This window comes from Oncorhynchus nerka, linkage group LG25 (assembly GCF_034236695.1).
Source record: "Oncorhynchus nerka isolate Pitt River linkage group LG25, Oner_Uvic_2.0, whole genome shotgun sequence".
In the NCBI taxonomy this organism is placed as follows: Eukaryota; Metazoa; Chordata; class Actinopteri; order Salmoniformes; family Salmonidae; genus Oncorhynchus; species Oncorhynchus nerka.
In genome coordinates, this window is record NC_088420.1 from 48,599,083 (window position 1) to 48,731,509 (window position 132,427).

The 132,427-nt window shown below is 41.5% G+C and overlaps 1 protein-coding gene across 1 annotated transcript; it reads left to right on the forward strand.

Annotated features, from left to right (window-relative positions):
• The first annotated feature begins 14,023 nt into the window (after positions 1-14,023).
• galnt18a (UDP-N-acetyl-alpha-D-galactosamine:polypeptide N-acetylgalactosaminyltransferase 18a) lies at positions 14,024-103,485 on the forward strand. The gene is made up of 11 exons (XM_029634723.2): positions 14,024-14,342; positions 38,969-39,161; positions 39,260-39,426; positions 41,668-41,851; positions 45,217-45,414; positions 45,932-46,046; positions 51,638-51,823; positions 51,986-52,123; positions 53,283-53,378; positions 71,191-71,355; positions 102,554-103,485. The coding sequence occupies exons 1-11, from the start codon at positions 14,102-14,104 to the stop codon at positions 102,701-102,703; spliced, it is 1,833 nt and encodes a 610-aa protein (XP_029490583.1). The 5' UTR covers positions 14,024-14,101; the 3' UTR covers positions 102,704-103,485.
• The last annotated feature ends 28,942 nt before the right edge of the window (positions 103,486-132,427 follow it).

Genomic DNA, 132,427 nt, shown 5'->3' on the forward strand with positions numbered 1-132,427 from the left:
TTGAGCATAGTGAAGTTATTAATTACACTTTGGATGGTGTATCAATACACCCAGTCACTACAAAGATGCAGGCGTCCTTCCTAACTCAGTTGCCGGAGTGGAAGGAAACAGCTCAGGGATTTCACCATAAGATCAATGGTGACTTTAAAATAGTTACAGAGTTTAACCTCTTGTGATAGGAGAAAACTGAGGAAGGATCAACAATCTTGTAGTTACTCCACAATGCTAACCTAATTTGCAGAGTCATGTCTTCTTCCGCTCCTCCCCTCCGATGTTCGACATGGCCGATTTACTAACCACCGGTCCTGGCAACCATCATTACGTGCACCTGGCATCAATCATTATGTGCACCTGCCCCTCATGATTAGGCTCATCTGGACTCAATTTCCTCTCTCATTACCTCCCCTATATCTGGCACTCCCTTAGGTATATTCCCCTGGCAGTATTGACTATGTGGTTCATGTCTGTATGCTACTCATTCAGTCTGCTTTCCACCAGACACTGGGAGTTAAATTCACCTTTCACCAGGACAAGAACCTTAAACATAAGGCCAAATCTACAATGGAGTTGCTTACTAAGAAGACAGTGAATGTTCCTGGGTGGCTGATCTACAGTTTTGACTTAAATCTACTTGACAATCTATATCTAGATCTGAAAATGGTTGTTTAGCAATGATCAACAACCAATTTGACAGAGCTTGAAGAATGTTGAAAAGAATAATGGGCAAATGTTGCACAAATCAGGTGTGGAAAGCTCTTAGAGACTTACCCAGAAAGACTCAAATCTGTAATCACTGCCTAAGGTATTTCTACAAAGTATTGACTTAGGCGTGTGAATACTTACAGTACCAGTCAAAAGTTTGGACACTTCCTCATTCAAGGGTTTTACCTTTTTTTTATTTTTTTTTACTATGTTCTACATTGTAGAATAATAGTGAAGACATCAAAACTATGAAATAACACATGGAATCATGTAGAAATCAAAGTAGCCACCCTTTGCCTTGATGACAGCTTTCCACACGCTTGGCATTCTCTCAAGCAGCTTCACCTGGAATGTTTTTACAACAGTCTCGAAGGAGTTCCCACATATGCTGAGCACTTGTTGGCTGCTTTTCCTTTACGCCGTGGTCCAACTAATCCCAAACCTTGTCAATTGGGTTGAGATCAGGTGATCTGATGCATCACTCCATCACTCTCCTTGGTCAAATAGCCCTTACACAGCCAGGAGGTGTGTTGGGTCATTGTCCTGTTGAAAAATAAATGATAGTCCCATTAAGCGCAAACCAGATGGGATGGCGTATTGCTGCAGAATACTGTGGTAGCCATGCTGGTTAAGTGCGCCTTGAATTCTAAATAAATCACAGACAGTGTCACCAGCAAAGCACCATCACACCTCCTCCTCCATGCTTCACGGTGGGAACCACACATGCGAAGATCATCTGTCACCGACTCTCCATTCACCAAAAATCTCATATTTTGACTCATCAGACCAAATGACAGATTTCCACCAGTCTAATGTCCATTGCTTGTGTTTCTCTGCCCAAGTAAGTCTCTTCTTGTTATTGGTGTCCTTTATTGGGGTTTCTTTGCAGTAATTCAACTATGAAGGCCTGATTCATGCATTCTCCTCTGAACAGTTGATGTTGAGATGTGTCTGTTACTTGAACTCTGAAGCATTTATTTGGGCTGTAATTTCTTAGGCTGGTAACTCTAATGAACTTATCCTCTGCAGCAGAGGTAACTCTGGGTCTCCCTTTCCTGTGGCGGTCCTCATGAGAGACAGTTTCATCATAGCGCTGGATGGTTTTTGCAACAGCACTTGAAGAAACTTGCAAAGTTCTTGAAAAATTCTCGATTGATTGACCTTCATGTCTTAAAGTAATGATGGACTGTTGTTTCTCTTTGCTTATGTGAGCTGTTCTTGCCATAATATGGACTTGGTCTTTTACCAAATAGGGCTATCTTCTGTATACCACCCCTACTTTGTCACAACACAACTGATTGGCTTGAACTGATTGGCTCAAACATTACTTGAACTCTGAAGTATTTATTTGGGCTGTCATTTCTGAGGCTGGTAACTCTAATGGACTCTAATGAACTGAAATCATGAAGCTGGTTGAGAGATTGCCAAGAGTGTGAGAATCTGTCATCAAGGCAAAGGGTGGCTACTTTGAAGAACTACTTTGAAGAATCTCAAATATTTTGATTTCTTGAACACTTTTTTGGTTACTACATGATTCCATATGTGTTATTTCATAGTTTGGATGTCTTCTATTATTGTACAGTGTAGAAAATAGTTTAAAAAACAAATAAAAACACTTGAATGAGTTTGTGTGTCCAAACTTTTGACTGGTACTGTATGTAAATTAAATATTTCTGTATTTCATTTTCAAAAAGATTTATTGATTGATTTATTAATAACATGTTTTCATTTGTCATTATGGAGTATTATTTGTAGTTGTGTGAGAGCATTTCATTTAATCCATTTTGAATTCAGGCTTTAACACAATAAAATGTGGAATAAGTTAAGGGGTATGAATACTTTCTGAAGGCATTGTATGTAGGTTGAAATCACTGTATGTTAAAAGCACTATGTGTGTGAGTATCCCTAACCTTGCCAACAGACAGAGCTATGAATGGATTCGTGGTTTACCAAATAGGGCCTTGATGGGCTCGGTAACATTACTGTGAGGTGTAATTCATTTTTTGAGGACACGTAAATGCTCTTGCAACTTTCCAATGAATGTGTCTCGAAAATGAACATCTTATGTTCCCGAGAACATGCCAACCATGTTCTGTGTTTTTTTTTGTGGAATGTTGATGGAACATTCTCCTAAATCGCAGATAACTCGGCACATTAATGTATTTTGTGGTCGTGATGGTCAAAACCTAACTTTTAAAAAGCACTTTATATGCCCGTCACAGGCATGATGGAAGAGGGGGACTATAAATCTGAGGAGTCGCCTGCTGTTAAATTACACTGGGATCGCTTTGGGACATCCAGGCTCAATAAGGGAGGATGTGCTGGTAATTGTGAAATGTCCTTGTCCCCTTTAGGAAAGCAGTGCCTCGACACAGGAGCCAAATTCAGAGCAGGCTGCAGCACAATGTGTCGTTTTCCTCAGATGACAATTTAATCAGACATTTCAGACAAGTGTGAAAACCGGACTCTCTGCTATAAATGGATTCTGGGGAAATAAGTCACTCTCAAGGCAATGACTCTTATTTTAAAAACTGGAGGGAGCCCACTGAGCAAACACTGGTTGAATCAACGTTGTTTCCACGTCATTTCAACGAAATTACGCTGAACCAACGTGGAATGGACATTGAATTGACATCTGTGCCCAATGTCTGGAAAAATGCAAAATTCACATGCCTTGCTCTTCTCCTTCTCAGGGAGTGTGGGTTGATGTAAAGAAGAAGTAAGTCTTTACCTTCTGCAATGCAGGTTATTACAATAATGATTTAATGTGTTCAAAGGATGTCACTCACTCAGCTGTATGGCAGAGCCACAGCAGTCAGCTTTCATTTCATTAGGTTTTTGTAATTTCAACTGATTATTGCTTTTGGCAAAGGCACAGTGCAATTTGACTGACTTTTTGGGGGACTTTTTTGAAAGATTTGCAATTTTACAAAGCTTGTCTGTCGTCACTTTTGATAAGGTTGGTTTGTCATTCCATGGGACATCATAAATGCATTTTAAAGTGCAGAAATAAAAAATGACAGATTGTATTGGAACAAAATTGATCGCAGCTCAGTAAATCTTTCTACTGTATATATCATAAAGTAACCACAATGTTTCAATAGAGACATTTAATTTAAAAAGAGTGCGAATTTTAAGGAGAGAACATTTGCAATTGAGTTGTGAATATTGGGGTGTGAGCTTCTCTGACAACCAACATGTGTGATTTAAACAAGCAATACATTAAATGATGCTTTTACAGTATATATATATGTCCCCTTACTCGAGTTCAAAGGTCATTGGAAGATCTTAAGATATACTTGAAACTGACAGTGAAACACAACGGAGGAGGCTAAAAGCCTTTTCTATCCTTCAAGAGTCAGACGGTTTCTGTGTGAATGCTGTGCAATGCATATTTTGTACTTTTCCTGGTTACTCCACTGTGTTAACGGTAGCATAGCTAGGACATCCCAGATGTCAACCGCAGCCCATTCAAATTATGGCCGTTTCAATTCATTCCCTGATGTTATGAGTGGAAATGCATTGTGGCAGCCTTTTGCTTGACTCATCCCTGACCAGTAGTCTGTCGGTGTCATCAATGCTTGTTGATTATGTGATAAGATTCCTGAGCAGGACCAGGCTGACGCGTCACTCTGAGTAAACACTTATCAAGACAGAAGGCTTTCAATTGATTCACCCAGCGCTTGATTTAATTAAGGCCTCGCAACAGCAGAGCATGACCTAACATAATAATCTGATATTGTCTGATGGCGGTTAAACCCCTGCAGGTTGGAGATATTCAATCCATTTGGGTGAAATGAGACAACCTTGTCTCCCCAGAGATTATTTTAAATTACAGGGCTTTGTTGGTTCCACCTAAATCATCATATGACACAGGGTAATGGCTGACACAGTGATAGAGAGGGCACAGCTATTGCTCCTCTGGCTGTTGTCAAGGGTGAAGTGTTGTCAGGTTCAAGTGTAAGTTCCTTCAATGATGTTGTCGTGTGACTTGTTGTTTGGTTAAATCATCTCTTTCTGCCAAGAGAGAAACCATTGACTTTGTATTGCATTAGACATAGTGTTGCCTCTTCAAAAGAGTGTTCCGTCATTTCAACATCTGTAATATTTGCTTGAGAAGTTCATCACTGAGATTTCAACCTTTATTCAATTGTTCAAAAAAATATAGCCAGAGGTTTGTCGAATTCTCAATGTGTTATCACTATACTTTCAACCATCTAAAGGGCACAACCAAATTCCAATGGAAAAATAATGTCTGATTGGTATAGTTGTCTTCTAAATGTGTTATCACTGAGCTTTCAATCATTTAAAACCACAACAAGGTTAAAATGGGAATATGTCAGATATTCTGTATATACAACAATTTAAAGAGATTCTCTGGTACTTTTGTATACTTTTTAGCCAGTAGTTCTAAAGGTAGTACACCGAAAATTGCAGTACTATGTCAGATACTTTATGTGCAGGTACGTGCACCACATCATTGCTCTCTCTCACACTTTGCTGTGTGTTCATCTGGTTAGCTGTCACTCAAATGGCAAGGGTGTTGAAGCTCTTTGGCTAGAATTTGAATTGCTAGGGGCCAGCCCAGGTGTGGGAAAATGTAAGGAAAATGGCGCAGCACAGCTTTCAGAAAAACTGTTGCTTTCGAAATAGGGATTTTGTGGCTAGTTGAGGTAATACAGTAATTCTGCTCATAAACTCAGCAAAAAAAAAGAAACGTCCTCCCACTGTCAACTGTGTTTATTTTCAGCAAATTTAACATGTGTAAATATTTGTATGAACATAACAAGATTCAACAACTGAGACATAAACTGAACAAGTTCCACAGACATGTGACTAACAGAAATTGAATAACGTGTCCCTGAACAAAGGGGGAGGGGGGGGGGGGTCAAAATCAAAAGTAACAGTCAGTATCTGGTGTGGCCACCAGCTGCATTAAATACTGCAGAGCATCTTCTCCTCATGGACTGCACCAGATTTGCCAGTTATTGCTGTGAGATGTTACCCCACTCTTCCACCAAGGCAACTGCAAGTTCCCGGACATTCCTGGGGGAATGGCCCGAGCCCTCACCCTCTGATCCAACAGGTCCCAGACTTGCTCAATGGGATTGAGATCCGGGCTCTTCGCTGGCCATGGCAGAACTATGACATTCCTGTTTTGCAGGAAATCACGCACAGAACGAGCAGTATGGCTGGTGGCATTGTCATTGGGAGGGTCATGTCAGGATGAGCCTGCAGGAAGGGTACCACATGAGAGAGGAGGATGTCTTCCCTGTAGTAACGCACAGCGTTGAGATTGCCTGCAATGACAACATGATGCTGTGACACACCGCCCCACCTCAGGCCTACAAGCCCTCAGTCCAGCCTCTCTCAGCTTATTGCGAACAGTCTGAGCACTGATGGAGGGATTGTACGTTCCTGGTGTAACTCGGGCAGTTGCTTTTGCCATCCTGTACCTATCCCGCAGGTGTAATGTTCGGATGTACCGATCCTGTGCAGGTGTTGTTACACGTGGTCTGCCACTGCGAGGACGATCAGCTGTCCGTCCTGTCTCCCTGTAGCACTGTCTTAGGCGTCTCACAGTACGGACATTGCAATGTATTGCCCTGGCCACATCTGCAGTCCTCATGCCTCCTTGCAGCTAAGGCCCATTCACGCAGATGAGCAGGGCATCTTTTTTTTGGTGAAGTTATTTGGATTTTTAGGAATTATCTTTGAAAGACAGGGTCCTGAAAATGGGTGTTTATTTTTTTGCTGAGTTCAGATTATTCATATATTAACAACACATTGACACATTCAGCTCAAAGCAGGAAGTTCTGGAGCATTTTTTTTAATGTGTTATTACTGTGCCTCAACTAATAGCACAACCAAATGACCTGAGTGGTATACTACGAAGCAAGCTAGATCTACTCAGGCTTTTAAAAGATAGCCGGCTTCAGTCAGCTTCACATGGTTCCAGATCAGACTTCATCTGTACTATTACGGTGAATATTGCTCGTCCGCCTGCCACTAACTTTAGCAGGATTATAACTGTGTGTGCATGCCGCACATGGCTAGTTTAACACCAAACTCTTCATTCAGACAATACTGAAACATCCATCCATGGGCAAGTCAGTGCCACATTTTCCTTGATGCTGAAATCAAAATTAAAGAAAAGTTGTCTTCCAAATTCAACAAGCTATGGCGTGAAATCGGCTTTTAGAAGTGCCGGCTTCATTTTATTAGGCTACTTATCATTTAAGCCGTCTTTTGGTGTGCTTTGTGGTAATACACAAGCAGCTTTTCCCCCACTCCTATCATTCCTTCTTCTATCTGTTGAACAGCTGCATTGTAGCCATAGACATATAATCCATAGAAACCCTGGCAATATGACTGTTAAACTCATGGGTACACTAACAATGGCTGCCAGTCTTGACTAAAGTGTAAACTGCCATCTGTCAATTACCCTTTTGCAAATTTCAAAATACGATCGCTCAAAAAAAACGTACAGTTTGGAAAGCAAATACTGATAGGTATTTTAACATTTTAAAACAATTACACAAAGAAAAACATTTGACTACTAAAATATTGAATCAGTCCTCTTCCTCAAATGAAGGGGATGATGACACAATCTTTGCAAGAGGGAGGGGAAACTGATTTCATTGGTCCTCAACTCGAGGCTCAGACACTTAATTCAGTATAAATGGAGTTAGCAATGAGTTAGCCTGCCCCTGAGCAGGTTAGTTTTGAAGATTCATTGCCTTAGAAATTGATCTGGCTAAAAGGTGAGCCACTTTCATGGTACCGGTTATCCTGAGTAGAACTCAGATTTAACCAAAGTTACCTCGCTAACTCCTCAAACCTGATTCGTAGTCTAGGGCTCAGGATTGCAGTTGAGATTATATTAAAAGTACATACAGTGCAAGTGATCAATGCTGTTCGAGATTCTGCACAGATTATTTTAGCAATTGTGAAGATCTCCACAGACCCAGGGCCGGATTAGGAAATCATAGGCTTTGGCGTTTTTAATAAGTCAAATTGCAATGGTAAGAAGTTGCCAAACCCTTCTATGAATTATGTCTATGGCCACAATGCAGCAAGCTGTAGCCAATATTTGTCAGGCATGCTGCCAAAACTGCGGCCTTCCTGTAGGCATACCGGCAACTGCAAAAATAAAGGAAACACTTGAGTAAACAAAGGATAGAAAGTATATCTTATGTTGTGGGGTGTATTTTCATGGCATGGTTTAGGTCCACTTGTAGAATCTATGACAAGGCACATTGAAATTGTTTTGTCAGCTTTGAAGACACTTTATGTTTGTGTTTCCTTAATTTAGGCAGATAACTGTACATGCTTGTGATAAAACTTAATCCATAGTTATTTTTATTAACTATTTATCCTCTGTGGCTAAATGATGCTCTCTGATGTATTTTGAACATTGAGAGCGGGCTCCTGTGGTTGGATAAAAGGTTTTGTATTTTTAAATTTTGTTTGCCTTTTGTGCCCAGCCCCTGACTCACACAATTGACCAGTCACATGTATTTATTATGCAGTTATCTTTTTTATTAATCACATACCCAATCAAGGCAGGGCCCCCAGTTAACCATGTGGCCCCCCTACCTCATCTCATCTGATGATTAGCAGAGCAGCATTGAGAGCTCCTGAGTCTTGCTGAGGTTGGCGGTTGCAGTGAAAACATATAAAATAATATTTTAATAAAAAATATGTATTTATTGCTGCCTCTTGGGCCCCTGGGGCCTGGGGCTTTAGCACCGGTAAGCCCCTGCATTAATCCTCTGTTGCGCCTTCTTCACCACGGTGTCTGTGTGGGTGGACCATTTCAGTTTGTCCATGATGTGTACGCCGAGGAACTTAAAACTTTCTACCCTCTCCACTACTGTCCTGTCGATGTGGATAGGGGGGTGCTCCCTCTGCTGTTTCCTGAAGTCCACCATCATCTCCTTTGTTTTGTTGACGTTGAGTGTGAGGTTATTTTCCTGACACCACACTCCGAGGGCCCTCACCTCCTCCCTATAGGCCATCTCGTCGTTGTTGGTAATCAAGCCTACCACTGTAGTATTGTCTGCAAACTTGATGATTGAGTTGGAGGCGTGCATGGCCACGTCGTCATGGGTGAACAGGGAGTACATGAGAGGGCTGAGAACGCACGCTTGTTGGGCCCCAGTGTTGAGGATCAGCGGGGTGGAGATGTTCTTTCATACCCTCATCACCAGGACTCAGTTGCACAGGGTGGGGTCAAGACCCAGGGTCTCGAGCTTAATGACGAGTTTGGAGGGTACTATGGTGTTAAATGCTGAGCTGTAATCGATGAACAGCATTCTTACATAGGTATTCCTCTTGTGCAGATGTGTTAGTGCAGTGTGATTGCGATTGCTTCGTCTGTGGACCTATTGGGGCGGTAAACAAATTGGAGTCTAGGGTGTCATGTAGGGTGGAGGTGATATGATCCTTGACTAGTCTCTCAAATCACTTCATTTTTACATTTAAGTCATTTAGCAGACGCTCTTATCCAGAGCTGTGCCACGGGGTGATAGTTGTTTAGCTCAGTTACCTTAGCTTTCTTAGGAACAGGAACAATGGTGGCCCTCTTGAAGCATGTGGGAACAATACATAAGGTATTTAGAGTTACAATAACCTCAAAACATGACCATGGAACTGTTACTAATTTTAAGGTTGAATAAATACTGTGACATTAGTTTGTAAAATAGCCTTAACTTTATGTTAGTAGTTGTATTACAGAAGTAATATTTATTGTGTTTGCTTGACAATGCAACCAAATATCAACATTTACAGGAGATGTATCTAATGCTTGGCTAGTTTTTGGTTTAGTTGGAGACTTAACATAATTTGTTAACTTGTCAACAAGTTTATAGGCTATTTGCTGTATTGCAAAAGTGATTTTGAATTGTGTTTGGTTGTCAACACAGCCAAATATCAACATTTGAAGGAGATGTATCTTTTGTGCTACTGACTTAGTCTGACAACTCCAGTTTGTCTAGAAACTATATGTTAGATTGATATGTTGGATTCACGTCTCCATATCAACTAAACATCTAAGTTAAAGAATAGGATTCAATCTAATCAAACATTATTTAAAGTGCATTTCACGTTTGATTTGATTTAGGATTGTCTGTTGAAAATGTGTCATCATGATGACATAATCCTGTGGTTGAAATCAACCCTCAAAACAACAGTTTTGAGGGGTTAATGGCTTATTGCAAATCCAATGTATTTCCCACATAGATTCCATGTCACAATACGTTGACAAATGACTTGGAAAAAAGTTGATAGGCCTTCGGTAGACTTAGCCAACTGCTCCTTGAACACTTTATTATCACAAGGTATTTCTTTTAAACCTTCAAATAAAATACAAAATATCATTGGCAGTATCTTTGCTGGTAACTCTTTCCTACTTTTGCAGCATGAGAAAGTAATGTGAAAGTTTCAATTGGATTCATTCAATATTTCAGTGCTCATATGCATATTTCATCCATCAGCTGCGTCCTTCCAGGCGCTCATCTTGGTGAATGAGGTTTATGGTGGGGCTGTAAAGGTGAAGAAGTAATTTAGTGAACCATTGCATGAAAGACAAAGATCAAAGCTGCTGCCTCAAGGCACTATCTGTGGAATCCATCTGTTGGTGTGCTGATGTTATGTTAGCGCTCCAGCTCTCATACAGCACGCCTGTATCAGGGAGATGGAAGGGTGATGGGGAGGCTCCTGTCACTCATCGGCCATCATAGAAATGATTTGAACCGCTCCTCTCTCACCTGTCTCTGCTGTTGGCAAATGGTCTTAGCTAGCTGTATAGTGGTGGTAGGCTATTCGGGACAAGCCTGCATTATTCAAAAGATTGTATGATCTTATGGATGTATTTTACAATTATTGTTTTAGAAAGTCTCAATAATTGGTGACGTCTTAAACAATATGTGATGTTGGATCATGAATAACCGCTTGGGTAGCCTAACAATAAAGTCTACGAAAGGAGGCCCCCTGTGGGCTCGTTGAGTACTGCATCATAATTTCCCATTTTATCGATAAGGAGACAGAATTTATGCTTACGAGTGTTTTAACGATGCCTCTATCCTACAAATGCCAAAGATGTAACGTTCATTTCTCAAAACACTGCGTAGAGAACGTTTGTTAAGCTCGTCGTTGAGGCCGATAGGATCGAATGAAAGGCAGCGGTGCTCTCGGGTCAGCTTTCTCCATTCAAATCTTACCTTAACATTATAATTATTCCACAATACTGACGACGGATCAGCTCCTAGGGAGTTTATCACCTATGGCTGCAAATATTGAGGTATTTTATTCTAATGCTTAACCTATAACAATGCACTAAATCAAGATTAGGCACATCTGTCACACCCTGATTTGTTTCACCTGTCTTTGTGTTTGTCTCCACCCCCCTCCAGGTGTCGCCCATCTTCCCCATTATCCCCTGTGTATTTATACCTGTGTTCTCTGTTTATCTGATGCCAGTTAATTTTGTTTCATCAGGCCTACCAGCGTTTTTCCCTCTGCTCCTGTCTCTCGATTTGTTCCTGTTTTCTAGTTTTCCCGGTATTGACCATTCTGCCTGCTCTGACCCTGAGCCTGCCTGCCATCCTGTACCTTTGCCCCACTACTCTGGATTACCAACCTCTGCCTGACCTGAGCCCACCTGCTGTTCCGGTGCCTTACACCCTCTCTGGATTATTGACTCCTGTCTGCCTTGACCTGTTGTTTGCCTGCCCCTGTTGTAATAAACATTGTTACTTCGACAGCCTGCATTTGGGTCTTACCTTAAACATGATAGTACGAACTGGCCATGACTGACCCAGCATACTTGGACCAGCTCCGCAACGCCATCTCCTCCCAAGGAGCCACCATTGGTAGGCAAGAGGAGTTGCTTCGCAGCCTGATGGAAGGGTTCCAGGCCGTGGCCGATCGTCACAACTTAGCATTGGACACATTGTGGGAGCAATTACGTGGGTTGTCTACTATGCAGCCTACCAGTGACAGTAACCTCCCAGCCCCTCAGTAACCCGGATGGTAGCAGTGCCATCACCCCAGTTTCCCGGGAACCCTGCTTACCTCCCCGGAGTGCTTCGATGGAGAGTCGGGCATCTGTTGGGCGCTTCTCGCTCAGTGTTCCCTCGTCATAGAGCTTCCTCCTTCTCCTCGGACTGCTCTAATATAGCGTACCTCATCACGGTGATGTCCGGGAGGGCCCTCGCCTGGGGTACAGACATTTGTGAACAACAGTTGGCCGTATGCTTCAGTCTGGAGCGATTCCTGATGGAGGTGAAATAGGTTTGAGGCTCCGGTGTCCGGGAGAGGGGCTGGCCGGAAGTTATTCCAGCTGCGGCAGGACTCCCTCAGTGTGGCAGACTATGCTGTGGAATTCCGTACAATAGCACACACACTCATTGCTTTAACCATCCGGATCAATGGTAGCCTACAGGAACGTAGGAGGGAGAAGAGGTCTGATTGTTGTTCCATTCGCTCACTCAAGGATCCCACCTTGCATCTGATGAACTCTGGAAGTCCCCGGTGTCTACATCCCTGAGAGAATCCGAGCTTAGCCGAGTTCCTCCAAGAGCCTACGAAGACTGCCGATTCACCTTATCCCGAGCCAATGCAGCGCGGTGAGGCTGTCTCCAGCCGAACGCATACGCAGACTTGACACCCAGAGTTGTCTGTATTGCGGTACTGCCGGTCATTATGTGTCTACCTGTCCCTTCAAGAGACCTAGATCACTCGTTGGAGTGAGTACTCTGGTGGGTCTTATTGATCATTTTTCTTCTCCCCCTACTCGTCCTGCTGTGGGACGACCAGTCCAAGTCTCTCCAGGTACTCATCGACTCGGGGGCCGATGTGAGTCTTTTATGGATGTTACCCTGGCATCCGAGCAGGGCATCCCAACACAACTCTACTCCATTCCCATGGATGTTAGAGCGCTGGTCGGGCGGTCTATAGGCCGGGTCACCCACCATACCACCCCCATCAACCTATGAGTGTCAGGGAACCACAGTGAGACGATCCAATTCCTGCTAGTTGAGTCTCCACAGGTCCCCTTGGTATTGGGATTCTATTGACTGGGCTACTGGTGCCATCGTGGGCTGGAGCCCGTCCTGCCACACTCATTGCCTGAAGTCAGTTCTGCCTGCCCCGGGACGTCTTCCTGGGGGCTTGGCGATTGTCCCGGACCTCCGCCAGCCCCGCGGAGTACCAGGACCTCCGGGAGGGGTTCAGTAAGGCCCGGGCCACTTTGCTTCCGCAGCACCGACCGGTATCCAAGAAGGTCAAGCCAGATGCGCTGGCACCCAAGATCATTTGACCCTCTGCTGTTTGTCCTCTGTTGCCCCGTACCCTCTGTATACTTCCTACCTTTCCTGTGTCTAGAATTAAAACCATGTGTCACAGCCCTTTGTCTCCTGTTTCCAGGAGTTACTTTGACTGTTTGCATTTGGGTCTTTAAACGTGATAGCATCATTGCTTCCATGTTAAGCTACACATCATTAAATATATTGATGGCAAAATTTTGACAGTAGCCAAATGGAAAAATAAAACTAAATTGAATGAACATGAAATGTATTTGAATATTGTTTAAATATACAGGCCCATACTGTTGGTAGGCTATTTGAATGCAGTAATCTGTTTTCATTTGAAGCATCGTTTTATCCTTCGCTTGTTTGTAACAATTGCAAAGAATTTAGTAACTTTGTATTTGTAGTCAACTTTGTTGTGAAGTTATTGGCGGTCACAGAGAGACTGATAAACACTGTGATTCTATGTTTAGCGGAGTTCTTCTGTGTATAAAGTGACGAGGGATGGGGAAAAAAACATCTAATGACGCATTTAGCTGTTCTATGAGGCGTTAGATTATTAGCGTTTTCAAGTGCAACGTTAATAACGGTGGTTTTGGGAAACAGCTCGGAGATTTAATGATGCTCCTACGAAGGTTCTAACGACGAATTTAGCCTTATATATGCTTTTGGGAAAGGGGGCCCTGGTTAGGAGAATGAGGTTAAGGTTAGGAAAATGGTTAGAGTTAGCTAAATGCTCCCCTAACCTACGTCAAAAGTCTGTCCCATTCGAAGGACGAGAGAATTGTGGAGAACACGCCTCCCATGCTACAATTGGATAGTGTAATGATCGGATATGCACTGTACATTTCCGGAGGATTTCATTGGCCGCCAGCTCTACGATTACTTTGTAGCAGCGGATTTCAGCTGGTGCCCGGTACGGTATAGTATAGTGCATCTACGAATTTACGTTTCTGTGTTTGCGTTTGCTGTCAATCTCAGCAGGCTATAATCCTGGATGATCTGAAACTACGGTACTGTCATTTAGTTTTGTGAGTTTTTTTATATTGCGTTTGTATACGCGTTGGACCGTATGGAGGGATGTCGCGATGATGGTCTGCTCTAGGAGAACCAAAACTTTGGTGTCGACATGCGTAATTTTGAGTGGCATGACCAATATTGTCTGTCTTCTCTACGTCGGCTGGATCACTAATTATGTGGCCAATGTGAACACCAAAGTCTCAGAGACAGAACCGGAGAGAAAGTTTGACGATGACAACAAGGGAGAAACTCTGAAGATTATAGAGAGACTGGACCGACTGGAAAATGTGGTCAACCAACACATCCAAGGTAGGCTACATGCGGATTTACGGTTCTAGGGACAATGCATAGGATATGTCCACAGTTTTGTTTTAGCAAGTAACGTTACATATTTAGAATATTATATTAAATAAATGCCAAGTAAATTGGAAAATAATGTAGGCGTAAATGTAAAATAAAATGTAACCAAAACTCTTCCTTGAAATGTGGTTATCAATATCAACCACATTGTGTAGTCCAAGTACCGTAAAACGAACTAAGCAGTGGTTTTAACACCATGCTGATAGAGGCTAAATATATTTTCAATAATAGGTTACAACAGGGGTAGGTAACTAGATTCAGCCGCAGGCAGATTTTTGCCGGGGGGGGGGGATGGTTGGGGCCGGAACATAATTAAAATAATGTGTACACTGCAAATTGACAACAACGAAGCCTAAAAATAGATTGTTATTTTCCAATACAATCATTTCATACCTTGTATTTGTTGGAATACTTGGGAACAGATTTCCTAAATTAACGCATTTGAGATTAATTCTTTGTGGTTTTATTGTAATTATGTTGTATCAAAAACAAAAATCCTGGGGCAAAAAAAAAAGAACTTGCGGGCATGTGTTACAATATGATGGACAAATAGGAAATATTAATTAGTGCTGTGCACTTCACATTGGCGGTCAGAATGCAGAGTAGTGCCGATGCTGGGGTGAACTGATGAGTAAATTTAGCACTTGGAGCATGCATTTGGCCATGTACTCAGTGTCACATAGATGCACTCCTGTAGCTGGTGCCGTATTACATTACTGTGGATCTGTTTATGTTGTCAATGATATCTGTTAGCATGGCGGGAGCTGAGGAGATCACTTGACAAACTGTCAGACCTCAAAAGACCTTTAACACCTAGCCTAATTCTCTCAAATGTCTGTCTGTCCAATTTAGCCCTTTTATGATGAAATGAGGGATAGCATGGAGTTTCACATCTTTGCAGTGGACCATAGGGTGTCAGATACTCATGTGTGAGTGCTGCTTCTTCAAATATAGAGTACATGGCAGCAGTTTGTGCTGCATGTGTACAGTAGAAGACATGTCAGGTCTTGTTTCCCATTAGTTACCACCCAGCCCTGCTACCATCAAATACAATTTTATTTGTCACATGCTTTGTGAATAACAGGTGTAAAATAACAGTGAAATTATTACTTACTGGCCTTTCCCAGAAATTCAGAGATAAATGATAACGCAAGGAATAAATACACAATGAGTAATGATAACTTGGCTACATACACGGGTCACAGAACAGAGTCGATGTGCAGGGGTATGAGAATGGAGGTAGATATATATATATATATATATACAGAAGTATGTGGACACCCCTTCAAAATAGTGGATTTGGCTATTTCACAGGTGTATAAAATTGAGCACACCGCCATGCAATCTCCATAGGAAAACATTGGCAGTAGAATGGCCTTACTGAAGAGCTAAGTGACTTTCAAAGTGGCACTGTCATACGATGCCACCTTTCCAACAAGTCAGTTTGTCAAATTTCTTCCCTGCTAGACCTGCCCCGGCCAACGGTAAATGCTGTTATTTTGAAGTGCAAACGTCTATGAGCAACAACGGCTCAGCCACAAGGTGGTATACCACACAAGCTCACAGAACAGGATCGCTGAAGTGCATAACAAATGTCTGTCCTCAGTTGCAACACTCACTACCAAGTTCCAAACTGCCTCTGGAAGCAACATCAGCACAATAACTGTTCATCGGGAGCTTTGTGAAATGGGTTTCCATGGCTAAGCACAGGTCTAAGATCACCATGCGCAATGCCAAGTGTCGGCTGGAGTGGTGTAACGCTTGCCGACACTGGACTCTGGAGCAGTGGAAACGCGCTCTCTGGAGTGATGAATCAAGCTTCACCGTGTGGCAGTCCGACAGACAAATCTGGGTTTGGTGGATGCCAGGAGAACCCTACCTGCTCCAATGCATAGTGCCAACTGAAATGTTTGGTGGAGGAGGAATAATGGTCTGTGGCTGTTTTTTCATGGTTCGGGATTTGCCCTTCAGTTCCAATGAAGGGAAGTCTTAATGCTATAGTGTACAATGACATTCTAGACTATTCTGTGTTTCCAACTTTGTGGCAACAGTTTGAGGAAGGCCATTTCCTGTTTCAGCATGGCGATGCCCCCATGCACAAAGCGAGGTCCATACACGCATGGTTTGTCGAGATCTGTGTGGAAGAACTTGACTGGCCCGCATAGAGCCCTGACCTCAACCCCATTGAACACCTTTGGGATGAATTGGAATGCCGATTGCGAGCCAGGCGTAATCACCCAACATCCGTGCCTGACCTCACTAATGCTCTTGTGGCTGAATGGAAGCAAATCCCTGCAGCAATGTTCCAGCAACTAGTAGAAAGCCTTCCCAGAAGAGTGGAGGTTGTAATGGCAGCAAAGGTGGGACCAACTCCATATTAATCCCCATGATTTTGGAATGAGATGTTCGACGAGCACGTGTCCACATACTTTTTTAATGTAGTGTATGTACATATAAGTAGGGGTATAGTGACTAGGCACTAGGCTAGATAATAATCAGAAGCAGCAGCATGTGATGAGTCAAATGTTTAATTTAAAAAATTTAATGTCTGACTTAAAAAATAAAATTTAAACATTTAAAAAAATTCACTGTGGAGCCTCAACTGAGGTGGACCGTGTTAATTCCTTAGTGATGTCGACACTAATGAACTTGAAGCTCTCCACTCCAATACAGCCCTGTGGATGGGGGCGTGCTCGGCTTTCCATTTTCTGTAGTCCACGATCAGCTCCTTTGTCTTGCTGACGTTGAGGGAGAGGTTGTCCTGGCACCACACTGCCAGGTCACTGACCACCTCTCTATAGGCGGTCTCGTCGTCGGTGATCAGGCCTAACACCGTTGTCGGTGATGGTGTTGGAGTCGTGCGCGGCCATACATTAGTGGGTGAACCGGGGGAACAGGAGGGGCCCCCGTGTTCAGGGTCAGTGTGGCGGATGTATTGTTCTCACATAGGTGGTCCTCTTGTCCAGGTGGGAGAGGGCAGTGTGGAGTGCAATAAAATTGCGTCATCTATGGATCTGTTGGGGGTGTTGACGTGAGCCATGACAAGCCTTTCAAAGCATTTCATGGCCACAGATGTGAATGCTATAGTCATTTAGACTGGTTACCTCGGTGTTCTTGGGCACAGGGACTATGGTGGTCTGCTTGAAACATGAAGGTATTACAGACTGACAGGTAACACAAGCTGACACCCTCTCACACAATTAAAATGCTCTCTCAGCAGGGTGCTCTCTCAGCAGCTCGATCGGCCCTCGCTTGGCCCTCACTAGGCCTATAACGCTGAGCTTTAATTAAACTTAAGAGGGACTGCCACACTGCAGTCGGTCCAAAACCCTCCTCGGGAGGTTCATAATGGACTTAACCTCCATAGGGGACAGTCGGGAGGGGTTTGGAGCTATGACCCGCTCCACACCCACCTCCTCTAGAGGGGGGTGTGTGTGGGTAAGTCATGCATAAAGTACACCTGTCTCACTCTTACCTAAGCAGTGTGTCACTAAGTTTGTCAAAAAAAAAAAAAACACTTTGCATGATGGGTTGTGCTGAGGATCCGTTGACATTGCACACATGATCTGTTTGACTTGGAATCCAATACTGGATGACTCTGTCACTGTCGTTCACTATCATTTGGGACTTTGTCACTACCCTTTTGGTGCTCCCCATAGCAGCGGAGGAAAGGCTCCTGCCCTGCAGCTATTTACTTGACTGACAGTCCTTTGGCAAGATAAGAAAAGATTATTCTCCCCACTTTCTCTCAGGTCATCCAACCTGCCTCACAGTTAACACGCTTTCTATCATACAGACTACTCTGTAGAATATACAGCTGTGCAGAGTGTACATATTTTTTTCTGGTGTTAGTATCTAACTACTAGTTTTTTGCCAAAATTGCTAGTGAACCGTTTTGATGGCCAGTTTATTAGGTACACCACCCCATTCACCAAAAATGAAAAAATGCTGATGTGTTTTGTGTCTTCAGGTAGAATAGTGCTGCATCGAGCAGAAATAACATATTCATTTTCATGCCATATCCTCACTCTGACTCCTAGAAGGGTGTCGAAATGGTGTAACAATTTTATCTTGTATTTTTACAATCACCACTTTCAAGTGCACAGCAGTGGCAGTAATTTATTTATTTATTTGGGTCAGCTCATTATGTTTTGGCTTGACAATGAATTGCTCCCTTTTTTGCCTGAGGAAGATTTGTGCTACTTTGCTCATGTTTTTGTATGGTTGCTGTCTGACCCACGGCACCCTTTCACAACATCACAAAGGAGATTTAATATGTCAAAAGAAAGCTGTGGGACTTTAAATAGTAGGCTGCCTTCGTTTGAATTGACAATGTTATTTTCTTCAATCAGATGTTTTGAAAGGTCTTTTATTATTTTTAGATCTGCAAAATCATAATTTGCCATTTTTCATCTGTCTAATCAAAACCCTTGTCTGATGTCTCGAGCTTCACACGTTTGCTGATGTCTGTGAATCAATATATATTTGTAATCCCTATTGAGCTGGGACTCTGATTACCTCCTTCACAGCTGTTGAGGAAACAGGGTTTGTCAGAATGTAAAATAAGATTATACTCTATGATATAAAATAGATTATGATCCACAAGTTAGACCGACACCGATCCCACTGAATCCAGTGATTTACAAACAGCTAGGTGAAATGTACAATCTTGTCTCAAACCAATGTTTTTCTCTCATTACAAATATCAAATACTTTGGGATTTGATATTTCAAGGTTATATTGGGAATGTTCATTTCCTCCATTGATGTGTACATTACAGTACCTTTCTCCTTGAGGTTAGTACTCAAACTCTGATTTCTGCTAAATATTTAGAGTCAAAGGATCTTAACACAAGTCTCCTTTTTGGCCAGATGATTTTCCCAGTAGAGTATGTTGGTGTAATCCTGGTCATACGGTGTAGATGAGCACAACAGGGGTGCTATAGATATAGATGCCCCCAGCCTGTCAACGGTGAAGTTGTTGCTTGAATGAAAGAACACCACACAGCTTTTGACGGTGAACAACGTTTAACCTTTTTTTGAGGTTCGGAAGCTGATTTCAGTTCAAAAACTCCACCGTTTTATTATATACTAACTGTAAAATGGCAAATGAACCAGAATTAGTTTTTTTTTTTTGTGAATTTTACCCCTTTTTGCTCCCCAATTTCGTGGTATCTAATTGTTGTAGTAGCTACTATCTTGTCTCATCGCTACAACTCCCGTACGGGCTCGGGAGAGACGAAGGTTGAAAGTCATGCGTCCTCCGGTACACCGTGCACCTGGCAGCCTTGGTTAGCGCGCACTGCGCCCGGCCCGCCACAGGAGTCGCTGGTGCGCGATGAGACAAGGACATCCCTACCGACCAAGCCCTCCCTAACCCGGACGACGCTAGGCCAATTGTGCGTCGCCCCACGGACCTCCCGGTCGCGGCCGGTTACGACAGAGCCTGGGCGCGAACCCAGGGACTCTGATGGCACAGCTGGCGCTGTACTGCAGCCACCCGGGAGGCACCCAGAATTAGGTTTTTATTGGGTGTTCTCTAGTTAAGCTTCTGCTGTAAGCTCTCATAATAATATTTTGAAGATAAATACACAACGGAGAGTTTGAAAGGACGAGAGTACTAAACAAAGTCTAGTACTAATGGTCAATCGTGAATTGTAAATCGGAGCTGGGTTTCAGTTCAACCTCTGTTTAGAATCTGTGGAATGTCACTCCTGAACTCAGACCTACTTGTGCTACGTTCTGTACATTGAGTCGGGAGCAGCATATTTGTTTTTTGGCCAGTTGTACTGCAAGGACTTCTGATTGGTCAACCCCAGGCTAGGGTGGGGTGGGGGGTTATAAATGGTATCCCTTTCCTTTGTTCAGTGGAGAAAAGTTGAGGACAGGGGAGACTGAACATCTACCTTCCAGTGTAACCTCTTGATTTGTCCTTCTCAAATAAACATGTTTTCATCCCCCTGATATGCTTTGGAGTTTGTGTTATTGAAGAATAACATCAATTGCTAACACTCTCTCTCTGTAGCTGCTGAGGCTTTTCTCTCTGCTGGGTAGTGGATAAATCTGCCCGTCCACCCATCTGTGCTGTACTGTACTGCTTATTGACCTTAATCTCCCCTGTAGAAAAGGACAAACATTTCTGGGCCCCAGCCTTCACTCGAGATTGATGTTTCGCATCCAGAGACAGTAGGTGGTTGGTTTTGTCCAAATATATTGAGTTTTCTGAGACATTCTGTAAGTTGTGAAGAATCCAAATTTCCAGCTCAACAGACCATGTTTATAGCAGTCTTTCTCTCCGCTTAATGAAATAGTTTGTCATTTTCCATTGGCAACGAGGAAGCATTTGTCTATGCCCACAAACTACCCAGTGACACCGGAGAGGAAGTATTCACTCACTTTGCAGGGCAACACATACAATGCAAAGCTAAATTATGTAAGAATGCAGAGGATCTCTTATTTTCATACTGTACACAATTCATATTCTACAATTTAACAAGAAAATTGTTTATACAGAAAGGTAATAGCAGGTAAGCATTTACTGTCTAGAACTGGTGACGAGGTTGTCTCATTATCTATTGCCCCATGACCACTCCTTGACGATCACCTTTCCTTGTTCTGAACCTCCTCTCTGGGGTTCCGGTCTTCTCAGGCTGCTGTGGGTGACTGTGCTGTGTGATAATAACATTCCTGCCCTTTCACCACTTGTGGAATTAGAAGATTATTATTATGATGATGATGATGATGGTAGGACTGTACATCCAAAGATCTGCTACACAAAATAATTGTGTATACAAAAAGGAACCTTGAGCTATGTGTTTTAGGTGTGAATATCCCTCTTTTAAATTTGTACCTTTTTTTATTGATCTTAGGTGGTCAGTTGTGCCTTCCATATGACACGAGCAATGTTGAATGGTGCTTGCCACTTATTCCTGTTTGTCAGGTCTCTACTGACCTCTGACAAACCAGCCTGTGACAATCAGGCTATGACAGAGTGACCACACAGGAGGTGGAGAGATCTCTCTTGGCTCATTCGGCATCCCACCATAAGTGAAGTTGCGTGGTTGAATTTTTTTTTGTGGATATTTCATGTCTGTGTAAGAAAAGAAAAAGCCAATTATTCTGAGACCGCCAGATGAATCATCTGAGTCTCACGAACAGACATTTCTCCTCCTGCTGTCATGAGTACTACCACAGACTGAGGGTGATACGGCTCCAGACGAAGCCCAAGCGGCACAGCGCAATAATAATTACCATCTTCTCTCCTGGATTATGGGATGAATGTTGTAATTAGAGGCAATGGGATGTAACTCCAGATTAATTAGGCAAACAGAGAACCTGTGTGGAGTGCTGGATAAACCAGAGCGAGCGGAGTGTTCTCATCTCTAAAACTCATCAGAGATAAGTAGCAGCGTACAGACTGGGATAAAGTTAAGAGGATGAGAAACAAAGCAAACAACTACACAAACGCTCTCGCTCTCTCTCACCCACACACGGACTCTCTCTGTCTCCCTCAAACGCTCGCTCGCTCGCACTCACACTCACACTCTTGTAGGCCAAATCAAACGCAAACGAGCACTGCTTCGCGTAGATGCGAGAGACAGACTTGCTTTCTAATTTGAAGCGCACAGCGCTTTTGACGGCACTGACGCTGGCGGCCCGTCTGTTTTCAGTCATCACTACCGTGCATTCTAATTCCAGTGTGTACATGCTCTTTGCTCGTTCGCGCTTCCTTTAATTTGGCCTTGTGTGTGTCTCACACACTCTCACACACAAGCCTACCAACTCTCTCCCACCATCTTGCTTTGACTCCCAAGCATTGCCTGCATGCATAAACATGCTCACAGTGCATCATGTCCTACGCTATTTTACCAGAAATGCATCTCTATATGCTTGAACTCCCTTACATTCTCTTTCCACCATACTTCTTTGTCCATTCCCACAATTACCATGGTAACCCATGATTGGTCAGCCGATTGCATGACGCTGCTAGGACAGGAAGAAGACACAGTTCAGTGCCACTCTTGCACATTTCCTTTTCAACCTCGAGTCATGCAGAAAATCCAGCTGCCTTTGTGTGGATAGTTCTTCTTTTATGAACCTGAATAGAATCAATATATTATGAGGCAGCTTTTGAAACATGTAACAGTTTTAAGCATGTCGGCGAATGTTTCCGTTACAGATGGAAATGGAACCGGGTTAGTAGAGCTGTCAATCAATAATCAGAGAGCTACTCTGTTCAACACAGGATATAGCACAGAGAGAGAGAGGGATGTCCTTGGTCAAGTCGGATGACCTGTACTATAGGCTAGATAGCCTGAGAAGTATTCTTTTTGCATTTGACCATTTTAGATTTTCAGCAGTGCATCACAAGATTGTTCCGTTTTTGATTTGTGGAGCGCAGTGCTACAGAGAGAATCCCAAAGGGGAGAGACGTATCGAATAGGGATAGCACTTCATAGACACAACATGCAGAATACTGTATTCTATACTGCTCCCATGAAAGGATGCAGTGTATTGGAAATAATTTGAGCTCAAAATAATAAATTGGAAGTTAATTTAGTTTGTCTTATTCAAATAGAATTCTGGAGATTCCTTCAAGACACCCTAGTTGCCCAAATTTAATAAATAATTTCCTTTTGACATGTTTTGAATTGCTGCAAAATTGTAATTTGTCCCTGGAGTGGCTTGAGTCTGCCTTTTACCATGTCAAGGAAAAGATCCCTCTAACCACCTGAAAATGAATGCTATCTAATTAGCTTTACATTATGCACGTGCAAAATATGCTGTAGCAACAGGAGGTGTATTCCAATTTGTGAGACTTTCGATTCAATGTGCATAAAAGCACCTGTGGCTTCTCTGTAAAATGTTCAGTAGAAACATGTAGCACCTGCATCCCCCTCCGTCCACCTCAGGGGTTTGTGAGCTGCCATCTGCCCAGCACAGGCTGCTCTCCGGTGGGCTTATTATAACTCCGGGGCCCCTCCACGGAGCCATGCGATGGAGGTTAATTGGGCATCCGTTCTGCGAGCACACTTCTCATCGCCATCTGAATGTCGCTGCTTTTTATCCTGTCTCACTAACGCCGTCGTGTGAACGAAGCAGTGGATTAATCAACGTTATGAATTGGCTGTTTCAAAGCGAGTACACTGTGCTTTGAAACAGCTGTTGTAGGCTAGACTGTAGCATAAATCAACCACAGACAACACCACCATATACACCCTCCTATGTAAACCACCAGGGTTGTGATTGATTATATTCCAGTAAACTGCATTTGCACTAGTCTGATGAATCACCCTAAACCCCACGTTGACCTACTGATCCACCCACATACTGGCCTAGCTGTGCCAGCTGACCTGGGGCATGACTGTGCAATGGGCATAGAAGCAGTGGTGGGCATCTGAGTGTGTGTGTTTTTCTGAGAGGGTCTGTAGAGTTGGAGTGCCCTTGCCAGTTTTGCCCGATGACTCTCGCTGGGTTTAGTGAGCTAATGGTTGCGATTTGGCGAGAGAGACCGTACATCTTTGACACCAACAGATGATTGACGGAATGGGAGCTTTTGGGGATCTAACGCCTCTTGTTATTTTTCGGGTTGTCACTGAGAGGAGTGGAGCACGCTCACAAGTGTGAAGTTCAGATGCATTTCCAATCCTCTTTGAAGTGTGGGGGCGTTGCATTTTGATTTCATCAGTGACTAGGTGACACCCGCACATCAGATGAGAACTTCCTGGGTTTCAGGCACCTCTTGAATATTCCACTCTAGTTAATGGATCTCAAACAGCCTACAAAACAGTAGGGTGGACTGAAGGTCAAGAGGTCCGCTGCACTACAGGCTCCTCTGCTCTGACCTTCACATGATATCTATCTATAACCCTCACCTGACACAATGACTTTATTATTTATTGGCTTTTTTTCTTGTGTAGGGGAAAGGTTCAAAATAAAGGTTTTCTTCCGAACACTTAAAGCTAAAACGGGCCCTAAACAGTAGGTAATGGTGCAAGAGATATTGCCTCTGTCAGCTGTCCCGACTCTCTCTTTAAATGAGGTGCCTGATAATGGTGGCTGGAATGTGTTTCTGCCCGCTGCTGCGGGTGGCGCCACCCGGAGGTCAGGGACAGCAGGCAGATACTTACTAAACACCTCTGACTGAGCTGATTTGGATGTGGCCTTCTCTACTCTGTCAGATTTAGAATCCAACTCATCAAGCCAGACTGATACTGAAGGCTGTGCATACACTCCAGGGTGACACGCATCTGTGACAGGGATGAGGAGGACACTCTGGGTGTATTAACACAAAGGCTTTAATAGTAGACTCTCGATGACATAGATGCTCGAAGTAAACAACAGTAGTGGGTCAATTTCCTCAACAACTATTTTAAATAGGTTGTCTTTTAAAGTAGTTAATTACCTCTTGCTGTGAGTTTTTGAAGTCCTGGGCTCTGTTTACTTAAATGCATGGTAAACAGATTGGTTATTGTAGTGCTTAAAGGGCACAAAGAATTACAACTGCCCTCCCAGCCCACAGATGTGGGCACTCTGCCCTGGCTGGTCAGGCAGATGGTCAGCAAGAATCCCATTCAGTCCTGCGTCTGAATCTCACGCGCATAGTCCCCCCCCCGCCCAGCATACCACAGCCCTGCCCATCCCAGCATCTTAGTGAAGGGCCCTTGTGAAAGCTTCAGTAAATGTGTGTCTGCAAGAAATTAATACATGTATATTTCCCAGGATATGTGAGTGGGCTGTCTGTTCCTTTTAGCCTCTCTGGGGGGAGGTGGCAGGGCGAATACGTGCAAATGTTGTATTTAGTCTGTCAGGTCATGTTTTCCTCAATGGCCTCGGCAGAACAGAGGTTTGCCACTGGCTGCCCTCTTTCAGTTTGGCATATTATTGAATGATTTAATATCATTGCGGTTGTCTTGACCTTAGTGTCATTGCGGGTGCAAGGGTAACCGTGCACCCGCACTGTGCCACATGTTCAAAACTCAACATGGAGCTTGTGTAGCCCTTGATTTCACTCACATTAGCTCTTACTATTCCCTCAGTCAACCTCTGTCCCTGATGTGATGGGTAGGACTTGAGAGCGAGGCCTTTTTCTTCTTTCAAACCTTTTTCGTTTCCCTTCAGGCCCACGGGGCCTCGAGAGACCCTGTCTGTTTTAGTTTGAGGAAGCACACTTAGCATTTTGATCCATTTCATTCACACTTTCTTCGATGTGGACCTGCAGAGGGGAAATTATACGAACTCTACATCAACACATAAACACTTTGTTGCAAAATGGGATGGGAAATTATTCAAAGCATATGCTAAATGTAATGCATGTATTATAGTCATAATTACTTGCATTGCAAAATAGCCATTCAAGATGACTGTTACCTTGAAAATAAGCTAAAACAGTAATGGGGACAATTATCTCTTATTGAGCTGTTTCTTTTGATAAGCAGTCTCATTGGCTTTTGATAAGCAGTCTCATTGGCATTTGCTAAGTCACTCCACCGCCAGCAACAACAAATGAATTCAGATCACATATTAGGCCTCGTCTATTATCGCAGTTCACGATCTGCTTTGTGCTTGTTGGAATAGTGCCATACTCCGTACAGCAGTGGTGCCTCATCACTCGCAGCTAAAAGTATAAATCAGTTTCGCCAGTGTCCGTACAAATCGAGGAGGCAAGACTGCCACTGTTGGAAACTATTGGTCGCTCACATTTTACAAGGCCATTTGCAAGCTCAGTGTGGCGGAGGGAAATCCGAGTTGGAGTGAACGGGTTATGAACTTGTATCACGTTAATTAGTGGGCTTTGAAAGCTATAATGAAGGAAAAGCTACAGGCTTAGCTATGGTTAGTTTGATCTTTTGAAAATCTGGAGGCTGTAATTTAAGTCTAAAGAAAAACATTTTCATTTAGGCATTCTGGTTGTGTTATGTAATGAATATTAATTTCATTTGAAAGAAAGAATTGTAGACGCTACCTCAATTTCAAACCAAGCCAAACTAAGTCCATTATTTTTTATTATAGTAGATATTTTTTTGTGATTGGTTTCTAGCTCATTTGACTGTGTTAAATGCAGTGGTGGTAATTGTACAGTAGAAGATGCAATCAGGTGCAGATTTGACTGGGAGTGGTTTGAACAAAGGCATCAGCATTGGCCTCCAGCTGTGGAGTAATTGGTCTTTTGAAGACTTAGTTTTCCTCTCACTCGGGGGGGGGCCATGTGCTTCCTAAACTTGGGCCCTGTTTTCCTGATTGGGAGTGTAAGTCTAGCATATTGTGGGCAGGAGTGTGCTGCAACTGCCTTGTTCTCAGGAAAAGATTTAAAATCTCTGTCACTGAATATTTAAACTCCACAACGCTAAGATTAAGATTTAATTTGGAAGGATATAGGTTGGTCCTGACAAGTGAATACCATTTCCATAGACCCTGCATTTCTATCAGAATGACTGTAATGAAAGGTCACGTGACGACGTGCATTAGTCCTATCGTTTTATAAAACATCTCAACTTGATTGTCTCTCGATATATTACAGCAGTTTAATCTGTGCAGTCCGGTCTGTATCATCGAGATAATTTTGAATCGTTTTCGTTTTTTCTCTCCCAAACTTGTCACAATTCTCCATGTTCCCGTCTGGCAGGCGGTACCAGTGCATCAATGCTCAGACCGACATTCTCCTAAACAGCTTCTATCCCTTGGTCATAAGACTGTTAAATGGCTAACAACTACTGCTCTCCCTCAGACTATCCTCGGTCACGCTTACTCACACGTGCGCACACACACACACACACACACACACACACACACACACACACACTCACCACACCCTCAGTCACATACTCATTACTGATGCCTCACACTTACACCCCCTCACACCTACGCTGCTGCTAAAATGATTATTGATTAGATTTATTACTACCACTATGCTGCTGTTCATTAAATATTGATTTCCATTACCATTTAGTATCTATCTATCTATCCTGCTTCTGGTCACTTGCTCCTGTTTTACATGTATAAATTACCATTAGTATGTTACCATTTTATTGGTAACCATTTTAAGTATGTATATATTCCTGCTACAAGTTCATTTTCTGCCCTGTTTACATGTTTAGTGCATTCAGAAAGTATTCACACACCTTGACTTTTTCACATTTTGTAGTTAGAGCCTAAATTTAAAATGTATTCGATATAGAGTTTTGTCTCTGGCCTACACACACAATACCCCATAATGTCAAATGGGAATAGAAATTTGTCCAAGTGTGAAATATAAAATAATGTCTTTAGTAAATCACTATTCAACCCCTTTTTGTTATGGCAAGCTTAAAAACATTCAGGAATAAACGTGTGCCACATTAAGTTGAATGGATACACACTGTGCAATAATAGTTTGAATCACTAACTCACCTCTGTACCCAACACATACAATTATCTGTAAGGTCTCTCAGTCAAGCAGTGAATTTCAAACAGATTCAAGTATTCAGACCCTTTGCTATGAGACTCGAAATTGAGTTCCGGTGCATCCGGTTTCCATTGATTATCCTTGCTGTTTCTACTTGATTGGAGTCCACCTGTGGTAAATTAAATTGATTGGACATGATTTGACAAGGTACACACCTATCTATATAAGGTCCCACAGTTGACAGTGCATGTAAGAGCTAAAAACCAAGCCATGAGGTCAAAGGAATTGTCCGTAGAGCTCAGCGACAGGATTGTGTCGAGGCACAGATCTGGGGAAAGGTACCAAAATATTCTGCAGCATTCAAGGTCCTAAAGAAAAGGCTCCTAAGACTCTCAGACCATGAGAAACAAGATTCTCTGGACTGATGAAACCAAGATTGAACTCTTTGACCTGAATGCCAAGGGTCACGTCTGGAGGAAACCTGGCACTATCCTTCCGGTAAAGCATGGTGGTGGCAGCATCATGCAGTGGGGATGTTTTTCAGTGGCAAGGACTGGGAGACTAGGCAGAATCGAGGGAAAGCTGAATGGAGCTAAGTACAGAGATCCGTGATGAAAACCTGCTCCAGAACGCTCAGGACCTCAGACTGTGGCGAAGGTTCACATTCCAAAAGGACAACGACCCTAAGCACACCGCAAAGGTAATGCAGGAAAGTGAATGTCCTTGAGTGGCCCAGCAAGAGCCCAGACTTGAACCCGATCGAACATCTCTGGAGAGACCTGAAAATAGCTGTGCAGCAACGCTCACCATCCAACCTGACAGAGCTTGATAGGTGGGAGAAACTCTCCAAATACAGGTGTGCCAAGCTTGTACCCAAGAAGACTCGAGGCTGTAATCGCTGCCAAAGATGCTTCAACAAATTACTGAGTAATGGGTCTGATATATGAATTTAAATGTAATACTTGTTTTTATTTTTTATAAATTTGTGACTCACCACCTGGATTCGGTCTTGTGTAGCAAAATGTGAAATTATGTTTTTTTTTACACTGGATAAAAGTGGAGACTCAGATCTACCAAATGGTCTATCATGCAACTGCATTTGAGGAACAATGGAAAAGTAATTCTGCTTTGACAGTTGAGAAAATGGCCTTTTGAATGTTTTGGTATATAGTGAGAGAGCTCTTCTTTGTCTACACCCATTCAGCATCGTTCACACCCTCTTAAGCTTTAGCCCCACCCATCTCGTTTCTTTCTCGGAGCGTTCAGAGCACACACTTGACGCTCTGGTCGATGATTTGTTTACCTCTGGATAACATGAAAACAGCTTAACCAGCTCTGATTGCAACCATTTTCATTATGCTTTTTTGCAGACACCAACCATATTCAACGGGTGTTGTTGTACACACGCCACGCAATGAGACAAGGATATTTTATATCCCTACCGGCCAAACCCTCCCTAACCCAGACGACGCTAGGCCAATTGTGCGTCGCCCCACGGAAATCTCTTGCTTAGTTAGTTTTGCATACAAAATTATGCATAGTTCGTTTTGTTTCGGTATGTTGCATTGAAAGTGGTTAATATTGCATTGATTCGATCACAAATGCCACACTAAAAAGGAAACATTGATAGGGTTAACTAACAGGGAAAACATGCTTCCCGCAGTGGGCTGATACTGTATTTCTTCTGTGCCTGGAGTCCAGGGGCTGCGTGACGTTTAGAGGGAAAATTGCTTGTGGAGTCACTCACTTTTGTGCAGCACACGCCAGGTGATCTAGTTACAGTATGGAATTCACAACTTCATGTTTGCCAGCTTATAACATTTTATAACCTATTAAGTCAACTGTCTAAGATGTGCTAAATGCTCTGCGGTTGTGCATTTACTAACTAGTGGTTAGCTTCTTGCAAAATCCAGCTTCGCTTGGTAACAGAAGAGAATCCCCTCCTGGATCAAGAGCGTTGCTGTTTAATGTTTTGTGTGTGCAGCAAACTGTGATTAGAATTATTATTATTTTTAGTTACTACAATAACTTTTGAGTTGGGATGTCTGTCCTGCAAATGCTTTAGGTCAGACTGTATGAAATGTTCAATGAGCTTGTTGGCATTTTAGTTACATTCTCTATGGGATTTTACATGTACTTGTTAGCATTGCTAATCTTGGATTTACAAAGGCTCAGTGGAGTTAAAACATGCCGCCCCTTGTGTTCAGTTCCAGTATTACCGAATATTCCAGTATGGCACAATGTCATACCTTCATCTCGACCATCTGGATACCGCCCAAGCCTAGTGTGCGCACGTGCAAGCGAAGTGTGTGTGCATGTAAGAGTCTCCCGACAGGCCTAGAGGGTAATCCTCAGACATGATGGATACTGATGGTGCCCTGACTGCAGAGGGAGGTGATCCAAATCCCACAGAGAGGGATTTAGGACAGATGAACAGAGTGAAAAACGATGCCCATTTGGACAGATTCAGTAGGCCGTCACACTATGTAAGCACATCAGGATGTGCTACAAATGGTGACTGATAGTTGAAAAGAACAGTTTGGCAAACAAAACTAAAGCTCTTGAAAGCGATGCATCGCAAATGGCTGATCATTATTCACGGTTGAGGAAATAGGTGGGAAGACCATCTGTTTAAATGATGATGAAATTAATCATTTCAGAGTCGAGGCACAGCGCTGCAGGCACTTCAGCACCACTGTTCCACAAGCCTTAGTGTAAAAGAGGGAACTTTCTCTGTGTGATTTATTCAAGTTCTGTAAACAAACAGATAAAACAAAGGCTTTGGCAAGAGAATTTCAATAGCTTTGAGAGCAAATGAGATTCTCTTTTTAAAAACCAAATTACATTATTTTAGGGGGAGTCTCAAAGCTATTGGGGGAGTCTACGAAGCCTTAAAGCGACAATCAGCAGTTAAAACAATAACAAAGCATTTTCCCCGCCACTTTCGCTAAAAAGCTGAGGGATGGCTTTGTACATTTTTTTTTTACCACTTTCAAATTCATAGATGGTGCTATGGATCCAAGGACTGACCATCCATGATATCAAAATGATAGTTTTTACTGTTTTTGAATGCTATAGTGTTTACTTTTAGAAACATTAGCGTAAAATAAGCTTATATTTTGTGTTCTGATGCTATACGACAGTTGAATTAAGGCCATGAGGCATTTGTGAGTTATATTTTTCAAGGATCAATGGGTACCAAAGATGGATGTAGCAACTGCATATTGTCCCTTTAACAGCAGGAGGCTTGTTGAACTGATGTTGTCAAGGGGAATGTAACTTTACCTCTTAGCCAGTAGGATCCCCCGTTACAATGTTGGAGAGAAGTACAAATCCGGGAAATAACTGCAACAGGAAATGGTAATGTACAGTGCATTCGGAAAGTATTTAGACCCCTTGACTTTTTCCACATTGTTACTTTACAGCCTTAATATATTGTAAAATGTTTTTTCCCCTCATCAATCTACACACAATACCCCATAATGACAAAGAAACATGATTTTTTTGGTGCAAATTTCTAACAATATAAAACCAGGAAGTAACACATTTACTTAAGTATTCAGACCCTTTACTCAGTCATTTGTTGAAGCACCTTTGGCAGCGATTACAGCCTTGAGTCTTCTTGGTGGTGACACTACAAACTTGGCACACCTGTATTTGGGGAGTTTATTCCATTCGTCTCTGCAGATCCTCTCAAGCTCTGTCAGGTTGGATGGAGAGTGTCACTGCACAGCTATTTTTAGGTCTCTCCAGGGATGTTCAAGTCTGGGCTCTGGCTGGGCCACTCAAGGACATTCAGAGACTTGTCCTGAAGCCACTCTTGTCTGTGTGCTTAGGGTCGTTGTCCTGTTGGAAGGTGAACCTTCACCCCAGTCTGAGGTCCAGAGCAGGTTACAAGTATCTCTCTGTACTTTGCTCCGTTCATCTTTCCCTCAATCCTGACTAGTCTTTCAGTCCCTGCCGCTGAAAAACATCCCCACAACATGATACTTCACCGTAGGGATGGTGCCAGGTTTCCTCCAGATGTGACACTTGGCATGCAGGCCAAAGAGTTCAACCTTGGTTTCATCAGTCAAGATAATCTTGTTTTTCATGGTCTGAGATTCTTAGGAGCCTTTTGGCAAACTCCAAGCGGGCGGTCATGTGCATTTTACTGAGGAGTGGCTTCCATCTGCCCACTCTACTAGAAAGGCCTGATTGGTGTAGTGCTGCAGACATGGTTGTCCTTCTGGAAGGTTTTCCCATCTCCACAGAGGAGCTCTGTCAATGACCATCGGGTTCTTGGTCACCTCCCAAAGCATTTCTCCCCCGATTGCTCAGTTTGGCCAGGCGGACAGTTCTAGGAAGTCTTGGTGGTTCCAAACTTCTTCCATTTAAGAATGATGGAGGCCACTGTGTTCTTTGGGACCTTAAATGCTGCAGAAATGGTTTTTGTACTCTTTCCCCAGATTTTGTGTCTCGACGCAATCCTGTCTCGGAGCTCTATGGACAATTCATTCAACCTCATGGCTTGGGTTTTTGCTCTGGTTTTTGCACTGTCAACTGTGGGACCTTTTTATATAAACAGGTGTGTGCCTTTCCAAATCATGTGCAGTCAATTGAATTTACCACAGGTGGACTCCAATGAAGTTTAGAAACATATCCAAGGATGATCAATGGAAACAAGATGCACCTGATCTCAATTTCGAGTCTCAGCAGAAAGGGTCTGAATAGTTATGTAAATGAGTATTTTGTTTTATAAATTTGCAAACAATTCTAAAAATCTGTTTTCACTTTGTCATTATGGGGGTGTAGATTGATTCATTTTAGAATAAGGCTGTTACAAAATGTGGAAAAAGTCTAGGGGTTTGAATACTTTCCGAATGCACTGTAGATAATTGTAGGGTGCATTTCCATAGAAAAAGTCCCATGAGCTCCAATGTGTGAAGTTCATAGGCGCTTATCAAATTAAAGATACGATTCTATATTTTTGGGAAATGAAGGCATAGGTAAAAAAAAAAAATTGAACCATTTTGTGATCTTAAAAATGAGGCATAAGTAAAGGCTTTGATTTCTGGATAAACAGATGGAAAATTAGTCTTAGAAAACATCTACCAGAAAAAGTCTTGAAAGGTATCAAGAAATACATCAAAACAGTGTCGACATAAAGACCCCTGCCAACTAATATCAACACTTACAGTACACACTGAGTGTACAAAACATTAGGAACACCAGCTCTTTCCATGACAGACTGACCAGGTGCACGCCATGATCCCTTATTGATGTGACTTGTTAAATCCACTTCAATCAGTGTAGATGAAGGGCAGGAGACCGGTTAAAGAAGGATTGTTAAGCCTTGATATAATTGAGATATGGATTGCGTACAGTATTAGTGCCATTCAGAGGGTGAATGGGCAAGACAAAAGATTTGCCTTTGAACCGCGTATGGTAGTAGGCGTCAGGCGCACTGGTTTCCGTGTGTCTCGAACTGCAACCCTGCTGGGTTTTGCACGCTCAACAGTTTCCCTTATGTGTCAAGAATGATCCACCGCCGCCCAAAGGACATTCAGGCAAAGAGAAGGGGGAGGGGAATGCAACTCAATATTAGGAAGGTGTTTTTAATGTTTTGTACACAGTGTATTTATATACAGTACACTTATTGCTGCAACTGAATTGGCTACAATAGGAAATCCTAATAGTCACCAACCACAGTTGGGTCACCTGCTTACAGTCCTCCATTCCACTGGCATACTGTTATGTTCAGCTCATGACTGATTTCTTTCTCTTTTTGAGTTCTGGACAACCCATAAGCCCCCGTTCTTTACATTTACTGTAACCAGCATCCTCACCCACTGAGCACCTGTGGAATTGCCCTAGGCCCATTGACTTGGAAACGTATAGTTACCCCCCCCCAAAAAAACAATTTTTGACCTTTTTTTAAACCTTTTATACTCAAAGCTGACAATGTAAGTCTCCAATAAATGTTAACATAAAAGTTGTACTACAATCTGTGACTCTCATCAAACCCAGAAGTGATGTATTTGCTCTGATGTAATGCAGCATGAATTCAACTGTTTAATTCATAGGGGTAATGTAGATTCATACACACACACACAGACAGACAGACAGACATGCCCTCCAGACTGCTCTGTCGGTCTGTCAGCCAGTGTTGTGTTCTAATGAGAGAGTGACCTCGTAAAATGACCAACCTGGAACTCACCTCCTACATTTCTCTGGCAACTCAGTTGTCCAAGACCATCTGCATAATGTAGTTTTCTTGGGGTGGATCAAGATATTGCCATTGGTTATGGTAACAAAATGATGGTAAAAATACTCCCCGATTGCCATTACAAGCGGCACAATTTGATCTGATGATAATCTAAGTCCTTGTGACGTGCTGTGTTCCCATGAATAGATAAAAACAAATGTTTTTTTACATTTGTCTGAGTTTCATGATGCTGTAGCTATAAATTCTACCTACACTAATAATATTCATGTTCATCCTCGCTGCTCTCTGTGGGAGGAAGCTCTACAGACTGTGAGTGTGTCTATATTGTGTTACTCCAGCTGAGCAAACCATTGAAAACAAGCCAGTGTTTTCTCAGCAAGGTCACTTCAGCCTGCTGTTTGCCATGATGACATCAGTGTGGCAGTAGCTCGTTGGGCTGTACCCCGGAGCTCACAAACCTCCACCACCTCCCAACCGTAAACAAATGACACTATATATGAGACTCTAGCCTCTCAGTGATCTAAGGGGGTAGGGGTACTGTACAAGGTTCAGAGGGAGGATACCTACCCCCAAAACTTTAAGGCAGTACGATAATCCGACTCCTACGTAGTAGGCCTCTGAGACGAGCTATAATCCCATTACTGTATTTGTACTTCATTACTAAATGACTTAAGACTCACGCGAAGCGGCTACTTTTCCCAGTCCAAAACGCTCCTGTCTATTGAAACCTTCACACAGACGGCTCCTCTTTTTCCACATGATTAACCAGGTCCACTATGGCCCAGAGGTGTGGTGTGTTGTGTTGTGGGGGGGCCTAAGGCCAGGTCAGAACGCAGGGTAAACATTTACCCTGCTATTACGGCTGCTAATACATTTGAGGTGAAAAAAGACACTGAACTGTGTGTGTCCCCCCCCCCCCCCCTCCACCCAAGTACACAGTGAATGCCATTACCAAAGTGGAGAGGCAATGACTTTTCTGAGCTTTACATTATTACACGAATTTACTGGAAATAGGATTGTGTCAAATGATTTCATCTCGTAGATTGAGCAGATTGTATAATTGAATACTGAAACTCATGCGGAATGCACACATCTCCTTTACCTTCATTTGAGCATTGAAAAGCTACGGAATCTAGTCCATTTCCCATAGACGTACTGTTGTTGACAGTATGGAGAAAAAGACTTGAATGCATGCCGTAGAAATTTTCTGTTTTTGATTTCTTGTGGTATTTGTGTTCTACACAAGACTAGATGCACATATTGCACTCACTATTTCACAAAGCTACAATCATGTTTTCTGTTGTGGGCAAATATTTTTCTCTGTGCCCGCAAGGACTTTACGACACTGATCATTTTTCTGTTTTCAAGACTCCGGGAGAAACTGCTTATTGCACAAATGGATAATAGGAAATAATTACTATAGGTGCCTGAATATTTTATTTTGCCTCCGTTTAAATGTCATGGTGTAATATCCACAGCATGCTATCGGTAATAATGGTCTCAAGTTGAGAAATAGGCTTTTACTAACAATATTCAATAAAAAATATGGGGGATTGGAAATGCAGACAATTATATTGATGGAAGCTACAATCCATCTGCGGTATTAAAGCTCATCTACCCCCTAAAATATATATATTAGTACACTACTGTGCAAATGTTTGGGTCACTTAGAAATGTCCTTGCTTTTGAATTTTTTTGTTTAAAAATAACATTAAATTGATCAGAAATACAGTGTAGACATTGTTAATGTTGTAAATGACTATTGTAGCTGGAAACGGCAGATTTTCTTATTTTATGGTATATCTACAGTACAGTTGAAGTTTACATACACTTAGGTTGGAGTCATTAACTCGTTTTTCAACCACTCCACAAATTTCTTGTTAACAAACTATAGTTTTGGCAAGTCGGTTAGGACAACTACTTTGTGCATGACACAATTTTTCCAACAATTGTTTACAGACAGATTATTTCAGTTATAATTCACTGTATCACAATTACAGTGGGTCAGAAGTTTACATACACTATGTTGACTGTGCCTTTAAACAGCTTGGAAAATTCCAGAAATGATGTCATGGCTTTAGAAGCTTCTGATAGGCTAATTGACATAATTTGCGTCAATTGGAGGTATACCTGTGGATGTATTTCAAGGCCTACCTTCAAACTCATTGTCTCTTTGCTTGACCTCCATAAGAAAATCCAAAGAAACCAGCCAAGACCTCAGGAAAAAAAACTGTAGACCACAAGTCTGGTTCATCCTTGGGAGCAATTTCCAAACACCTGAAGGTATCACGTTCATCTGTACAAACAATAGTACGCAAGTGTGAACACCATGGGACCATGCAGCCGTCATACCGCTCAGGAAGGAGGCGCGTTCTGCCGCGTGGAGATGAACGTACTTTGGTGCGAAAAGTGCAAATCAATCCCAGAACAACGGCAAAGGACCTTGTGAAGATGCTGGAGGAAATGGGTACAAAATTAGTTCTATCCACAGCAAAACAAGTCCTATATCGACATAACCTGAGAGGCCGCTCAGCAAGGAAGAAGCCATTGCTCCAAAACCACCATAAAAAAGCCAGACTACGTTTTGCAACTGCACATGGGGACAAAAATCATACTTTTTGGAGAAATGTCCTCTGGTCTGATGAAACAAAAATATAACTTTTTAGCCGTAATGAACATTGATATATTTGGAGGAAAAAGGGGGAGGCTTGCAAGCCGAAGAACACCATCCCAACCGTGAAGCACGGAGGTGGCAGCATCATGTTGTGGGGGTGCTTTGCTGCATGAGGGACTGGTGCACTTCACAAAATAGATGGCATCATGAGGATGGAAAATTAGGTGGATATATTGAAGCAACATCTCAAGACATCAGGAAGTTGAAGCTTGGTCGCAAATGGGTCTTCCAAATCGACAATGACCCCAAGCATACTTACGATGTTGTGCAAAATGGCTTAAGGACAACAAAGTCAAGGTATTGGAGTGGCCATCACAAAGCCCTGACCTGCCCACAAATTTTCTGTGATTGAGAACTGAAAAGGCGTGTGTGAGCAAGGAGCCCTACAAACCTGACTCAGTTACACCAGCTCTGTCAGGAGGAATGGGACAAATTTACCCAACTTATTGTTGGAAGCTTGTGGAAGGCTATCCAAAACATTTGACCCATGTAAACTTCTGACCCACTGGAAATATGATGAAAGAAATAAAAGCTGAAATGAATCATTCACTCTCCTTTTCACATTCTTAAAGTAGTGGTGATCCTAACTCACTTAAGACAGGGAATTTTTACCAGGATTAAATGTCAGGAATTGTGAAAAACTGAGTTTAAATGTACTTGGCTAAGGTGTATGTAAACTTCCGACTTCAACTGTACATGGGCTACAGAGTCCCATTTATCAGCAACCATCACTCCTGGGTTCCAATTGCATGTTGTTAGCCTTTTAAAATGATTAACTTGTATTAGCTAATTGATCATTAGAAAACCCTTTTGCAATTATGTTAGCACAGCTGAAAACTTGTGATGATTAGAGCCAATACAACTTCTTTAGACTACTTCAGTATCTGGACCATCAGAATTTGTGAGTTCGATTACAGGATCAAAAGGGCCACAAACGAAGAACTTTCTTCTGAAACTCGTCAGTCTATTCTTGTGAGAAATTAAGGCTATTCCATGCAAGAAATTGCCAAGAAATTGAAGTTCTCGTACAACGCTGTGTACTACTCCCTTCACAGAACGGAGCAAACTGGAACTAACCAGAATAGAAAGAGTGGGAGGCCCCGGTGCACAACTGAGAAAAAGGACATTACATTAGTGTCTAGTTTGAGTAACAGACTCCCCACAAGTCCTCAACTGGCAGCTTCATTAAATAGTACTTGCAAAAAAAACAGTCTCAACATCAACAGTGAAGAGGCGACTCCGGGATGCTGGCCTTCTGGGCAGAGTTCCTCTGTCAAGTGTCTGTGTTCTTTTGCCCATCTTAATGTTTTCTTTTTATTGGCCAGTATGAGATATGGCTCTTTGCAACTCTTGATTTTATGTTCTCCATAAAGCCTGTAAATATTGATGGTCTGACTCCATTTAAATTAATTTAACACGGTGTGCGAAATATTGTTGATTCAGGCTCCAATTCTGTCAAAGAGACATTGTCATTGAATATTAACTCAGAAACCACACCTATCCATATAAATATACATTTGATCAGAATCTGAGTGTTGTGGTGCTGTGAGGATCCCTTAATGTCAACATCCTCCTCCTCGGATGAAGTTGTACCCTCAGAGTAGCAAATGCTGGGATCCCAGTCGTGGCAGAGGTAGTTGGTGCTGAGAGAGAGTGCAATGCAGTGGTTATAATTAAATAACTCCGCCGACAATTAGCATTCAGTATTTACCTGCACCGAGTCCTTCATCACTCGCTGTGGTTTGTGAGGACGTTTCCCGGCATCGTAAATTCCATTGCGTTACCAGTATTGCGAGCTGAAAGAACGTATTGAGTGAAGAAGAAACAGTTGTTTTGTCCAGACAATGTGATTTAGTAGGACTAACTGGTTTTTGTTTTGCTGCTTTCAGTAGACCACAGAAAAAGTAGGAATATGCAAGACTGGTATCAGTAGTCCAAGACTGGTATCAGTAGTCCAAGACTGGTGTCAGTAGTCCAAGACTGGTGTCAGTAGTCCAAGACTGGTGTCAGTAGTCCAAGACTGGTGTCAGTAGTCCAAGACTGGTGTCAGTAGTCCAAGACTGGTGTCAGTAGTCCAAGGCTGCAGTAACACATTGCGGCGTTTTAGATGGATCAATTCAAATGCTAATGCATACCAGGAAGTGTGCCTGCTACAGTATGTGATCGTGCTGAATACAGTGACTTTTTCCCCACTGGTATAAATCTTTTTCATGTAAGCTGCAGTATGCGGCATGAATGTAAACATTATTATTTCTATATCCCAGGCACAGACCATTTCACCACTCTCCTTTCTCTCACTCTCGCCTACAGAGGTGCCCCAGAAGGGTAGCGATGAAAAAGTGGAGTCCCTCTCTGACTCCTCCCTGTTTGTCCGCTGGGGTCATGACCTTGGTCCTGAGAGTCGCCGTGTGGCGCTGAAGAAGTTCCAGTACTACGGCTACAACGGTTATCTCAGTGACCGCCTCTCTCTGGCCAGACCCATCCCCGACCTCAGACCTGATGGGTATATGACCTTTTGACTCTTTTGTTGGTTCCTTTTATATTGTCCATAAAAAAACAAGTTTCTTGTTCATATCTTGTCTGTTTGCTGTTTCTCCTCAGGTGCAGAAACATGTCGTACCCCACCAATCTCCCACAAGTCAGTATCATATTTATCTTTGTGAATGAGGCCCTGTCGGTCATCCTGCGCTCCATCCACACAGCCATGAACAGGACTCCCTCCCACCTCCTCAAGGAGATCATCCTGGTCGACGACAACAGCAACAATGGTAACTCCTATATATTTTCTTTATTTAACCTTTATTTAACGAGGCAAGTCGGGTAACTGGTAACTTCTATATTCCTACTAAATGTAGCTTACAAAGTATACACACTGCATTGTATACAGGAATTAATTCAGACTGCTTACTATCTTAAATTAAACAACTTCTAAATCCAGGAAGTAACACAAAATGTGGAAAAAGTCAAGGGGTGTGAATACTTTCTGAAAGCTCTGTATATCAATTCACACTTGACATTCTTGAGGACCGACAGTGCATCAGGAGTTTCTCTCTAATCTTATTACTGGTAATAAACTCATGTAAATGTGTATGGAGTAAGATACATTTCAATATCTTTAAAAAAATGCGCTGGTGTTGCCTGCCAATTTAATGGATTACTTTCACACGGCTCCGAATTAAGTTATTTGTTAGCCTAGTTATTTCAGCAGGACAGACCTGCATGTTGATCAGCTATAGAGCCAGAGGGAAGTGAGAAGATTTTAAAGGCTCCATTTGACCTAGACTGATCATTTCATATGAAGGTGTTTTTCGCTGCGTACTTTACTGAACATATCTGTTGAGATGACAAATGAGGGTCAAAAGAGTCCGGCAGAGGGATAAAACAAAAACTTTCTTTTGAATATATATTTTTATTGAGGACTCCTATTTCAGGATGTAAATGTTGAATCATTACATTAAAAAGAGGCGTCTGTAATGTAAACTGTCTGAACACGGAGCTGAATAGCTGAGATGCAGGAAATTCATCTGTAAAAGTTTCCTTTGTGGCCATTGGTATTCTAATTAATTCCTTGGCAGTTGGCTCACTTTGAACAATGTGACTCTTCCCGTTCTGTACAGTTTCAGGAGTCTGGCTAACGGCTTTCCATCCTGAGTGGGGTGTCTCATAGGGTCAGCTGGGATTACTTCCCATGACAATCCCAGTAACTAAATCGACCTTAGTCCCTTTATTTGTCCTTTTCATTTCTTAACAAGTTAAATGACTGTGGGCCTCCCGAGTGGCGCAGTGATCTAAGGTAGTGCATCACAGTGCTAGCTGTGCCACTAGACATTCTGGGTTCGAGTCTAGGCTTTGTCGAGACCGGGAGACCCATCGGGCGGCGTACAATTTGGCCCAGCGTCGTCCGGGTTAGGGGAGGGTTCGGCTGGCAGGGATGTCCTTGTCCCATCGCGCACTAGCGACTCCTGTGGCGGGCCGGGCGCAGTGCACGCTGACACGGTTGCGGCTGGCTCCTGGTTTAAGTGGGCATTGTGTCAAGAAGCAGTGCGGCTTGGTTGTGTTTCGAGGACGCACGGCTCTCGACCTTCGGCTCTCCCAAATCTCATCGCTGCTTCTCCCATACGGACAAGACTGTAACTACCAATTGGATACCACAAAATTGGGGAGAAAAAGGCATACAAAAGTTTAATTACTGTATTTTTACCGCTAACTATCACTGGATATTACTTAATAGCCATAGTTGTATGATCAATATTGCCATCCAAAACATGTCTGAAAGCCATTTTCCCATGAACTCCAACACCACTGTAATGAAAACAGACATTGATGTCCGGTCCTCGCCCTTCATGTCCCAATCACTCCATCTGGTTGCCATGGTGAGACACTGCCGACACGTCCACCTAGTAAATTAAAACAAACAGGTGGCAGATGGAGCTTGTGGGAAAGCAGAATTGACTTCCTTCAACCAGACGATGCTGATAGACATCAATAATCACAACCGCAATATTATTAGAAATCCCCTTTACACTGTGGAATAAATAGAATTTGGGACTGTAAAGCACTTTTCAATTGTGTGGTTAGTCAATAGTCCAAGGTACATGCCTTCAGCAGATTTCACAGGTGCAGGATATTATATTCTACTGTATCTTAGTCTGAGTCTCTGACATCGCTCGTCCAAATATTTATATATTCTTAATTCCATTCCTTTACTTAGATTTGTGTGTATTGTGTTTATTGTTGTGAAATGGTTAGATATTACTGCACTGTTGGAGCTAGAAACACAAGCATTTCACTACACTCGCAATAACATCTGCTAAACACGTGCATGTGACCAATGTGACCAATAACATTTGATTTGACATAATGAGAAATACCTGCACGCGGTTTCAAGGCTTCCCATTGTTGCATTCAACAATGCTTCAGCCACTGTGGTTCTTGTTAAGGTCAGACAGACTCTGTAAAATGTCTCTCCATTTTTCTCTTTCTGTACTGTCTATGAATGTTTTCTGTAGCTGAGCTGAAGGAGAACCTGCAGAACTTTGTGAAGGAAACCAACTCCCAGCGGCCAGACTTTATCAAGGTGGTCCGCCACGACAAGCAGGAGGGGCTGATCCGCTCCCGGGTCAGTGGGTGGAGGGCCGCCAGCGCCCCCGTCGTGGCCCTCTTCGATGCCCACGTGGAGTTCAACATTGGATGGTAAGGGACTGGAACGCCGCGTGTATGTTCCAATCTATCCAACAGCTTAAAGGGACTGGAACGCCGCGTGTATGTTCCAATCTATCCAACAGCTTAAAGGGACTGGAACGCCGCGTGTATGTTCCAATCTATCCAACAGCTTAAAGGGACTGGAACGCTGCGTGTATGTTCCAATCTATCCAACAGCTTAAAGGGACTGGAACGCTGCGTGTATGTTCCAATCTATCCAACAGCTTAAAGGGACTGGAACGCTGCGTGTATGTTCCAATCTATCCAACAGCTTCAAACATTTCATGTCTAGTTATGATCTTTGCTGTATGTGCGGTATAATTGATATGTGCTGCATTTTCTCAGTAATGACTTAATAGAGCTATTACATAACTGATTAGATGAGAGGGTTGTCAGAATAATATATGACTGACTGCCCTCAGCGCTGGAGTGCTCAAAGGGTTGACGTACTGCTGACTGGAGTTGAGATGTGTTTTTCATCAAGGTGTTGTTCATGGCAATGTAGTGAAACGGGGCTTTCTGTCGTCTGACGGTTTATGTGCCTGTTAATCATTCTCTCCACAGCTTGACAGGTCGACCGACCGACACATATATCTCTGAAGAGCCTGGGCTCAATCCCAAAAAACTCCTGAGGTGCTTTGGCACAGCTCTCGGAACAGACATTTCAGAGGCCTTCTCACTCTTCTGAGCTACCAGATATTGTGTCTTCGACTAATGAAATCATTTGGCTCAATGCGACGGCAGTGCTTGAAAAGGAGAGCGCATGAGGCTCTCAGCCGGTCTTTTATGCAGACAAACATGTTGACTATTAATTTTAACGTTGATCTGAGGCCTTTTGTATAGAACAAGTCTGATGCTATTTGTGCTGTCTGCTGATGACCTCCATATGTTTTTGTGGAGCTCTAACGTTTTTATTTTGAATGATTGATTGAAAAATGTCTGCCATTAAACAAAAGAGGGTGACTGACTGCTATATTTATTTATCACGTCACTCTATTCTACATTAAATTATCAGAAACTGCGCACATTTTGTCTAATACCAGTTAAGTGCCAGTCAGCGACAGATTTTCTGTCTATCTTGTCTATAATGGATAACTCAAAACACCCATGTAGAAGACTTCAAAAGACTTTTTAGTGAGTAGAACGACACTGAACAAAAATATAAACGTGACAATTTCCAAGATTTTACTGAGTTACAGTTCATGTAAGGAAATCAGTCAAATTAAATAAATAAATTAGGCCTGACACTATTGATTTCACGTGACTGGGAATAGATATATGCATCTGTTGTTCACAGATTAAATTAGATTTTCAAACTAATAAACATTTTATAGAACATTTTGTAAATGAATTTTAAAAAACGAATCTGTATTGATTGCGAATGTCTTCACATCCTAGAGTCTCCAGAGTTAATTGATGAAGCACCTTTGGCAGCCATGACCATAACTGTGAATAATTTTGAATCTAATTTTACCAACCTTGCACAACTCGTATAAGGGTCCATAGATCCATAGATTTTATTCAACATTACTCAAGCTCAGTAAATTTGATTGGGATATATACCAGAACTATGAAAATGTATGCACTCACTACTTTGTCACTCTGGATTAAATGTAAAAATGTATGGACAAGAAAATTCAAAACTTGTCTCTGATTTTCAAGCGGGTTTAAGTCAGGACTGAGACTGGACCATTTAAGAACACTCACCACCTCTTGGAAAGCCATTCTGGTTTGTCTTTGGCGTTAAAATGTGTGTAATTGTCCTGTTTAGAAAAAATAAAACTAAGCCAGTTTTATGTTTTCAGAAGACAATGGTGGGTTTAGCCCTAACTTTTTACCTGGGCTCTGCTCCTTTCATATTTCTTTTGATCCTGACAAACTCCCCAGTCCCTCCCGGTGACGAGCATACCCGTAACATGATGCTGCCACCACAATAGATTCCCAACCAAATTTACTGATCTTGAGCAATTTTACCAAAAACAATGGATAATACAGTATGTTGCCATTAGTGTTGTGCAAAGTTGGTAGAATCTTATATACTGAACAAAAATATATACTGAACAAAAATATAAACTCAATGTAAAGTGTTGGTTTCATGAGCTGAAATAAAAGATCCCAGAAATGTTCTTCATGCACAAAAGCTTATTTCTTTCAAATTTAGTTCACAAATATGTTTACATCCCTGTTAGTGAGCATTTCTCCTTTGCCAAGACAATCCATCCACCTGACAGTTGTGGACTATCAAGGAGCTGATTAAACAACATGATCATTACACAGGTGCACCTTGTGCTGGGGACAATGAAAGGCCACTGAAATGTGCAGGTTTGTAAGACAACACAATGCCACAGATGTGTCAAGTTTTGAGGGAGCGTGCAGTTGGCATGCTGACTGCAGGAATATCCACCAGAGCTGTTTTTCAGAGAACTTGATTGTTCCTTTCTATACCATAAGCCGCCTCCAATGTCGTTTTAGAGAATTTGGCAGTACGTCCAACCAGCTTCACACACAGACCATGTGTAACCATGCCAGCCCAGGTCCTCCACTTCCGGCTTCTTTACCGGCGGGATTGTCTGAAGCCAGCCACCTGGACAGCTGATGAAACTGAGGAGTATTTCTGTCTTTAATAAAGGCTTTTGTGTAGAAAAACTATTTCTGATTAGCTGTGCCCCTGCCCAGTCATGTGAAATCCATAGATTAGGGCCTAGTGAATTTATTTCAATTGACTGATTTCCTTATATATGAACTGTAACTCAGTAAAATCATAAATTGTTGCATGTTGCATTTTATTTTTATTCAGTATAAATTATTCACAGCTGTAATGGCTGCCAAAAGACATGTGCAATCAGGACATGGGAGGTGGGGTGTTGTACAATTTTCTTTCACTTTGAAAATATGGAGTAGGTTGTGTAGATCTGTAGGGGAAAAAAACTAATTGAATTTTTTTATTGAAGGCAGCCCAAACCTTCACTAGGCACTCAATGTTGTGATAAGAAGTGTATTTCCTTAGCTGTGGCTTTTACTCATGTCTGGGTTGTGATCTGACATACAATACATGGCCATATTTATCCAACCTCATTTGTTTCCCTCACCAAATCAACACGTCTCAAACTCCGAATCGGCTTAATATTCTGTGTGTGGCCCGGGATATTGGAAGCTATAGCCATAGGCCGAGATTCCGTAATGAGCCATTAACAATTAGTGGCCAGGATGAAAGACCCTCATTCCCGCTGTTTCCCCATATCTCCTGTGATGTTAAGGAAGTGCTTGTGTTCACCCTCATATTGTTTTCATTGAAAAAGACACCAAATGTATCTCACAGCAACACAATGTCCCACTATGCCTTGTCTTCCCTGCAGGGCCGAGCCCATTCTTCTCAGGATCAAGGAAGACAGAACGCGCATCGTCTCACCGTCGTTTGACAACATCAAGTATGACACGTTTGAGATCGAGGAGTATCCGCTGTCTGCTCAGGGCTTCGACTGGGAGCTGTGGTGTCGCTACCTGAACCCGCCCAAAGTCTGGTGGACCCAGTACAACCACACCGCCCCTATCAGGTCACTGTCAGCAAAGACTTAGGAATCAACAGTTGTCTTGTGCTATTTCACAGGCACTGTGTTGCATTGAGAAACCCTCACAATGTGTCTGTGGCTTATTTTATTTTAATAACAGAAAAGCTCTGACGAAGGCCGTGAGGCCCATACGTAAAGCTTATTAAAGAGCATTGATACTATCGAGCAGTGTGCGGGTTCCTTCTTTTTTCTCATCTTAATAACAGAACCAGTAAGAACAATGTGTGTAAACCTGTTGCATCAGTTTGATGTAGATCAAAGCTCTTGTTTTCTTTCTCCTGGTTGTTTTTAGACCACATGTTACTTAGTAACATGTGGGTAATCATCATTCTTGACAACAACAAAAAATAAACAGGTTTATTATTGAAAACATATCAAGAAATCAAATGTGGAAAATCTCCAGCTGAGCTCAGAGGTGTTACAAATACGCTAGAAAGTACTAGGAAGTAGTTCATAGAACCACTGCATAATTGACTGTTTCTCTCTTTTGATTTTGTACCAGGAGCCCAGCTCTTATTGGCTGTTTTGTGGTGGACAGGAAGTACTTTGAGGAGATTGGCCTATTGGATGAGGGAATGGAGGTCTATGGTGGAGAAAATGTGGAGCTTGGCATCAGGGTGAGTGGAGTGCAAAATAATTATAATCTGCTCAGTAATATGCCAAATCCTAACTTGAGATTGGTCCCCCATTGACATCTATGCTAAGAGTCAATAACAGCAACCAAAACTTAAAAACAGGAAGCAAACCAAAAAGTTGTGCAAAATAAAAACAGGGAAGAAAATAAACTTCTTTTTTTTTTTATCTAAATGGAGCGAGCCAATTAAAGGTGTTTAACCCTCTACATCTCTCAGCCAACTGGAGCCATGTGCCACCTGCTCTTAAATATCCCCTGTGCCAGCACAGGTGAAATGCCCTCTGACTAACGAGATGACAAGCCCGCACAGGTGTAACACATACTAATGAGGTGACACCAATTGGTGCACCTAAAGTCCTGAGGTCCAACCTCGAAATATAAATGGAAAAACCAAAACCTGTAACAATAATTTACACAACCTGAGTTACTACGTACAAACCCGGAATATCAATTTAGGATTTGGCCTATATTGAGGACTCTTGGACTCATTAGTGTGTGTAACAATCTGCTGCTGCTGTATGTGTGTCCCTGCTGCTGTATGTGAGTCCCTGCTGCACTGCTGTCTGTTGTTGGACGATACAGCCAGTCAGCTCAGCTCAGCCCCTCCCCGCCACATAGCGAGCTGAAACTCAACCAGCTCAGCGACTTGCACACTTCCAAAGAGCTAAAAGTACATCAAACGAACCCTTAGAAATGACTATGGGACATACAGTGGGGAGAACAAGTATTTGATACACTGCCGATTTAGCAGGTTTTCCTACTTACAAAGCATGTAGAGGTCTGTCATTTTTATCATAGGTACACTTCAACTGTGAGAGACCGAATCTAAAACAAAAAGCCAGAAAATCACATTGTATGATTTAAGTAATTAATTTGCATTTTATTGCATGACATAAGTATTTGATACATCAGATAAGCAGAACTTAATATTTGGTACAGGAACTACAGATATCATACGTTTCCTGTAGTTCTTGACCAGGTTTGCACACACTGCAGCAGGGATTTTGGCCCACTCCTCCATACAGACCTTCTCCAGATCCTTCCGGTTTCGGGGCTGTCGCTGGGCAATACGGACTTTCAGCTCCCTCCAAAGATTTTCTATTGGGTTCAGGTCTGGAGACTGGCTAGGCCACTCCAGGACCTTGAGATGCTTTTTACGGAGCCACTCCTTAGTTTCCCTGGTTGTGTGTTTCGGATCGTTGTCATGCTGGAAGACTCAGCCACGACCCATCTTCAATGCTCTTACTGAGGGAAGGAGGTTGTTGGCCAAGATCTGGCGATACATGGCCCCATCCATCCTCCCCTCAATACGGTGCAGTCGTCCTGTCCCCTTTGCAGAAAAGCATACCCAAAGAATGATGTTTCCACCTCCATGCTTCACGGTTGGGATGGTGTTCTTCTCATCCTTCTTCTTCCTCCAAACACGGCGAGTGGAGTTTAGACCAAAAAGCTTTATTTTTGTCTCATCAGCCCACATGACCTTCTCCCATTCCTCCTCTGGATCATCCAGATGGTCATTGGCAAACTTCAGACGGGCCTGGACATGTGCTGGTTTGAGCAGAGGGACCTTGCGTACGCTGCAGGATTTTAATCCATGACGGCGTAGTGTGTTACTAATGGGTTTCTTTGAGACTGTGGTCCCAGCTCTCTTTAGGTCATTGACCAGGTCCTGCCGTGTAGTTCTGGGCTGATCCCTCACCTTCCTCATGATCATTGATGCCTCATTGATGGTCTTGGCCATTGTGGAGAGGTTGGAGTCTGTTTGATTGAGAGTGTGGACAGGTGTCTTTTATACAGGTAACAAGTTCAAACACTTGCAGTTAATACAGGTAATGAGTGGAGAACAGGAGGGCTTCTTAAAGAAAAACTAACAGGTCTGTGAGAGCTGGAATTCTTACTGGTTGGTAGGTGATCAAATACTTATGTCATGCAATAAAATGCAAATGAATTACTTAAAAATCATACAATGTGATTTTTCTGGATTTTCTGGATTGTTTTAGATTCCGTCTCTCACAGTTGAAGTGTACCTATGATAAAAAAAAATTACAGACCTCTACATGCTTTGTAAGTAGGAAAACCTGCAAAATCGGCAGTGTATCAAATACTTGTTCTCCCCACTGTACATGCACACTCCACATTAGTGAGACCCACACAGTGCGTCTTGTGTGGGTATTTGTGCTTCCTTTCCCTTGCAGCTTTGTGGTCCTGTGGCATCAAGAGGGAAGGGAACAGCCTTCTCTTTGGTAGGTGTCAAAAATCCCTTCAATACTGGGTGTTAATATAATGATAATGGGTCATATCAGCTGTGGTTCAAGCTGTCACTCCATAGACTGTATCATACAGTAGCTTGTCTGATTGGCTAACTTCATCCTGCCGGAGGGTGAAATGTGCTCTCTAGCAACTATATTGCATTAGGGACCTGGCTGAATGGGAAATACTTATTGTGTGGAAATATGGCAAAAGTTTGAGGACTCTCTATATAATCCTATTGACTGAAATTATGGTATAGAAATCCATTGAATCGGAGGAGCATAAAGATCACAAGTATGCTGGAGTGACTTTTCAATACAGTACGGCAAAAGTTCAGGGACCGACCGATTTTATTGTTGAGTGTATGGCTAACTTGAAATCCTCTATGGAATGGCTTATCTGCGCTCTCTTAACAGAATCTATGTGCGCGGGTGCTTACATAATCACCTCTAATGTTGCAGATAACCGTTGTCAGTTATTATGTAAATGAGGCATTTTCTTGACAGAATCAGGAACTGCACATCTGTCCACTGGGCATTACATCCACCTTAATGAATAGTTGTATTTAGGCCCGCCAAAACAAGGAATGGAATTTTTCTGTTTTTCTACAGATTCTTCCTCCCTGGTACCCAATAACCACATGCTGTGCTTTAAGAAATACTTTATTTATAGATCTATCCTCATTATGTTTGTGTTTTATTTACTGCCATTTGATTATTTTAGCATTTTATCTCAGCAGGCAGACTTCACAATTTACAATGCATTTGTTAGTTAGGCTCCACTCAACATCTCAATTAGCACATTTTTCCTTTGAGCTCCTGACCAGGTTGTGTGTTGACTTTGACAATGAACGTCAGGGAAAAACCAGTCAGCACTCATAACTGATATATTTCTAGTCTCAGCCACTATTCGTCATACCTTCTACAGCCAGGTGTAATGTTGTCTGCAGATAGTTGTCTCCAGTCCAAAATTGTAGGCATGTGCCCCATTATAATCCCCATAAGAAGGATTTCTCTGAGAGAAGGAAAGGGAGAGTTCTTGAGGGCTCTACTCAGCAAGAGTACAGTGGGTGGATGAAATAAACATACAAACACACAAAGGCTGATATTATACAGTGAGGGGGAAAAGTATTTGATCCCCTGCAGATTTTGTACTTTTGCCCACTGACACAAAAATGATCAGTCTATAATTTTAATGGTAGGTTTATTTGAACAGTGCGAGCCAGAATAACAACAACAAAAAATCCAGAAAAACGCATGTTAATGAGGGAAATAAGTATTTGACCCCCTCTCAATCAGAAAGATTTCTGGCTCCCAGGTGCACACTCTTAAAGGGAGTGCTCCTAATCTCAGCTAATCTCACCTGTCCACAGAAGCAATCAATCAATCAGATTCCAAACCCTCCACCATAGCCAAGACCAAAGAGCTCTCCAAGGATGTCAGGAACAAGATTGTAGACCTACACAAGGCTGGAATGGGCTACAAGACCATCGCCAAGCAGCTTGGTGAGAAGGTGACAACAGTTGGTGCGATTATTCGCAAATGGAAGAAACGCAAAAGAACTGTCAATCTCCCTCGGCCTGGGGCTCCATGCAAGATCTCACCTTGTGGAGTTGCAATAATCATGAGAACTGTGAGGAATCAGCCCAGAACTACATGGGAGGATCTTGTCAATGATCTCAAGGCAGCTGGGACCATAGTCACCAAGAAAACAATTGGTAACACACTAAGCCGTGAAGAACTGAAATCCTGCAGCGCCCGCAAGGTCCCCCTGCTCAAGAAAGCACCTATACATGCCCGTCTGAAGTTTGCCAATGAACATCTGATTGATTCAGAGGACAACTGGGTGAAAGTGTTGTGGTCAGATGAGACCAAAATGGAGCTCTTTGGCATCAACTCAACTCGCCGTGTTTGGAGGAGGAGTAATGCTGCCTATGACCCCAAGAACACCATCCCCACCGTCAAACATGGAGGTGGAAACATTATGCTTTGGGGGTGTTTTTCTGCTAAGGGGACAGGACAACTTCACCGCATCAAATGGACGGGGCCATGTACCGTCAAATCTTGGGTGAGAACCTCCTTCCCTCAGCCAGGGCATTGAAAATGGGTCATGGATGGGTATTCCAGCATGACAATGACCCCAAACACACGGCCAAGGCAACAAAGGAGTGACTCAAGAAGAAGCACATTAAGGTCCTGGAGTGGCCTAGCCAGTCTCCAGACCTTAATCCCATAGAAAATCTGTGGAGGGAGCTGAAGGTTCGAGTTGCCAAACGTCAGCCTCGAAACCTTAATGACTTGGAGAAGATCTGCAAAGAGGAGTGGGACAAAATCCCTCCTGAGATGTGTGCAAACCTGGTGGCCAACTACAAGAAACGTCTGACCTATGTGATTGCCAACAAGGGTTTTTGCTACCAAGTACTAAGTCATGTTCTGCGGAGTGGTAAAATACTTATTTCCCTCATTAAAATGCAAATCAATTTATAACATTTTTGACATGTGTTTTTCTGATTCTTTTGTTGTTATTCTGTCTCTCACTGTTCAAATAAACCAACCATTAAAATTATAGACTGATCATTTCTTTGTCAGTGGGCAAACATACAAAATCAGCAGGGGATGAAATACTTTTGTCCCTCGCTGTACATTGTATGCTAAATAAAAGCTCCTCATAACGCTGTATAGTAAGTCGCTTTACAAAATATGGTGATTTGTAAAAGCCATTTGGTGGCGGTTGTGCACTTAAAAGCGTTCATACTATGAGTGTGGTAGCACCACAGTTGTCTGATGATTTGAGTGAGACGGGGCAGACAGTCAATATGTCACAGGTCATTTACTGACACTAGCTAGGTTTCTATCCATTTGGCGACAAATTTCCAAGCGAATATCCTAAAGTCTGCATGAAAACAATATTCGCATTTTCTCACCCTGTGAAGTTTATCATAACTTATTTCATCTGTAGCTTAATAAACTGCGTTCTTTCCCGAGTCGTAGTGGGAGGTACACAACAACATATCATCACGTGACTCCAAGTTTACTTTGATATTGTTAGTATATCAATATTTGCGCATAAATGCATTTACATAATACATTTTAATGACACAAAAAGTTTACCGACAAATTTGCTGTTTCAATCAGGCCTGTCGTAACATATTTTTATCCGACATGTACTTGCATAAAAAGGATGGAAATCTGGATACTGACTTCCTCCTTGTATCTAACCCTATGTGTACTACTGAGCTCTGAACACTTCCAGGGCTAGAACTCAGCTTCCTACCTATTTAAAAAATATATATTTTATTTTGACCATTTTTGTGTGTAACTTCAGGTATGGCAGTGTGGGGGCAGTGTGGAGGTCCTACCCTGTTCTCGGATAGCCCATATCGAGCGTGCTCACAAGCCCTACACTCAAGATCTGACTGCTCATGTGCGGCGGAATGCGCTGAGGGTGGCCGAGGTGTGGATGGACGAATACAAGAACCACGTTTACATGGCCTGGAACATTCCTCCACAGGTAAAGACCATAGCCTCCTGAGTTATTCCTGAAAATGCGACCTGGCCAGAAACTCCAGGCCCGAGTCATTTCAGTCTAAATGTGTATTCCATAAATGTTCTATGTAAAAAAAAATATTATAATAATAAATTGTCATGTGGGTATCCATGTGTCTCTTTCTAGGACTCAGGGATTGACATAGGGGACCTCACGGAGAGGAAGGCTTTGAGGAACAGACTGCAGTGTAAATCTTTCAGGTGGTTCTTGGCCAACATCTACTCTGAGATGAGAACCTACAGTGACACTGTTGCTTATGGAGTGGTGAGTATGTTATGACATTTTCATGTATTAAAGTCCCTTTTCCACTTGCGAAATCTCGAGGCATTTTGTCATTTAGAAAAAATGTCACGTGAGGACTAGTTTATCATCGGTATACTGACAATGTCAGTCATAAAACGTGATGCTATAGTGTGCATGGTGTGAGGCGTGCGTACTGTAAATGCTGATACAGTCTTTTGCAATATCTTAGCGAGAACATAAAACATTACTATCCTAGGAGTCCATTTCAAGCCACAGCTTGTGGACAATACCTCCACTGAAGCAAAGAAAGTTTGAAGATGCCTGAAATCAAAAAATAGGTCAGTTTTATTGAAGTATGAGTAATGACATTGTCCAAGAATAAGCTGCCCGCCCCTCTAACGCTTTGCTTGGTTGTTTGATGAGCACTTCACATCACAACTGTGTTTGAATTGTTTGATGCCAAACCATGACGCTACTGAGCATGTGTGGGAGTCAAGCTGTGCATGTGATTATGTTGGCAGCTATCAAAACAACTTGGTGAAACGCATATGAATACATATTTGACAGTGACCACTAAATCTCACATGATTGTTTTCTGAAAAATGAACATGGTAATCTGAAGTGCACTGTTGAGAATGACATTAACATAACAAGGACATTATTCCACAGTCATTTATTGAAAAATGACAGAATATAGAAAAATAAATAAGGCGTAGTAGAAAAGTGCATTTGTTATTTCTTTTTGTAGCTGTAGCTCTAAACCCTGCTCCAAACTGCACATTTCTCCTGACTCTCAATTTGTGGTCAAACAGATGCTGCAGGACTATTTTTGTCGCAATTATTTAGTGGAAAAAATGATTTCTTCCCTTGTTGATGTGAGGATAATGGAAGCCAATTGTTTACACTATTGTGTTTTGTCTTTCGAGGCTAACAGTAATTAGCCTAAAGTGCTTCCATTTGTCAAACTGTTCGTCACACAAACCAGTTTTGTGCTGTATCATTCTATTGTTAAAGGACTAATTATCCATTGGCATTTGCCAGATGGAAGAAGGCCGAGCTTAACGGCTTTTCAGAAAACAGATTGTCCATTAACGAGCTTCTGCGGTCTTAATCAGTCTCAGTCCCTCTTTCCTGGTTATTGCATTATTTTCCTCCTCTCTGTCTGTCTCTTCTCTTCCAGGTAAAGAACATGCTGAGGAATGACCTGTGTCTAGACCAGGGGCCTGACTCGGACAACATCCCCATCCTGTACCTCTGTCATGGGATGACACCACAGGTGAGTGCACTCTAACCCCTCTATCTGTAAGGTCACTCCCAACTCTGTCCTGGTCCTAACGCAAACACCACAGCAATTATTATTCCTGGGTCTTTTCCCCACTTACAAAATCAGATTGTTGCTCTAACTATGACTCGAGCTATTCATCCATGTTTCCTTGTCCGTTGAATGTAAAAGCTCTTGGAAAAGGTGTTTCTCAATGCCTTGTGCTTTTATACGACTTGTTCCTGTTACCTCTTTGGTAATGTGCTGGATTTTAACGCATCATAAACAATGAATGTCTGGCCGTCTACATAGTCACATTGCATAATTCATAATTGCAACAAGACAGTCTGGTACGGCATCTTGAGTTTTTCTGAGGACACTATGTTCCACTATTGCCGGAGAAGTCAATATAATCGACTGGTGCCTGAAAAGTTAAACCATAGATGGAAATCAATCTACACGGCTACTGTAGCTCTCCAAACTGCTGCACTTTCACTATTCTGTCTCGCTGTCGTTATACATTTTCATTTCCCCCCTGAGACGTACATTTGGCTCATGATCGATAACTGAATTAATATGTATAACACTTTCATGTGATTTTTTTGTTGTTGTTGTTGCTGAAACCCAAAATATGAGATTATCAATTGCGAAGGTGCTGAAGTCCAAAATGCAGTTGAGTTCTAGACAGTAACTCTACAGGAATGACTGTAGAATACAAACAGAGATGTTTTACATTGGGTATTCAGGCTGAATCCTGCCTCTGTACTATGATGGAGTGTTAGGGGTTAGGATAAGATACCATTGCACTCCATCAGTGTGTAAGCCTATACAAACTCTATCAGAGCATTATCTGGGTATGGATGGAGGTGAAAGGTGGTGTTGTAGCGTTGACTATCATTAAAAGTGAAGACTTCAATTATCAAACCAATTCTCTGTGTAATTATTCCGTAATTAAACAAATCACTGAATAGTAATTAACTAGGAAGTTGGGGCACCTTGGGAAAATGTTTGAGTCTAAATTTCCCGAATAGAACTCTTCAGATATTTTATCTTATCGATTACAGTCTTCTATTAATGTATTATTACCGGGGCAGTGGTCTGTCGCAGCCGGCCGCGACCGGAAGGCCCATGGGGCGGCACACAATTGGCCCAGCGTCGTCCGGGTTAGGGATGGTTTGGCCGGCAGGGATATCCTTGTCTCATCGTGCACTAGCGACTCCTGTGGCGGGCCTGGGCGCAGTACACGCTGACCAGGTTGCCAGGTGTACAGTGTTTCCTCCGACACATTGGTGCGGCTGGCTTCCGGGTTGGATGTGCATTGTGTCAAGAAGCAGTGCGGCTTGGTTGGGTTGAGTTTCGGAGGACGCATGGCTCTCGACCTTCGCCGTTCCCGAGTCCGTACTGGAGTTGCAGCGATGAGACAAGACTGTAACTACTACCAATTGGATACCACGAAATTGGGATGAAAAAGGGGTCAAATAATTTTAAAAATGTATTATTACCTCATCATTCCTGAACGTCGCAAACCCTTTATCTGCAATAATCTTAGCATCGTTCCATGACACCGATGTAAATGTCTGTGCTCACGGTGTGTGGTCACTGACTAGTTATAACTTTATATAAAAACCCAAACTCTCATTTAGAAGGCTAACATCACATTTAATCTTTTCAAAAGTATTCCTATACTCAATCATTTATTTTATACAACATTCAGATGCAATCGGGGCGGCAGGGTAGCCTAGTGGTTAGAGCGTTGGACTAGTAACCGAAAGGTTGCAAGTTGAATCCCCGAGCTGACAAGGTACAAATCTGTCGTTCTGCCCCTGAACAAGGCAGTTAACCCACTGTTCCTAGGCCGTCATTGAAAATAAGAATTTGTTCTTAACTGACTTGCCTAGTAAAATAAAAGGTAAAAAAATAAATAAAATAAAATAAATCCTCATTGAGAAGTGTATACAAAGAAATGAACAGTAATGTGTGTCTCCTGTCCTTCATGAGGTCACCAAATGAAACAAACTCAACATGATTGTCCCTTAAGTGTCCACGGACTACTCCAACTGCTTGGAATACAGAAATACTGTTCAATTATTCAACCTTTTTGATGTCCAAGTGTCTCTCTGTGTTCCACAGTTACATTCCAATCTTCATTACTACTGAGCCCAGAGGCAGTGTATTTTACGACCGCCATAAAGCGAGAGAGAGAGAGAGAGAGAGAGAGAGGGCACTGTAGAGCGGACCCACTGCAACCTGATCCTTCAGATCTTCTCAGGAGAGTTATGACAGTGGTGAATGTCATTGACCATGAACCATCAACCAATCAGAGTGATGGCTTGTCTACTATGGAGGAGGTAGAAGAGTATTTCCTGTGGGAACGGATGGTCTGCCATGCCACTAGGAAATGTCTCGCCTCCAGTAGCGATGTGTGGATAAAATCTCTGGGGAAGCCAAGCCAGAAAAAAAGCCATATTACAACCGATGTGTTGTGAAAATTGCGTCGTTTGCTCTGTAACCTTTTAGCCCTATATCATGGTGGCAAGGCATATGAAGTAAGGCCCATACAATAAGATGACAGTGGCAGAATGAATCAACCACACCTTTTGTTTCATCACAAAGCCTGAAGGCAACCTATGTTCAGTGAAGTCCACAAAGCAATTAGCTTTTAACAAAGTTACTTGACCTTCAGCATGGTCAAGCAAGTTAATGTTACCCCCTGAAATACAACCTTTTGATTTTGTTCATTTTAAGACTTATTGTTTGGAACAATGTACTCTACATGTACATCACATTTCCAGAATGGGCTCTGTGCTAATTCTGAAGTTATGAGACATTTTATTAGCACTACCAACACAGTGAATGGTAAATATATTCAAAGTGAAGTCTCTCTGCTGGTGATTTGCTGAATGTGCAATCCTAAGTGAGACTTGTGATTTGGTTAATTACCTATTATGTAAATCTAAGTATAAAATGGGTTATATCAATAAAAGTACCAGAGCCCCCCCAGGAAATGTGATGTTTGAAGGGTATATTGTTCCAAATATAATTTCTTTAAGTAAGAAATATCAAAAAGGGTCATTTTATGATATTTTTTATTGAATAAATGAATGTCAACGTTTTTATTTCAGAATCTAGACATAATACATATTTGAGAGAACATTATAAGGAGTATATTGATACCAAGATGTTGTCTGTATACTGCACGGTTCACAGATCATAGGGTCTTATAGGAGGCATGTAGGTATAGAAAATATCTAAAATGGCCGCTTAAAAAAAATCTAATGTATGGTTTGTGATGCAAATGTAAAAAGCATGTCTAACATCCTTCCACCCAATTAAGTTTCTATGTGAAAATTGCTAAAACAACAATCTGAGATACCAAAAATATTTTTCGCTCCAGTTGGCATGGAATCGCCCCATTAGATCTGGTGTTACCTAGGAGACCAGACTAGACTGTGTGGAGATATGGAGAAAATCCCAATTGGCACTGCACTGGGTGGGAGAAACCTTTTAGGGATCCATATTTCTTATCAAAGGATCTTATCAAAGAGCACTCTACAGGTTACTGCAGAGAGTGAAAGGGAGACCGAACTACAGAAAAAACACTGAAAGAAATGTGTAATTCTGCCTTGACTGGTTTGATCTATACTGTAGTACTACCAAAGGTGGTATCAAGGCACACAAGGCGAGACACAAATGCAGATGGTTGGAGTCTTACAATGTTTATTAATCCAAAGGGGTGGTTGTTTTCAGTCGTCTGTTACACACTTGTTGAAAGTTACTTTGGCATCTTTGCTAATTAACTTTAGATGCATTGATATGATATATCTGTGTGAAATTAGTTTCATAATGAAGGATTGAGAGTTGGCTCGGATAATTGACAGCACCATCTCTTCCTTGCCTAGCATATGAACAGAAAAGTGACTCAGGAGGAGAAAGATGTATACATATTTGCAATGAAGTCCTTGCTGAGTTAATTGAAGAGGGATTAGTACATGTTGGCTGTGTAATGTACAAATCCTGACAGTTACTGGAGTGCTACAAACACATGTTTTGTTCTTCTATACTTGTGGGGACCTAAAATTGTTTTCCACTCAAAATATTTTTTTCCTTAACCTGAACCATACTTTGGGGTTTTGGCAATTAGACCCTTTGATCTACTTTCCCAGAGCAGAGTCAGATGAACTCGTGGATACAATTTTTATGTCTCTGTGTCCAGTATGAAGGAAGTTAAAGATGGTACTGGCTGGCAAAACTAACTAGTGTTAGCATAATGACTTCCAGTCATTGCGCTTACACTAGTTCGCAATTGCGCTAGCAACTTCCTTCAAACTGCACGCAGAGACATAAAAATGGTATCCACGAGTTCATCTGACTCTGGGGAAGTAGATTTCCAAAATCCCTTTAACCCAAACCCTAAACCTAACTCCTAACCATAAATCCAACCCCTAAGTTTAAAATAGCCTTCGTCATTATTGGGATGTGAGAAATGTCCCCATGAGGGAGAATTTTACTTGTTTTACCACCCTTATGGGACCTTTGGGGGATTTTCGGTCCCCACAAGGATATAAGAACCAATACGCACACAATTCTTGACATTTAACCTAATGAAGCATCATATGTACAGTAGCTCAGTAATAGAAAGCAGGAGCTCCTGTGCTATCAACTTCAGCCTGCTGAAAAACAAAGAGGAACATTAATAAAGAGCTCTCTGCTAACACAAGGGCCTTTTGTTCTAGCCCATCGCTCTGAATTACTTTCCGTCTGTCTGTTATTCCAGAATTGTTACATTTAACAGAAACGTTCCATCGGGATTGAGTCTCTTCTCGCAATGAATACGCAATGAGATTTTTATATGTTAGGGATTGACATGCTCCCTTTCTATTCCTCGTACAGAGAGGCCTTTGTTCCACACGGCTCAGTGTAAAAAATGTAGAAGTTATTTTCGATGAATCTTAAAGAGACTGAAATGCTGTGGTATCGGTAACAATATGAGTGTAGGCCAGAATAAGTGTATTGAAATCTTAAAGATAATGGATATCATATATGCTTCTGTAATAGAGTCGTCTCCGCAATATTGTGCAGTGCATTGGGACAATATATTCAGAGCCCTTCACTTTTGTTTACGTTACAGCCTTTATTCTAAAATGGATTACTTTTTTTTTTATCCTCATCACTCTACACACAATACCCCATCATGACAAAGTGAAAAGGGGAAGAAAAATCTCTAATTTGGTCTCATCAGACCAAAGGACAGATTTCCGGTCTAATGTCCATTGCTCGTGTTTCTTGGCACAAGCAAGTCTCTTCTTATTAGTGTCCTTTAGTAGTGGTTTCTTTGCAGCAATTCGACCATGAAGGCCTGATTCACGCAGTCTCTTCTGAACAGTTGATGTTGAGATTTGTCTGTTAATTAATTGAACACTCTGAAGCATTTATTTGGGTGGCAATTTCTGAGGCTGGTAACTAATGAACTTATCCTCTTCAGCAGAGGTAACTCAGTCTTCCTTTCCTGTGGCGGTCCTCATGAGAGCCAGTTATATCATAGAGCTTGATGTTTTTTGCGACTGCACTTGAAGAACATTTCTTGAAATGTTCTGTATTGACTGACATTCATGCCAAAGGAGTGATGGACTGTTGTTTCTCTTTGCTTATTTGAGCTGTTCTTGCCATAATATGGACTTGGTATTTTACCAAATAGCCCTACCTTCTGTATACCACTCCTACCTTGTCACAACACAACTGATTGGCTCAAGTGCATTAAAAAGGAAAGAAATTCTACAAATGACCTATATTTTCTATAAACAAGGCACACCTGCTAATTGAAATGTGTTCCAGGTGACTACCTCATGAAACTGGTTGAGAGAATGCCTTGATGACAACTTTGCCAATTCTTTGCAAAGGATGGCTACTTTCAAGAATCTCAAATAAATAAATGTTTTAAACTTTTTTGGTTACTACATGATTCCATATGTGTTACTTCATAGTTTTGATGTCTTCACCAAAATTATACAATGTAGAAAATAGTAAAAATAAATAAAAACCCTGGAATGAGTAGGTGTCCAAACTTTTGACTTGTACAGTATGTCAACCATCTGAATGAAAAACAGTCCGTCTTTAGAGACAGAGAAAATATTTATTTAAGCAGCCCTTATACTTTAGAAAAACCTCGCTTTAAAGCACTGAAGACAATGATTTATGTTTTCGTCTGACTTTGGAATATAAATCTGAGTTATTTTACATATAAACAAACTATTCTTCCAGAATGACTTCACACGTATTCAAAAAGCAAATAATTGATCACAACTGGGATCAAAATATGAACTTTCTTATTGAAAAATGTCACATCAATCCTCTTTTTTTTCCCCCAGGCAGTTTTCACTGAACTTGTTTTCTGCTCAGAAGGAGATGGTGCATCAACTAAGTCAAATGTGTGAAAATAACACCCTTTTTCAGTTTTCTGAGGTATTGTGAAAGGGGAATGTGAAATTAAGACATGAAAATGGTTGTCATTTCATTAAGTCAAGCTCGTTTCAAAGACAACTCCATTGAGGCCCATTAAGACAGGGTGCAATCTTATCAACAACAGATTAACATAATCACATGGTCCCTGAACCTTGCATCGAGATATGGAGTTACTGTATCTCTCCCTAGAAAAATCCATTGAAACCAGTGAATGTTTACAGCACAAATATCTTACAATCATGGGATGCAGCTGTACATAATATTCACATTATTGTGAAAAACGAGATGCAGAGCTTGATCTCATTTATGGCACACAGAGTTTAGTTGAAAGGAGAGAAAAATATGCACATCCAACTAAATGCACAGCAAGAGGACTTTTGATATCATTATAATAATCAAATAAATGCTTTTTTTTATCACCCAGAGACTGACAAAGAGATATCAAAGGCAAAATATCCTGCAACACCACAAATGTCATTTATTTGATCTGGTGTCCATGCAGATTGTCGTATGTGGGGAAAGACGCATAGAGTGCTTAAAACATGAACCACGGAACACAGGAGTTGCATTAGACATAATGATATCAAAAGTCCTCTTGCGCTGCATTTTTCCCAGGCAAAGCACAACTTGTCCTTTCTCCCCTATCTGGGCATTGAACATGTGAAAATGCCATGTGGGGGGGGGGGGATATTGACAATTTCCTCCTTAGACGAGTCCTTTTGGATACATTTCCTCAACACTCTGTCTTCAAGAGGTCTAAATGAGGAACTAGACGTAAAATATTTTCTATAAAATGTGTTCTGCTCATAGGGTGTGCTGTTCTCCCATTTTCCCTGTATATCATATTGTATACAAAATGATCTATATTAGCCTACTTGACATGGATAAAAAAAAAGTACGATCCAACTCGGATCGAAAGGCATCTGATTTAAATCACCATGGGAGCATACCAGAGTTGCAGACACAGAATGTAGTTACCATGATGACTTTCCATTCTCTCTCATCACCTGTATGCTAGTGCTATCTGGAATACTTGATGTCCCTACCCTAAACCCTAACCTTAACCCCTTACCTTAATCCTTACCTAACCAAAACCCCCTTAACCGTTTGAAATGTCAACTTCTATGGGGTGATGTCAGAGTTGGGAGATCCCAAAGAATCTATTTAGACTTCCTCTCCTGTATGACTTCTGTATGAGTGATGTGGGGTGTCTGTGGTTGGACTCAGATATGTGTGGGTGTGGGATGATGTTTAAGGCACGTGTTACAAGATGGGTCAGTGTTAATGCGTGTATGTATGCCACAAAAATATAAATGCAACATGTAAACACTTACTGAAAAAACAGGCTTCTGACAAACAGTTGTGGCAAGCCTTTGACCAATTTGCCTCAAATTTGCGACAAGCTCATATTTTCACATGCAAATTAGTTTTGTGGCAAATGGTTGCTGTACATTTGCGGCAACTTGTGAACTTCTGGGAAACTTGTGGCGAACATTCTGTTTGTTGTAAACTCAGTATGAATATGCAAATTAGATCACATTTTTGGTTACTGTGTGTTAAACAACATTGGAATGTATCTACAGTGCATTTGGAAAGTATTCAGACCACATTACTTTTTCCACATTTCATTACGTTACAGCCTTATTGTAAAATAGATTTTAAAAATCTAAAGTAAAAGCAAAAACAGATTTTTAGAAATTCTTTAAAATTAATTTTAAAAATCTAAACTTAAACCATATTTACAGAAGTTTTCAGACCCTTTAATCAGTAATTTGTTGAAGCATCTTTTTGCCGGCAACTACAGCCTCAAGTCTCCTTGGGTATTATGATGCTACAAGCTTGGCACACCTGTATTTGCGGAGTTTCTCAAATTCTTCTCTGCAGATCCTCTCAAGCTCTGTCAGGTTGGATGGGGAGCATCACTGCACAGCTATTTTCTCTCCAGAGATGCTCGATCTGGTTCAAGTCTGGGCTCTGGCTGGGCCACTCAAGGACATTCAGACTTGTCCCGAAGCCACTTCTGCGTTGTCTTGGCTGTGTGCTTCGTGTAATTGTCCTGTTGGAAGGTGAACCTTCACTCCAGTCTGAGGTCCTGAGTGCTCTGGAGCAGGTTTTCATCAAGGATCTCTCTGTACCTTTCTCCGTTCAACTTTCCCTCAATCCTGACTAGTCTAAACATCTCCACAGCATAATGCTGCCACCACCATGCTTCACCGTAGGGATGGTGCTAAGTTTCCTCCAGATGTGATGCTTGGAATTCAGGCCAAAGGTCAGAGCGAACATCAGGTTCTTGGTCACCTCCCTGACCAAGGCTCTTCTCCTCCGATTGCTCAGTTTGACTGGGCGGCCAGCTCCAGAAAGAGTGTTGGTGGTTCCAAACAAATTATATTTAATTATGATGAAGGCCACTGTGTCCTTTGGGATCTTCAATGCTGCAGACATTTTTTTGTTACCCTTCCCCAGATTTGTATCTCGACACAGTCCTGTCTCGGTGCTTTACAGACACTTCCTTCAACCTCATGGATTTTGCTCTGACATGCACTGTCAACTGTGGGACTTTATATAGATAGGTGTGTGCATTTCCAAATCATGTCCAAGTGGACTCCAATCTGGTTGTAGAAACATCTCAAGGATGATCAATGGAAACAGGATACACCTGAGCTCAATTTCGAGTCTCATAGGAAAGGGTCTGAATACTTATGTAAGTAAGGTATATACATTTTTTTTTTTTTACATTTGTAAAGATTTATAAAAAAAACTGTTTTTGCTTTGTCATTCTGGGATATTGTGTGTAGATTCAGGGGAAAAAATATATTTAATCAATTTTAGAAGAAGGCTGTAACAAAATGTGGAAAAAGTAAAGGTCTGAACACTTTCCAAATGCACTGTAAATAAACCAAATAATGACTTAATATGAACTTACTTCACAGAGAAAAAAAATAAACCATAGTAAATGTAGTAAATATACTTAACAACATGCATTCAATGTCTCAAATAAATCCAATACAATTTGAAATAATTTGCGTGGTAATGAAGAAAATAGCAAAGACTGAATATTTTTTTACATGGGAGAAATGTGAACAATATGGGGATGTTGACCGTAGGCTGTTTTAAAGGGACAACTACATAATTAATTATGAGCCAGGTGATAACTGAGCAATAGATTAAGAATGGAAGTTTAAAAGATAATTAACAACATTTGAATATTTAAAACAACAAAAAATGAAATCAAACCCAGTCTAGAACTATTGCCTTTTGAGTGAACTTTGGAGATGGCTGCCCTGAAACTATCAGAAAACAAAATTAGGATACTGAAAACAATCAGTGAATTTTTTTATATTTTGGCATCTTAAAAGGTAGAAATTGGGTTGTGACAAACCCAGCACATTGGGTTGTGACAAACCCAGCACATTGGGTTGTGACAAACCCAGCACATTGGGTTGTGACAAACCCAGCACATTGGGTTGTGACAAACCCAGCACATTGGGTTGTGACAAACCCAGCACATTGGGTTGGGGGATTGACCCAGCACATTGGGTTGGGGGATTGACCCAGCACATTGGGTTGGGGGATTGACCCAGCACATTGGGTTGGGGGATTGACCCAGCACATTGGGTTGGGGATTGACCCAGCACATTGGGTTGGGGGATTGACCCAGCACATTGGGTTGGGGGATTGACCCAGCACATTGGGTTGGGGGATTGACCCAGCACATTGGGTTGGGGGATTGACCCAGCACATTGGGTTGGGGGATTGACCCAGCACATTGGGTTGGGGGATTGACCCAGCACATTGGGTTGGGGGATTGACCCAGCACATTGGGTTGGGGATTGACCCAGCACATTGGGTTGGGGGATTGACCCAGCACATTGGGTTGGGGGATTGACCCAGCACATTGGGTTGGGGGATTGACCCAGCACATTGGGTTGGGGGATTGACCCAGCACATTGGGTTGGGGGATTGACCCAGCACATTGGGTTGGGGGATTGACCCAGCAGCTGGGTAATTTATGTAATCCTAATTTCAATTTTTCTTGAATATTTTTGCTTACTCTACCATCCCACCCCCTCACAATCAATATACAATGTTGAATTTCAAATAATGAATTTCTATTGCCTGCATTTCAGAACATACATTGAAACAAAGCCCTAATGTCTATTTATTACACTGAACAAAAATATAAACGCAACATGCGACAATTTCTAAGATTTTACTGAATTACAGTTCGTATAAGGAAATCAGTCAATTGTCATTCATTAGGGCTTAATCGATGGATTTCGCATGACTGGGAATAAAGACATCCATCTGTTGGTCACAGATACCTTTAAAAAAAAGGTAGGGGCTTGGACCAGAAAACCAGTCAGTATCTGGTGTGACCACCTCAGGATCTCGTCACGGTACTGTATCTCTGTGCATTCAAATTGTCATTGATAAAATGCAATTGTGTTCATTGTCCGTAGCTTATGCCTGCCCATACCGTAACCCCACCGCCACCATGGGACACTTCACAACATTGACATCAGCAAACCGCTCGTCCACACGACACCATATACGCTGTCTGCCATTTGCTGGGACAGTTGAAACCGGAATTAATCTGTGAATTGTACACTTCTCCAGCGTGCCATTGAAGGTCAGAATTTGCCCACTGAAGTCCGTTACGACACCGAACTGCAGTCAGGCCAAGATCCTGGTGAGGACGACGAGCACGCAGGCGAGCTTCCCAGTTTGTGCAGAAATTATTTGGTTGTGCAAACCCACAGTTTCATCAGCTGTCCGGGTGGCTGTTTTCAGACCATCCCGCAGTTGAAGAAGCCAGATGTGGAGGTCCTGGGCTGGCTTGGTTACACGTGGTCTGCGTTTGGGAGGCCAGTTGGACGTACTGCCAAATTCTCTAAAACGAAGATTGGAGTTGACTTATGGTAGAGAAATTAACATTCAATTCTCTGACAGCTCTGGTGGACATTCCTGCAGTCAGCATGCCAATTGCACACTTCCTCAAAACTTGAGACATCTCTGGCATTGTGTTGTGTGACACAACTACACATTTTAGAGTAGCCTTTTATTGTCACCAGCACAAGGTGGACCTGTGTAATGATCATGCTGTTTAATTAGATTCTTAATATGCCACACCTGTGAGGTGGAAGGATTATCTTGGCAAAGGTGAAATACTTACTAACAGGGATGTAAACAAATAAGCTTTTTGTGCATATGGAACATTTCTGTGATCTTTTTTTCAACTCATGAAACATGGGACCAATAATTTACATGTTGCGTTTAATTTTTTTGTTCAGTATATTTCACAAGATACTATTTCATAAGCTAAGCTATAAGAATGCTTATTAGAATTGATTCATATTCTCTAAGGTCCAAACATCAGACTAAATCCTCAGTTGAACTTGGTGTGCACACACAGATTGCAATCGGAGAAAAACAAAGCATGCGTGTGTGTGTGATATTGTCTGTCTTAAGTGGTATTAACACAGATCTGTCTGATAGCTCTGATGCCAGAGCTAATCAATAGATAATCACATTCTTTGGCACACTTCGGATATCTTAGGTGACAGCACACACACGCACACCATGCTGTTTTGCCATACAATAATGGTCTACATTTGGATAGAGTTAAAACATTGTTACACAGAACAAGTGTAAAATATTACATTTGAATGTCACTCTACTAAGAACAGACTAATGACTCATTACTTAATAAGTGTATTTCGTTCATAAAGCACTTTTCACAATCTCCAAAATCTACCATTTGTATTAAAAGTAAATTGGTGTGAAAGAATGAAAGCATACCAGAATGCGCTTCAGTGATTGAACTAAAGGAAAACGAGCCACAATCTGTACAATAGGCAAAAAGCAGGAACAAAGGCATAGAAAAGCTAACTATAAAATCAAACACATAATAGGACACATCCAGTGCCCCATTCAGTGTATCTTGCTCCAATGCCAGTCCACTAATGACTGCAAACACCTGTGAGCAGTTCCCAAGAGCCAACACAAATGGGTCTGGTCACCTCCACCTTAGTGAAATCATGTGATTTTTTTTTAGAATATAAGGACTTGTGCAAACCATGGAGGTACACTGACAATGCCACCACACACAATTAATTTAGTATATTTTATAGCCATTTACATCAACATCCAATCCTTGTTTGATGCCTACATCTTTCATTCATTTGAGGCTGGGGCTCAAAGGTTAATTTACACAACACTAACCACGTTTCCAGTCAACCATTTCATGCAGATGAATTCTGACGCATGAAAAAAGTCACGACTGGGCTGATGGAAACATGAAATTCCGGTACACTTCTATAAATGGCTGAAGACTTTTTCTTTTTTTGACATGGTGGGATATTTTTGTGTCATTTTAAATGAATTGTGCGAGAAATGGCGGTGGAAACTCACGCGATGATATGTTGTGGTCCTCCCACTACGACTCGGGAAGCATGCAGTTTATTAGGCTTCAGATTAAATAAAAGGTAGGAAGCAACACTGGATCAGTCTTCAAGGTCAAAAAACATTTCTTTGCCAGCCCAGGCTAGTTAATCCTAGAAAAAATAATCAAATTAAAGTCTGTTTTTGTGAAAATGACCCACCATGCCTGGAGTATCCAGCAGACGCGGATACTCTCTGACTATCTCGACTGTCTTGGCCCCATTCTGTCTGGTCCACTGAGCCCTCTGGATCACGGCCTCCTTTGTGTACTCTGCAACCTGGTTTGCCGGCCAGATGTTCAGCCACTTGGTCATCTGGGCTACCCTCTCACATTTTGACTGTTGTGAGCACAAAGTATTCAATGAATTATAAATTCCTTTTAACAATCAGTTTTCAAAATACATAAATCTTTCAACATGTACCTGACAAGACCCAGCTACTGCTCAAGCTTGGTGTGTCCACAGTCCTAAGTATTCATGTCTGTGTCTCGAGGACTTCCCCTCGTGTATAAAGAAAAAGGTGTCATTTACAGAATACTCACTGCATGTAAGATTTTTACAGTGCCTTGCGAAAGTATTCGGCCCCCTTGAACTTCGCGACCTTTTGCCACATTTCAGGCTTCAAACAAAGATATAAAACTATTTTTTTTTGTGAAGAATCAACAACAAGTGGGACACAATCATGAAGTGGAATGACATTTATTGGATATTTCAATCTTTTTTAACAAATCAAAAACTGAAAAATTGGGCGTGCAAAATTATAGATTATTAGATTGCAAATGGAATAGACAACAGGTGGAAATTATAGGCAATTAGCAAGACACCCCCAACAAAGGAGTGGTTCTGCAGTTGGTAACCATAGACCACTTCTCAGTTCCTATGCTTCCTGGCTGATGTTTTGGTCACTTTTGAATGCTGGCGGTGCTTTCACTCTAGTGGTAGCATGAGATGGAGTCTACAACCCACACAAGTGGCTCAGGTAGTGCAGCTCATCCAGGATGGGACATCAATGTGAGCTGTGGCAAGAAGGTTTGCTGTGTCTGTCAGCGTAGTGTCCAGAGCATGGAGGCGCTACCAGGAGACAGGCCAGTACATCAGGAGACGTGGAGGAGGCCGTATGAGAGCAACAACCCAGCAGCAGGACCGCTACCTCTGCCTTTGTACAAGGAGGAGCAGGAGGAGCACTGCCAGAGCCCTGCAAAATGACCTCCAGCAGGCCACAAATGTGCATGTGTCTGCTCAAACGGTCAGAAACAGACTCCATGAGGGTGGTATGAGGGCCCGACGTCCACAGGTGGGGGTTGTGCTTACAGCCCAGCACCGTGCAGGACGTTTGGCTTTTGCCAGAGAACCTCCAAGATTGGCAAATTCGCCACTGGCGCCCTGTGCTCTTCACAGATGAAAGCAGGTTCACACTGAGCACGTGACAGAGTCTGGAGATGCCGTGGAGAACGTTCTGCTGCCTGCAACATCCTCCAGCATGACCGGTTTGGCGGTGGGTCAGTCATGGTGTGGGGTGGCATTTCTTTGGGGGGCCGCACAGCCCTCCATGTGCTCGCCAGAGGTAGCCTGACTGCCATTAGGTACCGAGATGAGATCCTCAGAACCCTTGTGAGACCATATGCTGGTGCGGTTGGCCCTGGGTTCCTCCTAATGCAAGACAATGCTAGACCTCATGTGGCTGGAGTGTGTCAGCAGTTCCTGCATGAGGAAGGCATTGATGCTATGGACTGGCCCACCCGTTCCCCAGATCAGAATCCAATTGAGCACATCTGGGACATCATGTCTCGCTCCATCCACCAACGCCATGTTGCACCAGACTGTCCAGGAGTTGGCGGATGCTTTAGTCCAGGTCTGGGAGGAGATCCCTCAGGAGACCATCCGCCACCCCATCAGGAGCATGCCCAGGCGTTGTAGGGAGGTAATACAGGCACGTGGAGGCCACACACACTACTGAGCCTCATTTTGAATTGTTTTAAGGACATTACATCAAAGTTGGATCAGCCTGTAGTGTGGTTTTCCACTTTAATTTTGAGTGTGACTCCAAATCCAGACATCCATGGGTTGATAAATTTGATTTCCATTGAGAATGTTTGTGATTTTGTTGTCAGCACATTCAACTATGTAATGAAAAAAGTATTTAATAAGAATATTTCATTCATTCAGATCTAGGATGTGTTATTTTAGTGTTCCCTTTATTTTTTTGAGCAGTGTAGTTGTACAAAGGCAAGGGAGTGAGGAAAGCGCATAATAGAGGCGTTAGTAGTTTCGAGGTTAGAAAGGCAGGCTGATATTCGAAACCCCAAGCTGCCTGCAGGGAAATTGGCAAAGAGTGATCCGTCAGGAAAAAGGTTTGCCAGCTACAATATCTCTGGATACTAACTACTGCCGTTGTGCCTTTTAAGCAAGGCTCTTTGTCCCTAAGTGCCCATTGAGCTGCTCCCAGCCTGTAATATGTGTGTATTGTGTGTCAGGTTGGTCACTGTGACAGAATGTCTGTGAAATTACCAGTAAACCAAGTATGGTGAAATGAATGCCAGACAATCTATGGTAGCTGTGCATGTACTGTAACTAGTCCCAAAGTGGCTGCATGGTTGTTAAGAGGCTCTGGTGAAGTTTAATGTTTCATGTTTCCATTAAGGCTGTACTATTGGTTATCAATGACAATGTGGAAGATGCTGTTTTTTCACAGGGTCAATGAAAATCAGTGTTTCTTTCCATCCCTAAGCTCTGTCCCCACTCTCAAAAATACATTTCTCACTTTTACTTACTTTGGAATCAGAGGCCAGGTTCCACTCATTCAGTTAATCTTTACGTTGTTGTCCATTCATTGGCCTTGACCTCTGCATTTAAGTACAGAAATATTAGAAACATAGCTAGCTAGCTCAACTAAAATTTAAGGTAAACTCTAACGTTAGCTAGCTAATAGAATTTGCATCCATCTTCCTCAACTTCACAAGTTCGACTAATACTCCCACTGTCAGAAACCACTGAAAACCAGTACAGTAACACTAGCTAACTCAATCAATCACCATGCAAGCATGAGACAAGCCAGCATATAGCTTGGTTAAATTAACCCAGATCAAGAATATGTCAAATCTAACCATGTTAACTTAGCTAGCTAGCCAGCTAACATGTGAAACAATGTCCGAGACAGTCCAGAAGAAGTGTCAGCTATTAGCACAGAAAATCTAGGTAACGCTACCTACCTGATTATGATAGGACAACCTATAACCTGAATTACCATCAAATGTATAATTCGTAACGTTCTTTTGCATACCGTTTTCAAGGATTTCATTCAGCCAAAACACGAAATAACAATTGCCGGTTTCCACTCGTCAGTCACTGAATCGCATTAGAACTAGAATACTTGCAAGTATTCTGTGAACATCATGCGCTTGTGGCAGGAGAATTAACCCACTGGCTGGGTCAAATATCCATTGCCCAACCTTAATGACCCAGCACCAACAACCCAAACTTGATGTAGTTACAGAAAACAACACAACTATTGACCCAATGCCTGCAATCCAGCAATTGGGTCATCCAAACAACCCAACTTACATCTCAAAGCCATGCATGCAAGAAGCCTTGACCTGTCTGGTGCACATATATTTCTCAGTTTTCAGTTTGATTGAAGGCCTCAATCTGTATTTTTGCCTTGTAACTGATTGCTTCTAGAAAGAGAGAAGGAACAACACATCATGAAGATAAGCTGGCTACTAGTTTAAGGTCTCTGTGACCAACAGATGCATATCTGTATTTCTGAGTCATGTTGCTAACTATAGTGATGTCCCCTCTCTCTTCACTCCCCATCCCAGCTGCTAGGGTTAACCTCATTGCTCAGCCCACACTGAGAAACCTCTTCATCACATATGCAGACAACATGGCTATTTTATTCAGCACAGCTGTTGTCTCTGTCCTGCCACCACCTCTTCACTGTTAGAACAGGTGGGGCTGCCAAACACCAGCAATTAGGATGTCCCACTACAATTAAGCCTCTGTAAATAATCACTCCACTAGATTCCTCTTTCTTATCGGAAAGCATTTTAATGTGGCTGGCTGTGTGAAAGAGATGGCCACTGTCATGGTCAGCGACGATTTTGAATGATATTTGTCATTTTTGTGCATTAGATTGCACAGCAAACTATGTTTAAACTATATTTGTGTCTAATCCTCCTCTCACCCAGTATATCATAATTGTGAATGTATTTGTCAATCCTTGAATGAGTGCATGCCACAAACCGTTGTACAGGAATAACAGGTTTGCTATGTACCAACAAGTGCAGTACCTACATTGTAGTTTCACTTTACTGATGTAACTACCATGTAATTGGATGATATTAGGGACACTTATTGTAACGTGAAACCACAATTTGTATTGGAAAAATGTCCATCAATGTATGCATTTTTATGAATTCCTTTCTACTACTTGCTGTTTTGAATTACAATGTTTTTTGTGAAGTGTGTAAACACTTCAAGCTGTGGCTTTATTACAATAAACACCATTAGGACCTATCAAAGGACCTGGCAGGTAACGCAGGACAGAGTCCTCTCTTCACAGGCATTCAGACTAATGAGATTCTGTCACCAGCTCTGAATGGTGAGGAAACACCATTAAGCCTTCTGTTGGAAAGGAATGTCAATCTATAGACCGACTCCTGTTTAATAACCACTTATCACCGTATCCCACGTCAGCTATACGCTTCCAGGATACGAGATCACAGATTAAAGGCTCAGACGTTGCTTTACATTTGGATAATTGCTTCTCTAAATGTCTTGTTTGTGACAGACAAACATAATCCCACCCAATTACCTCCCTGATGCTTACCTTCAGTGCCTCCATTCAGATGCCATTTATGTTCCTTGTTCCATTCTGTTTGCTTGACACTCATCTGGTACTTGTCCTTTTTTGTATTTTCCTTCTCCAGAACGTGTACTACACAAACTCACATCAGCTTCACCTGGGGGTCCTGAGCCCCACCATCGATGACGATGACAACAAGTGCCTGGTGGATGTGAACAACCGGCCGCGGCTCCTGGAGTGCAGCTACGCCACAGCCAAGCGCATGAAGCTCGCCTGGCTGTTTACTCAGGTAACTGCTACTCCTGTCTTCTCCTACCATTCCTCTCCTAAATGGATTAAACGAATGGACAACAATATTTAGGCTTCTACTTCCAGTTTATACAGTGCCTTCGGAAAGTATTCACAAGTATTTCCACATTTTGTTACTTTACAGCCTTATTGTAAAATTTATGAAATAGTTCCCCCCCGAACCTCATCAATCTACACACAATACCCCATAATGACAAAGCAAAAACAGGTTTTAAGAATATTTAGCAAAAACGGAAATATCACATTTACATAAGTATTCAGACCCTTTACTCAGGACTTAGTTGAAGCACCTTTGGCAGCGATTACAGCATCAAGTCTTCTTGGGTATGACGCTACAGGCTTGGTACACCTGTATTTGGGGAGTTTCTCCCATTCTTTTCTGCAAATCCTCTCAAGCTCTGTCAGGTTGGATGGGGAGCTGAGCATCTTTTTTTCAGGTCTCTCCAGAGATGTTCGATCGGGTTCAAGTCCGGGCTCTGGCTGGGCCTCTCAAGGGATTTGAGACTTGTCCCGAAGCCACTCCTGCGTTGTATTGTCTGTGTGCTTAGGTTGTTGTCCTGTTGGAAGGTGAACGTTCATCCCCAATCTGAGGTCCAGAGCGCTCTGGAGCAGGTTTTCATCACGGATCTCTCTGTACTTAGTTCCGTTCATCTTTCCCTCGATTCCCAGTTCTTGCCACTGAAAAACATGCCACAGTATGATGCTGCCACCCATGCTTCCCCGTAGAGATGGTGCTAGGTTTCCTCTAGACGTGACGCTAGGCTTTCATGCCAAAGAGTTCAATCTTGGTTTCATCAGACCAGAGAAATGTGTTTCTCATGTGCCTTTTTACTGAGGAGTGGCTTCCGTCTGGCCACTCTACCATAAATGCCTGATTGGTGGAGTGCTGCAGAGATGGTTGTCCTTCTGGAAGGTTCTCCCATCTCCATAGAGGAACTCTATGGATTCTCGGTCACCTCGCTGACCAAGGCCCTTCTCCCCCAATTGCTCAGTTTGGCCGGGCGACCAGTTCTAGGAAAAATCTTGGTGGTTCCAAACTTCTTCCATTTTTTGAAGAATGATGGAGGTCACTGTGTTCTTGGAGACCTTCAATGCTGCAGAAATGTTTTGGTACCCTTCCCCAGATCTGTGCCTCGACACAATCCTGTCTCGTAGCACTACAGACAATTCCAAAGAGCTCATGGCTTGGTTTTTGCTCTGACATGCACTGTCAAGTGTGGGACCTTTATATAGACAGGTGCTTGCCTTTCCAAAAAATGTCAAATCAATTTAATTTACCACAGGGGGACTCCAAGTTGTAGAAACATCTCAAGGATGATCAATAAGAAACTGACTGTTAGAACTGTTACGGCTCCATGGATTGAGGAGGATTTGGGAAACTGTATGGTTGAATAAGATGGTGCAAAAGGAGTGGCTAATAAGTCCGGTTGTACATCTGACTTACTTACCTTCTCAATTTGCAGTAAGTATGTGACTAAACTCAACAAAAAGAGGAAGAAACTTTATTATGAAGCCAAGATCAATGATATAAAGAATGATCGCCTTCGTCTCTCCCGAGCCCGTATGGGAGTTGTAGCGATGAGACCAGATAGTAGCTACTAAATAATTAAATACCATGAAATTGGGGAGAAAAAGGGGTGTAAAAAAAAGGGGGAAAAAAGAGTTGCAGTCTGTTTTGTAATGGGTGGCCAGTAATAAACTGGTCCTGAACATCTCTAAAACTTGGTACAAATCATTCCTTAAGTGCTAGACCTCAGCTGAATCTGGTAATGAATGGTGTGGCTGTTGAACAAGTTGAGGAGTCTAAATTACTTAGATTGTCAGTGGTTTTAAAGTCTGTCCATAATAAAGAGATGCTCTGCTTTTTTGACACCACACACCAAAAAGCAAGTTCTGCAGGCTCTAGCTTTGTCTAATCTTGATTATTGTCCAGTCGTGTGATCCAGTGCTGCAAGGAAAGACCTAGTTAAGCTGCAGCTGGCCCAGAACAGAGCGGCACATTTTCCTCTGAATTGTAATCAGGGGGCTAATATTAATACTATGAATGCCAGTATCTCTTAGCTAAGAGTTGACTGCATCACTTTTGAAAATCCCAAATTGTTTGCTTAGTCAACTCACACACAGCTCTGACACACACACTTATGCCACCGGGGTTCTTTTCATAGTCCCCAAATTCAGAACAAATTCAAGAAAACGTACTGTATTATATGGAGCCTTCCATTTCATATTGCTCAAATAAACAGCACACCTTGTTTCAAAAAACAGATAAAGAAACACCTCTTGGCACAACGCCTCTCCCTTATTTGACCTGGATAGTTTGTGTGTATGCTTTGATATATAGGCTACGTGTACCTTTATACAAATGAATGTAGTTCTGTCCTTGTTGTTCTTGTCTAATGATGTTCTGTATTATGTCATTCTGTATTATGTTTCATGTTTTGTGTTGGACCCCAGGAAGAGTAGCTGCTGCTTTTGTAACAGCTAATGGAGATTCTAATAAAATACCAAATAGCAAATAAAAACAGAATGCACCTGAGCTCAATTTCCAATCTCCTCGCAAAGGGCCTGAATACTTATGTAAATAAGGTATTTCTGGGTTTTAAAAAAATTTTTTTTTTTTTTTACATTTGCAAAAATGTCTAAACCTGTTTTCGCTTTGTCATTATGGGGTATATTGTGTAGATTTCAACATTTAACATTTAAGAGAACAACATTTAATCCATTTTAGAATAAGGCTGTAATGTAACAAAATTTGGAAAATATTAAGGGATGAGATTACTTTCCGTAGGCACTGTACATGCTATATATATTTATCGGACACCGTATATTTTACCATGGTCATCTTTTTTTAAATGTGTTTTTAGTACAATCCAGCTACCGTCAACCCAGCACAAATATTTATTTGGATCAATAACTTTCATTAGATTAGGAAGGGAATGAAAACAGAAGTAATGAAATAATGACTACATATCTTTGATCAGTAACTGTAGTACTATTACTCAAATTGGAACAGTACTCTATTATATTACTTATTAGAGGAAAAAGTAACACTATTGTAAAGCGTTACTTTGTAACTTGTTACCTCCAACACTGGTCACTAGCAAAGTTACAAATGTGGTAGATGAACCAGGCTAATAAGATACTGCATTTGGATGTTGAGCATTTCGAGAAGAGGAGCAGATGTGAAGAGATTGGCCTGTTAGTGGGTTAGAAGTGTGGTTCACCGGCCTGCATTCAAGTGGCCTTGATTCTCATTACGGAGTGTTGCCAAAAAGAGGCAACGCCATATGAAAAGCCATAGTAGGTCATTGAACCCGGTCTCATTAAACACGTTAGGCAAGAAAAATGAACATCGCCTAACGACTCTCCTTGTTCTCCACTGCAGACGCTGGCATTACATCTCTCTAATTAGGCCTAATGTCACCCTCATGATCACACTGAGAATGTACTTCTTTGACCTTTTGTAATGTTGAGAGCATCACAATTAGGTGTTCCTCAAGGTTCAAATAAGGGCCCCTCATTTTTAATAGTGAGAGGAATGTTTAGATTCAAAGACAGTCACATGAATAACGCGTTATCGTGGTAGGAACATCTGGATTAATACAGTAGGACTTGAAAATAAAGTGTCATTAAACTTTATGCAACCTGGCAGACACATCAGGGACACAACTGCATTCGTCCTTAGCCAATTCTGAAGTGCACATTGAAGCTGTTAGAAGAACTGTCCGCATCTATTTTTTGTCAGCCAACAAGATGAGTAGGCTACTGAACAGCAAAAGCACTAACCTATGTCAATCTACTATCCCCCATAGTACAAAAGTTTATATATTCTGTGTGATAAAATAAATATTCCAAACATCGTCTGAGACAGTTGTGGGATGCGAAAGATCTCAAATTAATACAACCACTAGCATTCCCCCCAAAAATGTACTCATCTATTAGGCTATTTCTTCACATAAGCGCAGCAATGCGCACATGGCAGTAGGCTATAAGCTTGAATGTTCCATTAGCAGGAAAACACCATTATCAAAAGTGACCACAAATGCGATTATGCATGTAATGCTTTTATGATAAAGGTGCATTTTTATGGTGAAAATGATCTTCCCCAAACTTGAAACTCACGGGCTGCTCATGTATGCCAGTTAGGCTCTACACCCGTTGTAAAGCAGATTCTGCTTAATTTTAGGAAGTTATTTGGCCACTTTAGTTGTGATACAAAACTTATTAACATGAGCTAGGTTACATGAGGTGTGCGACTATGATTAGAAAAAGTCTTATGCTGGGCATCATTATTTAACCTTTTTATTTAACTAGGCAAGTCAGTTAAGAACAAATTCTTATTTTCAATAATGGCCTAGGAACAGTGGGTTAACTGCCTTGTTCAGGGGCAGAACGACAGATTTCTTTTTACCTTGTCAGCTCAGGGTTTCGATCTTCCAACCTTTCGGTCCACCGCTCTAACCGCTAGGCTACCTGACGCCAATTGGTTGTGCAGCCAGACTTATTTGCGATTCCTTTTGCCTCATCCCTCTCAACCATACCATTTTTAAATTCCTCATCAATATACAATAATTTAAGTTTTTACAGTCATTTTGTTAATAGGTGCATGTTTATTAGTAACTGGAATAAGCAATTTCATAAGTACATCAACAACATGCTGTAGGATTCACTACAGAACTTCTTGTATGACCTCTTATACACGATATAAGGCCCAGCCTTTGGATCTTTGGTTTCCTAGATAAGTCAACTATATCCGATGGATTTGGATACGGCTTTCAACCAAATTTCTGCAGCATTAATACATATATATGATTTAATTCCTGTGCTCTTTGTAAATACCCTGGTAGGTTGAGTGATAACCTGAGTCAAGTTGCAGGCACTGGTTGCATTTTCTTGAGTGGGCAGCTTGATGAAAGCCCGTCAATATCTAAATCACCCAGAAAATATACCGGTCTGTTGATATCACATACATTATCAAGCATTTCACACAAGTTATCCAGATACTGACTGTTAGCACTTGGTGGTCCATAGGAGCTTCTGTCAAGAATGGCCTTTAGATGAGGCAGATAAAGCTGTAGCCATCTCTAAGCTTTACAGGAACACGTCCACCAATGGCATTTCTGTATTTTCTGTTATAACCATGTACAGCGGTTTGTCCTTTAAAAGTTGCAGCGTACTGCTGCGCAGCTTGCAGGGTGCCGCAGAATTCTATGATACATTATTTAAGTGTGAACCACTGGTGCCAATAAATCTAGTTTGACCACCAGCGGGCATCTTTGAGAAGCATTTAATAGCCTTTCATTAGTGGCTGTACAAGAGAATAACATTTTTAAAATTGGAAGAACATAGTATATGGGACTGATTTTAAGAAATTTTGCTTAATTAATTTGATTCATATTATAGTGTTTCTATTCCAAGAAAAACGTGAAACCCTCTGGTTTTCTGTTAGGATGGAACGGAAAATATGGCACTGTACAACGTGAGGTTTGGGAGTAGGCTTCAGTACTTGGCTATTTAGCTAAAGAATCCCTGTATCGTGCGAGAGACCGGGGTTAAATTCCAAGGTGGGGAGGAAGGAGTAGGCTGTCCTTGTAAATAAGAATTTGTTCTTAACTTCTTGCGTCGAGCCAACCCGGATCCGGGATCATGACTACAGCCTCAAGCCCATTACCATAACGCAACGTTAACTATTCATGAAAATCGCAAATGAAATGAAATCAATATGCTAGCTCTCATGCTTAGCCTTTTGTTAACAACACTGTCATCTCAGATTTTCAAAAATATGATTCTCTACCATAGCAAAACTAGCATTTAGCATTTAGCGTTAGCATTTAGCATTAGCATTTAGCGTTAGCATCACCAGGCAACATTTTCACAAAAACCAGCAAAAACATTCAATAAATCATTTACCTTTGAAAAACTTCGGATGTTTTCAATGAGGAGACTCTGTTAGATAGCAAATGTTCAGTTTTCCTGAAAGATTATTTGTGCAGGAGAAATCGGTCTGTTTTCTGCGTCATGTTTGGCTACCAAAAAAAAAACGAAAATTCAGTTATAAAAACGCCAAACTTTTTCCAAAATAACTCCATAATATTGACTGAAACATGGCAAACGTTGTTTAGAATCAATCCTCAAGGTGTTTTTCTACATATCTCTTCAATGATGTATCGTTCCTGGAAGTGTGCTTCTCCTTCTGTATCGCATGGTAAAATGAGTGCCACTTACAATTGCACACCAATTTAGACAAAGGACACCGGATGGACCCCTGGCAAATGTAGTCTCTTATGGCCAATCTTCCAATGATATGCCTACAAATACGTCACAATGCTGCAGACATCTTTGACGAACGGCAGAGAGCATAAGCTCGTTCACAGCACATTCACGGCCATATAAGGAGACGATAGTAAAACAGAGCTTCAGAAATTCAGCTCATTTCCTGTTTGAGGTTACATCTTGGTTTCACCTGTAGCATCATTTCTGGGGCACTCACAGATAATATCTTTGCAGTTTTGAAAACGTCAGTGTTTTCTTTCCAAAGCTGCCAATTATATGCATAGTCAAGCATCTTTTCGTGACAAAATATTGTGCTTAAAACGGGAACGTTTTTTTATCCAATAATGACATAACCCTTCAACCTTGAAGGGGTTAACTGACTTGCCTAGTTATATAAAGGTTACACTAAGAGCATAACATTTCAACACCCGAATTGTATAATTGTAGTCTAACCAATACCCAAACAGAGATTTAGTCAGAATAAAATCTCATTGATTTATCAAGACCAGTCCCCATGCTTGTCTTAGAGCACCGGGAAACTGTGCTAAAATAGTTGTAGGCTATTGCTTCGAATCCTATTGCTTCTAACTTCAATATGCTCTTTAAATAAATAAGACCTACACCACTTTTAACAGCACATTACTCAACACTAGTGAGACTCATGTCTCCTATGGTAGGCCTACAGCATATTGAAAAATATGACATTACTCCCCGCCAATAATGACATTTTAGAGGATTGGAGGATTCTAAATTTAAACCAAAAGCCGCCTCACGGGTCTCCGGGTGGCAGCCGGCACGGGTATCGAACCTGCATATGTAGCAACACCGCTTAGACTGTTGCACCACTCAGGCGCTGTACAATGTAACTAGTCGGGAGTGGGCTACAGTACTACAGTAAGAGAGAAAAAAGTCCTAACAAAATAAAATAATGAAAACCTTAGTGTAACAACAATTTAAGTAATACTGAAGTCGTGCAAAATTATCAGTTTCTATTTAGGTTTATGTCGCCCATTCATTGTCAGTTAGAGACACAGTAGGACCCAAAAGCATAATCAGTACTCTAACTCCCCGTGTGCTGGTCTAGAGCAATGAAGTGGTGATGCAGGGTACTGTACTAAACCACAAATTACCTCTAAGTCCCGCAGCATAATCACAACTTTTATTGGAGGAACCACTGTATTGCTACCACTGTATCACCAAAGGTGTTCTAAGTGAGTTTCAGAGATCGTACAAATATGAATGTCATCTGTTACTAGCACATTATTGATTTCATGAACCTTGTTTCTTAACTATAGGATCAGTGTCTTCCCCCACAGGACAGTTAAGCTAATGTGATTTGCATGAGGTTGTAAGTAACATGAACATTTCCCAGGACAGACATATCGGATATGGGCAGAAAGCTTAAATTCTTGTTAATCTAACTTTACAGTAGCTATTACAGTGAAAGAATACGATGCTATTGTTTGAGGAAAGTGCACAATTATGAAATTAAATGTATTAATAAACCAATTAGGAATATTTTGGGTAGTCTTGATACAATATTTTGTATTGGATCAGTCTAAACCTTTGCACATACACTAGTGGCCGAAATCTAAATTGCGCCTGGGCTGGAATAATGCATTATGGCCTTTCTCTTGCATTTCAAAGATGATGGTACAAAAAACACAGGTTTTATCTTTTTATCATATCTAATGTGTTATATTCTCCTACATTAATTTCACATTTCCACAGATGTACAAGTGTTTATTTTCAAATGCATATCCTTGCTTCAGGTCCTGAGCTACAGGCAGTTAGATTTGGGTATGTCATTTTAGGCAAGAATTTTAAAAAGGGGTGGATCCTTCAGGTTTTAAGCTACATATTTTAACATGGGCTATTTTTAGCACTTTTCTGGGATGTTTGATTATTTCAATTTCTTTACTGGGAAGCTTAGCAGAAGTAGACATGCTCTTGTTATTTATGTTAGTGCAGGGTGGGCTGCACAAAGTGGACTTCCTACTAGGGCGCACCAACTCAGTGCTAACAGTATAACTCTTGCTCATATGCACATGATAACTGCATACAATAGCTGTAGGATCAGCAGAGGCATTCAGGGCAGTTAGAGGGACATAAATTAGGTTACTTACATTGTGTCTACCAACGCACCTGGGATAATGTACATTTTGTTGAAGCATCATGACAACTCCTGGACATAATGGTAAGGATTAACTGAGCTGGGCTTGGATCATTGATAAGTCATTGTCTCAACGCAGCCTTATAATGCTGTGAAAGGATCCAGGAACCCAAATAATGATCTACCAAGCTTTGTTTCCAGAAGGTAGTGATGGTAACTGAAGAACAGAGAGTGGTTAGTTAGTATTCAACCTACAATCCCATGAATAACTGTCACTGTGGAGTAGTGGACCACCAAAGTAATGCTGCCGGTGGCTGTTTGATCAAAAGTTGTGGGACTGCCTCTTGGGAGGGCACAAGGACTCCTGCTTTAACATCCAGTGGAAAGCTTAGTGTGTGTTTTTGAAGCCAGAGGTCCTTTATGACGAGAGATTTAATCTGAAACGGACAGTCAGGAGCTGAGAATTATTTATAAGGGATCTTTCGAGATATTGAACTGTGTTTGACCCTGAGGGAAATGTTGCGTCGTAAATCTATGAGAAGCCGCATCGATTTTTATCAGCTTCTTATTTTATTGGTCCATTTGATTTGCCCCTTTATAGACACCACTTCAAATCCGCAATAAAACGTGAATGACAGAAATGTTAAGCACAATAACCAAGGCATGATGCGCACTTGCTGTAAACACATGTTTAATTCAGTTGGGAGGGTGGAGTGAATATTACCGGGAAGATGCCCCAAGGGAGGTGGGACAGGCAACGCGGAGTGTGAGCTGTTCTGTCAGGTTAGAGTGCTTGTCCTTACTACAGCACACTGAGCCAGGCCTCACATGCCAGAGCTGCTTAGCTGGAGACAAGTCAGCAAGGATACTCAGCTATACATAATAATTTACTACCACAGCTGCTCCAGCCTCCGTCTACCCTACACAGACGGTTCAAAAACAGATGTTTTTAGAAGAATGTGTTGTTTTTACCTATATTCATATCCAATGCTTTCTGCTGAGAACTCTTAAGGATATAATTCTACCAAATAAAGACCCATGAAATGTCTAACACGCACACCATGTCCATTTTTTAATATTGGATACCTTCTGTGCATGGAATTGAAAATGATCAATCCCGATCTAAAAGTTTCACACTTTGTTGTAATGTAATATAAATGGCTATTTAATTACAAACAGTGTGTGGACAATATTGATACTTGTGACTTTGGGGAAGTTTTGATTCTACTTTCAAACCAGCGGCAGGTAAAACACCTTTACAGAATCCGAGCACAGGTCACATAGGCCTCACAGCCTATTTGACCCACACTCCTGAGCACACTGCACAAAGGCAAAAATATGTCTGCAGGGTAAACAGTCTGCAATAAATCATTCCTATCTGAGTGAAGAGATTTAATTATCAAATTAAATGAATTATTTAAGGGATTTAGGTTTAGTGCCCTCTGGTATTGGAGTTCAATAGTTCCTGTCTGGGCACAATGGTTTGTAGCAGCATAAATTACAAGATGCACTGCTGAGAGATGAAAATCTAATGTAATTTGTTTGAGACTTACAGCAAAATGCAATCATTGGACTGTTTTGCATTTGATCAATTGTTAAAAGGGGCTAACCCAGTGTTTCCCAAATTCGGTCCTCGGGGACCCCAAGGGGTGCTCAGATGAATCAACTAATCATCAATATTGAATGATTTGAATCAGCTGTGTAGTGCTAGGACAAAAACTAAATATGCACCCCTTGGGGTCCCGAGGACCGAGTTTGGGAAACGGTGGGTTAACCGTTGTGAACTTGCCTTATGTTTTGCAGATGACACAATGGGTTATTTATAGAAACCCTTCCCATAGCACATTGAAAAAAGACATAGAAACAGTATACAATAGTATTCTCGTAAGATGATCACAACAAAACTCTACTTTCAATGCTAAAATCTGTTTTATTTGGTATCTCATTAAGGAACCTTTCAATCTTTTCACATTCAAGTTGAAAACACTTAGCCAGCGTTAGCATCGCTACTAGTGAAACAATGGGAGTGGTAGCGCCCATGGCAGGATGCTTCAATAATCATGCACAATGTCACTTCAAACCAAATGTCATAGCAACCAAAATACCATCATAAGATGCACATATAGAATATTGGAGGGTATTATACGAATTCTGGTATTTGTATAACATTTTCCGTAGAATAACCATTTTTGGGGGAATACACAACCAATACAATCGTTGACGAGCTATATCTCTGCAGATGATCTGATAAACACAGCTCAAGAACAGTTTTCAAGTTTGTTCCAGGTCTGGGAAATCATCGATGTCATTATGTCAAGGATTATGTAATAGTAGGGACAACCAACCAAGATGATGTCATAGTAGGTGGAATCAACCAAGTAACAAACTAGCCTGATTGCCTTGAACAGAAATGAAGCATAGAGCAGGATGGATGAAGCTAAGAGGGGTTACTTTGCTGAGAAAATAATTGAGAACAAAAATGACCCTAAAAAGCTTTGCAAATCATTTAAGGAACTAGGCTGTGGTAGTACTACCAAAAACAAACTAAACATCAGGGGGGAGATGGTATATGAAAAAAGTAGAAGTTGCCAATGAATTAAACTTTTTTAATCTTTTTATTTTTTTACTTCTGTTGCCAGCAAGCTGGTTAGCAAGCTGCCCACCAGTTCTGGTTTGTATGGAAGCAACCAAGTCCAGAAGTATTATGTAGAGTTAGGGGTTCAGCCAAACTCTCTTTATTTTGCAAAGGTAGCACCAGCCAAACTAGTCAGTATGCTGGCAGAGCTTAAATGCTCCAAAGCCACAGGCCTGGATAATATTCCTGCAAGGTTTCTTATAGATTCTGCTGAGCAAATTGGCCCTTGTATTACGCATATCGTTAATCTCTCTCTTGAACAAGGTACCTTTCCCAGGGACATGAAACAAGCTAAAGTTATACCTCTGTATAAGAGGGGGATAAAGTCTGACCCTGGGAATTATAGGCCTGTATCTATCCTCTGTGTAACATCAAAGATCCTGGAGAGAGTTGTACATGAGCAAATGTAGGTATGTATGATTTTAAGTCGTGTTTTTAGAAAAACGTACTCCACTGATTCATGTCAACTTTACTTGACTGACTTCCTCAGGAAAGAGATTGATGAGCGAAATCTCTGTTTGACCTACAGAAGGCCTTTGATACAGTTAACCACTGTCTCCTTATCTCCAAACTGGAGGCACTGGGGTTAAGCAGTATCCCTCTAGGCTGGGTAAAGTCCAATTTATCAGGTAGGGAGCAAGTAGTAGAGGTTAATGTTTCACTGTCTCAGGCAGAAACAATGAGTTGTGGCGTTCTGCAGGGGAGCGTGCTTGGGCCTGTTTTTATTGTATATTAACGATATGAAAGATGCTTGTTCTTGCCTTCTTTTTTTTATGCGGATGACTCTACACTTCTGGTGTCTCACAAAAGTAAAACTATGTTGGGGAGCATACTTAGCGCAGAGTTTACTAACATTCACAAATGGCTTGGAGATAATAAGCTATCTCTGCACTTAGGGAAAACTGAATCAATTGTTTTTGGATCCAGACCTAAATTGAGTAGGTCCTCTGAAATCAGTGTGGAGTTAAGGGGCGAGGTGCTGACTACTAAAACCTCTGTTAGCTACTTGGGATGTATCCTTGATGGAAGCTTGGGAGGTGTGAGCATGGCCAATAAAGTGCTAGGGAAGGTTAATGCCAGGACTACGTTTTTGGCTAGACAGTCCAAGCTGCTTGATAAGGACTCCATGAATGTGCTAGCTACTGCCCTCATTCAATGCCATTTTGACTATGCTAGTACTTCCTGGTTTGGGGGCTTATCTAAATTTATGAAGGGGAAGGTCCAGATAGCCCAGAATAATCTGATCAGGGTAGTATTGAAGGTGAGTTCACGTATTCACATAGGCAAGAGCTTGTTTCAGGAACTTACCTCTCTGCCTGTTGAGGCTTGGGTGTCCCAGATTAGACTAGGTTTGGTTTGGTTTACAGGAGTATTTATGGTCCTGCGCTCAGATATCTAACTGATTACTTTCCTCGTGTTAGGAATGCACACAATCATAGCATCAGATCAGGTGTTGCTGATGTGTGCTTATACAGGTTCCGGAGTAATGCTGGGAAAGGTACTTTCTTGTATACTGGAGCCTCAGAATGGAATGAGTTGACTCTGCCCATTTAAAAACAATGTCCTCTCTGGGCAGCTTCAAAAATAAAATAAAAATATGTTTGTCTTCTGTGGCCATATGAATAACCCCTATGATGTAACTGGATCGATGAGATGTTTTTCTTCTCTGTTTTTGTTTTATTATTTCACTGCCGTACTGTGTTGGATCTTGTCTAGCCATCTTGTCTCGAGGACCACAATGGAAATAATTCCCAGACTTTGTGTTATCCTCAATGATTTTACTCATGTGCATGTGTGGCTTTTTCAAGTTTTATGTGTGCTTGTTTTTTTAAATGGTCGCATTAATAAACTAAACTAAACTTAGCCACAGAATATGGGATAGTGTTACCTCGTACCTACTGCCGGCTAATAATTGGAAACAAATAATTTGATCAATGCAATTTCCCCTCCTGCAAATAAAATATTTTGTTTCTGTTAAGGTTTCACTTGAGGCTAATCAACATCTGAGGACAGTGGAAACTCAAAACCTTGCTAGATCAATAGGGGCTAGCTAGCTGTTATATGCCTAATTTATTATTCTAATAGTACATTTAATGTCTTAAACATTCCAACATAGGCCTACTACCAATGATGCCGCCTTTATATACAGTGCCTTCAGAAAGTATTCATACCCCTTGACTTGTTTCACATTTTGTTGCGTTACAGCCGGAATTCAACATGCTTTTTTCTCACCCATCCACAATACCCAATAATGAGAAAGTGAAAACATGTCTAGAAATGTTTGCACATTTATTGAGAATTAAATCCAGAAATATCTCATGTACATAAGTATTCATACATAAGTCCATACATGTTAGAAACACCTTTTGACAGCGATTACAGCTTTGAGTCTTTCTGGGTAGGTTCTTTAAGAGGTTTCCATACCTGGATTGTACAATATTTGCCCATTTAAAAAAAATATATATATATATTTTTACAAATTCTTCAAGCTCTGTCAAATTCGTTGTTGATCATTGCTAGACAAGCATTTGTCTTTCCATAGATTTTAAAACCTTTTAAGGATCTGACCCTTTTTTTACATTTTCGCCTAAAATGACACCCAAATGTAACTGCCTGTAGCTCAGGACCTGAAGTAAGGATATGCATATACTTGATACCATTTGAAAGGAAACACTTTGAAGTTTGTGGAAATTAATGTAGGAGAATATAACACATTAGATAATACAAACAAAAAAACATGCATTTTCCCCCCAAAAATTGGTCAATCATCTTTGAAATGTAAGAGAAAGGCCATAATATAATATTGCAATTTAGGCGCAATTTAGATTTTGCCCACTCGATGGCAGCAGTGTGTGCAAAGTTTCAGATTGTTCCAGTGAAGCATTGCAATACTGCAATTTATACATTTTCTAACTATAAAGAACATACAGAAATTATATGATGATACAAAATTTTAGTTTACACACTTCCAGGAATGTCATACATGATGGATCATTAGTTTATAGACTAACTTTCACACATCTAGACGGCTGGGCGAGGTGGGTGTGGAGCCAGAGGCAGCACGAGTTCAAACTGTATAACCCAGTTCCTACATTTGAATATAAAAATTTATTTTATCAAACTAAACTGTCACATTTTATCTCTGGGACTCTCAGGATGACAAATCAGAGCAAGATTACAGAATGCAAGTACATTATTTACCTTCAGAGGGGAATGTATCAAACCAGTTGCTGTGATACGTTTTTGTTGTTGTGCACTCTCCTCAAACAATAGCATGGTATGTTTTTGCTGTAATATCTACTGTAAATGGTAGAGTGCAGTTAGATTAACAAGAATTTAAACTTTTTGCCCATAGTTTGCTGTTACTTACGTCATTCTAGTCACACTAGCGCACGTTAGCATCAACCATCCCGGTATAGGTACACCGATCTCGTTGCGGTTAAAGAAGATCTAAGTAAAACTTTGGCCTTGAGTTTTAGGTCATTGAAAGGTGAATTATTCTCTGTGTCTGGTGTAAATCAGACTGAACCAGGTTTTCCGCTAGGATTTTGCCTGTGCTTAGCTCCATTCACATTGTTTTTTTACTCCTCAGTCTGTAACGCATACCCATAACCCGATGCAGACACCACCATGCTTGAAATTTGGAGAGTGGTACTCAGTAATATGGTTGTGTGTTGTATTGGATTTGACAACACTTTGTATTCAGGACAAAAAGTGAAATGCTTTGGCACATTATTTGCAGTGTTACTTTAATGCCTTGTTGCAAACAGGATGCATGTTTTGGAATATTTGTATTTTGTACAGGCTTCCTTCTTTTCACTCTCTCAATTTGGTTAGTATTGTGGAGTAACTACAACACAATGTTTTTGATCCATCGTCAGTTTTCTCCTGTTACAGCCATTAAACTCTTAACTGTTTTAAAGTCACCATTGGCCTGATGGTGAAATCCCTGAGCGATATCCTTCCTTTCTGGCAACTGAGTTCGGAAGGATACTTTTATATTTGTATTGATACACCATCCAAAGTGTAATTAATAAGTTCACCATGATCAAAGGGATATTCAATGTCTGCTTTAAAATAAAAAATCTACCAATTGGTGCACTTCTTTGCGAGGGATTGGAAAACCTGGTCTTTGTGGTTGAATCTGTGCTTGAAATTCACTGCTCGACTGAGGGACCTTACAATTATCTGGATGTGTCGGGTACAGAGATGAACACTATTATTGCACACAGAGTGAGTTCATGCAACTCATTTTGTGACTTGTTAAGCACATTTCCTGAACTTATTTTGACTAGCCACAACAAAGGGGTTGAAGTTTTATTTTATTTGACCTTTATTTAACTAGTTAAGAACAAAATCTTACTTTCAATGACAGCCTAGGAACAGTGGGTTAAACTGCCTTGTTCAGGGGCAGAACAACAGATTTGTACCTTGTCAGCTCAGGGATTCGAACTTGCAACCTTTTGTTTATTAGTCCAACGCTCTAACCACTAGGCTACGCTGCCGCCCACTAGCCACGCTGGCACTAATACTTAGTGAATCAAGACATTTCAGCTTTTCATTTTTAATTCATTTGTAAAAATGCTGAAAAACATAATTCCACTTTGACAAGACATCAAAACTGATTTGTCACATACACGTGTTTAGCAGATGTTATTGCAGGTGTAGTGAAATGATTGTGTTTCTAGGTCTAACAGTGCAGTAATATCTAACACTAATGTAAAGGAATGGAATTAAGAATATATACATATTTGGGCGAGCAATGTCAGAGTGGCATAGTCGAAGATACAGTAGAATAGGATATAATACAGTATATACATATGAGATGAGTAATGCAAAATATGTAAACATTATTAAAGTGGCCAATTATTCCAAGTCTATGTATTTAGGGCAGCAACCTCTAATGTGCTAGTGATGGCTATTTTAATAGTATTTAACAATCTGATGGCCTTGAGATAGAAGCTGGTTTTCAGTCTCTCGGTCCCATCTTTGATGCACATGTACTGACCTCGCCTTCTGGATGATAGCAGGGTGAACAGGCAGTGGCTCGGGTGGTTGTTGTCCTTGATGGCCTTCCTGTGACATCGGGTGCTGTAAGTGTCCTGGAGGGCAGGTAGTTTGCCCCCGGTGATGCATTGGGCAGACAGCACCACCCTCTGGAGAGCCCTGCTGTTGCGGGCGGTGCAGTTTCCGTACCAGGCGGTGATACAGCCCGACAGGATGCTCTCAATTGTGCACCTGTAAAAGTGTGTGAGGATTTTAGGTGCCAAGCCACATTTCTTCAGCCTCCTGAAGTTGAAGAGGCGCTGTTGTGCCTTCTTCATCACACTGTATGTGTGGGTGGAGCATTTCAGTTTGTCCGTGATCTGTACGCCGTCAATTTGAAAGGGGGGTGCTCCCTCTGCTGTTTCCTGAAGTCCACGATCAGCTCCTTTTTGTTTTGTTGACGTTGGGCGATGGGTTATTTTCCTGGAACCAGACTCCCAGGGCCCTCACCTCCTCCCTGTAGGCTGTCTTGTCATTGTTGGTAATCAAGCCTATTAATGTTGTGTCGTCTCCAAACTTTTTGATTGAGTTGGAGGCGTGTATGGCCATGCAGTCATGGGTGAACAGGGAGTACAGGAGGGGGCTGAGCACTCATCCTTGTGGGGCCCCAGTGTTGAGTATCAGTGAAGTGGAGGTGTTTTTTCCTACCTTCACCACCTGGGGGCAGCCCGTCAGGAAGTCCAGGACCAAGTTGCACAGGGCAGGGTTCAGACCCAGGGCCTCCAGCTTAATGATGATTGGGTATTGTGTGTAGGCAATTGACAAAAAATCTCTATTTAATACATGTTAAATTCATGTTGTAACACAACAAAATGTGGAAAAAGTCCAGGGGTGTGAATAGGGCTGTGGCGGTCATGACATTTTGTGAGCCGGTGATTATCAAGCAAATAACTGCTGGTCTCGCAGTAATTGACCGTTAATTAACATAAACACATTTAGGATCTCCTGGCTTCCTACAAGCCACTGATGTAGACCTTTTGGAACATCTACATTTTAAAAAGTCTAATAAATCCATGTAATATAGCCTACACCTTCACAATAAATCCATTATTTATTTTAGACCGGTCTAAAGAAACATGATATGTAGAACAGAACAGCATACTCTGAGTTGTCCTTATGTTAGGCCCTGATCTGGCTTTGCCATATGGCTGTGGGCTACACTTGTTCATTTAGCAGACAAGATTTGCTTAGGATTCCGTGGCATTATTTCATATTATATTATTATATTATATTTGTCATATACACATGGTGAGCAGATGTTAATGCTAGAGGAGCGAAATGCTTGCGCTTCTAGTTCCGACCATGCAGTAATATCTAACAAGTAATCTAACCTAACAATTTCACAACAACTACCTTATACACACACACACAAGTGTAAAGGACTGAATAAGAGGTACATAAAAATATATGAATGAGCGATGGCCGAACGGCATAGGCAAGATGGTATAGAGTACAGTATATACATATGAGATGAGTAATGTAGGGTATATAAACATTATTTAAAGTGGCTAATGATACATTTATTACATCAATTATTTCATTATTAAAGTGGCTACTCAATGTTAGTGATGGCTGTTTAACAGTCAATACAATGCTTAGTACCAGGCAGTTAGCAAGTTCGGTAGACTACTAATGGACTTCAGCAGCATCAGAGCTTGGGGAAGCCCAATTACCATGGCTAAGCAGTCACGTGGAATTTGACTGCCGTTATGACTGTGTGGTTTTGCGGTCACCGTAACAGCCCTAGATGTGAATACTTTCTGAAGGCAATGTCGGCCTATGCAATCACCTCAAATAGTAGTTGTGCGCTTCCCGTGCTATGTAGCCTATAGGGGCTATATATCAAAGATAATTTGGTTAAAAAAATTTTTTAAAAAGCAGCGCTACAACGGTCAATATTGAGAGTTTGGAGATAAATGCAGTGCCTACAGAAAGCTGAGACTCTATTTCCAACTGTCACAACAAAGGGTAGTGAAATCCGACTAAATGGTTATGGTATTATTGGCTAGGGCTGTCCCTGCATGTCCGTTGTGCACGGCGCACATCCAAGCTTGGAGTTACATTTCCACCTTGCCTGGCTGACTAATCTACCAGCTCGCATTTGTTGCCTATGTTTTAGATCTAGTACTTATTTGACTCATGTACTTTATTTTACAGCATTATTTGAAAGGATTTTGAATTTGTTTAGGGGCAGAAAGGCTTTAGTCATGCGATATGCAGTTGAAGTTTTACGCACAGCCCATAGATTATAAGCAAGTATTTAATTCTGATCAGTGCAGTTTGTATTTGAGGACACTGAAGCACTGCTTGCAAATCTGAACTGTGAACATACAGTACTTAAGTTTTTTTGCCTATTGACCGAAGTCATACATTTAAATTGAAATTAGTGAGTGTGGAGTGCAGAGAATCCTAGAAGTTCGGCTATTGTTTGTTAAACCGAGAATAATCTATGCCTACGTGTATATTAAATCTATATTTGGAGGCTAAATATATAGCCAAATTATTAAGAACTTTTGCCCATTGAGCTTTGCAGCCTAAAGGACACTTACAGTACATTCAGAAATTGTTCAGATCACTTGACTTTTTCCACATTTTGTTACGTTACAGCCTTATTCTAAAATTGATTTTAAAAAAATTATCTTCATCAATCTACACACAATACCCCATTAAGACAAAGCGAAAACAGGTTTTTAGACATTTTTTGCAAAGGTATATAAAATAAAATAAACGTATTTACATAAGTATTCAGACCCTTTGCTATGAGCCTCGAAATTGAGCTGAGGTGCATCCGGTTTCCATTGATCATCCTTGATGTTTCTACAACTTGATTGGAGGCCACCTGTGGTAAATTCAATTGATTGGACATGATTTGGAAAGGCACACACCTGTTTTGTATAAGGTCACACAGTTGACAGTGCATGTCAGAGAAAAAACCAAGCCATGAGGTTGAAGGAATTGTCTATAGAGCTCCGAGATAGGATTGTGTCAAGGCACAGATCTGAGGGAGGGTAAATGTCTGCAGCATTGAAGGTTCCAAGAACACAGTGGCCTCCATCATTCTTAAATGGAAGAAGTTTGGAACCACAAAGACACTTCCTAGAGCTGGCCCGCCTGACCAAACGGAACAATCGAGAGAGAAGGGCCTTGTTCAGGGAGGTAACCAAGAACCTGATGGTCACTCTGACAGAGCCCCAGAGTTCCTCTGTGGATATGGGAGAACCTTCTAGAAGGACAACCATCTCTGCATACCACCAATCATGCCTTTATGGTAGAGTGGCTAGACAGAACTCACCCCTCAGTAAAAGGCACATGACAGCCTGCTTGGAGTTTGCCAAAGGGTACCTAAAGGACTCCGACCATGAGAAACAAGATTCTCTGGTCTGATGAAAATAAGATGGAACTCTTTGGACTGAATGCCAAGAGTCAAGTCTGGAGGAAACCTGGCAACATCCCTATGGTGAAGCATGAAGGTGGCAGCCTCATGCTGTGGGGATGTACAAAGTACAGAGATCCTTGATGAAAACCTGCTCCACAGCACTCAGGGCCTCAGACTGGGGTGACAGTTCACCTTCCAACAGGGCAATGACCCTAAGCATACAGCCAAGACAATGCAGGAGTGACTTTGGAACAAGTCTCAATGTACTTGAGTGGCCCAGACTTGAACCTGATCGAACATCTCTGGAGAGACCTGAAAATAGCTGTACAACGACACTCCCCATCCAACCTGAAAGAGCTTGAACGGATCTGCAGAGATGATTGGAATAAACTCCCCAAGTACAGGTGTGCCAAGCTTGTAGCGTCATACCCAAGAATACTTCAGGTATTTGTTATTAAAGGAATTAGCTAAATATTCTAAAAAGCTGTTTTTGCTTTGTCATTATGAGGTATTGTGTGTAGATTGATGATGGGGGGGGGGACAATTTAATCCATTTCAGAATAATGCTGTAACGTAACAATGTGGAAGAAGTCAAGGGGTCTGAAAACTCTGAATGCACTGTATCTAACAGGGAGCTTTTGATTAAGGGACCTAACGTCTCCTGCCAACTCTCCTCTTGCGCCTCACGGTCCAATGTGCTCTACGCCTCCTGCGGACTGGATAATCTGCATCTGGGCATGATTATTGTTATACCCACTGAGTGGCTGGACTCACGTTTTATAGGCTTTGCCTTGGGAGCGAAATTATGTCATAATGGCATTGACATGAGGCAATAGTGATATTTTTACATAATTTGGATTATAACAGCTGAATCTCCCGTCATAACCACGCCGTGGGATTTATTTAAGAATCTTTAGAGGCAGAGTTTCAGATGTTTTCGGAAGATGGGCAGGGACTCCACTGTCCTGACGTTAGGGGGAAGCTCATTCTACCATTAGGGTGCAAGGACGGAGAAGCTCTTTGACTGGGCTGAGCAGGAGCTGCCCTCAGAGTACTCGATTTGGGGTGTAGGGTTTGAGCATAGCCTGAAGGTAGGGAGTGGCAGTTCCCTTGCTGCTCCAAAGGCAAGCACCAGGGTCTTGAAGATGATGTGAGCTTCGACTGGAAGCCAGTGTAGTGTGGAGCGGGGTGGCGTGGAGGAGGGGGGTGATGTGGGAGAACTTGGGAAGGTTGAACACCAGGCGGGCTGCGGCATTCTGGACAAGTTGCAGGGGTTTGATGGCACAAGCGGCAGCCCAGACAGAGAGTTGCAGTAGTCTAGACGGGAGATGACAAGTGTCTGGATTAAAACCTGTGCCGTTTCCTGTGTGACGAAAGGTTGTACTCTACGGATGTTGTAGAGCATGAACCTGCAGGAGCGGGTCACTTTTTTGATGTTTGCAGAGAACAACAGGGTGTTGTTCAAGGTCATGCCAAGGTTCTTTGCACTCTCGGAGCAGGGGACTGTGGAGTTGTCAAACGTGATGGAGAAGTCTTGGAGGGGGCAGGCTTTCCATTGGAGGATGAGTAGCTCGGTCTTGTTGAGATTAAGCTTTATGTTGGTGGGCCAACATCCAAGCTGAGATGTCTGCCAGGCATGCAGAGATGCATGTCACCAGCTGGATGTCAGGAGGGGAGGGGAGGGGGGGCGAAAAGTAGTTGAATGTCATCCACATAGCAATGATGGGAGAGACCATGTGAGGATATGACTGAGCTTAGTGACTTGGTGAAAAGAGGATGACCTAGAACCGAGCCCTGGGGGACACCAGTAGTGAGAGCACGTGGTTGCAGACAGAGATTCTCTGTCCCCTTTGTCGCATAGATGTTTAGATATCGCAACTAGGATTGGGCGATGTCAACATATGTCCTAATATGATTATGTACCTATAAAACATTTTTTTACAATGACGGCCTACCAAAAGGCCAAAGGACTCCTGCGTGGATGGGGGCTGGAATTAAAAATAAATGTAATAAAAATATAGAACAAAACACACATCACGACAACATTACATAAAGAGAGACCTAAGACGACAACATAGCATGGTAGCAGCACAACATTGCAGCAGCACAACATGGTAGCAGCACAACATGGTACAAACTTTATTGGGCAATGACAACAGCACAAAGGGCAAGAAGGTAGAGACAACGACACATGACGCAAAGCAGCCACAACTGTCAGTAAGTGTGTCCATGATTGTGTCTTTGAATGAAGAGATGGAGATAAAACTGTCCAGTTTGAGTGTTTGTTGCAGCTCGTTCCAGTCGCTAGCTGCAGCGAACTGAAAAGAGGAGCGACCCAGGGATGTGTGTGCTTTGGTGACCTTTAACAGAATGTGACTGGCAGAATGGGTGTTGTATGTGGAGGATGAGGGCTGCAGTAGATACACCCGATAGGGGGGAGTGAGGCCTAAGAGGGTTTTGTAAAGCAGCATCAACCAGTGGTTCTTGCCACGGGTATACAGAGATGAGCAATTTACAGATTAGTATAGAGTGCAGTGATGTGTCCTATAAGGAGCATTGGTGGCAAATCTGATGGCCGTATAGTAAAGAACATCTTGCCGCTCAAGTACACCCTTACCTGCCTATCTATAAATTACGTCTCCGTAATCTAGCATGGGTAGGATGGTCATCTGAATCGGGGTTAGTTTGGCAGGTGGGGGGAAAGAGGAGCGATTACAATAGAGGAAACCAAGTCTAGATTTAACTTTAGCCTGCAGCTTTGATATGTGCTGAGAGAAGAACAGTGTACTGTATATCCATACTCCCAAGTACTTGTATGAGGTGACTACCTCAAGCTCTAAACCATCAGAGGTAGTAATCACACCTGTGGGGAGAAGGGCATTCTTCTTACCAAACCACATGACCTTTGTTTTGGAGATGTTCAGAACAAGGTTAAGGGCAGATATACCATGCTATCACCCTATTGGCCACCCCAATAATAGAATGCAACTGGACGAATCATGACGACAGATAATGTTGTTAAACGCCGCACAAAGGCTAAGTGCAGGCAATGGCAGATCTATTCTAGTATTCCTTACTGGTGGAGGAGCAAAACAGGTTTGTGTGTGCGTCTGTGTCTGTCTGTGTGGCGCACACATGATGGAGAATTAATTGTCTGAAGAACAGGCCATCTTAACGTAGTCAGCTAGTTTATAGGCCTACATCATGGGCTGGATAGAAGCAGTCTACTGTCTTCAGAACTGGATAATAATTGCTTTATTTGCCTCATAAAATAATAGAAAAATAAATCATATCGTTCCATCTCTCATAAAGCTATTATTGAGAATAGTCTATGCTTAGGCTTAAACTATGGACTTTTATTCTTGTTATTTTTGAAAGCCACACCTTTAGGACAACACCTTCATAGGCTAGAATATTTGGGAAATAAGCTCCTGTTTATAACTTTAAATTTGTCTGGAAGCTTTTATGATATGCCTAGTAGGAAGATAGGTTATTGCCCATTTCGGCCTGCATGGATCATTTCTTTCTTAATAAGCTTAAACTTGATTAAACTTGTCATTAGATTTTTCTATAAGCTGTTGATATTGTTTGTTCTCCCTCATTATTAGTACTCTTGGCTACCTTACGTTTTTAGGCTATTCAAATAACTTTTTGAGATGGAAGTCTGTTACATTCATTGTTTGATCGGGAGAAAGCCATGCATAAAATGATGAAGCGTACCCTTCAGTCATGTATTCATAGCCTATCGAATGGAGAGAGAAGGGAATATAGGCTATAATATTGATTAATATGTATAGCTTTGTAAGACTATAAATGACCAACCACCCAGCTTTGGAGTAGTTAGGTCTATTTCCCTATTTTGAGAGGAGCGATCTACTTCCAGCAATTGTGCTAAGCTAATTATATGCAAACTTCAATCATCTCCAAACTGCATGTAGAGACATAAAAATGGTATCAATGTGTTCGTCTGACAGGGTAAGTAGAAAAACAACCTATATCTCGAAATCTTGCCGTATCCCTTTAAGTTAATTAATGGACTGCTGAATTCATTAATGGACTGTTGAATGTGTATTTTTTTCTCTTGCCCTGTTTGTTCTCTTCCATATTATGTCTATCTCTAAGAAGTACCCAGGAAAGGGCTGAAAATAGTCCATACTAACATATGTAGCCTTAGAAATAAGATTCATGAAATCAATAACTTGCTAACATTCATATATTAGCCATTTCTGAGACTCACTAAAATAATTAATGTCATGATACAGCAGTAGCAATGCAAGTATATAACATCCTATAGAAGAGACAGAAATGGGGGCGGTGTTGCTGTATATATTCAGAGCCATATCCCTGTAATGCTTTGAAAACATCTTATTCAATTGTTATTGTGTTGTGGTTGCATGTTCACTTGGCAGTTCTAAAGCCTTTTCTTTTAGGGTGTTAGACCACCAAGTGCTAACAGTCAGTATAACAGTCAGTATCTAAATAATATGTGTGAAATGCTTGATAGTGTAAGTGATATAAACAGAGGTCTACTTTCTTGGGCACCTGAATATTGACTGGTTTTCATCAAGCGGTCTGCTCAAGAAGCAGCTTCTCACTGTAACCAGCCTGTAATCTGGTTCAGGTTATTGATCAACCTACCAGGGTGTTTCCAAACACTACAGGAACAAGATAATCCACATGTATCGATCACATTTTTACTAATACTGTAGAACTTTGTTCTAAAGCTGTATACGTACCCATTGGCTCACAATACAGTGGCAATATCCAGGAAAGCCAAAGTTCCAAAAGCTGGGCCTAAAGAGATCATACAAAATATTTTGTTGTGACTCTTCTGTGGATGATGTTAAAAGTATTTGTTGGTGTGATGTGATTAATAAGGAGCATCCAGGCGCTGAACTTGATAAATGTATGAAATTGCTTCTTCCAATTATTGATAAACATGCACCTCTTAAGAAACTGACTGTTAGAACTGTTAAGGCTGCATGGATTGATGAGGAATTGAAAAACTGTATGGTTGAAAGAGATGGGGCAAAAAGAGTGGCTTATAAGTCTGGCTGCACATCTGACTTACTGCAAATTGAGAAATTATGTGACTAAACTCAACAAAAAGAAGAAGAAACGGTATTATGAAGCCAAGATCAATGATATAAAGAATGATGGAGAAAATACTTTGGAATACTTTAAATTAAATTATGGGCAGAAAGACAAATTCAACTCCATCTTTCATTGAAATCGATGGCTTATTCATCACAAAACCATTTCATGTTGTCAATTATTTTTATGATTATTTAATTGTCAAAGTGGGCAAACTTATGCAGGAAATGTCAACAACGAACAGTGAGCCATCGTACTCATGTAAAAAAAAAAAAGAATGAAAGAAACATTTCCAATTTGATTTTTATTATTGGAGAAGTGGAAAAATTGTTATTGGTCAATAAGGACAAACTTTCTGGCATTGACGACTTAGATGGAAAGCTACTGAGGATGGTAGCTGACTCTCTAGCAACTCCTATCGTCATATCTTTCATCTGAGCTTAGAGGAAAGCCTTTATCCTCAGGCCTGGAGAGAAGCTAAAGTAATTCCGCTAGCCAAGAGTGGTAAAGCGGCCTTTACTGGTTCTAACAGAAGACTTATCAGCTTGCTGCTAGCTCTTAGCAAACTGTTGGACAAAATTGTGTTTGACCAAATACAATGCTATTTCTCTGTAAATAAAATAACAGACTTGTTTACAGAGAAGGGCACTCAACATGTACTGCACTGACACAAATGACTGATGATTGGTTGAAAGAAATTGGTAATAAGAAGATTGTGGGATTGTGGTACTATTAGATTTCAGTCCAGCCTTTGATATTATTGACCATAACCTGTTGTTGAGGAAACATGTGCCATATCGTGGATTCAGAGCCATCTACCATATCTAATAGAACTCAAAGGGTTTTCTTTAATGGAAGCTTCTCAAATGTCAAAAATGTAAAGTGTGGTGTTCTGCAGGGCAGCTCTCTAGGTCCTCTACTCTTTTCTATTTTTATCAATGACCTGCCATTGGCATTAAACAAAGCATGTGTGTCCATGTATGCTGATGATTCAACCATATACAGTGGTTCCTCAATATTAAACGTTTTGAGATGATGCTGTGGGACTTAGAGGTCATTTGTGGTTTACTACGTTACCCTGTGCCACTGCTTCATTGCTCCAGACCACCACAAGGGGGAGTTAGAGCAATGATTATGCTTTTTGGTGCTAATGCTAATGTACTTAAATGAATGCTAGAAACTGATAATTGTTCAAAATTGAATTTCAATAAATGGAATGATGAGGATGAAGATGATTGAATTTAGAACAATAGTGTAAGAATTGCTATTCCTCTGTCCTGCACGCACACCCGAAAAAAGACACTTGGTTTTGGTCAGAAGAAGCTGTAACTAGACTGTAGCATATTACTTATTATAACAGTTGTTACACAAAGGTTTTTATTCTAAGAGAAACAAAAATGTTCAATTATATTCCATGATATTCTTAAGATATATGTGTTGACTGAATATACAGTGGGGCAAAAATATATTTAATCAGCCACCAATTGTGCAAGTTCTCCCACTTAAAAAGATGAGAGGCCTGTAATTTTCATCATAGGTACACTTCAACTATGACAGACAAAATGAGGGGAAAAAAATCCAGAAAATCACATTGTAGGATTTTTAATGAATTTATTTGCAAATTATGGTGGAAAATAAGTATTTGTCTGGAATTCTCTCCTGAACATTTTAAAATGTAATGATCTAGTTTCGTTGGTGGAGTTTGATCACTTGATCGATGTATATATCATGGAAGAGTGTAGTTGTTTTTAGGCCAGCTGTTTTTAGTCGAGATGTTTGTGTTTTTAATGTAAAATGTTTTTGTTGTACTGTATGTGTGATTATAGTTTTGTTTAATGTTGTGTTAGTGTATGTAAGTTGTTTTTGTTTTGTCAGAAACATTGTTCCCTCTGCTGCTATTGGACCAGGTCTCTCTTGAAAAAGAGATGTTATCTCAATGAGAAAAAAACCCGTATAAATAAAGGTAGAATATATTTTAAAAATCACTCTCCAACTCATGGCCTCAAACTGCACCATTTTGTTTCTCTCAGTCACCCACACGCACTTCAAACATTTGGATAATAAAGCATTTAAAGGCTGACATTGGTTGATTTGAATACTTTTGACAGCCAAAATTCAACCCATAACCTTTTGGACTTTTTAACATTCCCAGAAGGCATGTATTATTATAACCTACTGCAGGGTTAAACCTTCTGAATTAATGATTATATTGAAGATAGGCTCTCGGAACTCATTAAGAGGCAACCATTTTTATTATTATTATTAAACTTTCATTATAATTATATAAAAGCCCCCTTTTAATTTTTTTTATTTATTTCATCTTTATTTAACCAGGTAGACTAGTTGAGAACAAGTTCTCATTTGCAACTGCGACCTGGCCAAGATAAAGCATAGCAGTGTGAACAGACACCACAGAGTTACGCATGGAGTAAACAATAAACAAGTCAATAACACAGTAGAAAAAAAGAGTCTATATACATTGTGTGCAAAAGGCATGAGGAGGTAGGCAAATAATTACAATTTTGCAGATTAACACTGGAGTGATAAATGATCAGATGGTCATGTACAGGTAGAGATATTGGTGTGCAAAAGAGCCGAAAAGTAAATAAATAAAAACAGTATGGGGATGAGGTAGGTAAAATTGGGTGGGCTATTTACCGATAGACTATGTACAGCTGCAGCGATCGGTTAGCTGCTCAGATAGCAGATGTTTGAAGTTGGTGAGGGAGATAAAAGTCTCCAACTTCAGCAATTTTTGCAATTCGTTCCAGTCACAGGCAGCAGAGAACTGGAACGAAAGGCGGCCAAATGGGGTGTTGGCTTTAGGGATGATCAGTGAGATACACCTGCTGGAGCGCGTGCTACGGGTGGGTGTTGCCATCGTGACCAGTGAACTGAGATAAGGCGGAGCTTTACCTAGCATGGACTTGTAGATGACCTGGAACCAGTGGGTCTGGCGACGAATATGTAGCGAGGGCCAGCCGACTAGAGCATACAGGTCGCAGTGGTGGGTGGTATAAGGTGCTTTAGTGACAAAACGGATGGCACTGTGATAAACTGCATCCAGTTTGCTGAGTAGAGTGTTGGAAGCTATTTTGACGTCGCCGAAGTCGAGGATCGGTAGGATGGTCAGTTTTACGAGGGTAAGTTTGGCGGCGTGAGTGAAGGAGGCTTTGTTGCGGAATAGAAAGCCGACTCTAGATATTCTCTGTAAGGTTTTACATTTCTAAATCAATATCACAGACCAGGTTTGCCCTAACGAAGAATGCATCAACCCCTACAAATATATACATTTATTATTAACCCTGCATTATAATTGTATAAAATCACCTTGGATATTAATTTAGAATCCTCCAATCCTCTAAATTGAATTAGATTTACAGGGACATTTTATTGATCTGCAGGTATTTTCATTTAGAAGCTGCCTCCTTAATGAGTTCTGAGAGCCGTGTCATACCAATTATTATTGGATTATTCACTATGGCAACCACTTGTTACTACAAAATTGAAAATACTGTGCGTTTTAATTTGATAAAATTCAAGAATATATTTGTACCACTGTAGATGCTGCTTTTATTTACAGTAGTTATGTACAGCGATAGTCATTCTCTCAACTCTTAGCCAAGAGAGACTGGCATGCATAGTATTTATATTAGCCCTCCGATTACAATTAAGAGCAAAACGTGCCCCTTTGTTCTGGGCCAGATGCAGCTTAACTAGGTATTTCCTTCCAGCACTCGACCACACGACTGGACAATGATCAAGATTAGACAAAACTAGAGCCTGCAGAACTTGCTTTTTGGAGTGTGGTGTCACACCTTGTTACGGACAGACCTCTCCCCATCTTTACAACCATTGAATCTATGTTTTGACCATGACATTTTACAGTCTAAGGTAACACCAAGTAATTTAGTCGCATCAACTAGTTCAACAGCCACACCATTCATTACCAGATTCAGCTGAGGTCTAGAATTTAGGGAATGATTTGTACCAAAGAAAATTCTCTTCGTTTTAGAGATGTTCAGGACCAGTTTATTACTGGCCACCCATTACAAAACAGACTGCAACTCTTTGTTAAGGGTTTCAGTGACTTAATTAGCTGTGGTTGCTGATGCGTACAGTGGTTCTCCTTTTAAAAGTTGTCGTACTGCAGCACAGCTTGCGGGCTGCCGCAGAATTCTATGGCACGTTATTTAAGTGTCAGCCATTGTTGCCATTAATTGTAGTTAGTGCTATTTTGTCCACCAGAGGGCATCTTTGAGAAGCTAAGTTATTGAAATGACATGGAGCTGTAGACCTAAGAATCAAAGGGAGCCTTAATTGAACAGACTATATGGGATTGGTTTTTAGAAATGTAGCTAATTCATTTGATGAATATTATGGGGTTTTTTATTCCAAGAAAAACGAAAAAGCATTTCTTACTGTAGCTGTTATAGGATAACGTACTTATTGGCATAAAGGCCTACTTCAATATACAGTACATCAATCAATCGCTCATTAATTTGTGCACGGCATCACACAGCATACTTGTCATCCATGTATTTAAATACAGTCAAGCATTTTAGTTATTAAACTAAATAACAAAGGGAGCCTTGATTCATTTTGCAATCACGGCTAAAGCGATTTAATTAATTCAGAAAATGTTCTAATTCGTGCAAGACTGCGCAAATATCTGTGTACTTGGTCTCCGCAAACACCGGCTCAGTAAAGCATCAAACATAATTGTCTGCAACGCTGAAATTGGCTACGTCTATGTGAATTAATGAGGAGGCGGAACACACCTCAATTCAAACTGTTAGAAAATACGTGTTAGAAATTCATTTGAAATTGACATGTTGAAACAGCCTATAGATAATTAGCAGGCAGCCCGTGTTAACTGTCCTATTGCGTAATAATCACATTTTGGAACAGTGAGTGCATTCTGACATCACGTGCGTAAAACGACTCACGCTGGGGTGACCATTAGAGATATTTGGAACTCACATATGAAAAGGTTGTCAGGACTGTGAATGGACCTTTTTCAGGAACACTCAACACCTATTGGAAAGTCATTATGGTGTCTTTGGCATTTAAATTTGTGTAATTGTCTCACAAAAAAAGAAACCTCTATCCCAGGGTTAGGCATTCAGAAGACGTAGGCCATTTTTTTACCTGGTCTTTGCTCTTTTCATATTTATTTTGGATCCTGACAAACTCCTCAGTCTCTGCAGGTGACCAGCATACCATACAATTATGCTGCCACCACATTACTAAACATTTTCATTTGAAGGCAGCAAAATGTGACAATCGTGAAAGGGGTGTGTAGACTTCCACGAGGCACTGTATCTGTCTTTGAGTAGCATGCCACTGCAGATGCTGTTAAAGTGGTTTCTTTCTCATCTGGTGGTTGCCATTTAACATCCTCGATTAACTTAATCTGAGATCTTCAGGGTTCCTGCAGACACAATCAAGCCATTTTTTTAATATATATTTTTTTACAATGGACAAATCCTCCACATCCACTGGCACCTGCAGAAGTCTAACTTTGTTACAGTAATGCACATATATATTTTTTGTATTTATTTCACCTTTATTTATTAAAGCAGGTAGGCCAGTTGAGAACAAGTTCTCATTTACAATTGCGACCTGGCCAAGATCAAGCACAACCTTGCGACAAAAACAACACAGAGTTGCACATAAACACACGTACAGTCAATAACACAATGGGAAAATCTATGTACAGTGTGTGCAAATGTAGAAGAGTAGGGAGGTGAGGCAATAAATAGGCCATAGAGTCAATGTCATTACAATTTTAGCATTAACACTGGAGTGATAGATGTGCAGATGATGATGTGCAAGTAGAGATACTGGGGTGCAAGGGAGGGCGAGGAAAAAGCAGGACCTAACAGAGACATTAACCTGGGGTTGAAGGCTTTTAGATCGTTATCCTTAGTGATTGTAGGCTAGCCTCAGTTATATAGATTCTCGTTGTTCCCCAGGTGACATTATCAAACGGCCTCCCTTATGGCTCAGTTGGTAGAGAAAGTCTACACACCCCTTTCACAATTGTCACATTTTGCTCCGTTCAAATTTCAATTTCAAGTAATGTGGTGGCAGCATCATTTTATGGGTATGCTTTTGTCACCTGCAGGGATTGAGGAGTTTGGCACATGCAAACGCCAGGGTTGTGAGTTCGATTCCCACGGAGGGCCTGTACGAAAAAGTATGAAAATCTATGCACTGGAAAATCTATGCACTGGATAAAAGCGTCTGCTAAGTTAGTAAAATGTAAAAGATCCATCTGCATGAATTTTCTCTCTGTGATTACAGATGTATCATGTTGATTTTTAAAGGGCCTCATTGGTCTGCCATTACAAGTTGGAGCTCCTGATGGACAAAATGTATTTCAACACAGGGAAATGACTGGACCCAATGCATTTCATCACAGGGAAATGACTGGACCCAATGTATATGAGCAAAGTGAAATGACTGGACACAATGTATATGAGCAAAGTGAAATGACTGGACACAATGTATATGAGCAAAGTGAAATGACTGGACACAATGTATATGAGCAAAGTGAAATGACTGGACACAATGTATATGAGCAAAGTGAAATGACTGCATAACTCAACATTTTGTATTTGCTCTGTGTCCTAAAGGGAGGCTCCATAGAAAACATGAATTCCAAACATTGCCTGGAGCTGGTAGAGAACGGCGAATCGGAATTTGGCTACCAGCTGGCTATACAGAAGTGCTCTGGTCAGAAATGGACAATCACCAACCTACTGTCAACCTACACTCTCCAATGAGGGGATCCTGAGTCCTGCAGGGGAAAGAGCTGCCCATGGTGAACACTGGACCTGTGACTGACAGACATAGAAGCTTTGCTTCTTTAAAAATCTATTTATTGAGGCAATAATTGAATTGAGTATGCTGACACTTTTAGTACCTTGATGTCTCTTAGACTCAAAGACATCATTTGATAAATGTAAACAATGTCCTTTGTTAATATATGGGATTGAACTGGCAGACTTGGGTCTATAGTGAGACTTACATGTTTCAATGTATTTTGAGCAGATTGTCTTTTGTCACACTGAATTCAGGCTTGCGTTGGCTCTAATATACATTGTAATTTATGCTACTGTGTAGCATGTTTTTGAAAAACCTTTGTTATTCTTGTTTGGTTTGTTTCTCAGGTTTGTAGATTGAATGTTATTATGAAATCAAGTCGGTGGTTTCAAAGAACTGTTGCCAATATGTTGGGAGAATATACAAGCTATTTTATAAGTGTATACTGGATATTTATAAAAACCTACAGTAAAAATGCTGATGACAATTAATATTTTGTGTGGGTGGTTTTCCATCTCCTGAATCATTCCTCATACTTAATTTAAAGTCAATCAAGATTGTACATCTCAGATTTGTTTTTTGTGAAAACACCTTAATATAAAATCATACTGTAGGTGATGAAGTCAAATAGTTCATTTGATACCACATATATTTTTCACAACACATAGAAATAGTGAGGCTTTATTTGCAAGGAATGCAATTATTTCCCCCATACAGTGCATTCGGAAAGTATTCAGACCCCTTGACTTTTTGCTAATTTTGTTACGTTACAGCCTTATAAAATGGATTAAATAGTCCCCCCCCCCATCAATCTACACACAATAAACCATTATGACAAAGCAAAAACTTTTCTCCATTTTGGCAAATTTATGAAAACAAAAAATATGAAATGTCATATTTACATAAGTATTCAGACCCTTTACTCATTACTTTGTTGAAGCACCTTTGGCAGCGATGTAAAGCCTTGGGTGTAGGGTATGACAGGCGACAGGTAGCCTAGTGGTTAGTGTTGGGTCAGTAACCGAAAGGTTGCTGGATCAAATCCCTGAGCTGACAAGGTAAAAAAAATATAAACATCTGTTGTTCTGCCCCTGAACAAGGCAGTTAACCCACTGTTCCCCGGTAGGTCCATCATTGTAAATAAGAATTTGTTCTTAACTGATTTAAATAAATGACACTACAAGCTTGGCACAGATCCCGCAGATCCTCTCAAGCTCTGTCAGGTTGGATGGGGATTGTTGCTTTACAGCTATTTTCGGGTTTAAGTCTGGGTTCTGGCTGGGCCACTCAAGGACATTCAAAGACTTGTCCCAAAGCCACTCCTGCATTGTCTTGGCTGTTTGCTTAGGGTCATCCTGTTGGAAGGGGAACCTTCGCCCAAGTCTGAGGTCCTGAGGGCTTTGGAGCAGGTTTTGTACTTTGCTCCGTTCATCTTTCCCTCTATCCTGACAAGTTTCCCAGTCCCTGCTGCTGAAAAACATCCCCACATCATGATGCGGTCTCCACCATGCTTCACCGTAGGGATGGTGACAGGTTTCCTCCAGACATGACACTTGGCATTCAGGCCAAAGAGTTCAATCTTGGTTTCATCAGACCAGATAATCTTGTTTCTCATGGTCTGAGAGTCCTTTAGGTGTCTTTTGGCAAACTCTAAGCTGGCTGTCATGTGCCTTTTACTGAGAAGTGCCTTCCTTCTGGCCACTACCACAAAGGCCTGATTGGTGGAGTGCTGCAGGGACGGTTGTTCTTCTGGAAGGTTCTCCAATCTCCACAGAGGAACTCTGGAGCTCTGTCATAGAGACCATTGGATTCTTGGTCATCACAAGGCCCTTCTCCGCCGATCGCTCAGTTTGTTTGGGAAGAGTCTTGGTGGTTCCAAACTTGTTCCATTTAAGAATAATGGAGGCCACTGTGTTATTGGGGACCTTCAATGCTGCAGAAATTTGTTGGTACTCTTCCTCAGATCTTTGCCTTGACACAATCCTGTCTCGGAGCTCTACAGACAATTCCAATGACCTCATTGCTTGGTTCTTTGCTCTGACGTGCACTGTCAAATGAAAGGTGTGTGCCTTTCCAAATCATGTCCAATCAATTGAATTTACCACAGGTGGACTCCAATCAAGTTATAGAAACATCTCAAGGATGATCAATGGAAACGGGATGCACCTGAGCTCATTTGAGTCTCGTAGCAAAGGATCTGAATGCTTATGTAAATAACGTATTTCTGATTAATTTTTTTAAATAAATTTGCACAACTTTCTAAAAACTTGTTTTTGCTTTGTCATTATGGGGTATTGTGTGTAGATTGATCAGGATTTTTAAAATCCATTTTAGAATAAGGCTGTAACGTAACAAAATGTGGAAAAAGTCAAGGGGTCTGCATACTTTCCTAATGCACTGTATACGCTGAGAGAAATAAATGACTTGTTTATAGCAGCAGCTGGGAAAGGGAGCATGATTAAAAGGTCCAGTGATAGTAGCCTCTGTATGATAGATGTTTTTAAATTCTATTGTGTTCTCACTGAAATATCCACTTTTGAGCTACTCTAATTAAATTGACTTCAATTCACTGATGTTTGAGCCTTCATGTCCTGAATATTTCAAATGGAGAAGGGATGTTGTTGTTCTCAACCAGACACTTTCTGTGGAAGTCTCAGTTTTTATTTGCTGTTAATTCAACCACACCACCCAGCAAGCACATTTGGGTCCTTGTTTTTGGGTTTCACATTGGTTGTGGGAACAAAGCCATAAGTTTCCCGACCGTTAAAACTGATTTTTATCTTCTTCCAAGTACTGAGAACAGAAGTGAAAACGTTGCCTGTTCTGGGAACATAAATGTTTAGGTTGCAGGGAGGTTCTGACAATTTTATTCTGTAAGAGAGAGGCAAAGGGGACTTGATTGGAGAGAAAAAAAAATGGCACTGTTTTTTTTGTGATCATACTTTTAAAGAGACTTACTTTAAAGACCCTTGATCTATCTATTTTGTGAGAGATATCGAATCATTTTGATAGCCTGCTAGCTGAGAGATGGATCTTTTTCTCCAGTATCTGCACACAATGAACTCTAGGCTATGGTATGCACGTATTCACCAGAAGTAGGACATCAGACTCCACTGGGTAGCAGAATTGTCTTTACAGAGTTTAATCATAGAGGAGCCTCAGCCTCATCAAGTTAGGTGTTCCTGCCTGAAGCAGATGCTTGTCCTCTTGTTACTCAAGCTTCAAGTTCCTCTGCGTTCACATCACGGATGACCTGGAATGGTCCCTTCACACAGACAGTGTTGACGAACTTGCAACAGCGTGTCTTCAATCTCAGGAGACTAAAGACATTTGGCTTGGCCCCTAAGACCCTCACAAACATCTACAGATGCACCATTGAGAGGATCCTGTCTGGCTGTATCACCGCCTGGTACGGCAATTGCACCATTCACAAAAGCATGGCTCTCCAGAGGATGGTGTGGTCTGCTCAACTCATCGGGGGCACACTGCCCGGTGTCACAGGAATGCCAAGTAGATCATCAAGGGCCTCAGCCACCCGAGATACGGGCTGCTACCATCTAGGAGGATACAGTAAAGGTGCATCAAAGTAGCCACCCTTTGCCTTGACTGATAAACAGTTTGAATGATACAAAGTTTCTAACTTTGCCCAATACTCTGGCCTAAACCTTAGTCACTGTTACTAGCCGGCTACCACCCGGTACTCTACCCTGTACCTTGCAGAATGCATTATCCTATGTACATGAAGTCATCGAACACTGGTCACTTTAAGAATGTTTACATATACTGTCCATACGCACCATTATATACAGTACCAGTCAAAAGTTTGGACACCTACTCATTCAAGGGTTTTTCTATATTTGACTATTTTCTACATTGTAGAATAATAGTGGAGACATCAAACCTATTAAATAACACATATGGAATCATGTCGTAACCAACAATGTGTTAAACCAATTAAAATATATTTTATATTTGAGATTCTTCAAAGTAGCCACCCTTTGCCTTGATGACAGCTTTGCACACGCTTGGCATTCTCTCAAGCAGCTTCATGAGGTAGTCACCTGGAATGTGTTTCAATTAACAGGTGTGCCTTCTTAAAAGTTCATTTGTGGAATTTCTTTCCTCCTTAATGCGTTTGAGCCAATCAGTTGTGTTGTGACAAGATAGGGTTGGTATACAGAAGATAAACTATTTGGTTTAAAAAAACAAGTCTGTATTATGGCAAGAACAGCTCAAATAAGCAAAGTGAAATGACAGTCCATCATCACTTTTTAAGACGGGAATGTCAGTCAATCCGGAAAATGTCAAGAACTTTGAAAGAGCAGTCGCAAAAAACGCTATGATGAAACTGGCTTTCATGAGGACCGCCACCGGAAAGGAAGACCCAGAGTTACCTCTGCTACAGAGGATAAGTTCATTAGAGTTAACTGCACCTCAGATTGCAGCCCAAATAAATGCTTCACAGAGTTCAAGTAACAGACACATCTCAACATCAACTGTTCAGAGAAGACTGCGGGAATCAGGCCTTCATGGTCAAATTGCTGCAAAGAAACCACTACTAAAGGACACCAATAAGAAGCAAAGACGTGCTTGTGCCAAGAAACACGAGCAATGGACATTAGACCAGTGGAAATCCGTCCTTTAGTCTTATGTGTCCAAATGTGAGATTTTTTGTTACAACCGCCATGTCTTTTTGAGACGCAGAGTAGGTGAATGGATGATCTCTGCAGGTGTGGTTCCCACCGTGAAGCATGGAGGAGGAGTGATGGTGTGGGTGTGCTTTTCCGGTGACACTGTCAGTGATTTCTTTAGAATTCAAGGCACACTTAACCAGCATGGCTACCACCTCATTCTGCAGCGATACGCCATCCCATCTGGTTTGTGCTTAGTGGGACTATCATTTGTTTTTCAACAGGACAATGACCCAACAGACCTCCAGGCTGTGTAAGGGCTTATTGACCAAGGTCTCTGCACAAAACAAACACTATTAAGACATTTTCAATTAAGAAGTCAGTGCAGTCGCACTTTTAGTTTTTTATAACAATATGGGGATGAGGTATTTGGGTGTGCTATTTACAGATGGGCTGTGTACAGCTGATGCTTAAAGTTAGAGAGGGAGATATAAGTCTCAAGCTTCAGTGATTTTTGCAATTCGTTCCAGTCATTGGCAGCAGATAACTGGAAGGAAAGGTGGCCAAAGTAGGTGTTAGCTTTGGGGATGACCAGTGAAATATACCTTCTGGAGCTCGTGCTATTGGTGGGTGTTGCTATGGTGACCAGTAAACTGAGATAAGGCGGGGCTTTACCTAGCAAAGACTTATAGATGACCTGGAGCCAGTGGGTTTGGCGACGAATATGTAGCGAGGGCCAGCCAACGAGAGCATACAGGTCACAGTGGTAGGTATTATATGGGGCCTTGGTGACAAAACCGTTGGCACTGTGATAGACTACATCCAGTTTGCTGAGTAGAGTGTTGGAGGCTATTTTGTAAATGACATCGCCGAAGTCAAGGATTGGTAGGATAGTCAGTTTTACGAAGGTTTGTTTGGCAGCATGAGTGAAGAAGGCTTTGTTGCGAAATAGGAAGCCGATTCTAGATTTAATTTTGCATTGTAGATGCTTAATGTGAGTCTAGAAGGAGAGTTTACAGTCTAACCAGACACCTAAGTATTCGTAGTTGTCCAGAGTAGTGATGCTAGTCGGGCGGGCGGGTGCAGGCAGCAATCGGTTGAAGAGCATGCATTTAGTTTTACTGACATTTGAAAGCAGTTGGAGGCCACGGAAAGAGTGTTGTATGGCATTGAAGCTCGTTTGGAGGTTTGTTAACAGTGTCCAAGGAAGGGCCAGATGTATACAGAATGGGGTCGTCTGCGTAGAGGTGGATCAGAGAATCACCAGCAGCAAGAGTGACATCATTGATATATACATAGAAAAGAGTCAGCCGGAGAATTGAACCCTGTGGCACTCCCATTGAGACTGCCAGAGGTCCGGACAACAGGCCCTCCGATTTGGCACACTGAACTCTATCTGAGAAGTAGTTGGTGAACCAGGCGAGGCAGTCATTTGAGAAACCAAGGCTATTGAGTCTGCCGATAAGAATGTGGTGGTTAACAGAGTCGAAAGCCTTGGCCAGGTCGATGAAGACGGCTGCACAGTACTGTCTTTTATCGATGGCGGTTTTGATATCGTTTAGGACCTTGAGCATGGCTGAGGTGCACCCATGACCAGCTCGGAAACCAGATTGCATAGTGGAGAAGGTACGGTGGGATTTGAAATGGTCGGTGATCTGTTGTTAAGGCAGGGCAGGATGGCAGGTCAGGATGGATATAGGTCTATAACAGTTTGGGTCTAGAGTGTCTCCCCCTTTGAACAGGGGGATGACCGTGGCAGATTTCCAATCTTTGGGGATCTCAGATGATACGAAGGAGAGGTTGAACAGGCTAGTAATAGGGGTTGCAACAATTTTGGCTGATAATTTTAGAAAGAGGGTCCAGATAGTCTAACCCAGCTGATTTGTAATGATTCAGATTTTGCAGCTCTTTCAGAACATCAGCTCTCTGGATTTGGGTGAAGGAGAAGCGTGGGGGACTTGGGCAAGATTCTGCAGGGGGTGCAGAGCTGTTGGCCGGGGTAGGGGTAGCAAGGTGGAAAGCATGGCCAGCCACAGAAAAATGCTTATTGAAATTATCGATTTTCGTAGATGGTGACAGTGTTTCCTAGCCTCAGTGCAGTGGGCAGCTGGGAGGAGGTGCTCTTATTCTCCATGGACTTTACAGTGTCCCAAAACCTTTTGGAATTAGTGCTACAGGATGCAAATTTCTGTTTGAAAAAACTAGCCTTAGCTTTCCTAACGGACTGTGTATATTGGTTCCTGACTTCGCTGAAAAGTTGCATATTGCGGGGGCTATTCAATGCTAATTCAGTACGCCACAGGATGTTTTTGTGCTGGTCAAGGGCAGTCAAGTCTGGGGTGAACCAAGGGCTATATCTGTTCTTAGTTCTACATTTTTTGAATGGGGCATGCTTATTTAAGATGGTGCTTTTAAAGAGCAACCAGGCATCCTCTACTGACTGGATGAGGTCAATATCCTTCCAGGATACCCAGGCCAGGTCAATTAGAAAGGCCTGCTCATTTTATGGAGCTTTTGACAGTGATGAGGGGTGGTCGTTTGACCATGGACCCATTATGGACGCAGGCAATGAGGCAGTGATTGCTGAGATCCTGTTTGAAGACAGCAGATGTGTATTTAGAGGGCAAATTGGTCAGGATGATATCTATGAGGGTGCCCATGGTTATGGATTTAGGGTTGTAGCTGGTAGGTTCCTTGATAATTTGTATGAGATTGAGGGCGTCTAGTTTAGATTGTAGGACGGCCGGGGTGTTAAGCATATCCCAGTTTAGGTCACCTAACAGTACAAACTCTGAAGATAGATCCGGGGCAATCAATTCGCATATGGTGTCCAGGGCACAGCTGGAGCTGAGGGGGGTCTATAACAAGCGGCAATGGTGAGACACTTATTTCTGTAAAGGTGGATTTTTAAAAGTAGCAGCTTGAATTGTTTGGGCACAGACCTGGATAGTAATGACAGAACTCTGCAGTAGATTGCAACTCCGCCACCTTTGACAGTTCTATCTTGTCGGAAAATGTTGTAGTTGGGGATGGAAATTTCAGAATTTTTGGTTAACTTAGGGAGGAGGCTTCTGATGATAACATGCATGAAACCACGGCTTTTACGGTTACAGAAGTAAACAAATGAGAGTGCCTGGGGCCTGGGAATAGGTGTTGTGCTGGGGGCTACAGGGCCTGGGCTAACCTCTACATCACCAGAGGAACAGAGTAAGAGTAGGATAAGGGTACGGCTAAAGGCTATAATAACTGGTTGTGTAGTGTGTTGGGAACAGAGAATAAAAGGAGCAGATTTCTGGGCGTGGTGGAATAGATTCAGGGCATAACGTACAGACAAGGGTATGGTAGGATGTGAGTACAGTGGAGGTAAATCTAGGCATTGAGTTATGATGAGAGCGGTAGTGTCTCTGGAGGCACCAGTTAAGCCAGGTGAGGTCTCTGCATGTGTGGGGGGTGGGACAAAAGAGCTATCTAAGGCATGTAGGGCGAGGCTGGGGGCTCTATAGTGAAATAAAACAATAAGAACTAACCTAAACAGCAGTAGACAAGGCATTTTGACATTAGGCAGAGGCATGTGTAGCCGAGTGATCATAGGGTCCAATGAGCGGCAATAGGTGGGTCAGGGAGCCGTTCGGTAGTCGCTACTACGCTAGGCGAGCTGGAGACATGGCGATTCAGAAACCTAGCGGGCCGGGGATAGCAGATGTGTCTACGGCGATGTTAAATCGAATCAAATCAAATCAAATTTATTTATATAGCCCTTCGTACATCAGCTGATATCTCAAAGTGCTGTACAGAAACCCAGCCTAAAACCCCAAACAGCAAGCAATGCAGGTGTAGAAGCACGGTTACAACAGAAAGGCCTGTTGAAACCTCCTTGGACGATTATGTCGGCAGACCAGTCGTGATGGATAGGCGGGGCTCCGCGTCGGCAAAAAGGGTCCAGGCCAATTGGCAAAATAGGTATTGTAGCCCAAGAATTAGTTGGTAGACCTCATCTCTTCGAGATGGGCCTAGCTCGAGGCTAGCTCAAGGCTAACTGGTGCTTGCTTCGGGACAGAGGCGTTAGCCAGCAGTAGCCACTCAGGTTGCAGCTAGCTAGCTGCGATGATCCGGTGTACTGGTCCAAAGCTTGCAATAGGAATCCGTTGATGTGATAGAGAAAAAGCAGTACAATATGCTCTGGGTTGATATTGCGCTGTGCAGACTGGCAGATATTGCCTGAGCTGAAGCTGGCCTGTGCCCTTGTTAACGGTGAAGACCGCTAGCAGTGGCTAAGTGCCTACAAGCTAGTAGCTAGTTAGCTGGCTACCTCTGATGGGGGTTCCGGTTCTGAAGTATAAAAATAGCAGATCCGTGCCACATTGGGTGAGGCGGGTTGCAGGAAAGTATATTTAGGATGGAAAGAATGATTAAAATATATAAGAAATATATACAGAAAAAGCGAGGAAAACTACTATTTACACGGGACAAGACAAAACACAAGTCCGACTGCTACGCCATCTTGGATATCAATCATCTGTGTAACTGTCAAAGCTGCATTTGAACAATAAAGCCTGTGATGATGTATTTATTTATTTGCATGAAACATGATGTCTTCTTGACTCATTTCCATATCATGTATAATGAGATATTGTGGGATATTAATCACACAATATAGTTAGTTGGGCAGTGTGATAAGTAAAATCCTTTGTGAGTTCGTGCTGCCATCTCGTGGTTAGGAAACATGGTGTCTACTTGACTCATTTTCATATCATGTATAATGAGATATTGTGGGATATTAATCACACAATATAGTTAGTTGGGCAGTGTGATAAGTAAAATCCTTTGTGAGTTCGTGCTGCCATCTCGTGGTTAGTAAACATGGTGTCTACTTGACTCATTTCCATATAATGTATAAGGAGATATTGTGGGATATTAATCACGCAATATAATTGGGCAGTGTGATAAGTAAAATCTTTCGTGAGTTCGTGCTGCCATCTCGTGGTTAGTAAAATACTTGTTAAACGTCAACGTTGTAATGTTCTATATTATCATGTATCAGTAGTGAATAATAATTAATATTGTTGACAATTTGACACTGTCTCTGAAAATATGCTTTTTAATATTTTCACAATTTGCTGTTGAAAGTCTCAAATGGGCAATGGTATTTCTAGAGGACGGAACAGTTTAATCAAATACCGAGTTACTGAGGACTGCATTTGTGGATGCACTACAGTAATACTACTACCTGTGTTCTTCCAAATTCGCTTGACCTGTTGGTCATTTCATTCACCACATCACTAAAAGGCTCATCTACGGGCTACTTCAGTCATGTTTCAGAATGTTTTAAGAAGATTATGTAATGAAACTCTACGTTTTCAAACGTCTGTCAAATATGTGATTTTTTTACGGGGCGTAAGACCTCTGCCTGTATCGGCAAGGCATTTGACAGATGTGAAGGACGCACTACCGTTTGACACTTCCTTGCTCGAATTTCTGGTTTGTCCACTATCCAAAAAGCAATTGAGGTGAGTTATTATACAAAGCCAATTCAATACTAATGTACTTCATCCAACGACATTATTGTTTTGCCATGGCTTAGCTGAGACAGAAACAACGCTTTTTTTTCAGCCAGAGGTAGCTACCCATCAGCTAGATAGCCAGCCAACAAGCTAGCTAATTGTTGTACTCTTCACTCACTCAGGTACGAGGAAAAGACCAATGAACTCATCAACGAGGAGCTTGGAATCGCATACCCAATCATTGATGGAATTCCAAACATGATCCCCACAGATGCTAGATTGATTCAAAACGATCCAGAAACACCAGTGGAACCAGCATGAAACACCATAGACTTAAGATATTGACCCTGAACAGTGTATAAAATAACTTGTAAGCCAAAAGTCGAGATGTTTTCTCTGTCTACCCTTACAGTACTGGTTCCCATAGTCTCCCTATTTTTACTTTTCAATTCTGTGACAGTAGATTATAATTTTTGACAGGGTTGCACCAGCACTAGCAGTGTGTTTCTACAGTCTACTGTTACCAGTAACCATTCCTGTCTGTCTTTTTCTATCTATGGAAATGGATGGGAATCAAGCTGTTCAGGCACAACTAGTGTACATTTTACATTAATACCTTTACAGCAGAATGTGAATATTAAATAAACGTTTTAGATTATTGGTACTAAAGTGGATATCATGGATGTTTTGGAATGTGTTGCATATTATCACTACCAAAACCAGCAAATGATTCTGTAAGTAATACATGGAATAACATTCAATGACAAATGAATAAACTTTATTTGATGAGTGACATGCAATTTCTTCCATAAAATTCAATACATATGAATGTTTTTAATGGAACTTAACCTTTGGAGAGGAAACCTATGAGCAAGAACATCTATCAACAAATGTATTCTTGTGGATTACAATCATTAATACAATGTGATTGTTTTTTTACATTTTAGTTGAACCTTTGGGTCCCCTCTAAAGGAATGTGTGGGTGTGAAGATCTTCACATTACTTTTTTGTTTTCTTCCCACTACTGGACTGTTAGCTTCATCAAGGGAGAATGTGGTCTTGGAGACTGCCCCTCGCCCTTCATCTTAAAGAAGGATGCATACAGTCTCAACCTGACTCTTGCACCACCAGAATGGGTCATTCTACTTACTGGATATTGTGTCTGTTGACTTCTGGCCAAGTGGGAGGCTGGTTTCCTTGTCATTAACCTTTCTAGGTGAGGATGGGCAATGTAGGCCAATCTTTGCTCTCATCATTTTAGCCAGACAGGTCGGTAGGTTCCTCTGAGCACTCGGCAGCTCCACACGACTGGTGAAAGCTGAGGAATGTGGAGGTTTCTGAGATAAAGAAGTACTCTCTTTGAGTGGCTGCCTCATATGTAGACTTCCAGAACAGTGACTCCTCTTTGGCTGTAGAGGTGACTTGGTATGTCTGGGCACTGTTGTGGCGATAGCTTCACCCGTGCCTCCACTGCCGGAGTGATCTGAAGATGGTACTACTCTAAATTTCTTCTGAGTTATGAACAGATCCTCACTGTTGGCATCGTCAGCAGTCATTTGAGAGTTTGTTTTTGTCCCTATCCATACTCTGTCCCATTTTATTGTCCCTCTCCCACTGATAAGTCCCAGGAAAGTGTATCTCATTGTCACCCTAAGGGCTTTCCCAGGGAAATGTTCTTCTTGTGCTTACCTTTGGACTTTTTGGTTAAAAAAAATAAAAATCAATCCCAGGCTCTTTCACCTCTGATTTTCATCCTTCTTTAGATGTTTGACTTTTTTTATTTTTTTGTCTCCTGGGTAAATTCAAAAATGTGTCAGATTCTGTGTGCTCCGTCTCCGCTCTTTCAGCCATCTCCCTCTGGAAAAGAGAATTAATGTCTTGAGAAAATGATCTTCGTGACATTTTTACATCAAAATATAATTATACAATAATTTAATTTCCATTACATAGACCTCCCATGTATATAGTCAGGGGGTCAGGGTTGGGGTCAATTCCTTTTCAAGTCAATTCAGAAAGTAAACTAAATTACAATTCCACATGTTTCTCATTGAAAAGCATTGAAGAAATGTGTCATTTCAGTGTACTTTCTGAATTGACTGGAATTTAAATGGAATTGACCCCAGGCCTGCTGGAGGTAGCCTCTCACAATGGATTTGTACAGTTGAAGTCGAAAGTTTACAGACACTTAGGTTGGAGTCATTAAAACTTGTTCTTCAAACACTCCAAAGATTTCTTGTTAACAAACTCATTGTAGAGTTGGTTAGGACATCTACTTTGTGCATTTTTCCAACAATTGGTTACAGACAGATTATTTCACATATAATTCACTGTATCACAATTACAGTGGGTCAGAAGTTTACATACACTAAGTTGACTGTGCCTTTAAACAGCTTGGAAAATTCCAGAAAATGGTGTCATGGCTTTAGAAACTTCTGAAAGGCTAATTGACATAATTTGAGTCAAATGGAGGTGTACCTGTGGATGTATTTCAAGGCCTACCTTGAAGACCTCAGGAAAGAAATTGTCGACCTCCACACGTCTGATTCATCCTTGGGATCAATTTCCAAACGCCTGAAGGTACCACTTCATCTGTACAAACAATAGTACGCAAGTATAAACACTATGGGACCACGCAGCCGTCATACTGCTCAGGAAGGAGACGTGTTCTGTCTCCTAGAGATGAATGTACTTTGGTGCGAAAAGTGCAAATCAATCCCAGAACAGCAAAGGACCTTGTGAAGATGCTGGTGGAAACAGGTACAAAAGTATCTATATCCACAGTAAAACGAGTCCTATATCGACATAATCTGAAAGGCCGCTCAGCAAGGAAGAAGCCACTGCTCTAAAACCGCCATAAAAAAGCAAGACTATGGTTTGCAACTGCACATGGGGACAAAGATCGTACTTTTTGGCCATAATGACCATTGTTATGTTTGGAGGAAAAAGGTGGATGCTTGCAAGCCGAAGAACACCATCCCAACCGTGAAGCACGGGGGTGGCAGCATCATGTTATGGGGGTGCTTTGCTGCAGGAGGGACTGGTGCACTTCACAAAATAGATGGCATCCTGAGGAAGGAAAATTATGTGGATATATTGAAGCAACATCTCAAGACATCATTCAGGAAGTTAAAGCTTGGTTCCAAATGGGTCAAATGTACAATGACCCCAAGCAAAATGGCTTAAGGACAACAAGGTCAAGGTATTGGAGTGGTCATCACAAAGCCCTGACCTCAATCCTATAGAAAATGTGTGGGCAGGACTGAAAAAGCGTGTGCGAGCAAAGAGACCTACAAACCTGACTCAGTTACACCAGCTCTGTCAGGAGCAATGGGCCAAAATTCACCCAATTTATTGTGTGAAGCCTGTGGAAGGCTACCCAAAATGTTTGCGCAAATTTAAACAATTTAAAAGGAAATGCTACCAAATACTAATTGAGTGTATGTAAACTTCTGACCCTCTGGGAATGTGATGAAATAAATAAAAGCTCAAATAAATCATTCTCTCTACTATTATTCTTAAAATAAAGTGGTGATCCTAACTGACCTAAAACAGGGAATTTTTACTAGGATTATGTCAGGAATTGTGAAAAACTGAGTTTAAATGTATTTGACTAAGGTGTATGTAAACTTCAGACTTCAACTGTATATGCTTTTAGGCTGTTTATCAAATTAGAATTCTCTTGACTTTATTAGTGTGGTATCCCAGGAGGTCTACCCCGGGGGATGGTCATAGAGGGGAGGTACGTGAGGCGACTTTGGCTCCCTCTGCTGGGATTACGGGAGCTGGGACACGGACAACTAAGTGGAGGTAATTAGAGGAAAGTGCCAACCAGCCGTGTAGGCTAAATAAAAGGAGCACGATTGCACACCGCGGGAGGGAAGGGAGACCAAGCTAAACCTACATTATTTATTTGATATATTTATTTTCTGTCTTAAGCTGTTTTTCGGACTAAAGCGTCTCTGTGTCAATCTCTGCACGCTCAACCCAACACCCCACGGTTTACCACAATAGCAATAATGTATTTGATTCTTACCATATATTAAATAAAGACACCTTCTATTCCTCCAATGTTGACGAGCTGTTACTAGTATTCTTTCTTTAAACCATGTAACCCAGCACCTGTATTAAACATTAAATATTTGTTTTATTCATGATGGAACTTCTTACAGTGGCCTAGTACTTAGAAAATAGTAGCCTTAACTTCGAAAATATTATCGGCTTTGATCTTCACAAAGTAAGGAGACAGACTACAACGACACAACGAGCTGTTTAGGCTATACAAATATACTGTTTAGGCTATAAAAATGTAGGCTACTATACGCCAAATTGCCCGGAATATGGAAAACTGAGATTATGAATTTTGAAATGTATACCAATCAACGTTTTCAGAAATTATATTAATCATGGCGATGAATTCCATCCACAAGTAATCCTCCGGCCCCAACACTTGAATTGTCAGGCTCCTACCAGCCCACCTGAAACTTCAAAGAGAGCACTTCTTTCTAGTGCTCATGCTGTTTCATTTGACAAGGCGATTTACTGGCTGATCTCGTGACACACCTACTGTGTGCGAATCTTGCCCATTACTCACCTGCACATTTGGCTATAGGGTAATTCACCTAACGAGAATATTAGGTTTCAAGAATAGTGTCACCTAACGAGAATATTAGATTTCAAGAATAATGTTGGCCAATCTAAAGTGTCAAACTGATTCATTTTAAGGTGGTTTGTCTCAGTAGAAGTGCGTGGGTAAAATCACTGGGGAAGCCAAGCACCACCCACCACCAACAACCACACCTTTGTTTTATCACAAAACCTGACAGCAACCTCTGTCCGTTGAAGACCGCAAAGCATATAGCATGTAACAGACAGTTACATGACCTACAGCATGGTCAAGCAAGTGAATGTTTCGGACACTAAACACTTTCTGGACCACTAAACAACTATTGATTTAGAACCACAGAGAGTTACTGCAAGTCGCAAAGAAAACAGGAGCTTAGTCTAATACAGCGACAACGAAAATATACCAAAAACGAGTTGGTCCAATCAACATAAACTAGATATGATGAGGCTGTCCATGGTTCTGATTTATTCTAGAAAAACATGTTGACACACCCTACTTGTAGAGAAACGCCAATGCCATCCTCCTCTCTTTTATGTTGACGAAACGGTCTATTGCTCTGTCATAAAGTACACGCTTTTGTTTTTTGTTGTCCTAGGCTACCTGGCTAAAATTCTTTCTCGCTAGCCTCACTTCAATTCATGGGCAACGTTAGTTAACATTAGATTTCTACATCTACATATTGAACTTCCATCCTCTCAGGCCAGGGGCACAACAATGTATGAATTAATGTTTGGATCAGGATCGCCTCAATAATCATTGTCCAGTACGGAGAATTAAGTAAAACCACAAGTCCAAATCCCTATCTCCATCCATGGCTAATTTAGGAAAGCCACTATTTTAGATAGCTAGCTAGCCACCAGAGGACAACAACACAACGATATGCAACAATTCAAGTTGTTCTGTCAATGGCATATGCTCTCAATGCGAATTGATAGAAGAGAACCCAAATCCAAGCTGATTTCCACACTTTTTTTGGTGCGCCAGGACCATTCACCGTTGGGCTCGCTCAGTTTAGCTCAACTGATATACATTCAGCCTCTTGCGAATTGAATGAAAATTATGAAACACAGACACGAAAGATCAATTATTGAATGTTTAAAAACACATTTCTGCAGCATTGAAGGTCCCCAAGAACACAGTGGCCTCAATCAGCAGTTTGAAACCACCAATACTCTTCCTAGAGCTGGCCAGCCAGCCAAACTGAGCAATCAGGGGGAGAAGGGCCTTGGCCAGGGAGGTGCCCAAGAACCCGATGGTCACTCTGACAGAGCTCCAGAGTTCCTCTGTGGAGATGGGAGAACCTTTTAGAAAGACAACCATCTCAGTCCGCTTGGAGTTTGCCAAAAAGCAGGAGTCTCAGACCATGACAAACAAGATTCTCTGGTCTGAATGTCAAGTGTCATGTCTGGAGGAAACCAGGCACCGCTCATCATCTGGCCAATACCATCCCTACGGTGAGGCATGGTGGTGGCAGCATCATGCTGTTGGGATGTTTTTCAGCGGCAGGGACTGGGAGACTAGTCAGGATCGAGGGATTGATGAATAGAGCAAAGTACTGAGAGATCCTTGATGAAAACCTGCTCCCGAGCGCTCAGGACCTCAGACTGGGGCGAAGTTTCACCATCCAACAGGACAACGACCCTAAGCACACAGCCAAGACAATGCAGGAGTGGCTTCATGACAAGTCTCTGAATGTCCTTGAGTGGCCCAGCCAGAATCTCTGGAGAGACCTGAAAATAGCTGTGCAGCGACACTCCCCATCCAACCTGACAGAGCTTGAGAGGACCTGCAGAGAAAAATGTGATAAACTCCCCAAGTACAGGTGTGCCAAGCTTGTAGCGTCAACCCCAAGAAGACTCAATGCTGTAATCGCTGCCAAAGGTGCTTCAACAAGTACTGAATAAAGGGTCTGATTACTTATGTAAATGGGATATTTCAGTTTGTATTTTTTTATACATTTGCTAACATTTCTACAAACCAGTTTTTTCTTTGTCATTAAGTATTATTGTGTGTAGATTGATGAGGGGGGAAAAACAATGTAATTCATTTTAGAATAAGGCTGTAACGGAACAAAATGTGGAGAAAGTCAAGGGGTCTGAATAATTGCAGAATGCACTACAGATCTCAATGCAGATTTCATAATAAGTTAATACTATATCCAAATACTAAATCACCCTACAAATTGATATGGTCAGTGTACTGTATAGGCAACCTTTCCAGTTTCCCTTCCGTGTTCTGCAGGGTGTTAAATACAGATGTAACCTTTTTGCACCAATTCAGTCCTTTATGAGTCACCAGTCTAGCTTCCATCAAGTCTCGTAGCATAGTGTCAGTCACCTTCAAGTCCTACTGTGCTTACTGTTTTCACAGGCTGAGAGGGGAATGCCTTGCTCACAATAATGGGAGGACTCCTTTCTCTTTTTATTGTGGGAAAAACGTTTCTCGTAACTCTTGCCTGTGGCCTTGATCATGTCAGTCAACAAAAGCCATGATCAAGGGTGATTGAGAATATTGTCTGTGAAAATAGAATGTGCTCTTTGTACGATCAGATTGATACGGTAGTCGTCTAGCGTTGTACGGCGCAAAGCTTAGTCATTGAGAACTGCTTTTGGTTGTTATTCAGGAAATTCCTCTTTCCGGTGACAACTTGGTGTGCCTGTGACGTAGTTAGAGAGCCAGGGGGGGAAAGCAGGTGCAATAACATTACATCCACTACGCTATTTTGTTTAGCATCATTCATCTAATGATACTGTATTAAACCATACATTTACCATATATGTTTTATTATAATGGAGGTACAGTAAATAATTAAGGTTCTTGAGTTTGCTCCACATTTATGGTTTGAAAAGGATCCAAGTTCAGTGGAGCAAATATTCTGAAACTGTTGATTCATATCCTGCTTGCCCAAATTAGAACACAAACAATACTGCAGCTTACACTGTGACTTTCTACCACCTGGTCACACATGGGAACATCTCTGCAATATAACATGGAAGGAAAGTATTTATATCTGAAACTAACATAGTTGTTGAAGTGTTAATGGGTGCATAGATTAGATAATAGGCAGCGATGGCTCCAGTTTTTACACTAGGGCGGCTGACACTGACGTCCGGTTGGCTGACCTGCTAGCGAGAATTTGTTGGTGGCGTTTGGGTGATTTAAAGGCCCTGTTTCTGTAAACACAACACGTCGGCTACGGTGTCTGACCATTGACTGCCATTAACAAGTAGTAGACATGAAGAGTGCCAACATTGTATGAATGGCAATACATGTAATTGTGTTTTTAAGTTATCCATGACCTCCTTGTTTGATTTAGGTATTGCAATGCCAAAATTAATCTGGCTGTTTTTATTAGTTAGGACTGCCATAGCATTGTCCGAAAATAACAATACTTATCTTCTTGAATGTTGAGACATATTCTTATCGATAGGATTGCTGTTGATTTTATGCTACTGTTTAGAAATATTTGTGTATTTTTCACATTGTATCTAGATCAACACTTAGTCAACAACATGGGATTTCATTTTCTGACATTGAGGCCTTTGTAACGTTATTCACATTTACAGTGGCTGCGGCTGTTTTGAATCGGATGTATTTGACATATTTAGACACTGCACATATGATTGGTTGACTAATGTGTGGATGACTTCCAGATAGAGACTCTCATCTGTTTTCCACTCTTGATGCTCCATTCGTCTGAGCGCTACATTACTTCTGCCTGTAAATGTTCAACACACCCAAGGGATTCTCTTTATCTGTGGAGGTACAATGAAGAATGTGTCAAAACCATGGGCTTTGCTTATTTTTGGAAGCAAACTTTACCCCTTAAGTGTTAAAACACAGCATATAGCTACAGCCTTTTCACTACTCCAGCAATGGTTCCGGATATGGAATAATATAATTCATAGCATCAGATCCTCCAAACAAGTGGGCCCCTGCTATAAAAAAAATGATGTGCTAATATGCTAGCTTGTTAATGCTATAGCATATAATGTGACCAGACTGTTTGTCTTACTGTCTAAGTAGTAGTAGTAGTAACCAGGCTATTTATTGTGGTGCTCATGAGCCATTACCAAGGTAGTGGTGAAATATGCAGCGGATGCTACAGCTCTACCTAGATCCCTGAATTACAGGGAAGGTCAGGGCTGCATTATTGTCAGATGCCTTCCATCAATTCATTTGTTCCACGTGCCCACGCTGTCTGGGTCTATTGGTCAGTCGGTGACCATCCATGACTAATTTAGGACAGGGACAATTCTTTTAAAAACGAGATGAAACAGTGGGAAATATTTGACATCATTCAATGAGTCTTCAGAATCAAAAGCATGCATTGGCTTGCTCTGCGAACACATCTGGTAAGACTGTTGTGTTGCCATGGGAATCCTATGGGTACAAAGGTAGCCCAGCGGGATCTTTCTGCAACTTACATCAGGTGTGAAGGTGCTGACTGCTGAGGAGGTGCTTGTAATGGTGCGGCCACTACCTGTTCTCTGCGTAACACTTGGCATGAAAGCCCTCAACCCGTGACCAGCTGCAAACGGAACCGTGAGACGCACGTGCTTCCCTGGGATAGCCTTTGAAAATGCACACGCTTCTGTTGTCGTACACGCATAGATCATTCAGACATGTGAGAGTAAAGTGTGTGGCGAACAGCTTCACAGTTGTGATGAATTGGGATGAGGCCCTTAATAGATGGCACCACAGAGACCCAGAGTTCCAGTACACAGTACTGTACTATATCTCATACAATAATGCCATGCCTTTCCTCCAAGATGTGCGGACCGGCCCCGTCGATTTCTTCAGGGTCATGTACTGACGTTCTAAATGAACAAATGCCGGCTTCCCCTCAGCTGTTGGACCCAAACCCCAGTCTGAGTCAAAGGAAGTGGAAATGTTCAATGTCTAATGTTGTGCTTAGAATAACGTTTTTCCTTCTCAGTCACGCGTGAATCCTGCTGAAACACAGCAAGTCTCTGCCGTCATTCAGATATCTACACAGCATGCTGTTGTTTTAATTTCAGATGGCTTCCACAGATAAGGCCTTGAAAATGTAGGCTTTTTTTTTACTGCTAGCCAATTGGCTTATTGGTCAATTCCAACCGACACAGTGTCAATGAGTCAGGCATACAAGATTTGTTTTGGAAGTAACTTGGAAACATGTTATTTTATATTGCTGTATTAATGTAATCAAGTTGCATGCGTCTTCAAAGCTGGTGGGAAAGGTCTGGTCAAAAGAGAATTGATGAGAAAAAACGTGTATGAGAATACTCCTAACAGAAGAAATCCAGATATGACGTACATATATATCTGGATTTCTTCTGTAAGGAGTATTCTCATACACGTTTTTTCTCATCAATTCTCTTTTGACCATAGATATATATGTACGTCATATAGACCACCCTCTGCCCGCAGCTGTGCTCTGGACACCATATGTGAACTGATTGCCCCCCATCTATCTTCAGAGCTTGTGCTGCTAGGTAACCTAAACTGGGGCATGCTTATTAACACCCCAGCCATCCTACAATCTAAGCTTGATGCCCTCAATCTCACACAAAATATCAATGAACCTACCAGGTACCACCCCAAAGCCGTAAACACGGGCACCCTCATAGATGTCATCCTAACCAACTTGCCCTCTAAATACACCTCTGCTGTTTTCAACCAAGATCTCAGCGATCACTGCCTCATTGCCTGCATCCGTAATGGGTCAGCGGTCAAACGATCTCCACTCATCACTGTCAAACGATCCCTGAAACACTTCAGCGAGCAGGCCTTTCTAATCGACCTGGCCCGGGTATTCTGGAAGGATATTGACCTCATCCCGTCTGTAGAGGATTCCTGTTTTTTTTTTTTTTAAATGCCTTCCTCACCATCTTAAATAAGCATGCCCCATTCAAGAAATTTAGAACGAGGAACAGATATGGCCCTTGGTTCTCTCCAGACCTGACTGCCCTTAACCAACACAAAAACATCCTGTGGCATTCTGCATTCGCATCGAACAGCCCCCAATATACACAGGCAGTTAGAAAAGTCAAGGCTAGCTTTTTCAAGCAGAAATGTTCTTATGCAACACAAACTCAAAAAAGTTCTGGGACACTGTAAAGTCCATGGAGAATAAGAGCACCTCCTCCCAGCTTCCCACTGCACTGAGGATAGGAAACTCTGTCACCACCCATAAATCCACTATAATTGAGAATTTTAATAAGCATTTTTCTACGGCTGGCCATGCTTTCCACCTGGCTACCCCTACCCCGGTCAACAGTACTGCACCACCCACAGCAACTCGCCCAAGCCTTTCCCATTTCTCCTTCTCCCAAATCCAGTCAGCTGATGTTCTGAAAGAGCTGCAAAATCTGGACCCCTACAAATCAGCCGGGCTAGACAATCTGGACCCTCTCTTTCTAAAATTATCTGCCGAAATTGTTGCAACCCCTATTACTAGCCTGTTCAACCTCTCTTTTATGTTGTCTGAGATTCCGAAAGATTGGAAATCTGCCGCGGTCAACCCCCTCTTCAAAGGGTGGAAAACTCTTGACCCAAACTGCTACAGACCTATATCTATCCTACCCTGACTTTCTAAAGTCTTCAAAAGCCAAGTCAACAAACAGATTACCGAACATTTCGAATCCCACCGCACCTTCAACGCTACGCAATCTGGTTTCAGAGCTGGTCATGGGTGCACCTCAGCCACGCTCAAGGTCCTAAACGATATCTTAACCGCCATCGATAAGAAACAATACTGTGCCGCCGTATTCATTGACCTGGCCAAGGCTTTCGACTCTGTCAATCACCACATCCTCATCGGCAGACTCGACAGCCTTGGTTTCTCAAATGATTGCCTCCCCTGGTTCACCAACTACTTCTCTAATAGAGTTCAGTGTGTCAAATCGGAGGGCCTGTTGTCCAGGCCTCTGGCAGTCTCTATGGGGGTTCCACAGGGCTCAATTCTTGGGCCGACTCTCTTCTCTGTATACATCAATGATGTCGCTCTTGCTGCTGGTGAGTCTCTGATCCACCTATAAGCAGACGACACCATTCTGTATACTTCTGGCCCTTCTTTGGACACTGTGTTAACAACCCTCCAGACGAGTGTCAATGCCATACAACTCTCCTTCCATGGCCTCCAACTGCTCTTATATACAAGTAAAACTAAATGCATGCTCTTCAACTGATCGCTGCCTGCACCTGCCCGCCCGTCCAGCATCACTACTCTGGATGGTTCTGACTTAGAATACGTGGACAACTACAAATATCTTGGTGTCTGGTTAGACTGTAAACTCTCCTTCCAGACTCACATCAAACATCTCCAATCCAAAGTTAAATCTAGAATTGGTTTCCTATTTCGCAACAAAGCATCCTTCACTCATGCTGCCAAATATACCCTCGTAAAACTGACCATCCTACCGATCCTCGACTTCGGCGATGTAATTTACAAAATAGCCTCCAATACCCTACTCAATAAATTGGATGCAGTCTATCACAGTGCCATTCGTTTTGTCACCAAAGCCCCAAATACAACCCACCACTGCGACCTGTACGCTCTCGTTGGCTGGCCCTCGCTTCATACTCGTCGCCAAACCCACTGGCTCCAGGTCATCTACAAGACCCTGCTAGGTAAAGTCCCCCCTTATCTCAGCTCGCTGGTCACCATAGCAACACTCACCTGTAGCACGCGCTCCAGCAGGTATATCTCTCTGGTCACCCCCAAAGCAAATTCCTCCTTTGGCCGCCTCTCCTTCCAGTTCTCTGCTGCCAATGACTGGAACGAACTACAAAAATCTCTGAAACTGGAAACACTTATCTCCCTCACTAGCTTTAAGCACCATCTGTCAGAGCAGCTCACAGATTACTGCACCTGTACATAGCCCATCTATAATTTAGCCCAAACAACAACCTCTTCTCCTACTGTATTTAATTATTTATTTATTTTTGCTCCTTTGCACCCCATTGCACCCCATTATGCATGCTTTTCAACCGTTCGCTGCCTGCACCCGCACGCCCGACTAGCATCACCACCCTGGATGGTTCCGACCTAGAATATGTGGGCATCTATAAGTACCTAGGTGTCTGGCTAGACTGCAAACTCTCCTTCCAGACTCATATCAAACATCTCCAATCTAAAATCAAATCTAGAGTCGGCTTTCTATTCCGCAACAAAGCCTCCTTCACTCACGCCGCCAAACTTACCCTAGTAAAACTGACTATCCTACCGATCCTCGACTTCGGCGATGTCATCTACAAGATAGCTTCCGATACTCTACTCAGCAAACTGGATGCAGTTTATCACAGTGCCATCCATTTCGTTACTAAAGCACCTTATACCACCCACCACTGCGACCTGTATGCTCTAGTCGGCTGGTCCTCGCTATATATTCGTCGCCAGACCCACTGGCTCCAGGTCATCTACAAGTCCATGCTAGGTAAAGCTCCGCCTTCTCTCAGTTCACTGGTCACGATGGCAACACCCACCCGTAGCACGCGCTCCAGCAGGTGTATCTCATTGATCATCCCTAAAGCCAACACCTTATTTGGATGCCTTTCCTTCCAGTTCTCTGCTGCCTGTGACTGGAACGAATTGCAAAAATCGCTGAAGTTGGAGACTTTTATCTCCCTCACCAACTTTAAACATCTGCTATCTGAGCAGCTAACCGATCGCTGCAGCTGTACATGGTCTATCGGTAAATAGCCCACCCAATTTGCCTACCTCATCCCCATACTGTTTTTATTTATTTACTTTTCGGCTCTTTTGCACACCAGTATATCTTCCTGCACATGACCATCTGATCATTTATCACTCCAGTGTTAATCTGCTAAATTGTAATTATTTGCCTACCTCCTCATGCCTTTTGCACACAATGTATATAGACTCTTTTTTTTCTACTGTGTTATTGACTTGTTTATTGTTTACTCCATGTGTAACTCTGTGTTGTCTGTTCACACTGCTATGCTTTATCTTGGCCAGGTCGCAGTTGTAAATGAGAACTTGTTCTCAACTAGCCTACCTGGTTAAATAAAGGTGAAATATATAGATATATATTTTTCTATTTCTACTACTTTGCACATGTTTCCACTGCAAATCTACCATTCCAGTGTTTTTAGTTGCTATATTATATTTACTTCGCCACCATGGCCTTTTTTTTGCCTTTACCTCCCTTATCTCACCTCGTTTGCTCACATCATACTGTATATAGACTTATTTTTTTCTACTGTATTATTGACTGTATGTTTGTTTTACTCCATGTATAACTCTGTGTTGTTGTATGTGTCGAACTGCTTTGCTTTATCTTGGCCAGGTCGCAATTGTAAATGAGAACTTGTTCTCAACTTGCCTACCTGGAATAGATTGAAATAGATTTTTTTTAAAGAAAAAAGCTATCAATTATATTTATATGCGTGATATGAAACCTTTCTCCCCCACCATGAAGGTGAGAAACCGCAAGCATCCTCTAATGTGTAAGGTTAGCCACATGCTACTGCACACAACAAAATACTTTTGGGGGCTGCTTTACATGCTTCAAAGCGTGTGCAGACTAGAGTTAGTACTAGAGAGCACCGGATCCGAGAAGGTGATGGAATGCAGACCATCAACCAAAGTCGATGCTGGCTTGCCGTGAGTTACAGTGATGCCCATCATAGTGCATTGGCACTTGGACACATCTGGGGGAGGTTCAAACTTAACTAGAGCAAGACGAATGTGGTGTCTGTAGTGTCAGAGATAAGTGACTGTATTTTCACGTTGAAAGGTTTTCCTGGTTACACTTTTGCCTTGCACCGCAAATCCTAAAGGTACGTAGGCTATACTAATCAACATACAGTTAACAAATGACCATTTCGCGTTCTGAGTCATACAGGTGCGTTCCATGTATACATTCTCATATAGTCACTCCCTGTGGTATCAATATCATCTCATGTCAATACATACGGTTAAGTATGGTATGATTTCAGTTGGACTCAGACTTTGCCTGATGCAAATCTTTCAAAACATGCATCTATAGATCTATAGACCATCTATAGATCCTTTAAAATTAAAACAATATAAATCACGAAGTGTAATTTAAACTAACCCATAATGTACTATTTTGATGACTTATGAGGAGTATCTCTGCGGTGTTATGCATTAAAGTCTGGCTCCTCCAGCTTTTTTTTAATAGTCTATGAAACCAAAATGAAATCTATGAATAGTACTGCTACGCTAATTACTGATTTTATTTACTGTATTGATTGAATTATTAATAAGTAAGCACCTGCTAGTCATGATTGTTATTATTGTATGGGTAGATGTCGTTAGCAATGCCTTCTCTTTAATCCCGGTAGAATCTCCATGCACCCCAATGCTGTCACATACCACCGGTGACATTGCTTGCATTGAACCAACATGAGGTAATGAGAACTACATGGTTTAGGATCTCATGCTAAGTTCAAAGGTCATTTTGTTTGGTGGGTGTCATCTAAACATGCCTGCTGCGGTCCATAATAGTATCAAGAGAAACCAGTCAGAGGGCAACATCTTTAACGTGCATGTCAGCTTGGCCATCAATCTTGTTGAACTGGTATGTAAACAACTTTAATTGCCCACCACCTGGGAAGTTTGTTTTATAGAATGATTAGATAGTAAATCAAAAACGTGCATTGTGCAAATTGAGCTTCAGTCTCGAAGCATCATTATCAATATTAGCAGTTCAGGACATTGATTTGTTCAACAAAAAAGTCACTTACTAAAATGGATATGCCAATCTAATAAAGGGATTAGAATTTTCTTAAAAGGAAGAGTGCATTGAACTTGCTTGAGGCGTGCAACTATGCATGAACCAAAGTGCACCTTCAAACATATTCCAGAACTTTCCAACACCCAAGCTGCATTTTTTCTCCCCCATAGTCAATATCAAATATTATGTTCTTTGCCCAGAAGCACCTGAAAGTTGCTTATGTCCTCACATAACGCCAAGGACTGCCTGCTCTCTGTCAGCAAGTTCTTTTTGGGGGCATGCATGCCTGCAGCCTTGACAGAAACCCTAACCAGTCCACGAGGGAAGATCTATAGGTCGGACCTGTTTGGTTCCTCTCTGGGATGTATTCTCTGTGTCATGACATAGCCATTCCTCTTCCACATTTAGAAAGATTCCCTCATGGTTACCTAATGTGCAATTGCCCGCCCAGCGCCCATAAAAGTAGGACAGGGTTGTTCGTGTCCCAAAGATCATCCTAAACACCTGTAGCTACAGCAGGATATCTTGACTCCGGGGCATCAGAAAGGGAGAGATTTGACATATGGCTATAATGTCTTATGGCTATTATATGGCGTAACATGTGTCAATAGAGCTGATGTGTGGCTCATCAGTTGGATAGATGAAGACCAATGGGGTTTATTCTGTCCATACATCTGGAAGATGGAGGGGGTCTAGAGTTGATATTAGTTAGGGAGTTGACACTGCACATAAATTACTGGACAGACAGGATGGGTGTGGGGGGGTCTTCTTAAAATGTTTCTGCAGGTTTGGGATGCATGTGATAGACTGACCTTTGAAGATGATTTTTCAACCACGTTTATGAATTATTGGTATTATTTTATCATGACTTACAGAAAATTGGACATATAAGGCAATGATGTTGAATCAATGAGGTGTGTAGGCTTACATTTGAGTGAACTTGCATTACAAAAATGTTAAAAAATCTATATAGCATGAAACATTTTATTAGGCTTTTATGGTTTCTGTTTCCATCTGAGCTGTATTTGAATCTTTAACACTGCAACGATGTCTCTGAGTTAAGTCATGAATTAGGGGAGACCGGGGTTGGTTGTCTCAACGGTTGGTTGTCACAGTACTAATTACTTCCAATCTAAATGGCGCTGTGTACTAATTTTAAGGTGAATATGTGTGAATTCTTTTGAAAGAGCTCATCCACCTGGTCAATTCATGTCAGAATGATAAAACATTGAGGTGAGAGGAATGTATGTGTTTTTCATTGGTGAAAGTAAAAAATGAATTGGTATTTTCTTTGTAAATGTTTGAATAATGGGAGTATCCATGAAAAATGATCCCACTGGGCACACACACACATTGGTTGAATCAACGTTGTTTCCACGTGATTTCAATGAATTAACGTGGAATAGACATTGAATTGATGTCTGTGCCAAGTGGGATGTTTGTTGAAAAGAGGAAATGGAGAGCTATAGTGTGGTCACATGAAATGTCAGGTTGGTTGTCACTACCAAACATTGCCACTGCCGGTATACAATAAATCCCAAGTTATTTTGTGCTTGTGCTATAAAGAGCCCCCTTTGTTGCCTCTCTCTCACAAACATTTTTTTTTTCTGTCACACACCAACACATGCATACACACAAATTTACTCAAAATGTAATTCTCAAGGCATAAAATGCTGAATTTTGTTAGGAATATTGTTCGATCAAAGAAAGGATCGACTTTTAAAAAAGATTGTTTGCTATATCGCTTTATGTCCTGTTACAAAAGGAATAGGTTACCAGCAAACATTGTGAGAACCAATCCCATACTGTGTGACATCCAACCCTGTGATGAGGCTGGTTGTCACACAGTGTGTTTGATGGCTTATGTTGGAAGAAGATATGAGGAGAAAAGGGTCCCCATTTCAACCCAAGACCTTGCTCTTTCTCATAATATTAAAAAAAAAACTATTGTAAGATGGTGTTGAGAAATACATGTGGGTAAAAAGTGTTGCAACCAACCCAGGTCTCCCGTACTAGATGTCCCACTGTGAAAATATGTTGCACACAGAGCCGCCAACTGTACATTTCAAACTTTCCAAAACATAGCCCTTTGGATGATCAACCAAGTGCGTTGGTATTTTCCCGTCACATTTCACTCATTACCATCCGGCCCACTGAAAGTTACTCTGACGTCATAGACGGAGTGAGAAGAAAAAAAAGCGATTCAAAGTGAGTGGATAGTTGGTATCCCAGGGAAACTTGATAATTCCCTATAGTCATAATGTGTCTACTGTTAATTTCTCATTTGAGTCTTGGCAGAAAAAATCAAGAGATGACGACATCCATCTATTTAGACTCATAAGGACTGAAATACAAGTATTGCATAATATTGATAATCTATACAATAAATATATAAAATATAAGCAATATATACACAATTTGACAAGTCATATAGGCCTACAATAAATATAAAATATATACTTAATACAATATACAATAAATATATAGTCCACTTTAAAAGCTATACAATATAAATATATACTTTAGGTTGTAGACAATTTGACAAGCCAACTAAGACAATTTAATATAAAAATGTATACTAGGTATCCACCCAAAAGTTGCAATAGGCCTATGTCAGTAACAAAACATTACCACTGAATGTCTGATCCATGTAGTCTATTATAAATATTTGCTATTGAAAATGGGTTATCCCCAGTAGCGCAGAGTTTCAAATGGAGCGCAATTAATTATCCCCGGGCAAAGGTGCTGAAAGGTCGGAGTTGCGGAGGTGTTTTCATGCGCATGCCTATACCCATCAAGGCAAGGGGTGACATCAGCACTAATAATGAAGGCGGCTCATCAATGGGCAGAGGGCTATAAAAGGAACTTTGGGAGACTTACCCTAATCATAACAGATAGGCTGATCCACAAACCGGGTTTACACCTCTGCACCCCACATCACAACTTTCCAGAGAGGAGCCTATCGCACAAGAGGCAAGTTGAACTTCATCAAATTTGTCATTATTTTGTCTGCATGACATCCTACGTTCAAAGTTGAATTCTATAGCCTATTTAACTTTATTTGTAGTAAAAGTGGTTGCTTATCAAACACAAATGTATTACAGATATGAGTTTATGTTCTAAACTCTTTTCTTACTTGAACAGGTTATCAAAATGTTTCCCATCAGAGGTTTGGACGTAAAAGTGGTACTCATATCACTCTGCATTTTATGCTATTCAACGCAATCTGAAGGACGACCAGTGATGTAGGATGGAACCTTGAACCTGACAATAACTTTATGGAATAACTTTATATTATATACTATATGATATTGTATTGTAATATGATTGGATATGACATGATACCATATTATAGCCTACTTGCAAATGATAAGAATGTCCTGTTTAAAATAAGACATATAACTTAGTATGTATTGTTTCTTACAGAAAGAGATCCATTAGTGAAGTACAACTAATGCACAACCTTGGGGAACACAAGCACGTGCAGGAGAGGCAAGACTGGCTCCAAATGAAGCTGAGGGACATCCATACAGCCTCGCTTCGAAATGCAGAGAGGGGGGAGAAAGTTAGAACCAGAAGGCTTCTTCCCGAGGATCTCCTGGATTTGGAGGAGTTAACGCCAAACGAAGTTGAATACATTTTAAACATTTTGGAGAAGCTACTCAACGCTCAGTGAAATTAGATTTTTGCAGTCTGGACTGTAGGCTACCACGTTTGACACTTCATTCTATTTCATGACTTTTATAGTTTTTCTGTTTTATTTTAACAACTCTTATTTATGTATAGGGCATGCGATTTTAAAATGGTACTGGAGAAATCAAGTTGTGAGGTGGCTAAGCTTCCACAGTTTTAGCTTAAAGCACTTGTATTTATTATGAAGTAGTTCACGCTATTTATTTATCCTAACCAAATAAAAAGGAAGGGCGAATACTGTTTAGGACCAAAACATTGTTTTTAATTATCTGAAAAAAGTAAGCGTTATGCAATTGTTTATTAACTTGATGGTGATTGTATTTTCGTGTTCTATACGTGCTATGGTATTTCTATATGTGGTGTAAAACTGTGGTAGTATGTATAAATAACTAGTAAATAGTGTATCTTGTGCATGGATACTTATATGCAGTAGGCCTAATTGGGATAGGGATCATTACAGTTGATGAGCTATAGCATAAATGTTAAATATTTATGCACTTTAACTGTAGAATGTAGTCACTTATATGTT

Excerpts from the sequence above, each read along its gene's own strand:
- galnt18a (XM_029634723.2), top strand. The coding sequence starts at position 14,102 with ATGATGGTCTGCTCTAGGAGAACCAAAACTTTGGTGTCGACATGCGTA. Across the intron at positions 46,047-51,637 it reads ATGTGGAGCTTGGCATCAGG|GTATGGCAGTGTGGGGGCAG; the intron begins GTGAGTGGAGTG and ends GTGTAACTTCAG. Across the intron at positions 53,379-71,190 it reads GTCATGGGATGACACCACAG|AACGTGTACTACACAAACTC; the intron begins GTGAGTGCACTC and ends TTCCTTCTCCAG.